We start from the raw sequence: 144,179 nt of genomic DNA, 5'->3' as shown, positions 1-144,179 counted from the left end.
TCAGAGATTCAAACATGAAGTGCTTTATTGGAAGGAAAGGAAGTTCTGGCAAGTTCCGAACAAAGAGAGCTAAAATTTAACAGAGAACACCCAACCATTTATCTCCTGTGACAGCGCCACCACAGGTGGGAGGAGAACACACAATAGAACACACAATACATAACATTTCCTCCCCTCTTAAATGGAAGGTCCACGTTATTCCTCAACAGGTAAGTTACTTTCAATGTACTCAACGAACCTAGGGTAGAGGTAGACTGCCTCAAACCCTGACTTTACCCTGGGGTTTATTCTGCCCCAGTCTTGTGGGTAAGTCATTAAGCCTACAGAGCCAAGCGTCTTGGAGGCCGCCGCTCTCTGACAGGATACCGGCGGTCATCGCTGGCTTCCACAGCAGTAGGCATTGACACAGGCCTGGATGGAGAAGGTGCCTGTGTCAGTTGAAAGTCAGGAGTTTGCACAGGTGGAACCGTCTCTTTGACTTCCTGTGTTGGAGAAGAGCACTGTGGCAAAGGATGCTGGTTTGCGGTATCATCCGGAAACAGTTCAGGCCAACCAGCCGTTGGAGCCTCTGTGGCTGTCTCTGCTCCTAGCAACAGTTGATCTGTGTGTCTTCTCCAGATGACGTCCTCAGCAGTCTCAACCGTGTAAGACACAGGGCCCGTCTGCGCGATCACCGTAGCAGGAACCCATTTCGGTCTAGTGTTGTAGTTTCGAGCTAGGACGTGCTCTCCCGGATGAAACCGTCTCTCCTTGGCTCTTTTCTCTTTTCAACTTGAGCTTGTTGTTGACAATGGACAACCTGTTCTGCCCTTGGAGGTTTGAGTAAGTCAAAACTTGTCCGCAACTGCCTCTTCATCATGAGCGAAGCGGGGGAAGTTTTGGTTGTGGCATGCGGCTCGTTCCTGTAGGACAACAAGAAGCTGTTCAGACGTTGGTGGATTGAGCCCTGACCTTGCGATGCCTTCAAGGCGTGCTTCAAAGTTTGCACAAACCTTTCTGCCTGGCCATTAGTAGAGGGATGATAGGGCGCAGACCTGATGTGTTGGACACCATTCACATGCAGGAAGGTTGCAAACTCCTGTGATACAAATTGTGGACCGTTGTCACTTACGAGTTGTTCTGGTGAGCCATAACGGCTGAACATCTCACCAAGTTTCTCAATTGTTTTCTCTGCCGTGGTAGACCTCATCACAGCGACCTCCGCCACTTGCTACGAGCGTCCAGAACCACCATAAACATCTTCCCTTCGAAAGGACCGGCGAAGACCACATGTACTCGCTGCCACACTTCTGCAGGCCAATCCCAGGGGTGTAGGGTTGCCAGCTGTGGAACATTCCGGACCCTTTGACATGGGGAACATGTTTTGGCTTTCTCCTCAATATTCCCATCGAGACCTGGCCACCAGAAGTAGCTTCTTGCCATTTCCTTCATCCGAACCATCCCACTGTGGCCTGTATGAAGTTGTTGCAGTATAGGTTCCCTCAGAGGTGGCGGAATGATGACACGGCGTCCCCAAAGAAGACAACCTGCCTGGACGGAGAGCTCATTTCTTTTTGAAACGTAAGGTTTCAAACTAGGAGAATCTCCTATCGCTCTCCCTCAAATGACATCGTCCATTACCTCAGACAGGACTGGATCGTTGCGGGTGTACCTTCGCACCTGAACTGCAGTGACAGGTGCTCCCTCCACTTGTCTAAAGTAGAAGATGTCTATCTGACGAGGCTCTGGGGAGTAACAGGCAAGGGTAGCCTCGAGAGACCGTCTGCGTTGCCGTGCAAGTCTGATTTGCGATATTTGATGTCGTATGTGTGTCCTGACAACAGTAAAGCCCACCTTTGCATCCTGCTTGCAGCGAGAGACGGAATTCCGGTGTGGGGCCCGAAGATTGAAGTCAATGGACAGTGGTCCATCAGGAATGTGAACCTTCTCCCAAACAAGTACTGATGAAATTTTCGAATTCCAAAAACGATTCCCAAGGCCTCGCGCTCGATCTGCGCATAGTTACTCTCAGCCTTGTTCAAGGTGCGTGATGCAAAGGCGATAGGTTTCTCTTCACCCGAAGGCATGATGTGGGATATGACTGCTCCCACACCATATGGTGATGCATCACATGCTAGCTGCATGGGTAGCTTTGGGTCGAAGTGTGTCAGGACCTCCGAATTCAGCAATGCTTTCTTTGCTTGGGCGAAAGCTTCGTTGCACAGTTCAGTCCATTTCCATGTTTTGCCTTGACATAGCAACTGATGTAACGGCTTCAGCAATGTTGCTAAGTCTGGAATAAACTTCCCATAGTAGTTAAGTAGCCCCAGAAATGAACGTAACTGGCTCACATTCTGGGGTGCTGGGGCCTCCACGATCACCTTGACCTTTGACGGCACCTTATGCAGGCCAGTAGCGTCAATCACATGCCCCAGGTACTCAACTGAAGACTGAAAGAATTCACATTTGTCTTTACGAACTCTGAGTCTGTACTCTTTCAGTCGTTGTAGTGTCGTATCCAAGTTCAGAAGATGATCCTCATTTGTCCCAGTGACAAGGATGTCGTCCAGGTAGCACTGGACTCCTGGCAGTCCACTCAAAATCTGATCCATTGCCCTTTGGAATAGAGCAGGGGCCAACGTAATTCCAAACGGAAGGCGACAGTACCTGTATAGCCCCTTGTGTGTCACAATTGTCAGCAGCTCCTTTGATTTGTCATCGACATGCATTTGTAGATAAGCCTGGCATAAGTCTATTTTGCTGAACTTTTGCCCTCCGGCCAGGCCCGTAAAATGATCATCAATGAGGGGAAGAGGGTACTGTTCCGCAGACAGCACTGGGTTAATAGTCACTTTAAAATCCCCGCAGATTCGAACAGATCCATCCTTTTTCAGGACAGGAACAATGGGTGTGGCCCATTTGCTCACGCTCACAGGCTCCAGGACTCCATTCTCGACTAAGGCCTCCAAGTTAGCCTCAACTTTTGGCCTATTTGCATAGGGTACAGGTCGGGCTTTGTGAAACTTCGGCTTGCTGTCAGGTTTAATGTCCAGTCTCACGCTGATCTTTTTCATGCTCCCAAGTTCCCCATTGAAGAGTTCTGCATGTTTGTTTAACACTGCAGTCAGACCTGACTCCCCTTTTGACATCATGCAGACTGCAGGCCAGTCCAGCGTGATTTTCTCTAGCCACGCACGTCCCAGTAGCGATGGGTAATTTCCCTTTACCACATATAGTGGCAGTTTTGCAGTCTGTCTGTTCAATTTAACTGTCACCTCAATGACGCCTCTCATGGCCACAGGTTCGCCCGTATACGTCTTTAGCACAATGTTTGTTGGCTGAAGGGTAAGATGCTTTAGCATTTTGTTGTAGACAGTGTCTGAAACAAGGGACACAGCCGCGCCTGTGTCCACCTCCATCCACACTGATTGTCCCTCCACCAGTGGTGACACCCAGTAGCCATTTGAACCACCTGCAACCGTCAGTATGTGCACCTCTTCCTCCTCAGAGGTGTCGCTCCCCTCTGTTTTGCTTGTTCCATCATACTGCACTGAATGAACACTCTTTTTCCTCTCTTGTCCAAATACAGACATTTTGCTTCCATGCTTCCCAGCTCTGTCTGTTCTTTTTTTACCTCTACAGGCGCGTTCAATGTGACCCTTTTTGCCACAATTTCGGCATTCCAGCTCCGTACACCAGCAGTCATTAGCGTGATGGCCCGTTTTCCCACAACGGTAACATGTGCCGTTCCGCGCACCTTTAGGCTCAGACGACACCTTGTGAACTCTCCCTGTTGAACTCAGCTGGTGAGCCTCCTTTTTTGCCATCTCCATGGAGACACTAACTTCAATGGCCTTTTCAAGAGTAAGGTTGTCCTCAGTAAGAAGGCGCTTCTGTGTGGCTGCATTTTGCAGACCACACACCAGCCTGTCTCTAATGGTGTCATTCAGCACCTCCTTGAACTGGCAGTGTTCCAACAACCTTTTTAAAGCAGCAATAAACATCATCACTGATTCCCCCTCCTCTTGATTCCGTTTGTGAAATCTAAATCTCTCAGCAATAACCAGAGGTTTTGGTGAAAAATGTGCTCCAAGAATTTCCACTAGTTGCTTATATGTTTTAGTTCCTGGCTTATCCGGCTGCACGAGGCTGCGAAGTAAATTGAAAGTCTTCGGCCCGATTACACTCAAAAAGGTAGGCATGACCTTTTCATTTGCCACCGCATTCGCCAATACAAAATAGTCAAAACGTTCCGTTTATGCGCTCCATTGCTCCACATTTTCATCAAAAGCACTGATGTTTCCTAATATAGTAGCCATCTCACGTTTCAAATTAAATTTTCTGTTTACTCACTGCACCCGTAACGTACGCAGATTCATCCGCTCCTCGTTGCCACTTGTTGTGTCAGTACCTTTCTACCTAGACACAATTTAGGACTCAGAACTCAGAGATTCAAACATGAAGTGCTTTATTGGAAGGAAAGGAAGTTCTGGAATGTTCCGAACAAAGAGAGCTAAAACTTAACAGAGAACACCCAACTATTTATCTCCTGTGACAGCGCCACCACAGGTGGGAGGAGAACACACAATAGAACACACAATACATAACATCTCGCGACTGTCTTTATCCCATTCTTTATTATCAGGGCTACCCTTCCTCCTTTTCCGTTTTGCCTCTCTCGTCTAAAAGTTAAGTATCCTGGAATATTTAGTTCCCAACCTTGGCCACTTGCAACCACGTCTCCAATATGGCTATTAGATCAAACCTGTTAATTTCTATCTGCGCTATTAATTCATCTATTTTGTTGTGAATGCTTCACGCATTCAGATATAGTGCCTTTAACTTTGACTTATTTCTATTTTTCCCTGATGTCACCGTAGTCACTGATGCCTTATTACCTTTGTTACTCTCTCTGTCTCTTCCTGACTCACTCTGCTTATTTTTACCCCAAACTCTACTCTGCTCTAGAGCCTTAACATTTCTCTCGCTGCTTTTAAATTTACTCTTTCCTGAAGCCTCCAACCACCCCCCCCTTCATTAGTTTAAAGTCCTGTCTACTGCCCTAGTTATTCGATTTGCCAGGACACTGCTTCCAGCCCAGTTTAAGTGGAGCCCATCCCAACGGAACAGCTCCCTCTTTCCCCAGTACTGGTGCCAGTGCCCCATGAACTGAAACCCCTTCCTCCCACACCATTCTTTGAGCCACGCATTTAAACCTCTAATCTGTTTGTCCCTATGCCAATTTGCGCACGGCTCAGGTAACAATCCAGAGATTATTACCTTTGAGGTTCTGTTTTTTAATTTGGATCCTAACTCCTCAAACTCCCTCAGCACAACCTAATTCCTAGTTCTACCTATGTCATTGGTTCTTACGTGGACCACGACAACTGGATCCTCCCTCTCCCACTCCAAGTTCTTCTCCAGCCACGAGGAGATGTCTTTAACCCTGGAACCGGGCAGGCAACATAACCTTCGGAACTCTTGGTCGCGGCTGCAGAGAACAGTATCTATCTCCCTGACTATACTGTCCCCTACCTCAACTACATTCCCTTTTACTCCCCCCACTTGAATGGCTTCCTGCACAATGGTGCCATGGTCAGCCTGCTCATCCATCCTACAGGCTTTTCCCTCATCCACACAGGCAGCAAGAACCTCATACCTACGATAGCAAAATACTGCAGATGCTGGAAATCCGAAATAACAACAGAAAATGCTGGAAAAACTCAGCAGGCTAGGCAACATCCGTGGAGAGAAATTAGAGTCGACGTTTCAGGTCAAAACCCCTTATCACCCCTTACCCCTCCTCCAGCACTGCACCTGGGGTCCCCCTTACCTGCCTGAGCTGCAGTCACACCCTCCTGTCCCCGACCACTAACCAGACCTGTACAATTACCTAACCAAAGGGGCGTGACTGCCTCCTGGATCAAAGTGTCCAGGTAACTCTCTCCATCCCTGATGTCCTGCATTGTCTGCACCTCAGGCTCCAGCTCAAAAACTCTAAGCTGAAGTTCCTCAAGGTGCAGGCACTTACTGCAAACGTGGTTGTCCAGGATCACAATGCTCTCCACAAACTCCCACATGCTGCATTTGCGGCACACCACCTGCACTGCCATCCCTATGTGACCTTGTTTTATTTAATTAATTTTTGTAATTAGGTAACTTAGTTTACAGTGTAGTTTCTTGACTACTCACCTGATCTAGATTAAGTTAAGGGTACTGAAATTAAATATCTACCTGTAACACAAAGCACTACAAGTAGTGTAGGCAAAAAGCAGCAACTCCTTCCCTCTCTTCTCCGAATTCCCACTCTTTCCAAATTCCCCAAAACACTCTGTTCAAGTCCGCTCTGTGTAATCCCGCTCTGTGTAATCCCGCTCCGTGTAATCCCGCTCTGTGTAATCCCGCTCCGTGTAATCCCGCTCTGTGTAATCCCGCTCTGTGTAATCCCGCTCCGTGTAATCCCGCTCCGTGTAAACCTGCTCCGTGTAATCCCGCTCTGTGTAATCCCGCTCCGTGTAATCCCGCTCCGTGTAAACCTGCTCCGTGTAATCCCGCTCTGTGTAATCCCGCTCTGTGTAATCCCGCTCCGTGTAAACCTGCTCCGTGTAAACCTGCTCCGTGTAAACCTGCTCCGTGTAATCCCGCTCCGTGTAAACCTGCTCCGTGTAATCCCGCTCCGTGTAAACCTGCTCCGTGTAATCCCGCTCCGTGTAATCCCGCTCCGTGTAAACCTGCTCCGTGTAAACCTGCTCCGTGTAATCCCGCTCCGTGTAAACCTGCTCCGTGTAATCCCGCTCTGTGTAAACCTGCTCCGTGTAATCCCGCTCCGTGTAAACCTGCTCCGTGTAATCCCGCTCCGTGTAAACCTGCTCCGTGTAATCCCACTCCGTGTAATCCCGCTCCGTGCAGACCGCTCCGTGTAATCCCGCTCTGTGCAGACCGCTCCGTGTAATCCCGCTCTGTGCAGACCGCTCCGTGTAATCCCGCTCCGTGCAGACCGCTCCGTGTAATCCCGCTCTGTGCAGACCGCTCCGTGTAATCCCGCTCTGTGCAGACCGCTCCGTGTAATCCCGCTCTGTGCAGACCGCTCCGTGTAATCCCGCTCTGTGCAGACTGCTGTGTAATCCCGCTCCGTGCAGACCGCTCCGTGTAATCCCGCTCTGTGCAGACCGCTCCATGTAATCCCGCTCTGTGCAGACCGCTCCGTGTAAACCCGCTCTGTGCAGACTGCTGTGTAATCCCGCTCCGTGTAAACCCGCTCCGTGTAATCCCGCTCCGTGCAGACCGCTCCGTGTAATCCCGCTCCGTGTAATCCCACTCCGTGCAGACCGCTCCATGTAATCCCGCTCCATGCAGACCGCTCCGTGTAATCCCGCTCTGTGCAGACTGCTGTGTAAACCCGCTCCGTGTAATCCCGCTCCATGTAATCCCGCTCCGTGTAATCCCGCTCCGTGTAATCCCGCTCCATGTAATCCCGCTCCGTGTAATCCCGCTCCATGTAATCCCGCTCCATGTAAACCCGCTGTGTAATCCCGCTCCGTGTAAACCCGCTCCATGTAATCCCACTCCATACAGACCGCTCCGTGTAATCCCGCTCCGTGTAATCCCGCTCTGTGTAAACCCGCTCCGTGTAATCCCGCTGTGTAATCCCGCTCCGTGTAAACCCGCTCCATGTAATCCCGCTGTGTAATCCCGCTCCGTGTAATCCCGCTGTGTAATCCCGCTCCGTGTAATCCCGCTGTGTAATCCCGCTCCGTGTAATCCCGCTGTGTAATCCCGCTCCGTGTAAACCCGCTCCATGTAATCCCACTCCATACAGACCGCTCCGTGTAAACCCGCTCCGTGTAAACCCGCTCCGTGTAATCCCGCTCCGTGTAATCCCGCTCCGTGTAAACCCGCTCCGTGTAATCCCGCTCCGTGTAAACCCGCTCTGTGTAATCGCGCTCTGTGTAATCCCGCACTGTGTAATCCCGCTCCGTGTAATCCCGCTCCGTGTAATCCCGCTCCGTGTAATCCCGCTCCGTGTAAACCCGCTCCATGTAATCCCGCTGTGTAATCCCGCTCCGTGTAAACCTGCTCCGTGTAATCCCACTCCATACAGACCGCTCCGTGTAAACCCGCTCCGTGTAATCCCGCTGTGTAATCCCGCTCCGTGTAAACCCGCTCCATGTAATCCCACTCCATACAGACCGCTCCGTGTAATCCCGCTCCGTGTAAACCCGCTCTGTGTAATCCCGCTCCGTGTAAACCCGCTCCGTGTAAACCCGCTCTGTGTAATCGCGCTCTGTGTAATCCCGCACTGTGTAATCGCGCTCTGTGTAATCCCGCTCCGTGTAATCCCGCACTGTGTAATCCCGCACTGTGTAATCGCGCTCTGTGTAATCCCGCTCCGTGTAATCCCGCTCTGTGTAATCCCGCACTGTGTAATCGCGCTCTGTGTAATCCCGCTCCGTGTAATCCCGCACTGTGTAATCGCGCTCTGTGTAATCCCGCACTGTGTAATCCCGCTCTGTGTAATCCCGCACTGTGTAATCCCGCACTGTGTAATCCCGCTCTGTGTAATCCCGCTCCGTGTAATCCCGCACTGTGTAATCGCGCTCTGTGTAATCCCGCACTGTGTAATCCCGCTCTGTGTAATCCCGCACTGTGTAATCCCGCACTGTGTAATCCCGCTCTGTGTAATCCTGCACTGTGTAATCCTGCTCCGTGCAGACCGCTCCATGTAAACCCGCTCCGTGTAATCCCACTCCGTGCAGACCGCTCCGTGTAATCCCACTCCGTGTAATCCTGCTCCGTGCAGACCGCTCCGTGTAATCCCGCTCCGTGCAGACCGCTCCGTGTAATCCCGCTCTGTGCAGACTGCTGTGTAAACCCACTCCGTGTAATCCCACTCCGTGCAGACCGCTCCGTGTAATCCCACTCCGTGTAATCCTGCTCCGTGCAGACCGCTCCGTGTAATCCCGCTCCGTGCAGACCGCTCCGTGTAATCCCGCTCCGTGCAGACTACTGTGTAAACCCACTCCGTGTAATCCCGCTCCGTGCAGACCGCTCCATGTAATCCCGCTCTGTGCAGACTGCTGTGTAAACCCACTCCGTGTAATCCCGCTCCGTGTAATCCCGCTCCGTGTAATCCCGCTCCGTGCAGACCGCTCCGTGTAATCCCGCTCCGTGCAGACCACTCCGTGTAATCCCGCTCCGTGCAGACCGCTCCGTGTAATCCCGCTCTGTGCAGACCGCTCCGTGTAATCCCGCTCCGTGCAGACCGCTCCGTGTAATCCCGCTCTGTGTAAACCCGCTCCGTGTAATCCCGCTCCGTGCAGACCGCTCCGTGTAATCCCGCTCCGTGCAGACCGCTCCGTGTAATCCCGCTCCGTGTAAACCCACTCCGTGTAATCCCGCTCCGTGCAGACCGCTCCGTGCAGACCGCTCCGTGTAATCCCGCTCCGTGCAGACCGCTCCATGTAATCCCGCTCTGTGCAGACTGCTGTGTAAACCCGCTCTGTGTAATCCCGCCCCGTGTAAACCCGCTCTGTGTAATCCCGCCCCGTGTAAACCCGCTCTGTGTAATCCCACTCCATGTAAATCCGCTCCGTGTAATCCCGCTCCGTGTAAGCCCGCTCCATGTAATCCCGCTCTGTGCAGACTGCGCCATGTAATCCTGCTCCGTGTAATCCCGCTCCATGTAATCCCGCTCTGTGCAGACCGCTGTGCCTTGTTCCAGGAGCTCTTAATGGAAATGACCCAGTGGTGAGCAAAATGTTTCCTTTATGAAATTGTTTCTAATTAACAAGCACCACCAATTAAAGAGACCAAATCAATGCCTCAGCAAAGGCTCCTTTTGAAAAAAGCTTCCCATTATTGTGGGGTGGCAATTAACTGGCATGTACATATAGATTTATATTTGTTTTTTATGATATTTTAGTGAGTTTTGGAGGCTCAAGCGAATACCAAAATATATTGATTGGATACTATCTTAATGAGAAACCTTTGTTCCTTTGTTTTCTAACACATGATACAGTGGGCTCGATTTTGCCAGGCCCGAGGAGGCGGGATTGGAGGCGTGTTAAAATCGCAAAAACTGGCAGGCGGGCTGGATCCCGCCTCCGAGCAATTTTCCCACATGCGAGTTTTCTGACCCCGTCTCCATCCCGCCTCCAAGAGGCGGGATAGGCCCTTAAGGCCCCTAACAACCAGTTAAGTGCCTCTATAATCCCACTTTGAGAGGCCTTTCTGATTTTAACAGTTTTCCCACGTGCTGCACGCCTCCTCTGAAACACGCCAGTGAAACCTGGTGGCAGCACGAGTGGACTGCTTACTAACAGCTGCAGCTCCACCATTAAAAAGGAGTTTTCAGCAATCATGATTTGCAGGTAGCAGAACTTTGCTGTCTCAGGTCTGGGGGAACTTTTAACAGGCCTACTCATTGTTGTGGAAGTTTGGAGCCTGACACCCATCTCCAGTGTGACCTCCTGGGAAACCCCTCTCCCCACCTTGAATGAGCGCTTCCTCAACTGAGGTGTATATACCAGAAGAATGGGAGCCATTTATTTCCTTTCCTCCTGGACATCAGCTTCGGACGAAGACCAGCCGCGGCAGCAGCAGAACCCTGAGCAACAGCAGCACCAACTGCAGGAGCAACAGCAGGAGCTCCAAGCTGCTGCTCACCCACCTGAAGCTGCACAGGCCAAAAGGCGCCAGCGCGCGACCACATTGCTGCCCGGGATGCAAGGGATGCACTCATCTTGGCCAGATTTGCTTAGCCTGCACAATCAAGCACTTTGCCTCGCACATTCTTATCAGACCATCGACAATGGCCAAGAACCCGTGGATTCCTATCACTGTGACCACCATACTGACAATTGCAAGTTGCCCTAAGCCCTCAATGTGGAAGTCCCATTTGCGAAATGACACATGCCACAACTGCAACAGTTTGCCATCAGAATTCTTAATGGCAATAACCAACTGATGGCATTTCAAAATTAAACATAAAATTACACCCAAGTGACTACCCTTATGACTACTTGTGCAGTATCTTCCTCTTACGCGTGCTCCTACGTGGTGCTTCCCCTGTGGCTTCAGCAGATGTGGAGGCCCCTTGCTCATTTTCCTGCTGCTCCTGTCTTGACACCTTTGGCGGCCGTCCTCTGAGGTTGCGAACCTGTGAGGGCTCGGCAACAGTCTGCTACTCCTGCGGCTGTGCAGGGGTTGAGACGCCAATCTCAGTTGGGTGGAGACTCTGGTGGGGCTCTGACTGAGTGCTTTGCAGTGGCATGGTCATATGAGCACTTGGAGAGGAGCCCCCACTTCCTTGCTGTATGCCACCAACATCCCTCTCATGGGTCAGCCCCACTTCAGAGCTAGCAAGTGGCTTGACAGCACCTTGCTGCACTTCAGGGGGGCCATGAGGACCCGTTTCTGTACTGGAAGTCCTACTCCCGAGGACTTGCATGAATGTTTGGTTTGTTTGCTCAAGAGCTGACCATCGCTCCTCAAGAGATGTCAGTCTATTGTGAACAATGACCATGTTTTCACGACCCTGGCGACTAAGTTCCTCCATGGCCGTAGCCATCCTCTCCTCTACCGTCGTCATCCTTTCCATGGAGGTTGCCATCCTTTCTGTGGTGATGCGTTCATGCGCCAACGCCTCCACAAAGGCTCTGCTCATGTTAGCGATGGACTCCTCCATTTACTCGACACTCGCAGCGACCCTGGAGACAAAACCTGCCAGAGACTTCTGCACCTGTTGTTGGAGTTCCAGCACCGCTGTCCTTCTGGATGGACCCGGAGGCACAGGGTCGACATGCAGCGGAGCCGAGCTGGGAGCGTCCTGTGCCCTCCAACGAGGACTCTCCACTGCTGTCCCTGTCTCCACCATCTAATGAAGCTCACTTGTGAGCTGTGATACACCAGGTGACAACTCTACTCTATGTCCCGAAGGTCCCATCAAGGTGTGAGTGTCTGCGCTGGTGCTGGGTGCGCTGAATTCTGCTGATGCTGCGCCCTCAGAGGTTGCAGCTTCCTCTGAGGAGCCTGGAGGCTCAGGCTGTTCCTCCTGGACAGTGGGGACGGGGGCTTTCGATGGTCCTGTGGGGGAGTAAAGGAAAGAGTCAGAGACGTGAGGCCAAGGTTACATGCACATTGAATATTGCGGATGATCAAAAATCAAACTGTTAGAGCTTCAGAATCATTATCAGTGACTCATGCAATGTGAATGAGAGAGATGATAAACTATTCTGTCACCAGCTTGCTCTGATGCACCCATTTGTCCGTCCCCCACTTGCGCATCTTCCTCCACTCCCATGATCTCCAGGGCCGCCTCCTCCCAGGGGGTGAGCTGGGCTACTGAGGGTGGCCCTCCTCCTGTCCTCACTCTTTTCCTCTTATTGTGAGCTCTCTTTTCCTGCAATGAGGGAGATAAGTGGAGTTTGAGTGAGAATGAAGGAGTGAGTGTAGAGAATCCATAGCATTGATGGTTAGGAGACAAAGATGGAGTGAGGTGGCAAGACCAAGGGCCCTCCCTGTGTGTTGTAAGTTGTTTTCATAGCATCACAGCGATAGGGAGTGTGAGGGCTGCATAGTTGAATAGTTAGGTGAATGTGACCATAGAGAGACAGGGAATGGGTAAGGGTGCAGGGATGTCAGTGTCAAGTGGGATATGGAGGAAGAGGTTGTCAAAGCTGAGTGCTGGTGAGGAGAGGCAATGGGGATGAGATTGAGGGTGGTGGGAAAGTCAGACTCACTTTTCCAGTGCGCAGAAGGTCATGAAACCTCTTCCTGTACTGCAGCCAGGTTCTGCGGCACTTAAACAATGAGTTGACCTCCTGGGCCACTTGCATCCACACAGCTTTCATCTGCTGGGGAGGCTTCTTTTGCCCTGAGGAAGGGGAGAGCACCTCCTTATTTCCTCTTGCTCCCTCCACCAGAGCTTGCAGGGCGGCGTCATCGAACCTTGATGCAGACTTTGGCCTACTGCTGGACATATTGGCTGGAGGAATCTATCACAGCAAAGGGCATAAGGTATGCTGTCTGCAGAAGAAGCAAGGCTGCTTGCAGGCCTTAAATCCACCAGCACTGATGACGTCATCGGAGGTGACTTTCAGGATGGAAAGACTAAGTGGGCCAGGGGTTCCCACATGCTGGAAATCAATTGCCCAATTAGGTGAAAATCGCATATTTTTCCCACCTCAAATTGGAGTCAGGTGGCTAACACGAAAAGCGTCTGACATGCCCCAACCGCCCCAATGGCAAAACCGAGCCCAGTGACTTAAATCCCACCAAAAAGCATAATCTTACATGGGATGTCATTGAAATTGATGCATAGCTCTGCTGGCTCCTCTCCCTACAAAATCACTGTCCTTTTGAATTGACACTAAATATCTGCGATGCTTTCAAAGCAGGCTTCCAACGAGTTCACTGGACACATTTTAATTTAAAGAGACATGATGACTGTGTTCAGTATGTATTTGAAGCAATGTCACTACAGTTCGGTTCATCTGATAGTACTGCCTACAATGCAATAATCACCATTGTTAATATGTCTTAACTACTTACAGTTTACTAATTGTAAATGTTAGTTATTATAACAAAATTAGCATTGACATCTAATATTGGCAGGGTTCTCAACAATTGAAATAATTCACATAAAAGAAAAAGGATCATTTGGTGACCTTGCATGTTTACAGCTTCAACTGTTCACATAAAGTGACTCGGGTGCTATTACTTCCAGTCAAATACACCCAGCATATAAAAAAAGTCACATGCATTTGCTAAACAGACCTTTGAGTATACTTTTTGTTCTGTTAGGAAACTTACGCCATCACCAGGCGACTTGAATAAATGGCTAAGTACAAATAAATGCTCATTTCTGTCTTGTGACTACAGAGAATGTGCAGTGCGCCTGAGCAATTTCCTGTTTACAGTGCAGTCCTAGCTTAACCTCCCTGCGCTGAAAACATGCATAGTACCTACAAGTTGCAACACGGAAACAGGCCATTCGGCCCAACCAGTCCATATCAGCATTTACCCTCCGCGCGAGCAAATAGTTCCAATCATGTTTACCCACCCTGTTCCCATATCCCATTAATCTCTTTTCCTTCATCCACCTATCCAATCTAATCTTGAATGTTGACACCGTTTCTGCCTCAACCACTAACCCTGGAAGTGAATTCCACAGCCTCACAACTCTTCATGCAAAGAAGTTTCTCCTATTCTCTGTTCTAAATTTCTTACATTTAATCTTGTATATATGGCTCCTTATTCTTGACCCCTCAAGTACTGGAAACAGTCTGCTTCTATCTACCCCATCCCAGCCTTTCATTATTTAAAAATCTTTTATTATAGTGGGAGAAAAATTCAGTATCGCCCTGTTTGGGGCACGATTATCGGCCGTGCGCAAAGTTTAACGCCTGGCGCTAATTATCGCCTCTGACTGCAAACTTGGCTTTTATCACCCCTGGAGTTGATTGGAGCGCTAAATCAGGCGCTACACACCTGTCTTATGGTGCAAAGGCCAAGGAGCAAGGCGCTAACTCAGACCGCAGGCGCAGCGCAGGTACTGTCAGTTAGCGATGGAACACAGACACACTGGCGCCGGCCAGTTCTTAAAGGGGAGGGTCGGTCTTGCTCTCCAGCCACATCCTGCTCATTGGAACCTTGAATCTTGGCCTGGAGAGACCTGTGGCTAAATCTTGCAGCCAAGGACTATGGAGAGGACCAGGGAGCGAGCACAGCGCTTCAGCAAGAGGGCCTTGGAGGCTCTGGATGGCGCGGTGGAGCACAGAAGATCAATACTGTACCCAGAGAGTGGCAGGAGGCCTTTGCCGCGCGAGTACAGAAGAGTGTGGAGGGAGGTGGCTCAGCACGTCTCCTCCAGGAGCATGGTGCCCAGGACCCATATACAATGTAGAAAAAAGTTCAACAACCTCACTCAGGTCATCAGAGTGAGTGGCTTTTTTTCAATACCTCTCCATCCCTCCATCTCAACCTCACTCTATGGCCAGAGGGTCTTAAAACCCCGATGCCCAACACTCATCCAACACCTATGGCCCTCTCATGAAACACACACGCACATTCCACACTTTGCATACAGTAATGGCTATTCACCTATGAGAGGCACATCAGGCAAGATCATGGCTGCATGCAGTAATGGCTATTCACCTATAGGAGGCACATCAGGCAAGACCATGGCTGCATACAGTAAAGGCTATTCACCTATAAGAGGCACTTCAGGCAAGACCATGGCTGTATATTTACTCAGACACCATCCTTTTTCTTGCAGGCCAAGCTATCTCATAATAGGAGACAGCAGCAACGGATGGGTGGAGGACAGCCTCAGCTACAACCCCTCAGTGATCTTGAGGTGCACGTCCAGAGGATTTTGGCAAGCCGGGTGATCGGTCCCGTCGCCACTGGAGACGCCGAACCCGTTCTGGACAGCAATGGTAAGGTCATCACCTTTTTGTCCTCTCTCCTTCCACTTGTCCCTCACAACACCAGCCTTTGACACTTTCAATCCAACTTACTAAGTCGCTGCACTCATTCCTCCCTTACTGCCACACTGTCCTCATGCTAAAGCCTCTCTTGTACCTCCCTGCTTTCAGATGGTGATTCACCGGCTGAGGAGACGGGCCCTCAAGCTGCCAGTGGGAGTGAAGCTGCAGGCGAGGAGGAAGATGAAGCCAGAGCATCAGCGCCACCCTCTCCCGAGGAAGCCCATGCCCACACTGGGAACACACCTTCCCTGGAGAGGAGCAGGGGACAAGGGTCTGATGAGGGTGAAGCTCCAGGACCCAGCGGGCTGCAGCAACGCGATGGGGGTAGGGAAGCTCGGGGGCCTTCTCCCCGGAGGGAGATTATGGCAATGAGTCCTGCTGCACTGGATGCAGAGGAGGAGCGGGTCCTTGCTGAAATGAGCGCCCAGGCGGAGCACAGGCATGGGTGCAATGGGAAGGGTGCGCGAATGCATTGAATCACTGGCAAGGAGTGTGGAGCACTTCGCTGTAGCACAGGCGGATGCCATGCAAATGTTTAGTGCTGCAATTCAGTCACTGGCTGCCATGACCCCATCTCTGACTGCTCTCATGCAGACTCAGATTGAGGCCTGACTGCTGCCATCCTCGCTGGTTCGGACACATTTCCCTGGGGCTCTCACCATGCCGCAACAGGCCAGCAATCTGTGCTCCAGCAGATTGCTCCGGATGCTGAAGTGCTGCCCCGTGGGAGTGCCAGTGTGTCGGTCGAGCAGAGAGTTGCTGTCCTCTCTCAAGATGACAGCATTCCTGTTGCCACTACTGTGACTTCTCCACTGCACTTGCCACCGCCTGTAGGACAGACTGCTGCCGCCCATGCAGATTTGGTGCAGTCTGCACCCGGGCCCTCCAGGCCCAGAGCTGGTCCAGGCCGTCCTTCAAGGGCATCTGCAGTCTCAGATTCTGACAATCAGCAGCCTTCCACCAGCCTTGCTGCAGCCACTGGGGTCCCATTACGGAGGAGCAGTAGGGTGAGAAGGGGGGAAGCGCACAAGGGAAGGAGATCACCCTCGAAGGGCAAAAAGTAGGAGGTGTGACAAAATGTTGATCATTTTTTAATTAAAGGTCGAGGTTCGTGGTCAAACTTTTGTTTAGTGTTTTGGACATTATCTCCAGGTTGTGAGAACCAGTTATGTTAATGACTTTTTCTGTGTTTCTTTCTATTAGTTTGTCATGAGGAAATGACACACACAGAGTTTGTAAAATAAATAAGTTTTTGTATTCAAATTGTACATGTTTGGTCTTTGGAATCATTGTTGCCTTGGCCGGCTTAGGGGTTGCGGGTTGGTTTCATTCATGTTGTTCTCATTGGCAGAAGCCATTTCCTCAGCAGGGGCCTAGAAGCGGCTTGCTATCAGTCATTGACGGACGGCCCTTCCAGTTTCTACATTGTCTGCCTCCCTCCCGCCTTGGTGCTGCTGATGATCATCATCCTCATCTTCCTCCTCCTCCTCCTCTGGTGGTGCTCCAAGGCCTGGTGGCATAGGCTGGGTCCTGAGGATTGCCAGGTTATGAAGAACGCAGCACACAACTACGAAGAGAGAGACTCGCTCAGGCGAGTACTGCAGGGCTCCTCCTGAGTGCTCCAGACAGTGGAACCGTTGCTGGAGCATGCCGATTGTGTGCTCAATGATGTTCCTGGTAATGAGATGGCTCTCATTGTACCGCAGCTCAGCAGGGGTGTTGGGCATATGGAGTGGTGTCATCAGCCAGGTGCACAGTGGATATCCCTTGTCCCCGAGAAGCCAACCACCTGGATGATGCGGTGCCTGGAAATGTTCTGCCACAGTAGTCTAGCGCAGGATGTATGCATCGTGGCTGCTGCCAGGATAGTGGGCATTGACAGCGAGTATCAGCTGTCTGTGGTCACAGACCAACTGCACGTTTAAGGAATGGAACCCCTTTTGGTTGCAGAAATCCTCTGCATTCTCATGCGGAACACGCAAAGCCTCATGCGTGCAGTCAATGGCGCCCTGCACCATGGGGAAGCCTGGCTATCCTCACAAAGCCCATTGAGTATTCATGCTGCTTGGCCGGGGTCTTGGGGAAAGAGATGTACTCTCGTCTCCTTTTATAGAGGGCATTTGTGACCTGACAGATGCAGCAATGCACAGCAAACTGGGAGATATTGGTGATGTCCCCAGTAGCTGATTGAAATGAGCCAGTGGCATAAAAGTTCAGAGCTACTGTGATCTTCACTGCCACTGACAGAGACGTCCTGGTCCTCAGTTGAGGCTGCAGATCTGGCTGCAGCAGGTGGCAGAGCTCAGTGACCACCTCTTTGCTGAAGTGCAGCCTTCGCAAACACTGCTCCTCAGACATATTAATGTAGGAGAATTGTTGACGAAATACCCTGGGAGGGTAAGGTCTCCTGTACAGAGGCCTGTTGGCCCTTCTCCGTCTGGCCATGATTGCCACTCTCTCTCTGCATTTCTGTGGCCTCCGATTCTGTTGGCGCAGGATGATGCCCCCAATCAGTGCAGCCCCCATAGTCTCTTGGCAATCAAAGTTATGAAGGTCAAAAACCAAAGTATCTGCAAAATTATGCTCAGTAGCCAAAACTACTTCACACAGCATTGACTCAATGCAGAAGTCTCTCTTTCTCTCTCTCAGAATCTCTCGCTCTCTCTCAGAATGAGTGGTGCAAAAATGTCTACCACAGAAAAAGCCAGGAAGAGGCCCCCTTTAAATAGCGCCCCCCCCCCCAGCCCCACAGCAACTGGGAAGCGTTCCAGTCTACCTGTCGTTGGTTGCGCCAGGCAGAAAGGATGGGGGGCGCCACTCAATTTCTGTTCCGGGGCGCCACAAGGGCATTGCACGCTCAAATGACGTCAAGATCTGCATGCGCAGGAGATCAGGCGGTATTGGTTAGCGCCGCTGCAAAATGCCCGGTCAATTTTGCGAGAGGTGCAGATATCGCCGCGCCCGGGCACTAGTTGCTTTGCACCCCATTAGTGCTCTCTTAAGGCGCTAACAGGAGGCGCAAACCAACTGAATGTTCCCCCCATTGTCCCATAATCTGCGATGTTCTGACAAAAACAGGCCCAATTTCAAGTCTTTCTTCATATTTGTATTTCTTCATGGCAGGCAGCCTTCCAGTAAATCTGTGTTGTACCCTCTCTAAAGCCTCAATATCTTTTCTATAGTGTTGAGCCCAATACTGCACACAATATACAAACTGAGGTCTTATTAAGATTTTATATGGGCTCATCAAGTAGGTTTTTATGTTCGAGGCCTCTTGAGATAAAACCTAGAATTCTATTAGATTTTTTTTAAAGCATCATTAACCTGAGGGCTGCCTTTAATGTCCTGTGAACCTACACCCCCAAATACTTCTGCTCTTCCACAGCACCGAGCCTATTTCCATTCAAAGTAAAAATACTGCTGTTATTTTTTTACCAAAATTCATCACCTCACACTTACGGACACTTGTTGAATTCCATCTGCCACTTTTTAGTCCATTTCCCCATCTTATCAATATCTCTTTGCAGTTTCCTTTGGTCTTCGAAAGAACTAACAATATCTCCTATTTTGGTATCACCTGTAAATGTCTACACTATTCCCTCTAGGTCTATATCCAAATTATTGATATATACACAGTGAACAGAAGTGGCCCCAGAACTGAACCCTGTGGGACACCACTACTCATTTCCGACCACTCTGAAAAACTGCACTTCATTCCTACTCTCCGTTCTTTTCCTTCTAACCAATTTTTAATCCAGTTTCCTATCTTCCACCAATTCCATAAACCCTTAATCTCCCATGTTATACCTTGTTAAAGGCTTTCCTAAAGTCCATGTACACTACGGACTAGAAATTCCAGAGCGCTGGAAGCCTGCCGGTGGCACCATGCGCCGCAGTTAATGGTCGGCAAAATCAATAGCGCTGGCAGCAGCAGTATATTGGTGCTTGCTAATTAACATTAGCACAGCGCTACACTCACTGCAATTTTCAAAGCCCAACTCCTGTTCTAAAATGGCCTTTGGTGACGATTGTAATTTGATATCCTTATCTTGCTTATAGGACCTGAGTGAAAATCTTTATACAAAATAGTGCAATATAGCAGGGAACAGCCGGTTTACAATCAATTGGTATAACTTGTTATTAACATATGGAACACGAATAGGTCGGAGTCGGAAGTGGTTACAAAATAGCACACAACTGGTGTTGTGTATGCACCTTTAAGAGAATAACTGGTCTCAGACTGCAGTACCGGCAGTGACCACCCCTGTATAAAAGGCGCTAGAGAGCCTCTGTTTTGTTAGATTCGTTTATGCCTATCACCAGTAAAGTTCTGTTTGTTTCTCTCCTGCTAGTCCGTGTCTCAATCATTCACGGACTTAACACTGGCGACGAGTTAGAAACGAACTTACCTGCAACGCAGCAGCAGCTCCGACGACGTGTTGAAGGTCGGAGCCAGAAGAAAGAAAAAAAAAATAGGCCATTGAAACTCGAAAAACGGGCGTCGACCGTCAATCATCGATTTCAAAACTTGCAGGAGAGACTGTCCGGAGCCAGGCTGGGTTCCTCGGTCCGTGGTTTCCCAGCTAATCGGGCTGGTGGCAGGTAGTGCTCTGATCCTTCCTGGGCTGCAACGGGGCCGGGCAGCGAGTCGGGAAGCAAGGAGAGAGAGAGAGAGAGGGTGGAGCATACAGGGCGCGGCCGGTGCTTCGAAGCTGGCCAGCGTTCGGACCTCAGAAGAGGGAGGGAAGTGTCCCAGAGGGTCCGCTCCACGACGGGAAGATAATAAAAGAAAACGAATTAATATTTAACGCACAGGAAACCGTGGAAAGCAGTGCTAACAACAGCGGGGAAGAAGGAAAAGCGCAGGAGGTGCCATTTTGTTAAATCAGAGAAGAAGGCAAAGCGCGGGAGGCGCCATTTTAGATTTGCAAGATGCCGAAGACTGGCTGTATCACTGCTTTTGATAATACATTAGAGGACTGGACCACGTATGTGGAAAGAGTCGAGGTATATTTCGAGGCAAACGATATAGCGGAGGGGAAAAAGGCATCGGTATTGTTAAACTTAATGGGCGCTAGAACGTACGGCCTATTGCGGGACCTGATTACTCCAGCCAAACCGAAGGCGAAGAGTTTTAACGAAATTGTTGCTGTTCTACAGGAGCACTTAAACCCTGCACCGCTGTTGATAGCAGAAAGATTTAAATTCCACAGGAGAACTCAGCACAAAGATGAGAGCAATGCTGAGTATCTTACGGAACTACGCAAGCTATCAAAGCACTGCCAGTTTGGAGCAGGACTGGCAGATACCCTACGGGACAAATTTGTCTGTGGACTCCTGAGTGAAGGAACACAGAAGAAGTTACTCGCAGAAAAAGAGCTGACGCTAGATAAGGCTTTCAGCGTGGCAATGTCGTATGAAGCAGCAGCCAGGGGAGCTGCAGAAATTCAACAAAAACCACAGGAATACGGCACCCACGAAATGACACAGGGATTTGCAAAATGTTATCGCTGCGGCAGAACTAACCATGACCAGAAGGACTGCTGGTCCAAAGACAAAATATGCAGACAATGCGGAAAGATTGGACACATTGCACGAGTTTGTAGGTCTGGGAAGAAGACCAGCGACAACAAAAAGGCTACTAAGGAACCGTACAAGAAAGTACAAAAGATGACGGACAGTAGTTCCGAAGACCAGATGAGCGATAGTGAATCCGGAAACAGAAGACTAAGCTGTCTCAAACTTCACAATGTAATCGCAAAAGAGGATCACCGAACCATTTGGGTCACTCTCACGATAGCAGGGTCCCAAGTTAAAATGGAATTGGATACAGGATCAGCGCTAGCCGTCATGAATCGACGAGACTACGAGCGGCTATTTTCACACATACCCTTGAGAGAGACATCCATCGTCTTGACGACGTATACGGGGCAAAAAGTATACCCCAGAGGAAAAATAAGGGTGCCTGTCGAATACAATGGCAAGAAAATACAGAAATTGTATCTCTACATACTGCCAAATGGTGGACCACCGTTATTGGGACGGGAATGGATCAGGAAGATAAACTTAGATTGGCATTCCATTCATGCAATGACGGTGGACGGTAAAAAAGATGAAGACGTCACTCCTGGACGATTGTCAACAATCTTAGCTAACGCCAAAGAGGTATTTCAACAAGAACTGGGCACGCTTAAAGGCGTAACTGCCTCGATAAAAATAGAAGAGAATGCAGTTCCCAAGTTTTTCAAAGCGAGACCAGTACCATATGCAATTCGCCCAGCCGTCGAGGCAGAGCTGGAGAATCTGGAGAAGGCGGGCGTGTTGTCTAAGGTCGACTGGAGCGAGTGGGCGACACCCATCGTTCCTGTCCTGAAGAAAACATTAACCAATGTGGTGATTATTTCCTATGTTTAATAAGAAGTATTGTGATTGGTGAATGGGGTGGTTGTTCTCTGTGTTAGTAAGAAGTATTGTAATTGGTTGTTTGTTTCTACCTTGAGATATATGTTGTGAACTCATTGGTAGTGGATGTCAGGTGATTTGTGGCGGCCATCTTAAATTCAGTTCTCTCCAGTCATGGTTGGAGACTGGTGTTGAAAGATGTGCTACTGGATTTTTAAAGTTAATAAAGCCTAGATTAGAAAGGCAAATCTATTCTTTATTTCAATTTATTAACTTTTTATCAGAATGGAGCGATATCTTCAACCAGAATGATTCAATGCTGACCCTAATTCTGCAGGAGTGGATGATAAATGGAAACATTGGTATTGTACATTTACAAACTTTTTGGGTGTGTTGGAACAAGAGTCTCTGAATAAGCTGAATATGCTGATCAACTACATTGCTCCGGATGTGTATAAGTATATTTTGGACTGTAAAACTTACGAATTGGCTATTTCTACATTGGAGAAGATTTTTGTTAAACCAAAGAATGAGGTATTTGCACGTTATCTTCTATCTGCCCGTAGGCAGCAGGTGGGAGAATCTTTGGATACTTATTTACAAGCACTTCGGCACCTTAGTGCTAACTGTAATTATAAAGCCATGACGGCCGAAGAATATAAGGAAGAATCGGTACGGGATGCTTTTATTAATGGACTACTGTCTAGATCAATTCGTCAGCGGTTGTTAGAAAATAAGACTTTGGATCTCAAGAGTGCTTTTGAGCAAGCTTCTACATTGGATATGGCTCAGAGAAGTTCGGATTCTTATGCTCTTTCTAATCGACCTGCGACTGTGGTTTCGGCAATTCCGGACGAAAAAGAATTAGGTGGACTTAATGGGAGTGGTTTACTAGATTCTGAAACAGTTTCTACTTCGGCGGCTGTTGCCTCTAGGATTCAGAAGTGTTATTTTTGTGGGAACGTCCGGCATCCTCGTTTGAAGTGTCCTGCCCGGGAGGCTGTATGTAGTAAATGTGGAAAGAGAGGTCATTATGCACGTGTTTGTAAATCATTAGGTTCAATTACCTCCTCTTCTGCGACTATTCAACCTGTAGAGAGGGTGTTTATTGCATCAATTTCTGCTGCATTTGCTCATGGCCTAAACAAAGCTATAGTTATGGCCCAAGTTAATGGGTTAGAAGTGAAGGCTCTCATAGATACGGGCAGTACCGAGAGTTTTATAAGTCTTCAGTTTGCGAAGGAAAAGTGTTTGAAAATCTTGCCTGTTACTTATCAGGTGTGTATGGCTCAGACGACCCTTACTTCACAAGTAGCTGGTTGTTGCCTTGTGAAAATGATTCTTCTAGGTAATACGTATACTGATATACACCTATCTGTTTTGCCTAATCTTTGTGCGGATATTTTGATTGGTCATGATGTGCTTAAATTACATGAGTCTCTCAGTCTTTCGTTTGGAGGGACTAAGCCACCCTTATCCATTTGTGGATTAACTACTTTATCCATTTCTCCATTATCACTTTTTTCCAATTTGATGCCGGATTGTAAGCCAATTGCTACCAAGTCAAGAAGGTATAGCAGTCAGGATAGAGAATTTATTAATTCTGAAGTCCAACGTCTTTTATTGGAAGGAATCATTGAACCTAGTTGTTCGCCTTGGCGGGCTCAGGTAGTTGTCACCACTAACGAGAGACATAAGAAATGAATGGTGATAGACTACTCTCAAACTATTAATAGGTATACTCAATTAGATGCATACCCTTTGCCTAAGATTGATGAGCTTATCAACAAAGTATCTCAGTATAAGTTTTTTAGCACTATTGATTTAAAGAGTGCTTATCATCAGATTCCTATTGTTAAGAGGGATCAACTATATACAGCCTTTGAGGCTGGTGGAAAGCTGTATCAGTTTTGCCGAATACCATTTGGTGTTACTAATGGTGTTGCTTGTTTTCAACGGGCAATGGATGCTTTTATAAGTGATAACTCTCTCTCTGACACCTTTTCATATTTAGATGATATCACGGTGTGTGGTAAATCAAGGGTGGAGCATGATTCTAATTTAGAAAGATTCCTTCAAGCTGCGGAAAAAGTTGGTTTAACTTTTAATAACGAGAAGTGTATCTTTTCGACTACTGAGGTAAATCTACTGGGGTATATTATCTCAGGAAATAAGATTAAACCAGATCCAGAACGTTTGCGGCCATTGGTCGATTTACCTTATCCTACTAATTCTAAGGCTTTGCAACGAGTTGTTGGACTGTTTTCTTACTATTCTAATTGGATTGCAAACTTTTCGCAGAAGATCCGGCCCCTTATTCGGGTTACGACATATCCTCTATCATGGGAGGCCAGGACATGTTTTGATAATTTTAAAAAGGATATCTTAGGAGTAGTTGTGCATTCTATTGATGAGCAGGTTCCCTTTGTGATTGAGACAGATGCTTCTGATTTTGCAATTGGGGCTACTCTGAACCAGAATGGAAGACCTGTGGCCTTTTTCTCATGTACCTTGAACAATAGTGAAAAAAGACATTCTTCAATAGAAAAAGAGGCATATGCAATAGTAGAAGCACTGCGTAAATGGAGACATTATTTATCGGGGCGACATTTCATGTTGGTAACCGATCAAAAATCTGTGTCCTTTATGTTTGATGTTAAACATTTTGGAAAGATCAAAAATGATAAAATAATGAGGTGGAGGATTGAGTTGGCATGTTACCATTTTGATATAGTTTATCGTCCGGGGAAGGATAATGTTGCTGCTGATGCACTGTCGAGGGCTTATTGTTCTGTGATTCACGGAGATACGCTTATTAATCTTCACAATGCCTTATGTCATCCTGGGGTTACGAGGATGATACACTTCGTACGCAGTAAGAATTTGCCCTTTTCAGTTGAAGACGTCAAGCGGATGACTTCATCATGTTCTATCTGTGCTCGGTGTAAACCGAATCTCTTTAAGCCTCAACGAGCTCATCTTATAAAGGCTACTTCTCCTTTTGAACGTCTGAGCATTGATTTTAAGGGGCCTCTTCCTTCAACGACTCAAAATCGATACATATTTACTGTTGTGGATGAGTTTTCAAGGTTTCCTTTTGCTTTTCCTTGCGCAGATGTATCAGCTGCTACAGTTATCAAATGTCTGACTCAACTTTTTGTCATCTTTGGGATGCCTGCGTATATCCATTCGGATCAGGGAAGTTCTTTTATGTCTTCCCAGTTGAAGGAATACCTTCAGAGTCGGGGAATTTCTACTAGTAGAACTACCCCGTATAACCCCCAGGGTAATGGACAGTGCGAACGATACAATGGGGTGATCTGGAAGGCAGTTATGTTGGCTTTGACATCCCGGAACCTTAAGAATACACAGTGGGAAATGGTACTGCCTGATGCCCTGCATTCCATTAGATCATTGCTTTCAACGGCTACTAATGTGACCCCCCATGAAAGGCTCTTTAATTACCCGCGGAGATCTACTATGGGATATTCGGTACCTTCATGGCTTACTATGCAGGGACCTGTGCTGCTTCGACGCCATGTTAGATTGTCAAAATATGATCCTTTAGTGGAGGAGGTGGAGCTGTTGGAGGCAAATTCCTAATATGCTCATATTCGATTCCAAGATGGGAAAGAAAGTACTGTTTCAATTAAAGATTTGGCTCCTTGTGGTGGCCAGCCCTCTTCTGAGGAATAGTCACGATTCAGATAATGTGGATGTTGTTATAGATACTATGAATATTTCCAATCCTACTGCAGATAATTATACTTCTATTAGTCAGCCTTTGATGGATGTTCGTGACCATCCTAGTTTACTTCCTGATGGGATTTCTAATCCGGAAACCGTTGATAATCGGGATATGGATAGCCTTCCTGCAGAAGATACTTCGGTGTCTCCGGGTGTGGGAGGGCAAGGAATTTCACCAAGGTTAAGAAGGTCGACACGAACAAGATATCCGGTCGACCGATTGAAAATGGACTTTTAAATTGATAGTAATGTTTTAAAATTGTTGAAATATTATATTTGTATTTTAGTTGTAAATAAATTAATTATAAATTGTAAAGGTTGTTTTAGGTTGGAGCATGTTTTAAAAGGAGGGGTGAATGTGGTGATTATTTCCTATGTTTAATAAGAAGTATTGTGATTGGTGAATGGGGTGGTTGTTCTCTGTGTTAGAAAGAAGTATTGTAATTGGTTGTTTGTTTCTACCTTGAGATATATGTTGTAAACTCATTGGTAGTGGATGTCAGGTGATTTGTGGTGGCCATCTTAAATTCAGTTCTCTCCAGTCATGGTTGGAGACTGGTGTTGAAAGATGTGCTACTGGATTTTTAAAGTTAATAAAGCCTAGATTAGAAAGGCAAATCCATTCTTTATTTCAACCAATAAGTCCGGAGAGCCAAGGAAGATTCGCATCTGTGGGGATTTCAAGGTGACGGTGAACCCTGTCCTTTGCACAGTACAATATCCTCTTCCAAGGATAGAAGACATCTTCGCCTCGCTGTCTGGAGGGAAGCGTTTTACAAAAATTGACCTAGCACAAGCATATTTGCAGATGGAGGTTGAAGAGTCCTCTAGGAAGTATCTCACGATAAACATTCACAAAGGTCTTTACCAGTATCATCGATTGGTATTCGGAGTAGCATCGGCTCCGGCGATATGGCAAAGAGCGATGGAACAAGTCCTGCAAGGGATTCTGGGGACTCAGTGTTACTTGGACGACATCCTTGTAACAGGTGAAGATGACAGTGAACACCTTAACAACCTAGAACAGGTGCTCACTAGACTACGGGAACATGGGCTGCGAGCCAACCGCCCCAAGTGCGAATTTTTTAAGAAACAGATATCGTATTGTGGCCACGTGATTGATGAAGAGGGGTTACATAAGTCCCCTGACAAAATTGGAGCGGTTGTTAAGGCCCCAGCGCCTGAAAATGTGTCGCAGCTGAGGTCATTCCTTGGGTTGGTGAATTACTATCATAAGTTTTTGCTGAATTTGTCGACAATTCTGCACCCACTGAACGCCCTGCTACGAACGGGGGTAGCATGGAAATGGAGCGATGATTGTAAGCGTGCTTTTCAGAAGAGTAAGAACTTAATCACTTCAAAGGAAGTATTGGCTCACTACAACCCAGCACTGCCAATCAGGCTGGCGTGTGATGCGTCTCCCTACGACATTGGGGCGGTACTGTCACATAAATTCCTTGATGGTTCGGAGAGGCCGATAGCTTTTGCGTCACACGCGTTAACTTCTGCCGAGCGTAACTATGCCCAGATTGACAGAGAGGCCCTCAGCCTAGTGTGGGGGGGTGAAGAAGTTCAATCACTATCTGCACGGTCAAAAATTTACTCTACGAACCGATCATCAACCTCTTGTCTCCATTTTCAAACCTCAGAAGGGCGTACCGATAATGACAGCACAACGGCTGCAGAGATGGTCCCTTTTCCTAGGGGCACACCAATATGACATCGAGTACAAAGGAACTAAACAGCATGGAAATGCTGATGGAGTGTCATGTCTACCATTGCCGACGGTGGAAGAAGAAGACCTTGCAGTGGATCCAATGGAGTTATTCCACTCGACCATAGTCAAATGTCTCCCTGTGACAAATGCAAACATAGAAAAGGAAACACGGAATGACCCGACACTATCACGGGTCTATGATTTAACGGTGAAGGGATGGCCAGCACATGGCGAACCACTGCTGCCAGCATTCTCGCCGAGAAGAGAACAGCTGTCAGTGTGCAGAGGAACCTTGATGTGTGGATCCAGAGTAGTAATTCCACCTAAGTTGATGGATAGAGTGCTCAATGAGCTTCATGAGGGTCATCTGGGTGGGATAAAAATGAAGAGTTTAGCCAGAGCGTTTGTGCGGTGACCGAGAATCGATAGAGAAATCGAAGAGATGACCAAGAGCTGTGCAGGATGCCAGAAGGTCCAAAACGCCCCACCACAAGCTCCTCTGCATCCATGGGAGTGGCCCTCATCTCCATAGCAAAGGGTGCACATTGATTTTGCTGGTCCCTTCATGGACTCGATGTTTTTAATTGCGGTGGATGCACATTCAAAGTGGCCAGAGGTAATAAAAATGTCCTCAACCACCACGGAAAAAACTATCACAGTTTTACGAACCATATTCGCCAGGAATGGGCTGCCTGAACAGATTTGCTCTGACAATGGACCACAGTTTGTGTCTGAAGAGTTCCGGAGGTTCTTAAAGAACAATGGTGTTAAGCATTACACATCTGCCCCATATCATCCAGCCACTAATGGATTGGCCGAGAGGTTTGTCCAAACATTCAAGAAGGCTATCAAGGCAATGTGTAATGAAGATATACCCCTACAACACAAGGTGGAGAACTTCTTGTTTGCCTACCGGAATGCGACACATGCGGCTACCAACCAAACTCCAGCCATGATGTTCTTCAATCGAAGACTATGATGCCGCTTGGATTTGGTTAAGCCAAACGTCTGAAGAGATGTGGAGAACAGGCAGTTTCAGAATATGAATGAAAGGCCGACCAGGAGTTTTAAGATAGGTCAACCAGTTTTGGCCCGGGACTACCACACTGAGAAATGGCAGCCAGGAACGATTTGTACACGACAAGGACCTCTCATGTATACCGTGGACATTGGGGAGAGCATTGTAAGACGACATGCTGACCAGATTCTAGAGTCACTGGAAAACGTCAACTCCACACCACGATCTGATACACCTGGTAATGAAATCGACGTTCCAATTGCAGCTACCGCAGACCCGGTAATATTGGAAGCAGATGAACCAAACAATGACATTGATTCCGACTCAACATTGCCAGAAGAACCTGATACCCCAAAGAGGCGTTATCCAGACAGAATCAGGAAGTCTCCTCAAAGACTGAACTTATAATTGCTTAAACTTAACCAATGTATCTAGCAACAGTAATTGTGATTGTAATTCGTTATCATTAGTTGTTAAATGAATGTTATGTACTGTTTATCTAAAAGGGGAGGAATTGTTGTGTATGTACCTTTAAGAGAATAACTGGTCTCAGACTGCAGTACCAGCAGTGACCACCCCTGTATAAAAGGTGCTAGAGAGCCTCTGTTTTGTTAGATTCGTTTATGCCTTTCACCAGTAAAGTTCTGTTTGTTTCTCTCCTGCTAGTCCGTGTCTCAATCATTCACGGACTTAACAACTGGCTACTTAACAATGCTTCGAAACAACTCAGCAGTCGTTTCCTTTTGCAAAATGTCCCAAAGTGTTTCACATAAAATGAGTTGCTTTGATGCATTGTTAAGTAGCCAATTGTGTGCTATGTTGTAACCACTTCCTGGCTATCTGTGTTCCGTGTGTTAATAACATGGCGCGACTGCTGCCAACGAACCGGAAGCGTTATGAGCACGCATGCCTCCAGTTCTTCACGATCTCATTTGCGACGATGGAAACCTTTGCGCATGCGCGGGTGTCGGCGGCGACCCGGGACTTGTTTTGATGGAGCTGCCAGGGGCCGGAGCTGGACCCGTGCACCAAGCCTGCGGAACCCGTCTCCGATGCCGCTGCTGGTTGGCGATGCGCAGAGCTCGCCTGGAGTTTCGGAGTGAGAGATTGCCATCCGCATGGGGTTGCCGACCTTTCGCCGGATGAACAGAGCCGCCTGCGGGGAGAGAAAGAGAGAGAGTCCCGGCCCGGGCTGACGGTGAGTGACGGGCTGAGCGACCCCGGCTGGCGGCTCTGTTCATCCGGCGAAAGGTCCGTTCTTCCGGCCAGTCAATCCCCGAACCTCCGGAGCAACCGAACAATGACTGACAGCTTAATCCTGGACTGATATCCCTTCATTACACACAATCACCGAGCAGAGATCAGAAGGAGCGACTTAATCTGATTCCCCCCCTGTAACCCAGTGTCACTGGGTAATGATCAGGAACACGGGCTGATGCCCCCACACTGACCCAGAGTCACTGGGTAATGATCAGGAACACGGGCTGATGCCCCCACACTGACCCAGAGTCACTGGGTAATGATCAGGAACACGGGCTGATGCCCCCACACTGACCCAGTGTCACTGGGTAATGATCAGGAACCCGGGCTGACTCCCCCACACTGACCCAGTGTCACTGGGTAATGATCAGGAACCCGGGCTGACTCCCCCACACTGACCCAGTGTCATAGAGTTTTACAGCATAGAAAGAGGCCCTTCGGCCCATCGTGTCTGCGCCGCCCATCAATCCCTGTCCAGTCTAATCCCATTTTCCAGCATTTGGTCCATAGCCTTGTATGCAATGGCATTTCAAGTGCTCATCCAAATGCTTCTTGAATGTTGTGAGGGTTCCTGCCTCTACCACCCTTTTAGGCATTGAGTTCCACATTCCAACCACCCTCTGGGTGAAAAAGTTCCTCCTCAAATCCCCTCTAAATCTCCTGCCCCTTACCCTGAATCTATGCCCCCTTGTTATTGACCCCCCTACTAAGGGGAAAAGTTCCTCTTTGTCTACCCTATCTATGCCCCTCATCATTTTGTACACCTCAATCAGGTCCCCCCTCAGCCTTCTTTGCTCCAAGGAAAACAACCCCAGCCTGTTTAGTCTTTCTTCATAGCTGAGGCGCTCCATCCCAGGTAACATCCTGGTGAATCTTCTCTGCACCCTCTCCAAAGCAATCACATCCTTCCTATAGTGAGGCGACCAGAACTGCACACAGTACTCCAGCTGTGGCCTCACCAGCGTTTTGTACAGCTCCATCATAACCTCCCTGCTCTTATATTCTATGCCTCGGCTAATGAAGGCAAGTATCCCATATGCCTTTTTAGCCACCTTATCTACCTGTTCCGCTGCCTTCAGGGATCTATGTACATGTACACCAAGGTCCCTCTGACCCTCTGTACTTCCTAGGGTCCTACCACTCATTGTGTATTCCCTTGCCTTATTTGTCCGTCCAAAATGCATCACCTCGCACTTTTCAGGGTTAAATTCCATTTGCCACTTTTCCGCCCATCTGACCAACCCGCTTATATCGTCCTGCAGCCTGAGGCTCCCCTCCTCACAATTTACCACCCCACCAATTTTCGTGTCATCTGCGAACTTACTGATCATACCTTTTACATTCTCATCCAAATCATCGATGTAGATCACAAACAACAAGGGACCCAGCACCGATCCCTGAGGTACCCCACTGGACACAGGCTTCCAGTCACAAAAGCAACCTTCGACCATCACCCTCTGCCTCCTGCCACTCAGCCAGTTTAGGATCCAACGCGCCAAGGCACCCTGGATCCCATGGGCTCTTACCTTCTTGACCAGTCTCCTATGCGGGACTTTGTCAAAAGCTTTACTGAAGTCCATGTAAACCACATCCACAGCATTTCCCTCATCCACCTCCCTAGTCACCCCCTCGAAAAATTCAATCAGATTGGTCAGACATGATTTACCCTTGACAAAGCCATGCTGACTATCCCCGATTAATCCTTGCCTCTCCAAGTGGAGACTAATTTTGTCCCTCAGAATTTTTTCCAATAATTTCCCTACCACAGATGTTAGGCTCACTGGCCTGTAATTCCCTGGTTTATCCCTGCTACCCTTCTTATATAATGGTACTACATTAGCTGTTCTCCAGTCCTCTGGTACATCCCCTGTGGCCAGAGAGGTTCTGAAAATTTGTGTCAGAGCCCCTGCAATCTCCTCCTTTGCCTCCCACAGCAGCCTGGGATACATCTCGTCCGGGCCTGGGGATTTATCCACTTTTTGGCCTGCTAAAACCGCTAGCACCTCCTCCCTCTCGATGCTAATATGTTCAAGTATGTCACAGTCCCCTTGCCCGATTTCTATGTCTGCATCGTCTTTCTCCATAGTGAACACAGATGCAAAAAATTCATTTAAAACCCCGCCTACATCATCTGGCTCTACACACAGATTGCCACTTTGGTCCCTAATGGGCCCTACCCTTTCCCTGGTTATCCTCTTGCCCTTAATATACTTATAAAACATCTTAGGATTTTCCTTTATTTTGCTCGCCAGTGTTATTTCATGGCCCCTCCTCGCCCTCCTAATTTCTTTTTTAAGTATGCCCCTGCACTTTTTATACTCCTCTAGGGCTTCTTCCGTCTTTAGTCTTTTGTAACTGCCAAAAGCCCCCCTTTTATTTCTAATGCATTTTTGTATATCCCTTGTCATCCAAGGTTCCCTTTGCTTGTTGGTCCCACCCTTGACCTTTACAGGAACATGTTGGCGTTGTACTCTCTCTATTTCCCTTCTGAAAGTCTCCCACTGTTTTGATGTGGATTTTCCTATAAGTAGCTGCTCCCAGTCCACTTTGGCCAGATCCTGCCTTATCTTATTAAAATCGGCCTTCCCCCAATTTAGAACCCTTATTTCCGGGCCGTCTTTGTCTTTTTCCATGACCACCTTAAATCTCACCGAATTATGGTCACTGTCGCCAAAATGCTCTCCTACTGATACTTCCACCACTTGCCCGGCTACATTCCCCAGAATTAGGTCCAGTACCGCCCCCTCTCTTGTAGGACTTTCTACATGTTGGCTCAAAAAGCTCTCCTGGATGCACTTTAAGAATTCTGCACCCTCTAAGCCTTTCACACTCTGTCACTGGGTAATGATCAGGAACCCGGGCTGACTCCCCCACACTGACCCAGTGTCACTTGGTAATGATCAGGAACCCGGGCTGACTCCCCCACACTGACCCAGTGTCACTGGGTAATGATCAGGAACCCGGGCTGACTCCCCCACACTGACCCAGTGTCACTGGGTAATGATCATGAACCCGGGCTGACTCCCCGACACTGACCCAGTGTCACTGGGTAATGATCAGGAACCCGGGCTGACTCCCCCACACTAACCCAGTGTCACTGGGTAATGATCAGGAACCCGGGCTGACTCCCCCACACTAACCCAGAGTCACTGGGTAATGATCAGGAACCCGGGCTGACTCCCCCACACTAACCCAGTGTCACTGGGTAATGATCAGGAACCCGGGCTGACTCCCCGACACTGATCCAGAGTCACTGGGTAATGATCAGGAACCTGGGCTGACTCCCCGACACTGACCCAGTGTCACTGGGTAATGATCAGGAACCTGGGCTGACTCCCCGACACTGACCTAGTGTCACTGGGTAATGATCAGGAACCTGGGCTGATTCCCCCACACTGACCCAGAGTCACTGGGTAATGATCAGGAACCGGGGCTGATTCCCCCACACTGACCCAGTGTCACTGGGTAATGATCAGGAACCTGGGCTGATTCCCCCACACTGACCCAGTGTCACTGGGTAATGATCAAGAACCCGGGCTGACTCCCCCACACGGACCCAGAGTCACTGGGTAATGATCAGGAACACGGGCTGACTCCCCCACACTGACCCAGTGTCACTGGGTAATGATCAGGAACCTGGGCTGATTCCCCCACACTGACCCAGAGTCACTGGGTAATGATCAGGAACCCGGGCTGATTCCCCCACACTGACCCAGTGTCACTGGGTAATGATCAGGAACCTGGGCTGATTCCCCCACACTGACCCAGTGTCACTGGGTAATGATCAGGAACACGGGCTGATGCCCCCACACTGACCCAGAGTCACTGGGTAATGATCAGGAACCTGGGCTGATTCCCCCACACTGACCCAGTGTCACTGGGTAATGATCAGGAACACGGGCTGACTCCCCCACACTGACCCAGAGTCACTGGGTAATGATCAGGAACACGGGCTGATTCCCCCACACTGACCCAGTGTCACTGGGTAATGATCAGGAACACGGGCTGATTCCCCCACACTGACCCAGTGTCACTGGGTAATGATCAGGAACACGGGCTGATTCCCCCACACTGACCCAGTGTCACTGGGTAATGATCAGGAACACGGGCTGATTCCCCCACACTGACCCAGAGTCACTGGGTAATGATCAGGAACCCGGGCTGACTCCCCCACACTGACCCAGAGTCACTGGGTAATGATCAGGAACCCGGGCTGACTCCCCCACACTAACCCAGAGTCACTGGGTAATGATCAGGAACCTGGGCTGATTCCCCCACACTGACCCAGTGTCACTGGGTAATGATCAGGAACCCGGGCTGACTCCCCCACACTAACCCAGAGTCACTGGGTAATGATCAGGAACCTGGGCTGATTCCCCCACACTAACCCAGAGTCACTGGGTAATGATCAGGAACCCGGGCTGACTCCCCCACACTAACCCAGAGTCACTGGGTAATGATCAGGAACCTGGGCTGATTCCCCCACACTAACCCAGAGTCACTGGGTAATGATCAGGAACCCGGGCTGATTCCCCCACACTGACCCAGTGTCACTGGGTAATGATCAGGAACCTGGGCTGATTCCCCCACACTGACCCAGTGTCACTGGGTAATGATCAGGAACCCGGGCTGACTCCCCCACACTGACCCAGTGTCACTGGGTAATGATCAGGAACCCGGGCTGATTCCCCCACACTGACCCAGTGTCACTGGGTAATGATCAGGAACCCGGGCTGATTCCCCCACACTGACCCAGTGTCACTGGGTAATGATCAGGAACACGGGCTGATTCCCCCACACTGACCCAGTGTCACTGGGTAATGATCAGGAACACGGGCTGACTCCCCCACACTGACCCAGTGTCACTGGGTAATGATCAGGAACCTGGGCTGATTCCCCCACACTGACCCAGTGTCACTGGGTAATGATCAGGAACCCGGGCTGATTCCCCCACACTGACCCAGTGTCACTGGGTAATGATCAGGAACACGGGCTGATTCCCCCACACTGACCCAGTGTCACTGGGTAATGATCAGGAACACGGGCTGATTCCCCCACACTGACCCAGTGTCACTGGGTAATGATCAGGAACATGGGCTGATTCCCCCACACTGACCCAGTGTCACTGGGTAATGATCAGGAACCCGGGCTGATTCCCCCACACTGACCCAGAGTCACTGGGTAATGATCAGGAACCCGGGCTGACTCCCCCACACTGACCCAGTGTCACTGGGTAATGATCAGGAACACGGGCTGACTCCCCCACACTGACCCAGTGTCACTGGGTAATGATCAGGAACCCGGGCTGACTCCCCCACACTGACCCAGTGTCACTGGGTAATGATCAGGAACACGGGCTGATTCCCCCACACTAACCCAGAGTCACTGGGTAATGATCAGGAACCCGGGCTGATTCCCCCACACTGACCCAGTGTCACTGGGTAATGATCAGGAACCCGGGCTGATTCCCCCACACTGACCCAGTGTCACTGGGTAATGATCAGGAACACGGGCTGATTCCCCCACACTGACCCAGTGTCACTGGGTAATGATCAGGAACCCGGGCTGATTCCCCCACACTGACCCAGAGTCACTGGGTAATGATCAGGAACCCGGGCTGACTCCCCCACACTGACCCAGTGTCACTGGGTAATGATCAGGAACACGGGCTGATGCCCCCACACTAACCCAGAGTCACTGGGTAATGATCAGGAACACGGGCTGATTCCCCCACACTGACCCAGTGTCACTGGGTAATGATCAGGAACACGGGCTGATTCCCCCACACTAACCCAGAGTCATTGGGTAATAGAAACATAGAAGATAGGAGCAGGAGTAGGCCATTCGGCCCCTCGAGCCTGCTCCGCCATTCAATGAGATCATGGCTGGTCATCCAAATTCAGTACCCTGTCCCTGCCTTCTCCCCATATCCCTTGATCCCTTTAGCCTTAAGAAATATATCTAACTCCTTGAATATATTTAATGAATTGGCCTCCACTGCCTTCTGTGGTAGAGAATTCCACAGGTTCACTGCTCTCTGGGTGAAGAAATTCCTCCTCATCTCTGTCCTAAATGGCTTACCCCTTATCCTTAGATCAGAAACCCAGGCTGATTCCCCCATACTGACCCAGTGTCACTGGGTAATGATCAGGAACACGGGCTGACTCCCCCACACTGACCCAGTGTCACTGGGTAATGATCATGGTTCAGAGATGCACAGAGGAAGACCTGAACAGATTTTTTTGGGCAAAGAAGATGTTTTATAATATATTAAGAGTAAGAGGTTAACTAAAGAAAGGGTAGGGCCTATTAGAGAACGAGGGTAATCTGTGTGTGGAGGCGGGAGACGTCGGTAGGGTTCTTAATGAATACTTTGCGTTTGTTTCCACAAAGGAGAGGGTCGAAGCAGACATTGCTATTGGGGGGGAGGAGTGTGAAATATAAGATGAAATAAACATAGTGAGAGAGGAAGAAGTAAGGGGTTTAGCAGCTTTAAAAGTGGATAAATCCACAGGCCCGGATGAAATGTATCCCAGGCTGTTAAGCGAAGCAAAAGAGGAAATAGCAGAGGCTCTGACCATCATTTTTCAATTCTCTTTGGCTTCAGGTGTGGTGTCGGAGGACTGCTAATGTGGTACCCTTGTTTAAAAAGGGAGAAAAGGATAGACCGAGTAATTACAGGCCAGTCAGACTAACCTCGGTGGTGGGAAAATTATTGGAAAGAATTCTGAAGGACAGGATAAATCTTCATTTGGAAAGACACGGATTAGTCAAGGATAGTCAGCACGGATTTGTTAAGGGAAGGTCGTGTCTGACAAACTTGATTGAATTTTTTGAAGAGGTAACAAGGAGGGTAGATGAGGGTAGTGCGTTTGATGTAGTGTATATGGACTTTAGCAAGGCTTTTGATAAGGTTCCACATGGCAGACTGGTCCCGAAGTTAAAAGCCCATAGGATCCAGGGCAAAGTGTCAAGTTGGATTCAAAACTGGCTCGGAGACAGGAAGCAGAGGGTAATGGTTGATGGGTGTTTTTGTGACTGGAAGGCTGTTTCCAGTGGGGTTCCGCAGGGCTCAGTACTAGGTCCCCTGTTTTTTGTGGTATATATCAACGATCTTGACTTGAATATAGGGGGTATGATTAAGAAGTTTGCAGATGATACTAAAATCGGCTGTGTGGTTGATACTGAAGAAGGAAGCTGTAGACTGCAGGAAGATATCAATAAATTGGTCATGTGGGCAGAACAGTAGCAAATGGAATTCAATCTGGAGAAGTGTGAGGTAATGCATTTGGGGCGGGCTAACAAGGAAAGGGAATACACATTAAATGGTAGGACACTGAGTAGTGTAGAGGAACAAAGGGACCTTGGAGTGCATGTCCACAGATCCCTGAAGGTAGCAGGCCAAGTAGATAAGGTGGTTAAGAAGGCATACGGAATGCTTGCCTTTATTAGTCGTGGCATAGAATACAAGAGCAGGGGGGGTTATGCTTCAACTGTATAAAACACTAGTTAGGCCTCAGCTAGAGTACTGTGTGCAGTTCTGGTCACCACTTACAGGAAAGATGTGGTTGCACTAGAGAGGGTACAGAGGAGATTTACAAGGATGTTGCCAGGAGTAGAGAATCTTAGCTATGAGGAAAGACTGGATAGGCTGGGTCTGTTTTCCTTGGAACAGAGGAGGCTGAGGGGAGACCTTATTGAGGTGTATAAAGTTATGAGGGGCATAGATAAAGTGGATAGAAATTACCTATTTCCCTTAGCAGAGGGGTCAAAAACCAGGGGTCACAGATTTAAAAAAATTGGAGGAAGGTTTAGAGGGGATTTGAGGGGAAATTTCTTCACCCAGAGGGCTGTGGGGGTCTGGAACTCACTGCCTGAAAGGGTGATAGAGGCAGGAACCCTAACCACATTTATAAAGTACTTGGATGTGCACTTGGGATGCTCTAACCTGCAGGGCTACGGACCAAGAGCTGGGAAGTGGGATTAGGCTGGATAGCTCTTTGTTGGCCGGCGCGGACACGATGGGCCGAAATGGCCTCCTTCCGTGCTGTAACTTTCTATGATTCTATAATTCTATTTAACAGCAGCATTATGAAGACAGTCAGTGAATGTCCTGTATGTAAAACTAAAGAACAAATCCACTAAAATACCCAAATCAGTATTTTTCTCTGGAAACAATACCACAGAAGATCAACTAATATTAAGTCTCGATTTCTTTTATTTAAAGCAGAGTGGAATCCAGGGAATGGCACAAAATATTAATGTTGCAATATAAAAAGTGGCTAAATAAGGATTTACACTCACAAACCCAGACCCCAAACCCTGTCCCCAAGCCCCCGTCCCCTGCAGCACGACCCTGGACCCCAGGAGGATTGGAAGATTGTGGCCAGTACCTCCGCATTTTCAACCCTTACTTTGCTCAACAACCTGGGATGCATCCCATCTGGACCGGGTGACTTATTCATTTTAAAGTACTGCTAGCCTTGTTCCCATTGTAGGATTCACAAAATTCCCACATTTCCCAAGTTATTAATTAAGGGACCCTGAAGGACAAGTTATTCAATAAGGGACCCTGAAGGACAAGTTATTCAATAAGGGAACCCTGAAGGACAATGGCTTTTGGACTTTATGGCAAAGACTGCAAGGTTAAAAGCAGGGCCCTGCTCAGCATGTCAAGTTCAAAACTCAAAACTTGACATGCCCGGGCCTGTGGAAGACAGCTTTGGGTTTGTTATTTCAAAACCAGACAGCTAAAGGAGACAGAACACTCATTCTTCCCTTTAAAACAAATCAACTCAGGAAGAGGTTTAATCTTGCACAAAGTTAAAGCCATCAAGACTATGCATATATAATCGCCTACAGTTCAAACTAGCTACCAAGCCAGGAAGACACCGATTTACATTATGCATAAACAAACACCAAGATATTAAAAACCATTTAACAACGGGACAACCGCCCAAAAACCAGTTAAGGTGAACGGCTATAATCACCTTAACGAGCCCGCCAAAAATCAGACAAAGAACTAACCCTGATTTGGCGCGCAGAGAACAAACTCAGAAATAGTATAATTGCAGGCCCACCGGTAACCAAATGAGCTTTGGGGACAAGCAGGCACATGCTCAGGGCCAGGTTACTCGAAACTGAAAGAAACAGATGGAACATCACGGCGAGGAGGCACGGTGGGGCAGGCTCGACCGAAGATGACTAGGCCGCACCTGCAGCCTTACACGAAGACTGACCACGAGCACCGCGGTAACAAAGGGCTGGCTAAACCATACCTCTAGATCATTACCACTACACAGGTAATGATCTAGGCCACCGTGACCGAGCCGACACCGAAGACCGCCAACCGAACCCCAACCGCAACAAAACTCGACAACCAGACCACCACCAGAAGAACAAAACCCGAAGTGTTCTACTCTACAAGGTAAAGTACCCAACAAAGACTACTCCCTATCTCTAACGAAGAAAAGAAGGTACTCACCCAGACAAATCCACAACCGCGCCCTTACCGCATCTGCGGACTCCACCCAACTGAAGAATCTTCGCAGATTCTAAGACTGGGACCACGTGGCGACGGCAGGCCCCAAAGGACACAAAGAGCGAACCCCAAAAACGCAACCGGCTTAATTGACAGGATTCGAACTGTCAAGAAACCCCTATTGGTGAGCATAATCCCTGGCTCTTGTAGTGCAATTTAGTTAGGTATTGGGGGTGGGACAAGGGTAGGGGGATTATTACTGTGATTTTCCTTCGTTGTGCTGTGTGTTCCCCATTCTTAATTAAGTGTACTTTTGTATGCCTGTAATCACTCCAGTAATATAAGTGTGTAATTTTAAGCGTGACTCTAAATAAAATACAGTTTTCTTGCACCAAACCAGTTGTCTACTCCAATTCTGTATCGCCGCCTGTACCTAAGTCCGGTGTCTAGAACTCAGGGGTGTGGGAGCGATTCGAACTGCTCAAAAACAGCCAGGGGCAAAGCTGACTGCACACACCACCCCCTACACCATCTCCAATATTTTGATAAGAACATAAGAAATAAGAGCAGGAGTAGGCTATACGGCCCCTCGAGCCTGCTCCGCCATTCAATAAGATCATGGCTGATCATCGACCTCAACTCCACTTTCCCGCCCGATCTCCATATCCCTTGATTCCTCTAGAGTCCAAAAATCTATCTATCTCAGCCTTGAATATACTCAACTCAGCATTCACAGCCCTCTGGGGCAGAGAATTCCAAAGATTCACAACCCTCTGAGTGAAGAAATTCCTCCTCATCTCAGTCTTAAATGGCCGACCCCTTATCCTGAGACTATGCCCCCTAGTTCTAGACACTTCCGCCAGGGGAAACAACCGCTCAGCATTTACCCTGTTAATCCCCTTCAGAATCTTGTATGTTTCAGTGAGATCACCTCTCATTCTTCTAAACTCCAGAGAGTATAGGCCCATTTTACACAATCTCTCATCATAGGACAGCCCTCTCATCCCAGAAATCAATCTAGTGAACCTTCATTGCACCGCCTCTAAGGCAAGTATATCCTTCCTTGGATAAGGAGACCAAAACTGTGCACAGTACTTCAGGTGTGGTCTCACCAAGGTCCTGTACAATTGTAGCAAGATTTCCTTACTCTTATACTCCAACCCCCTTGCAATAAAGGCCAACATGCCATTTGCCTTCCTTATTGCTTGCTGTACTTGCATGATAACTTTCTGTGTTTCTTGTGTGAAGGAATAAGCAATAGCCATATTCAGAAAAATACACCATCCTATGAAAGAATTTTGATTTTATTAAAACATGACAAACTGGGCTTGAAAATCTAAAAGCCTCAACAATGGAAAAGCTGTAAACAGCATACAAGCTATTAAGATAAGATAAGTTGTTGACACTGAATCAATAGCCTTATTGAAGCAGGAGGTTGGAGGTTCCTGAAATTCTGAAGCCTTGGAAAGAACACAATAGTATACCCTGTTAAAGTGTCTTAAACCAACACTTTGGAAAGAATCACATAAGATTAAGAAACATACGCCTTCGTAAAAATGACATCAAATGAAACACGGAGACACGAGTCTGTGTTACAACCAGTTGAAGTAACTAAGAAGACAATGGTGCACCCGGTTGAGGTGTTTTTAATTTACATGTCGTAAAAAGAATTGCATAGAAAACTTTGGTAAGAATGACATTAAATAGATGCACCAGCCATCACATTGTTTTTGTGATAAGCTTGAGACACCTACACAGGAGATATAATTCTTAATGCTACAAGCTGAACTGACTGTAAGAATAGCAGAAGTCAACAGAAAAATGACTAGAGATAATTAGCTTACATCGGCAGAAAACTTCGAAGGAAAAACCACTGAGGGTATAAAAATTGAACTTTCAAATGGGAAGACAGATTCGCTTGAAGGGGCAAAGCGATTCTCGGCTTCAGAGGCAAGCTCTGTAAGTCTACAACTCTTTGAGTCTCAGGGATCAAAGGTATTTGATTTTGGTGGATATCCTGGAATAAGACTAAGAAATGTAAAAATGTAACAAAGTTAAGATTTGAGAATAAGGATCTCTGATAATAAGATTGTAAGATTTTTGTATTTGGAACTGTTAATGTTGCGATTGAATCACCTACTGTAATTACATGTCGGTTCTTTAATAAATCTACATATTTTTAGAATTGTCTCATATAGTACTTCTGTATCAAACTCGCGAACTCAATCTCTGTACACTCTTTGGTGAGGAGTTGTAGAATTCTGGGGGAGTTTTCCGGACCCTCATAATATCCGGAAGGTTACAGTCTAGCTAAACTTATTAAAAGTGCTATCTGGAGGACGGTAACATCTTCAGGTTGTTCCTTTCCTTTAGGAAGAGATAGTCTGGACCTTTAGACCCAATTTAGCATCTTTAGGATTCGGCTACCTCTAACTTTAGTTGAAGGTGAACGTCTGGGGAATATGCCTGTTCCGGGGTAGCCCTAAAGGGGCTAGGACTAGTAATAATCCTTTCACTTGCACGAGGACACCCAAATCTCTCTGAACACCAACATTTGAAAGTATCTCACCATTTAAAAAATATTCTGTTTTTCTATTCTTCCTACCAAAGTGAATAACCTCACATTTCCCTACATTATACTCCATCTGCCACCTTATTGCCCACTAACTTAGTCTATCTATATCCCTTTGCAGACTATTAAACAAAAGTGTTAGAAGAAAATGGAAGCGCACATACACAGAACGCTTCTGGCCCCTATGATTTTTCTCCCAGGTGTTGTTTGCAGCAGTGTTTAATCTTCAATTCCTGGAGACTCCAGGCCAGCCCTATCTCCTGAAGGCAAGGACACTTGGTATGCACATATTGGGTTAATTTAAGAGCAAGGAAGAGCAAACACCAAAAAAGAGAAAAGCAAAGAAGTTCATCATAAAAAATGAGTTTCGCCTATGTTTCAAGGGAACACAAGGGGTGATTAATTATCAAGGTAAATTTAGTGAGCCCTTTTGGCAAGGCCCTGCCTCACCAGCTTTACCCTATAGTGCTTCAGAGACTTGAAAATCAAGTTTATGTGTGTTGAAAGCAAATAAATTAGACTCAGTGTATAATGTAAATTGAACCTAGCTTCTAATCCCCTGACTTTTCTAACTTTTCTTTCCACCTCTCCCACAGCCACAGGCTGACTTTGGATGCAGATCAGTGGATACTGGCACAGCTTCAAACCTCTGGTTCCTTACTGGCCATTCTTCATGTGACAACAGATCTCAGCAGGCTGTTCACCCTGAAGAGCATTACTGATACTGTCCAGAAACACCCAGTTTCCAGCAGAGCCCACTGGATACCAGTTAGGAGCAGGAAGTCAGTGAGATCAGCAGAGACTAAGGATTGAATTTGGGACACTCCCGGTCAGCATAGCTCAGTCTCACACAAATTGCTGCCGGTGCGGGGAGGGGGAAGCTCAGCTTTGAACCTTTCCTTGTATGCAGTTAAACCATTAAATGTTGCTGAGAGTAGGCAGTCACAGTACAGAGGTCACATTATGAGCTTGATTTTCCTCAGCTATACTGGCCAAATTTGGGTCATATAGTGGCAGACATGGAGGGAAAATGGGACCATTTTGTCAGTTCCTGGCTCCTAAGCATGTGCGTGGACATTGCCCTCCAATGCCCTAATCTCTGGAATTCCCTCCCTAAACCGCTCCGCCTCTCTAACTCCCCTTCCTCCTTTAAGACAATCCTTAAAATCTGCCTCTTTGACCAAGTGTTTCCTAAAATCTCCTCAGTGGCTTGGTGTGAAATTTGGTTTGATAACGCCCCTGTGAAGCACCTTGGGACGTTTTACTACATTAAAGGCGCTATATAAATACAAATTATTGTTGTTGCTCTTCTTTGGGCGGCTTAACCAGTGATCTTTAAAAGGGCCACTGGAGGTTGCTCTAAAAAAACAAGAGGTCCAATGGTAACTTTTTAAACAAGAATGTGCTTCCCAGGGCCCACATTTAAAGCTCTCTCCTGTTGTCTACAGGTGCGAGTCCCCTCTGACTGTCAGCTGGCACTGTCCGATTTTCAGCCACCACCAAGAGGCAGAGCGCTGGTTTGGTGCGGGAAACGTCCAAATGAGACCCAGGCCTAGGCATTGGATGGTGGTAACAGCCGGGGTCCTCCGCATGCCCGTTATGCACTTAAGCTGTAAAGCGACCTACACCGCGCCCCCCCCCCACACACACACACACACACACACACACAATCCTGCCCTCCTGGCGAGGGTCTGTTTGAGCATTTAAATTCAGCATTTGTTTCAACTGCGAATGAAAAGGCCTCAGGTACATTTTCCATGTTGGAGGCACCAGGCATCGATCGAGGCCCAATTACACTATTGCTCATGATACTGTATCCAGAAGGAGCAGCTGCAGGTACCTTGGTCCATTCCACCTCATCTCCCAGTCCTTGCTGCCATTTGTAAATCTGTCATTCTAGCCAGTCAAGTCGTTGCTGTAAAAATCTCTGTTCCGCTGTTGGTCAAGATGTGCTGTAGCCGATGTGTGATGTCTGCAGCTGTATGGTACTTCTCACAGCTGTTGAGGGCCCGTGGCTGGGCTTCGGTAACAACAACTCTGTAATGATCAATAACATGTCATTCTAGAGTGGTACACTAGATGGAGCCATAGAGCTGTATAGAGCTGTATATTTAGTTGTATGTGTTTAAGACTACACTACCCACGAGGCACTAGGCTACCCAGAAGGCAGTAGTCAAGATGGCTGCCTGCACACAGAAGTACACATGCTGAATCTCTACAGATGCTGTACCTAGAGAATGTGTACTGAATCAATGACTAGCTAGAAGCTACCTGTTCATAATAAGAATGTCTAGTTATTAATGAACATAACATGGTACCAGGAGTTGTGAAAATCTGCTAAACATTGTGAAACGCGACATGGAGTCTTTGAAGCCACTAGGAGGTTTGAATCTCATGGGAAATGTTGACTACAATTGGCAGGCTTTTAAACAACAATTCGAACTCTACATTGCTGCCATCGGGTTCGGTACGAAGCCAGACACAAGGAAGGTAGCGTTGCTGCTCATGGTTGCAGGCCCACAGGCGATAGAGGTATTTAATACATTTGTATTCAATCCAGAGGAGAACAGAGAAAAATTAGACGATGTGCTAAAGAAATTTGATACACATTGTTCCCCCAAAAAGAATGAAACCTATGAAAGATACGTGTTCCATTCAAGGACACAGCAGCAAAATGAGACTTTTGATAGCTTTGTGACTGATCTGAAACTGAAAGCACAGACATGTAATTTCTCTGAGCTGAAAGCATCCATGATTCGTGACCAAATTGTGTTTGGTATTCATGATAAAAAGGTCAGGGAATGCCTGTTGAGAGAAACCGAACTAACATTGGAAAATGCTGTGACAATATGCCAAGCCAGCGAGCTAGCTCAAAAGCGTGCGAAGACTTTCAGTGAAATCAATAATGATGTGATTGTAGTAAGTGCTGCTGTCGGTGCTGTGTCCTACAAAGGGAAGAAACATGGGCAGAACAGAAATGAAAAGCAATTGGAGGAAGGAATTTTTAATTGTAAACGCTGTGGTTACAAACACCAGTTAAAACAATGCCCAGCGTTTGGAAAAATATGCACAAAATGTCATGGAAAGAATCACTTTGCCAAACAATGCTTTTCAAAAGTAAAAACAAAGAAAGGGCAACGAGTTAATGTGATTGAGGACACTGATTTAAATGAGACATTTTTTGCAGGAATGGTGTCATGTGACAGTATAGAAAAGGATACAGAAAATGTGCAGCCTTCAGGAATAAACAATGCTGAACATAAAGTTAATGCAGTAAAAGAGGACAAATGGATGACCCCACTGCAGGTAAATGGAGCATTAGTTACATTGAAACTAGACACTGGGGCAAAAGCAAACTTAATCAGTATGAGTGACATTAAAAATATGAAAGAAAAGCCCAAAATACAGAAAAAGTCAGTACTACTGAAGAGCTATAATGGACAGAAAATAGATAGCTTAGGTGTATGCAGACTTAAAGTGACAGTCAAAGACAAAATGCATCATCTCATGTTTTCTGTTGTGGCTGAAGGACTTGATTCACTACTAGGTGATAAAGCTTGTGAAGACTTAGAACTGGTCAAGAGAGTCCACCGTATAAACTGTGCCATAAGCAGACCAGATGACTCAGTGGATTCTGTAGTGAGTAATTTCCAGGATGTGTTCAAAGGATTTGGAGTTCTACCATTCACTTACAAGACCCAGCTAAAGGAGGATGCTCAGCCAGTGGTATATGCTCCACGAAGAGTTCCAGCACCCCTGCGTGACCGGCTCAAGAAAGAACTGGACAGAATGACCACACTAGGAGTCATCAGGAAAGTCGAAGAGCCAACAGACTGGGTTAACTCCATGGTATGTGTAAAGAAAAAGAACAATGATCTAAGAATATGCATGGATCCAAAGGACTTAAATGCAAACAAAACGTGAACACTACCAGATTCCCAAGCGAGAAGAAATCACCAGTGAAATGTCAGGTGCCAGATACTTTACAAAGCTCGATGCCTCACAAGGATTTTGGCAACTAAAACTGGATGAAGAGAGCACCAAATACTGTACCTTCAACACACCATTTGGCAGGTATTGTTTCCTCAGAATGCCTTTTGGGATAATATCTGCATCTGAAATCTTTCATAGAGCGATGGAACACATAATTGAAGGTCTGGAAGGAGTTCGGGTCTATGTTGATGACATCATCATCTGGGGCTCCACACTGAAAGAACACAATGAGAGACTGACTAAAGTGCTACAGAGCATACGCCAGAATGGACTGAAGCTCAACAAAGCCAAGTGTCAGTTTGGCATCCAGGAAGTCACTTTCCTAGGAGATATTCTATCTGGTAAAGGAATAGAGCCAGATATGGAAAAAGTAAACGCCATACTCAACATGCCCCGACCCACTGACAAAAAAGGAGTGCTACGCATCATGGGGATGATAAACTTCATTGGAAAGTTCATTCCTAACTTATCAGCCAAGACAGCCTGTCTGCGAGACCTGCTACATAAAACAAATGAGTTCGCATGGACAGAAGGACATGAACAAGAGTGGGTGAACCTCAAAACAGTGCTGACAGCCACACCTGTACTCACTTTCTTTGACCCGACAAAGAGAATCAAAGTGTCAATGGATGCATCAAAAGATGGCCTAGGCGCGGTCTTGCTACAAGCAGAGGGTGAAGATTGGAAGCCTGTTGCCTATGCCTCCAGGTCTATGACTGATACTGAGTGTCGATACACCCAGATTGAAAAGGAATGTCTAGGCTTGGTAGTTGGACTAGAAAAGTTTCATGGCTACATATATGGACTTCCCACCTTCACAGTTGAGACAGACCACAGCCCACTGGTTGCCATCATTAAAAAAATCTGAATGAGATGTCTCCAAGGATTCAACGACTCATGATTAAGCTGCAAAGATATGACTTTGAACTGATCTACACACCAGGCAAATACACAGTGTTAGCAGATGCACTATCCCGAGCACCCACAATGAGTCAAGTAAGCTCTACTGAAGAAGACATGGATGTTCATGTGAGTATGGTCACTGCTGCGCTGCCCATGCCAGACACAAAATCAAAGCAAATAGCAGAAGAAACAGTAAAAGATACAGTGTTACAAACAGTAATAGAGAACATTCATCATGGTTGGCCAAAAGGTTCCTGTCCAAAATGCTATTACATAAGGTCAGAGTTGAGTGTCGCAAGTGGACTATTACTAAAACAGAACAGAATAGTCATTCCACAGGCTCTACGTCAAGACATGCACAAAAGGATTCATGAGGGACACCTCGGAATTGAAAAATGCAAAAGGAGAGCAAGAGACACTGTTTATTGGCCTGGCATAAATAAGGACATTGAGAACATGATAGGCAAATGTGAGACATGTCAGAAACACCAAAACAAACAAACAAAGGAACCAATGATAGTAGCTGACTTACCAACAGCACCATGGCAAAAGGTTGGTATGGACCTTTTTCATTTAAATGGTAAAGAATATCTAATAGTGATTGACTACTATTCTAACTATCCTGAGATGGCGCTGCTCTCAAGCACCACAGCAAGCAGTGTCATAATGCATGTGAAATCCATCTTCGCCAGACATGGAATTCCCAGGATTGCCATTAGCGACAATGGTCCATGCTTCAACTGTAAGGAGTGGCAACAGTTTGCAGCACAGTATGACTTTCAGCACATCACATCCAGTCCTTTGTATGCTCAGTCAAATGGTAAGGCAGAGAAAGGTGTTCAAGTTCTCAAGCAGCTACTGAAGAAAGTGACAGAAAGCAAGTCTGATCCTTACCTCACCCTGCTGAGCTACCGAGCCTCACCTTTAGACTGTGGTTCTTCACCTGCTGAACTACTAATGGGTCACAAGTTGCACACCACGCTGCCCTTCTGTGCAAATGAAAAGCAAAGTAAGGAACTGAGACAGAGACTTCAACTGTTAAAGCTGAAACAGAAATCATACTATGACAAGTCATCCAAAACTCTAAAACCATTGACAAGGGATGATGTTGTCAGGATTGAGGATCCAGATGCATGGAACAGGAAAGCTACAGTTCTTGAGGAAGTATGATCAAGGTCATACACTGTTAGAACTGAGGAAGGACAGATTCTCAGGAGGAACCGCTGTTCCCTCCTGAAAACACAAGAAACTATCCAAGAGCAGATTGATGACAATGCCGCAACTGAATCTTGTCATTCACCACCAGAACAATCTCATGAAAACACATCAGACTTACCTGTGTTAAGAAGATCCACACGTGAAGTAAAAAAGCCTGATAGACTTAATCTTTGAGTATAAAGTAAAGCTTTGAAAATGTGTTGACTGTTGTGAAAATGTTTATGTTTATAGAGCACTAACAAAGTGTTACTGATATCATCTTTATCGTTTTTCTTGAAAGTTGATTGATATTGATTTTGTTTAACCTCAAAGAAAGGGGGATGTAATGATCAATAACATGTCATTCTAGAGTGGTACACTAGATGGAGCCGTAGAGCTGTATAGAGCTGTATATTTAGTTGTATGTGTTTAAGACTACACTACCCACGAGGCACTAGGCTACCCAGAAGACAGCAGTCAATATGGCTGCCTGCACACAGAAGTACACATGCTGAATCTCTACAGATGCTGTACCTAGAGAACGTGTACTGAATCAATGACTAGCTAGAAGCTAGCTGTTCATAATAAGAATGTCTAGTTATTAATGAACATAACAAACTCCAGGAGCAATGTCTCCATCAATGTGTGGCCGAGATGATCGCTAACAGCTGTCGGGGGCAAGTCTCCCCAGAGTCAAACCCAAATGCCTCTGCACTACGATAGCATGTTTGCAGACAAACAAATGCTGATTCCAGAAGGTGCAGCTGCAGGTAGCTTGGTTATGATACGTGGCACTCACATGGAAATCTGTGGGGATCCACTTCAGGTGGGAGGCAGCAATGGTGGAACCAGCGAGAGCATCCTCGTTGACACCCCACCCGTGAAATTATCGGCTCTGTACTTTGATGGCTGGGAGGGTCGCTCATGTGGCAAAAGATGCAGAGTGTCATTTTTTCTTTTCCCTTGCTGTTCTTACTAAATGCTCTCCAGGCCTTTGATCCCTTCGGGCGTCCTCGTTGTTTGGCGCACACGAGACGACAACCACGCAGCTTCAGGAGGCTCTGTGCCATTGCCTCGCGTGTCGGAGTTCGTGAGGATGATTGGTGTGTGTAAGCGGCATTGCTTTCTTTCATTGTGGCCCGTGAGGTGTCTGGTTCTCCCACTGTGACAGGCCATTGAGAAGAGGGCTGCCCGGGTGAGGGAGGTGCAATGGTGTGCAGGCAGGCCTATGTATAATCCAAGTGCTCAGGAGACCACGAGTTAGGATCATCGTCAGGCAGGGATGGTAATGTGATGCTGATGTCCTCACGACCCTTGGTGCAGTGTGCGGAATCACCGAAGGCAATTGAGACAGTGGGGACTGCTTCATCCAAAGCCACTTCACGTGAAGTGCTTGGCCCAGCGGTTTCATCAAGGCACTCCATCTCATCTCCCAGTCCTTGTTGCCAGTTGTGAATTTGTCATTCTAGCCAGTCCGCTCTTCGCTGTAAAATCTCTGTTCCACTGTTGGCCAAGATGTGCTGTAGCCGATGTGTGATGTCTGCAGCTATACGATGATTCTCACGGTTGTTGAGGGCCCGTGGCCGGGCTTCGGTAACAACAACTCCAGGAGCAATGTCTACATCAACGTGTAGCCGAGATGATTGCCAACAGCTGCCAGGGCCAAGTCTCCCCAAAGACAAACACAAATGCCTCTGCACTACGATAGCATGTTTGCAGGGCAACAAATGCTGAATCCAGAAGGTGCAGCTGCAGGTAACTTGGCTGTCATGTGTCTGCAGAGTGTACTCCTTGTCACCAGAAGTCATAGTGACTGTGTCCGCTTCCTGCTGCTTGGCGCTCACTGTATACAGGTTACGATGATTTTCCTGCATCTGCTTCACTTCTTAATTAGTGAACTCTGCATAGAAGGACTGTAGTTCTGCAGGTGTCTCTGCAACCTGCTTGAAAGAGGTCTTCTACAAAAATGTGGTATAAGAATGCTCCCATCCAGGACATCATTGTGGAGGGCCAGCGACACAATGCACTCCTTCATGGATGAGGAGGAGTGGAGCAGGTGTTTTATCTTGACATTCTCGGACTCGATCCAATTATTAGTGTTATTCCTGAAAATTAGAATGATACTTCGGGAATATGTTACCCACATCTCCTTCTGTGGAACCTAGTTCATTATAAGATACTCCTGCAGGGGTGGGTGAAGCTGCCCAATCCTATCTACACACGATGCCAGTTTCTCCTCTGAGCCTGCATGAACCATCTCCCTGCAGATGTCAAACAATTGCTGCTTTCTAGGCTGATCCAATGTGTAGCTGCAGATCTTCCTCCTCATGTTCATTATAACATGGAATTGGCACAGTAGCACCGTGACAGCTGGGAGATGCTTCTTGAATGCATTCATCTCATTGATGTCCTACTCCTAATTGCTGTCTTCACCCGATAAATGCAGGATCCCATCATTTTTTTATTCGTTTAAAGGATGTGGGCATTGCTGGCAAGGCCAGCATTTATTGCCCATCCCTAATTGCCCTTGAGAAGGTGGTGATGAGCCGCCTTCTTGAACTGCTGCAGTCCATGTGGTGAAGGTTGTAGGGGGTGGTGTGTTGAGTCAGCTTTGCCTCTGACTGTTTTGAGTGGTTCGAATCGCTCCCACACCCCTGGGTTCTAGACTCCGGACTTAGGTACAGGCTGCGATACAAAATTGGAGTAGACAACTGGTTTGGTTCAAGAAAACTGTATTTTATTTAGAGTCACAATAAATTACACACTTAGATTACTGGAGTAGTTACAGACATTCAAGAGTACACTTAATTAAGAATGGGGAACACACGGCACAACGAGGGAAAATCACATTAATAATCCTCCTACCCTTGTCCCACCCCCAATACCTAACTAAATTGCACTACAAGAGCCAGGGATTATGCTCACCAATAGGGGTTTCTTGACAGTTTGAATCCTGTCAGTTAAGCCGGTTGCGTTTTTTGGGTTCGCTCTTTGTATCCTTTGGGGCCTGCAGTCACCACGTGGTCCCAGTCTTAGAATCTGCGAAGATTCTTTAGTTGGGTGGAGTCCACAGATGCGGTAAGGGCACGGTTGTGGATTTGTCTGGGTAAGTACCTTCTTTTCTTCGTTAGAAATAGGGAATAAAGGTTTTGTCAGGTACTTTAGCTTGTAGAGTGGAAAACTTCGGGTTTTGTTCCTCTGGTGGTGGTCTGGTCGTCGAGTTTTGTTGCGGTTGAGGTTCGGTTGGCGGTCTTCGGTGTCGGCTCGGTCGCGGTGGCCTAGTTCATTACCTGTGTAGTGGTAATGATCTGAAGGTATGGTTTACCCGGCCCTTTTGTTACCGCGGTGCTCATGGTCGGTCTTCATGTAAGGCTGTGGTTGCGGCCTAGTCGTCTTCAGTTGAGCCTGCCCCATCGTGCCTCCTCGCCGTGATGTTCCGTGAGCCTTCCGGTTGGATGCCCCTGTGGCCTGAAGGCTTCTGCGAGTGTCCGTCTGCTTCTGTGTGTGTCCTTGGTTACCGGTGGGCCTATAATTATACTGGTTTTGGGTTTGTTATCTGCGCGCCAAATCAGGGTTAGTTCTTTGTCTGATTTTGGCAGGCTCGTTAAGATGATTATAGTCATTCACCTTAACTGGTTTTTGGGCGGTTGTCCCATTGTTAAATGGTTTTTAATGTCTTGGTGTTTGTTTATGCATAATGTAAATCGGTGTCTTCCTGGCTTGGTAGCTTGTTTGAACTGTAAGCGATTATATATGCATAGTCTTGATGGGTTTTAGGTTCGTGCAAGATTAAGTCGTTTCCTGAGTTGATTTGTTTTAAAGGGAAGAATGCGTGCTCTGTCTCCTTTAGCTGTCTGGTTTGAAAATAACAAAATCAAAGCTGTCTCCCACAGGCCCGGGCATGTCAAGTTTGAGTTTTGAACTTGACATGCTGCGCAGGGCCCTGCTTTAACCTTGCAGCCTTTGCCATAAAGTCCAAAAGACATTGTCCTTCAGGGTTCCCTTATTTAATAACTTGTCCTTCAGGGTCCCTTATTTAATAACTTGGGAAATGTGGGAATTTTGAGAATCCTACCCCCCCCCGTGATACTGAAAACTCTCTTCAAGTATCATACTTAACAAAGGTGAGCAAAATTCCCGACCCTCCATAGCCAATCTTCCCCTGTAATTACCTATCTAAAATCCCATGACACACACATTCCCCATTCTTTAAGAATGTAGTGTACATAAGTATACATAGGCAAAAATACAGTTATTCACATACATCCAAGCATGGAGGGGTCCAACACCCCTGCACCACTTGGTACACTTACATCTTTATTAAAATAACATGTCAAAGTCTTTATTAAAAATAACAAAACACACAAAACAACAATCTTTATTTCAGAAACACAAAAAAAATTCAAACAGGTGTATCTCTCTCCACCTTAACATAATGCTTCTTCCAAGTCCTTTGGTTTCAAAATTCTAGTGTTTTGCCTTTTCCCTTGCACTGAGTGCATAACAAATACAATACTATTCCCAGCTGGCAAACCACGAGGATGTGGGAAGCCATTCTAACCCATGAAGGGACCTCTATATTTTCAAAAATGTCCCACCAGGGTGGAACCACAATGTCCAATATCTTGGCCCCTATCTCTACTGTCTTCTGTTCCAACGTGTAGAAATGTTTTTGTGTGACGATTACTGCTTTAGTAACTTGGTCAGATGTTCTGGTAGAGGGGGGATTTCGTAGCCGAACTGTGCTACATATTTTTGCAGGTAGGTAAAATTTTCTGTTACAGTGAGGTGAACAGTGGAGGGTTCAGGAATGGGGACAATCCATTCCTGGGCCACTTGAACTTCTGCCTCGGGTTTAAAGCAGAAACTGCTGTCACTTACCGGACACCAGTTATGCTGTCCAAGCTGGTAGTGGGGCGCGCTGGTGATGACACAATATGTCCCACCTCCTTTATATGCTACCTGTGGGGGAACATGGTCTTGTGCCATTACCTCCATGGTACAGTTTATAGGTCTCACACCAGCAGCTTTAAACCCGCACCATGGTTTTGAATAGGCGTTCAAGTGCTGGGGACACAGTATTATGTGTGCTCCCCGGCTCCGGCACCCCGAGAGGACATAAGGTGGGACCGCTGTAAAACGGATGTGTGCACCCCCTTGAATGACTCCAATGTTCTCTACCCTGTATACCGGTGCGGGTCGGGCTGTCCCACCCACGACCGGCATCCTCACTACTATCCCCATGATAATGTGGTTAGAGCGCCCACAATCTACTGGGACAGGGTAGGCCTCAGAAGCTAGCCGGAGTTGACACGAGCTCAATGCATTCTCAAATGGGTGGAGGGCTGCGAGCTGCTTGTTGCTTATCCAGGAGGGGACTAAACCCTGTTTTAAATCCTCCAGGTTACTCCGGCCCTCGCCTAGCAACCATGCCCCGTACAGTACGCACACCTCGTTCTGTGCAGCCTGATCTGAAACATTCCTGTCCTCTCTTATGAGGGCATTTACAGTTTTTGCGTGCTTCTCCAGCTCAGCAATGATCTCCTTTAAATGGACCGTCATAGTTTGGTCCTCGTGTAACTCTGAGCCTACTATTGTATTTTCATCCATTAAGATTTTTCGTAATTGTGTTTTTAAACTGTTTATCTGTGTCTGCAATTCTATGTCATCCAGGCTGTTTATAACAGAGGATCCTGTATTATATGCAGTGAAAACATCATTCCAGGTTCCCCTTCTTTGTCTCCCCGTGTTGCTAGAGTACTCAGTGTGTGTAGTGTATAGTTCTGTTTTGTCTACGTCGGCAAAATCGAACTCGTAGAATTTCCTGAACATTTCTTTCAACAGGGCCTGGTATAGCTGTTCTGTCTCTGTGGGGCACCACTTAGGTAAGTGTACCTCGGTAAGGTTTAAGATCACAGAAGCTACCGCGTAGTTTACCCCCTGGCATAGCACCTGTTCCATCGGCACAAGTACCAGCCCATTCCCTGGTCCCTTGGTGGTGGCAGGGCACCCCTCTATGTGTGTCCTTTCTGTCTGAGTCATGGGCAGGGGCTTTCGGGCGCGTGCCACGAGTTCAGTGGCTTTGACTGGGGCTGAGGAATTTGGGACTATGCAGGTGTGTAGGTGGGAATCCCATTTCACCCCCTCCCCCTTATCCTGCCATGATGCGGAGAAGATGATGGATATGCCTGTGGGGCAGGCCCTTTGCGACCCCCATATGCAGACATAAATTCCCTGTTCCGACTCCCACCACTTATCCCAGCATACAATAGTTCCCCCTTGGGTCCTTGTGACCGTCCGGTAGGTGTCGTTCCCCAGTCGTTCCCAATCAGCTGTACGGTCCCCCATGTCTCTGCTCAGCTTTCTGAGCCACCACCACCTTCCCAGGGGAATTTGTCCTTTGCGGATCAGGCACACGCGTTTCCCCTCAGTGACCCTGACCCGTGTGGCCACAACCTGTACGCTGGGGCAGGGGAGGGAGGCCTCCCCGTAGGTGAACCCGGTCTGGCTGGAGTACCGGGTGGAGTTAGATCCCAGCCACCCTGGCCATCTTCCCTCGTGGGAATAGATGGCGAGCTCCTCCACGCGTCGTTCGCTGCCCCCAGCAGTCACAACCAGTGCTCTCTCTCCTGAGCACCCATAGATGTGGGAGTCCTCCACGTCACCTCGCTTCCCAGTGCTCATTCCTATCAGGGCGAGTAGGAGTATGCCCCCCTTCATTTCGAAATCCCTTCTGTAAAGAGACACAAGAGCATATAGCCAGGTCCCGAGAAGTTTCTCTGGCTTGGGTAAAGCATAGTCGAGTCTCGCGACCTCGACTCAATACAAACACTCTTAAAACAATAATATTTAAACTACCAATCACGTTGTTTAAAATTAAACTAAAACACCCAAACTTAACAATCCCCAAATTACATTACAGAAGCTATGTACATCCGCCGCCCGTCTCCGGGCGGCCAGCCTATTCCCTGTTCGGGCTGCAGCACACTACTCCCTTCGGTGTGGCTGCTCGGTCCTGTCCCTTTGGTCCCTCACAGCCTGCGGCTGCTGGCTAGGAACCTCTGTCCTCAGACCGATCCCTGACTTGAGAGGCTGCCCGTTTAAACTGGGGAGCTGGTGACCACGGTTTCTTTGGCCGTGGCATTCGTGGGGACCTTCTAGGGACTTTGGCTGGTGGGGGTTTTCTGGCTGGTGGTTCTTTAACACGAGCCACTGCCCCCTCCGGTGTGGTCTGTGGGCTTTCCACTACCGCTTGCTGGGGATTTTGATCCTCAGGTTTTTCCTCTCCTAAACCTGTACTAGGGGCAGGCAACTCTACGCAGCCTGATGCTACCGGCTGTGGGTCCTCGCCCTCACATCCCCCCTCTCCTAAACCTGGGTTAGGGGCAGGTAACTCTCTGCAGCCTATTGCTGCAGGCTGAGGGTCTCCGCCCCCAGGTCCCACCTCGTCTAAGTCCCAGATGAGTGGGGGAGTGTCCCAAATGGTGGATGGGATGGCCCCTCCCTTAAAACAAGCCACTGCACCTGCCTGTGCAGTCTGTGAGTTTGCTCCTGCTGCAGGCTGAGGATTTCTATCCTCAGACCTTGCCCCAACTGGCTGTCCCCTTTTCTCGGGCTTAAACAATTTGCATTGGTTAATGTGGAACCATTTGACGCGCCGAGGCATCTTTATGGCATATACCATGGGGCTTGCCTTGTCCACAATGCTGTAGGGCCCCATGTATAATGGTTCTAGACTTCCTACCCGAGCAAAATTCCTAATCATAACTTGATCCCCATCTCCCACTCGTGGTGTGTTCGGGGTTCTAACATCAAACGGTTGCTCCGATGCTGCCTTCCCATGTTCCCAGCCGCCTGCCCATGGACCTGTTTAAGGTGCTCAAATAGGTTCCTGGCGAACCTGTCCCGGTTCACCTCCCTGAGCTGACCTTCTGTGAGCACCGGGGCTAGTACATGGGTGGGGGTCCGCATAACTGTGCCAGTCATCAGCTCGTGTGGGGAATACCCCGTGCTTTTTGACTGGCTGGCTTGGATCCCCATCAGGACCAACGGTAGGACCTCCACCCATTTTCTAGGTGAGTCTACCGTCTCTTTCCTCAGCCTTTCTTTCAAGGTCCTGTTCATCCTCTCCACAACCCCTGAGGACTGTGGGTTGTGTGCAATGTGCCATTTCCCCTCAATGCCAAGCACCATAAGGGTATTCTGCATGACCTGCCCGGTAAAATGACTCCCTTGGTCGGACTCCACATACTGTGGTAGCCCCCATCACGAGAACACCTCCCTGACCAGGATCCTGGCTGTACCCAGAGCTGTGGCTGTTCGGCAGGGGAAGGCTTCTACCCACTTTGTGAACACATCTACCAGGACTAGGCAGTACTTATAGCCTCCCTGGGCGGTGGGTAGGGGCCCGATGTAGTCGACCTGGATCGACTGCCATGGTCCCTCTACCCTCCTGATGTGTCCCATAGGTAGCTTCCTTTTGTGGGGGTCAGGGTTGTTAGCAGCACACACCAGACAGCTGGCACAGAACTCGCGGACATCTTCCCTGAGTCCTGGCCACCATCCCGCCTGTTCCACCCGCTGCCAGGTGGTCTCAGGCCCGGGATGCCCCGCTCCTGGACCCTCATGGGCCAGTTGAAGGAATTCCCTCCTGTGTTGCGGTGGTACTACCCATTGTTCTCCCCTAAACAGCATGCCTTCCTTCACAGAGAGGGCTGCTGTGCCGTAAGGGCCCTCTACCCATTTCCCCTCAGCCACTGCACTGAGGACTGTCTTGAGGATGGGGTCTTGGGTTTGGACCGTCTTAAGGTCTGGGGTTAAAGCTATCCCTGCACTCCCTTGTGTCCCATTTCTACCCCTGACTGCTGCTATAGGACTGGATCCATATGGGTCCCAGAAAGTGCCTGTGCGGGCACCCTCCTTAGCTAGCATGTCAGCCTGCTGGTTGCCCTTACTACGGAGTTCTGTGGAGGAATGGGCTTTCACCTTATGGATGAAAACCTTCCCTTCCTCCCCCACTGCTGCTAAGATTTTCTCCAGCAGGGGTTTCACTGTGAGGGGTCTCCCGTCGGCGGCGGGACCAGATGGCCAGGTACTCCGTACACGAATTGCATGTGAACATGCTGTCCGAGCAAATCATGTATGGGGTGGGGAAGATTTTGGGGTGTGTAACAACGTACACTACCGCGAACAGTTCAGCCTGCTGGGCGCTCATGGTGCTGGGGAGCTTAATTGCCAGGGCAATGTTTGCCACTGGGTCATAAACTCCACACCATGTGAATCGCTCACCAGCAGATACCGTGCTGGAGCCATCCACATAGATTTCGCGGCCTGTGGGGTGTATCTCGGCCCGCAAACCTATGTCCACTTCCCAAACCCCTTCTATGGAACACCGGTGGGCTGTTCCAGGATATACCAAGTTAGCTGCAAGCTTTGGCTCACAGAGCCCTTTTACTTTCAGATCCATCTGTGAGAGAAGCAGGGTCCAGCGAGCAATGTGGGCACTGCTCACTGTTCCATCCTTGATTCTCCCATCCAGGAGCATCTGGATGGGCGTGTGATGGGTGAGGAGGGTGATGGGAGAGGTGCCTGTAAAGATCAGTGATCTTTTCACAGCCCAATGTGTGGCCAAAAGGTGCCTCTCACAATTGGAGTAGCTCTTCTCCACATCTGTGAGTATCCTGGAGGAGTAGACCACCGGCCTCAGCCTGCCATGCTGCTCTTGGAGCAGCACAGCACTCAGGCTGTCCCCGCTGGCTGCTACCTCCAGGAAGAACTCTTTCCCCCCATCTATGGCCCCTAGAGCTGGTGCGGTCTGCAGGTCTTCCTTGAGCCTGACAAATGCTGCCTGGCAACCCTCATCCCAAACCCACTCCACTCCCTTATGTAGGAGTCGGAGCAGGGGGGCCGCTGTGGCTGCATAGTCCTCAATAAAGTCTCTGCAGTACCCGGTTAGCCCTAGAAAAGATCTCACTCCCGTGACTGTGTTGGGGACTGGTAACTCCTGTACCACTTCCCTTCTAGCTTTGTCTATGGCCCTTTTCCCAGCGCGTACGGTTAGGCCCAGGAATTTCACCTCCTGCTGGCCGATCTGCGCTTTCTTTGGGTTCACTTTAAAACCCTCTTGCCTGAGCAGTTCCAGCAGTTCGGCCAGTAGTGGGCCATGCTCCTCTCTCGAATCGGTGAATAGGAGCAGGTCATCCACATACTGTACCAGTTGCCTGGGCTGGCTGAAGCCCTTTAGACTGTTTGCCATGCATTGGTGGAAAATGCTAGGGCTATTGTGGAAGCCCTGAGGCAAACAGTTCCATGTGTACTGTTGTCCTTTAAAGGTAAAGGCAAACTTGTACTGATCCTTTCTCCTTAAAGGGATGGACCAAAACCCATTGGAAATATCCAGCACCGTGAAAGTTGTCGCAGTTGCTGGGATACTTCCTATCAGGTCGGCAACTGCTGCTACCATGGGTGCACAGGCTGGGATGTTACTGTTGAGCACCCGATAGTCCACTGTGGCCCTCCAGGAGTTGTCCAGTTTTCTAACCGGCCACAGTGGAGAGTTCACGTGAGTGGCTATCGGTCCCAGGACCCCCTGTTGCACTAAGGAGGACATGGCTGCTTCCATGTCTGGCTCCGCTTCCCTGGGGAAGTTATACTGTCTTTGTGGTCGGGCCATAGGGTCCCCATCTACACTAAATTCGAACCCGTTGACCCTCCCACAGTCATGCTTGTGTGTGGCAAATGTGGCTAGGTGGGCTCGCACAAATGCCTAGAACTCCCTTGGGGTATTACTGACCATGAGTTCGAGGTTATAATCCTCCTTAGGCTTCATGGTGCACAGGGTCCCCTTCCCCTGTTTCCCTGGGATGACTACTACTCCGCCTTCCTTTCTGTACCTGCCCCCCATAGGCAGTGATCCCTTAAATCCACCAGGATCCCGTGGCCTACAATAAAGTCGGCTCCCAGGATCCCTTTTCCACCCTCCACTTCCCACTTCATTAGGACACAGGTCCACTTAGAGTGGAGTGTTCCTAAGCGAATGGACAGTGGGATGGAAAATGAGCCAGCCTGTTCTTTACCTGTGAATCCTGACAGACTGTATGGGACCCCGTTAGATAGAGGTGAGGTGGTGGGGTTAGCTGAATGGATCACGGTGCATGATGCCCCCGTGTCCAACAGATAGGTCCCTTTCACCTCTTCTACCTCCATCTCAACGAGGGGTCTCTTCCATAAGTCGTATTTGAGAGAACACAGGTAAACAGGCTGCGCTGGCTCTAGTCAGGGCTGTGGGTTGGATGGGGTGGATGGGGTCAGAGCACCGGTAGTGGCTGCTACCTTCCCTTGGCCAGTCAATAGGGACCTCATTGCGTCCAAAAATGACTCGACCGTGGCGGGAGGGATTCCTGTCTCTGTCTTTTGGGCTGGGGCTGAGGAATTCTTTCCCTTGTTATCCTTCCAAGGATTTCTACACTCCTTCCTCCAGTGTCCATCCTTCCCACACCTGTAACAGTTAAGCTTTGTGTTGGAAGGGTTATTCCCTTCCTGATGCCACTCCTTCCTACCCTGTCTGGGTTTTACTTCACGCACCTTCCCGTTAGGTGGGTGTGCATCGGTTCCCTTACCATTCCGGTAAGCTACGGTCAATTGTCTGATCACCGTCAGTTCGGTAGTCAGGGGATGCTTTGGGTCAATCCACATTTCTGCCTTGGCCCTGACCTGTGGCAAGCTGTTTGCCACCAGGCAACAGAGCCAGTGGGCCAGCTGATCCTGGTCCAGGTTAGCCCGGTTAGGTGCCCCTGTACAGGCACTCCTATACACCGGCCACAACCTGTCCGCGAAAGCCTGCGGGGTTTCCCCTGCGAGCTGCACTGTTTTCTCCACCTGGGAGAAAGGACTTCCCTCATTCATCCCCATGGCCTCAAGAACTTCCTCCTTGAGCTCCCCATACTCACACTGTCCCTTCTTACACTGGTCAGAGAGGGACTGGAGGAGTTTACTCTCCAGGGAAAATAGCAGCATTTTGGCTTGTTCAGCATCATCGCACTCATTGATGCTGGCCGCCTGTTCCACTTCCCTGAAGTGGACCGAGGGGTCCCCGTTCTCTGCGAGTTTTGGTATATGGCTTACCATGGCCCTAAGCTGTTGGGTGCCGTAGGGAACTACGAACTGGTTTTGGAGGGGTCCCTCCTCCCCTTCATCAGCGGGTGGGCCAAACCTTTGCTGCCGGGCCGGGCACATCGGCCCCAGTCCCAGCTTCTTTTGCAGGGGTTTTTCCACCTCAGCTTCTACCCCTAACTCCACCCCCCCTTGCTGCCAGACCTCGCTGAAACCTGGCGTTATGGGTGGTGGTCGTGGGACCTCCTGTTCCTCAACTGGGTCATCCCTTGGCACTACCAGTGGTGTCTGAACCGTTCTCCCCTCATTCCCTGTAAAGTCGACCTGGGCTGCCTTCGGGCTTATGAGGCACACCATGCTCTTTGCCTTCCTTAGTGCAAGGCTCAGATTCTTTATCTGTTCCTGGCAGGGGCCATGATCTGCATCTTCAAACCCCTGTGTGCTCACTATCTTATAGGCTGCCTTTATGTCTTTTACTTTCTCCTCCTGCTCGCTTACTTGTCTTGCTAGGCGGGCATTCTTTTCCCGCAACCTCAGCTCATTGCTCTTGGCCTTGGTGACCTGACACTGTAAGTATTCCTGCCTGGCCTTATGCTCCTGCAGTAGCTGCACCCATTCCTGGTTCAGAGCCTGCAATCCTGCCAGTAACTTTTCCCCTGCTAGAGCCCTTGCTTGGGCTTCCAGGGCTGACTTCCGTATCTCGGCTGCCTGTGCTTCAACGAGCCTGTCCAAATGCTGGATCTGTTTCTTGAAGCACATCAGCCAGACTGCCTTTTCTATGGATTTCTTATGATCCTTCCCTTCTGTACATTTAGCTGACACATCTACCGGATGACCAGCCTTTAACAGATTAGTGATCCACTACTTAGTGATATTCACCTTACTGAAAACATAATTTGAAATCCTCTCTTCCATTACAGTTTGCTCTTCCGAATCAGTGTCTACTGTATCGCACCCCTGTTGCCAGAGTCCCGTCGTGGTCGCCATTCTGTAGGGGGTGGTGTGTTGAGTCAGCTTTGCCCCTGACTGTTTTGAGCGGTTCGAATTGATCCCACACCCCTGGGTTCTAGACTCCGGACTTAGGTCTAGGCTGCGATACAAAATTGGAGTAGACAACTGGTTTGGTGCAAGAAAACTGTATTTTATTTAGAGTCACAATAAATTACACACTTAGATTACTGGAGTAGTTACAGACATTCAAGAGCACACTTAATTAAGAATGAGGAACACACGGCACAACGAGGGAAAATCACAGTAATAATCCCCCTACCCTTGTCCCACCCCAATACCTAACTAAATTGTATTACAAGAGCCAAGGATTATGCTCACCAATAGGGGTTTCTTGACAGTTCGAATCCTGTCAGTTAAGCCGGTTGCGTTTTTGGGGTTCGCTCTTTGTGTCCTTTGGGGCCTGCCATCGCCACATGGTCCCAGTCTTAGAATCTGCGAAGATTCTTCAGTTGGGTGGAGTCCGCAGATGCAGTAAGGGCGCGGTTGCGGATTTGTCTGGGTAAGTACCTTCTTTCCTTCGTTAGAAATAGGGAATAAAGGTTTTGTTGGGTACTTTAGCTTGTAGAGTGATAAACTTTGGGTTTTGTTCCTCTGGTGGTGATCTGGTCGTCGAGTTTTGTTGCGGTTGAGGTTCGGTTGGCGGTCTTCAGTGTCGGCTCGGTCGCGGTGGCCTAGCTCATTACCTGTGTAGTGGTAATGATCTGAAGGTATGGTTTACCCGGCCCTTTTGTTACCGCGGTGCTCATGGTCGGTCTTTGTGTAAGGCTGTGGTTGCGGCCTAGTCGTCTTCAGTTGAGCCTGCCCCACCGTGCCACCTCGCCGTGATGTTCCGTGAGCCTTTCGGTTGGATGCCCCTGTGGCCTGAAGGCTTCTGCGAGTGTCCGTCTGCTTGTGTGTGTGTCCTTGGTTACTGGTGGGCCTATAATTATACTGGTTTTGAGTTTGTTATCTGCGCGCCAAATCAGGGTTAGTTCTTTGTCTGATTTTGGCGGGCTCGTTAAGGTGATTATAGTCATTCACCTTAACTGGTTTTTGGGCGGTTGTCCCGTTGTTATATGTTTTTTAATATCTTGGTGTTTGTTGATGCATAATGTAAATCGGTGTCTTCCTGGCTTGGTAGCTTGTTCAAACTGTAAGCGATTATATATGCATAGTCTTGATGGGTTTTAGGTTCGTGCAAGATTAAGTCGTTTCCTGAGTTGATTTGTTTTAAAGGGAAGAATGCGTGTTCTGTCACCTTTAGCTGTCTGGTTTGAAAATAACAAAATCAAAGCTGTCTCCCACAGGCCCGGGCATGCAAAGTTTGAGTTTTGAACTTGACATGCTGCGCAGGGCCCTGCTTTAACCTTGCAGGTCTTTGCCATAAAGTCCAAAAGCCATTGTCCTTCAGGGTTCCCTTATTTAATAACTTGTCCTTCAGGGTCCCTTATTTAATAACTTGGGAAATGTGGGAATTTTGAGAATCCTACAAGTACTCCCACAGTGCTGTTAGGGAGGGAGTTCCAGGATTTTAACCCAGCGATGATGAAGGATTAGCGATATACTTCCAAGTCAGGATGGTGTGTGACTTGGAGGGGAACTTGGAGGCGGTGGTTTTCCCATGCACCTGCTGCCCTTGTCCTTGTAGGTGGAAGAGGTCCCGGGTTTGGGAGGTGCTTCCGAAGAAGCCTTGGCGAGTTACTGGAGTGCATCTTGTAGATGGTACACACTGCAGCCACGGTACGACGGTGGTGCAGGGAGTGAATGTTTAAGGTAGTGGATGGGGTGCCAAGCAAGCGGGCTGCTTTGTCCTGGATGGTGTCAAGCTTCTTGAGTGTTGTTGGAGCTGCACTCATCCAGGCAAGTGGAAAGTATTCCATCACACGCCTTACTTGTGCCTTGCAGATGGTGCAAGGGGAGTCAGGAGGTGAGACACTCATCGCAGAATACCTAGCCTCTGACCTGCTCTTGTTACCACGGTATTTATTTGGCTGGTCCAGTTAAGTTTCTGGTCAATGGTGACCCTCAGGATGTTGGTGGTGGGGGATTCGGTGATGGTAATGTCGTTGAATGTCAACAGGTGGTGGTTAGACTCTCGCTTGTTGGAGATAGTCATTGCCTGGCACTTGTGTGGTGTGAATGTTACTTGCCACTTATCAGCCCAAGCCTAAATGTCGTCCAGGTCTTGTTGCATGCGGGCATGGACTGCTTCATTATCTGAGGAGTTGCGAATGGCACTGAACACTGTGCAGTCATCAGCGAAGATCCCCATCTTTGACCTTATGATGGAGGGAAGGTCATTGATGAAGCAGCTGAAGATGGTTGGGCCTAGGACACTGCCCTGAGGAACTCCTGCAGCGATGTCGTGGGGCTGTGATGATTGACCTTCAAGCACTACAACCACCTTCCTTTGTGCTAGGTATGACTCCAGCCAGTGGAGAGTTTCCCCCCTGATTCCCATTGATTTCAGTTTTACTGGGACTCCTTGATGCCACACTCGGTCAAATGCTGCCTTGATGTCAAGGGCAGTCACTCTCACCTCACCTCTGGAATTCAGCTCCTTTGTCCATGTTTTGACCAAGGCTGTAATGAGGTCGGGAGCCACGTGCTCTTGGCAGAACCCAAACTGGGCATCAGTAAGCAGCTAATTGGTGAGTAAGTGCCACTTGATAGCGCTGTCGATGACACCTTCCATCACTTTGCATTTTATTGAGAGTAGACTGATGGGGCGGTAATTGGCTGGATTGGATTTGTCCTGCTTTTTGTGGATAGGACATACCTGGGCAGTTTTCCACCATTTAGCATGGTGATAGTGCCACACAACACGATGGAGGGTGTCCTCAGTGTGTAGACAGGACTTCGTCTTCACAATGACTGTACGGTGGTCACGGCTACCAATACTGTCATGGACAGATGCATCTGCGACAGGTAGATAGGTGAAGGCGAGGTCAAGTAGGATTTTCCCTTGTGTTGGTTCTCTCACCACCTGTCGCAGGCCCAGACTGGCAGCTATGTTCTTCAGGACTTGGCCAGTAGCGGTGCTACTGAGCCACTCTTGGTTTTGGACATTGAAGTCCCCTACCCAGAGTACATTCTGTGTCCTTGCTACTCTCAGTCCGTCTTCCAAGTGGTGTTCAACATGGAGGAGTACTGATTCATCAGCTGAGGGAGGGTGGTAGGTGGTAATCAGCAGGAGGTTTCCTATCCCATGCTTGACCTGAAGCCATTCGACTCCATGAGGTCCGGAGTCAATGTTGAGGACTCCCAGGGCCACTCCTTCCCGACTGTACTGCTGGTGGGACAGGACATACCCAGGGATGGTGATGGAGGGGTTTGGGACATTGGCTGAAAGGTATGATTCTGTGAGCATTACTATGTCAGGCTGTTGTGGGACAGTTTTCCCAATTTTGGCACAAGTCACCAAGATGTTGGTGAGGAGGACTTTGCAAGGTTGTCTGGGCTGGGTGTGCCGTTGCCGTGTCTGTAGCCGGTGCCGAGGTTGATGCCAGGTGGTCCGTCTGGCTTCATTCTTATTATTGTGTTTCATAGCGGTTTGTTACAACTGAGTGGCTTGCTAGGTCATTTCAGTTAAGAGTCAACCACATTGCTGTGGGTCTGGAATCACATATAGGCCAGACCAGGTAAGGATGGCAGATTTCCTTCCCTAAAGGACATTAGTGAACCAGATGGGTTTTTACGAAATTCCGATAGTTTCATGGTTACCAGTACTGATAGCTTTTTATTCCAGATTTATTTAATTAGCTGAATTTAAATTCCCCAGCTGCTGTGGTGGGATTTGAATTCACGTCTCTGGATCATCAGTCCAGGCCTCTGGATTACTAGCCCAGTGACATTACCACTATGCTACCATTTCAACGAACACACCAACAATTTCATCCCGCATCTCAGCTGTTTCATTCCTCACCATGACGTAAAACACAGCTCTGTCCCTGCCGATATTGTCCTGCACCATAATCTGATGCAGAGGATAGCCATACTTGTTAATTTTGTACGTCCCATCAATAAACAGCAATTCGGGAAAGGTTTCCATACGGGACTTCATTGCTGGTGTCATGAATGCAATGAACTGGATGTCCTTTGCTTGCAGGCAAACACGCAGCCATTGTCCCGTTCCATTCAATCTTTTCCAGTGTTTCACAGAGGGCATTCATGCTGTCATCACCTGCTTTGAATCGTGTCTTTACATTTTGAATGTCATGCAGGGTTACTAGCTTCTTGAATTCCAGCTGAATATAAATCTTCAGCTGCTTGTTCCCGGGTTGTACCTTGACCAACTGCTCCACATTCTGCATCTCATCCGGGTTGAGTTGTCGTCTACTGGCATAGAAAGGTAAATATTCCGGACTCAGGACATGGTTGGATTGCACAAGCTGGTGCGAGGGGACACACAGCTTGTACTGGGGCAGGAGGGAGCTGTTCCGTTGGGACGGGCTTCACTTGGCTAGTGCTGGGACTAGAGTCCTGACGGATCATATAACTAGGGCTGTAGAGAGGGCTTTAAACTAACTAGTCGGGGGGAGGTTCCTAGAGAGCAAATAATAAAAATGACAACAGAGAAGGTCATAGACTTGGGTAGCAGTGGGGAAATTAAAAACCAGAGCGTGTCAGGAAGGGGCAGAAGGTATGGAGTAAAAGGTAAAGTAATAAAAAGGGCAAAAGCAGGAACTAAGTGTCACAAAACATCTTTGAAAGTTCTCTATCTGAATGCACGTAGCATTCGTAACAAAATAGACGAGTTAATGGCACAAATAACTACATATGGGTATGATCTTGTGGCCATTACAGAAACATGGCTGCAGGGTGACAATGCCTGGGAATTAAACATACCAGGTTATTTAACGATCAGGAAGGACAGGCAGGAAGGAAGGGGAGGTGGGGTGGCTATGTTAATAAAGGAAGGAATCACTGTAATACAGAGAAATGATATTGGGTCAAAAGATCAGGATAATGAAACAGTTTGGGTGGAGGTAAGGAATAATAAGGGGGAAAAAAACACTAGTGGGCGTAGTCTATAGGCCTCCGAACAGTGGCAACTCTGTTGGACGGAGTATCAATCAGGAAATAGTTGAGGCTTGTAATAAGGGAACATCTATAATTATGGGGGATTTTAACTATCATATTAATTGGACAAATCAAATTGGGCAGGGCTGCCTTGAGGATGAGTTCATTGAGTGTATTAGGGATGGGTTTCTTGAGCAGTATGTAACTGAACCGACCAGGGGGCAAGCAACCTTAGATCTGGTCCTGTGTAACGAGACAGGATAAATTAAAAATGTCCTCGTAAAGGATCCCCTTGGAAAATAAATTGCTATGAAATAAGGAACCATCAGTTTGGGGAAGTTCTCATATAGCGCAGCCTCCCAGAGTGTGACATTACTCCCCCCTCCCCCGCTCATTGCCATGTGACGTTACTCCCCCTCCCCCACTCATTGCCATGTGACATTACTCCCCCTCCCCCACTCATTGCCATGTGACGTTACTCCCCCACTCATTGCCATGTGACGTTACTCCCCCTCCCCCACTCATTGCCATGTGACGTTACTCCCCCTCCCCCACTCATTGCCATGTGACGTTACTCCCCCTCCCCCACTCATTGCCATGTGACATTACTCCCCCTCCCCCACTCATTGCCATGTGACGTTACTCCTCCTCCCCCACTCATTGCCATGTGACGTTACTCCCCCTCCCCCACTCATTGCCATGTGACGTTACTCCCCCTCCCCCACTCATTGCCATGTGACATTACTCCCCCTCCCCCACTCATTGCCATGTGACGTTACTCCCCCTCCCCCTCTCATTGCCATGTGACGTTACTCCCCCTCCCCCACTCATTGCCATGTGACATTACTCCCCTCCCCCGCTCATTGCCATATGACATTACTCCCCCTCTCATTGCCATGTGACGTTACTCCCCCTCCCCCTCTCATTGCCATGTGACGTTACTCCCCCTCCCCCACTCATTGCCATGACATTACTCCCCCTCCCCCACTCATTGCCATGTGACATTACTCCCCCTCCCCCACTCATTGCCATGTGATGTTACTCCTCCTCCCCCGCTCATTGCCATGTGACGTTACTCCCCCTCCCCCTCTCATTGCCATGTGATGTTACTCCTCCTCCCCCGCTCATTGCCATGTGACGTTACTCCCCATCCCCCTCTCATTGCCATGTGACGTTACTCCCCCTCCCTCGCTCATTGCCATGTGACATTATTCCCCCTCCCCCGCTCATTGCCATCTGTAAGGAATTAGCACACACTAGCAGAGTTGCGGTTATTTGTCTCTGGCCAGTCAGAAGCCTCTGAGCTGCCCCTGGGACCCCCGTGCGGTTTCGAAGCGCTCCCCTATTCCTCCTGGTTCTGACTGCCGGACATACTCGGTAGCGATGTAGACAGAAAAATGTGACTCGTGGTTTGGGTGCAAAACAGATCAGTATTTATTGAAACAAAAAGAAAGAAACTTAAAAATCGATACAGCACAGCTTATGCCTGGTACAGCACTTCTGCTTAACGCAATACACTCAGTGTCCACTAGAGCGCTCCTTGCTCAGTGCAACACTCCTTTAAATACAGCACTTTAAAAAGAGCTACACAGTGTTTACCACAGCACTTCTCTGCTAGGTACAACACCCCTTTTTAATACAGTTTTAAATACAGAAACACCTTGCTCACTACAGCACCTTTGCTTAGTGACTTTTACTTAAAACAGCACTTTAATACAGCTACTTTCGGTGTTCACTGAAGCACTTTTCTGCTAGTGCAACACCGTCTTACTTAAATGGGGGGGAGAAACGGACAGAACGAGGGAAGATCGACTAAAATCACAGTTCTGACAAAATTCCCACTTAATTCCCACCTCTATACCTATTCTAAGTTGCCTTGTGAAAGGCCAGAAAAATATATATGCTCACCAATGAAAATGCCTCCTCCGTGCCCTGCGAACTTAGATCTTCACTGCCCCAGAGTAAAAAAACACCCCAATGTTTTAAAAGTAAACTGCTGGTGTTTCACCTCTTCAGGCAGGCTCCCACGCTATAGAGGGACACGGAGGCAAGGCCAGAAAGAGATGCTTCTGGGAAGCTATCTTTTATACCCCAATTTGGGGCCTGCCCAAATCCGGATGTATCTGGGCTAAAACAAAAGGAATCCAAGCTGCCCCATTGCCTAGGGTGGGTTTGAATAAAGTTGCAGTTTAAATGTGTCCATTGTCTGTGATGGCTATCGAATAAAGCTGCAGTGGTTTGAATGTGTCTTCATTGTCTGTGATGGGCCATCGAATAAAGCTATTTCCTTGATTGCTTGAGTAAATAGCCTTGAAGGTATTGTAAACAGAAAGTCATTGTCCTGTGGTCAACTGAAACTGCAGTCTCAAGTGGTTACTCCCTTGTGTACACAAAGTAGCAGTTTCTGTAAACACATCGATTGTCTCTGCAGGGAGGGGGGGAAACTCCCCTTTGATTGGCAGTTTTGACTGCTCCATTGTCCTTTTCTCACAGACACAAGCTGCTCTTTCCAAGTCCTTTTGTCTTCGGCCATGCGGTCTGATGGCCATTTTGATCCCTGGAATTTTAAAAGGATAACACCCAGGGATTCTTTAATCAAAAATTAATCTTCGGAGCTGTAGGAAATGTTGACATTATTGCAAAATCCTACAGTCCCCCCTGGATACTAAAACTTGCTTGTAGTATCCTTGCCAAAAGTGAGCAATAATTTCTGACCCCCACAAACAACCTTCCCTTATACTTAACTAAATCTATCTTTGATCCCCCGACACCTCCATCTCCACTGCCCAGAAAGAATCATAGCACGGCAGGTATCTATTGACAAAAAACCCAAAATTAATTAAATAATCAAAGCATGGAGGGGTCCTACGCCCCTGCACCGCTTATATTCATAAGTCAAGCACGGAGGGGGTCCTACACCCCTGCCCCGCTTGTAACATAATTTTAGCATCTTTGAAGGGATTGTCACCCAGCCAACATATCTGCAAAAAACACAGATGGAAGACAACGAGCTTCCTTTTCTTTTTATTACAATGAGGCTCTTTATTAAATGGCACTGTTCTTCAGCCAGAAATGTATTTTAAATATTCATGGAACTGCAGGCACAACAATTCCTAGGCATATGTAATCCGTTCCCTTAATTCCAAACAAGAAGTAAAAATTGTGTAAATTGTGTTTTCAGTAACAGTTTAAAAGTTGTGGGCATCCGCCTCCCGCGGTTCCCTTTTCTTCGCGAGCTGGGACTGCTTTCTTCCTCGGGTCTCATGACACGCAGGTCCTTGGTGCCTTCCAGAACGCTGAAAAACAAAAGAAAACATCTCGCCAGGTCCCCTGGCTCGGGGAAGTGTAATCAGGTCCCGTGACCTTGATCCACAGTACAATTCTGGAACCGTACCACACTCAAAACTTATACACTAATATTGATTTCAATATAAAACAAAACTTAACACGTTCTACCTTAATACGCGTTCTACCTTAATACATGTTCTACCTTAACACAGCTATATACAGGCGCCGCCTGTCTCCAGGCGGCCAGCTTAATCCCTGGTTGGGCTGCCACCGGCTGCTCCCTGTGGCATGGCGGGACTGATTCCAGCTTTTGGTCCCTCGCAGCTTATGGCTGCTGGTTGGGAACCTCTGCTCTTTGGCCTCTCCCTGACTCAGGAGACCGCCCTACTCCACTGGACAGTGGGTGACCATACCTTCTTGGGCTGGGGTACCCAAAGAGATCTCCTAGGGAGTGTCGCCGGTGGGGCTACCCTGGCGAGCAGACCCTTAGCTCGGGTCACACTCCCTGCTGGTTGGGGACCTCCTCCTTCGGGTCCCTCCCTTCCCAAACCTGGGCTGGGGACAGGCAATCCCTTGCCACCGGCTGCCGCTGGCTGAGAGCCTTCCCCTTCAGGTCTAAAACCTGGTTCAGGCTCCTCCCCGGAGTCCCACAAGAGAGGTGGAATCGCTCGGGCCAAGTGCTGGGGGGCTTCTATAATCCCAGCTGTCTGTTCCCCTGCCCCCTGCTTAAACAAACCGCATTGTTGGATATAACTGGCTGCCTGCCAGTAATCCTGTTCAAAATCATGAATGGCTCCTCCCCTAATGCAAGCCACAGCGCCTGCCTGTGCAGCCTGTGAACTTGGACCTGCTGTGGGCTGGGGATTACTATTCTCAGGTTCACTCCCAGCCGCCCGTTTCCCTGTGGGTCCCATTAATCTAAATGGGACCTTGTTAGACCGGGGTGAGTGGGTCAGGTCCTCCGAGTGGACCACCGTGCTGGAGGCTCCGGTGTCCACCGAATATCTCCCCTGCACCATCTCCACCCGCATCTCAACATAGGGCCTGCTCCCCACAGCATTTTCGCGGGGACACAGGTCAACAGGCTGCGCTGGCTCTAGTCATTACTGGGAGTGAGGTGGGGCAGACGGGGTTAAAACACCGGTGGTGGCTGCTACTCTCCCCTGGCCAGTCAGAAGAGACCGTAGGGACTGTAAAAATGACTCAATTGCTGCGGGAGGGATGTCTGGCCCTGCCTTTTGGGCTGGGGCTGTGGGATCCTTTCCCTTGCTATCCTTCCAAGGATTTTTACAATCTTTTCTCCAGTGACTGTCTTTCCCACACCCATAGCAATTTAACCTAGCCTGAGAGGGCCGGTTTCCCTCTTGGTGCCACTCTCTCTTACTCTGGCTCCCAGGTTTAACCTCATGGACTCTTCCCTTGGGCTGGGGAGCCTTGATACCCCTCATGTTCCTGAAGGCTACTGTGAGCCGGCGGATCACTGCTTCTTCAGTGGTCTGGGGGTTTCGGGGGTCAAACCAAGCCATGACCTGGGCTTGGATCTGGGGTAGGCTGTTCGTCATGAGACACCGGAGCCAGTGAGTCAATTGGACTGGGTCCAGTGCTGCCCGCCCTGGCATTCCCGGGCATGCACTCCGGTAGACTGGCCACAGCCTGTCTGCGAATGCCTGCGGGGACTCCCCTGGGAGCTGCACTGTTCTTTCCACCCGAGTGAACGGGCTACCATCATTGAGTCCCATGGCCTTCAATACCTCATTCTTGAGACCCTCATAATCCCTCTGCCCCCCTTTTGCACTCGCAAGATAGGGACTGGAGGAGATCACCTGCCAGGGAAAACAGCAGCATTTTTGCTTGCTCTGCCTCATCGCAGTCGTTTACACAAGCTGCTTGCTCTATCTCCCTGAAGTGCAGAGAGGGGTCTCCCTTTTTAGTGAGTTTGGGGACGTGGCTAACCATGTCCCTGAGCTGGTGGGTGCCATACGGCACCAGAAACTGATTCTGGATGTCCCCTGGGTCATCTTCATCAACGGGCGGACCGTACCTCCGTTGTCGGAGGGGGTACACTGGTCCTGGTCCCGGCCTATCTAGCGGGGCTTGCTGTGCTTCCTCTACCTTCCCATCCTCCACCCCACTTTGCTGCCAGGGCTCCCGAAAGCTCGGAGCCGTGAGTGGCAGTCGTGGGACCTCTGACTCCCTGACCAACCTTTCCCTGGGTGTTGCCTGTGGGACGGTTTTAATTGGGTTGTCAGTAAAATCCGACTGACCTGCCTTCGGGCTGATCAGGCATATCATCCCCTTTGCTCTTTTTAAAGCCATATTCAGGATTTCTATCTCTGCTCTACAGGGGCCATGATCTGCTTCCTCAAACCCTTGCTCGCAGACCAGCTTATATGTTGCCTTTACCTCCCTAAGCTTTTCCTCCTGCTCTTTTAATTCTTGTATGAGGCGAGCATTCTCCTCCCGCACCCTCATCTCATTATTCTTGGCCTCTGCAACTAGGCACTTCAGGTACTCTGACTCATGCCTCGTGTGGCTTTTGCCCTCACTAAACTTAACTACCAGGCGCTCTACCTTGGCCTGGTATTCCTCAACCTCCCTTTCCCTATCCCAACTCTCTGCCCTGGCTTCCCTAAGCCTGCGGGTGACTTCCCCAAGCCTGCAGGAACCTAACCACAGACAAACTAGTGGGATAAAAAGGAAACCAATAACTGCTGCTCTCTCCAGACTCAAACCACCGTCTGCTACATCGCACACCATTGCCGACGTCCTACCGCGGTCGCCATTTTGTAAGGAATTAGCACACGCTAGTGGGGTTGGGGTTATTTGTCTCTGGTCAATCAGAAGCCTCGGAGCTGCTCCAGGGACCCCCTCGCAGTTTCGAAGTGCTCCCCTGTTCCTCCTGGTTCTGACCACTGGACGTACTCGGTAGCGATGTAGACAGAAAAACGTGACTCGTTGTTTGGGTGCAAAACAGATCAGTATTTATTGAAACAAAAAGAAAGAAACAACTTAAAAATCGATACAGCACAGCTTGTGCCTGTTACAGCACTTCTGCTTAACGCAATACACTCAGTGTCCACTAGAGCACTCCTTGCTCAGTGCAACACTCCTTTAAATACAGCACTTTAAAACAGCTACACAGTGTTTACCACAGCACTTCTCTGCTAGGTACAACACTCCTTTAAATACAGCACTTTAAAACAGCTACACAGTGTTTACCACAGCACTTCTCTGCTAGGTACAACACCCCTTTTTAATACAGTTTTAAATACAGAAACACCTTGCTCACTACAGCACCTTTGCTTAGTGACTTTTACTTAAAACAGCACTTTAATACAGCTACTTTCGGTGTTCACTGAAGCACTTTTCTGCTAGTGCAACACCGTCTTACTTAAAAAGGGGGGGGGAGAAACGGACACAATGAGGGAAGATAGACTAAAATCACAGTTCTGACAAAATTCCCACTTAATTCCCACCCTTATACCTATTCTAAGCTGCCTTGTGAAAGGCCAGAAAAATATATATGCTCACCAATGAAAATGTCTCCTCCGTGCCCTGCGAACTTAGATCTTCACTGCCCCGAAGTAAAAAAACACCCCAGTGTTTTAAAAGTAAACTGCTGGTGTTTCACCTCTTCAGGCAGGCTCCCACGTTGTAGAGGGACACGGAGGCAAGGCCAGAAAGAGATGCTTCTGGGAAGCTATCTTTTATACCCCAATTTGGGGCCTGCCCAAATCCGGATGTATCTGGGCTAAAACAAAAGGAATCCAAGCTGCCCCATTGCCTAGGGTGGGTTTGAATAAAGTTGCAGTTTAAATGTGTCCATTGTCTGTGATGGTTATCGAATAAAGCTGCAGTGGTTTGAATGTGTCTTCATTGTCTGTGATGGGCCATCGAATAAAGCTATTTCCTTGATTGCTTGAGTAAATAGCCTTGAAGGTATTGTAAACAGAAAGTCATTGTCCTGTGGTCAACTGAAACTGCAGTCTCAAGTGGTTACTCCCTTGTGTACACAAAGTAGCAGTTTCTGTAAACACATTGATTGTCTCTGCAGGGAGGGGGGAAACTCCCCTTTGATTGGCAGTTTTGAGTGCTCCATTGTCCTTTTCTCACAGACACAAGCTGCTCTTTCCAAGTCCTTTGTCTTCGGCCATGCGGTCTGACGGCCATTTTGATCCCTGGAATTTTAAAAGCATAACACCCAGGGATTCTTTAATCAAAACTAATCTTCGGAGCTGTAGGAAATTTTGAAATTGTTGCGAAATTCTACACATCTGATGTTACTACCCCTCCCCACTCATTGCCATGTGATATTAATCCCCCTCCCCCGCTCATTGCCATGTGATGTTACTCCCCCTCCCATTGCCATGTGATGTTACTCCCCCTCCCCCGCTCATTGCCATGTGACATTACTGCCCCTCCCCGCTCATTGCCATGTGACGTTACTCCCCCTCCCCCGCTCATTGCCATGCGGCGTTACTCCCCCTCCCTCGCTCATTGCCATGTGACGTTACTCCTCCTCCCCCGCTCATTGCCATGCGACGTTACTCCCCCTCCCCCTCTCATTGCCATGCGACGTTACTCCCCCTCCCTGCTCATTGCCATGTGACATTACTCCCCCTCCCGCGCTCATTGCCATGTGATGTTACTCACCCCTCCCCCGCTCATTGACATGTGACATTACTCTCTCTCCCCCGCGCATTGCCTGTGAGGGTGCAGGTTAGTTCCCTCAGTAACCCATGGATGGCACCTTCACTTGTTTTTTTCCCTTTGCTAATTGTTACTAGTTTCTCCCATGTTCATTACTTAACTGCCTTTTATCTGGTTTATTGGTTTCACCTGTTTTTGCTTGTATTTAAGTTCTGTGGTTTCTTCCCTCTGTGCTCAGTGTTGACAAGCCGTTTGCCTAGTGGTTGCTTGTCTTGAGCTCCTATGTTTGTAACTGTTTACCTGTGTGATTCTAGTAAAGTACTTTTATTTAAGACTGCATACCTGCTTCTTGCCTTGTCTGCACTTGGGTCCAGAACCAGCCTCGCCCTGACAGCAAGACTGAGCCAGTATGGACCCAGCAGTGATGGAGGAATTTTGTTCTATTCTCTCCCATCAAGGTGCTTTCCTCAGCCGCCTTGAGCAACTTCTCCAAAGCATTTCGGACAAGGTAAATACGTGGACTCAGACCATTCAACACACAGCTGTATGGCTTCTGCTCAGGATGTTCCTCCTCAGTCAGTTCCTTTGGGTACTACCCCACCGGTCTCCGACCTCCAGACTCACCGAGAGCCTCGCCTACCCGCGCCAGAGCACTATGACGGTCATCCGGGCAAGTGTCGCGGCTTCTTGACCCAGTGCATCCTAGTTTTTGGACTCCAACCCTCCATGTTCCTATCACCCCGCTCTAAGGTAGCGTTCATCATATCACTACTCTCGGGAAGAGCTCTCGCCTGGGCTACCGCTATCTGGGAGCAGCAATCTTTCATCTGCTCGGACATTCTCCTTTTCGCCGAAGAGATGAGCAAAGTCTTTGACCATCCTGTGAGTGGACGGGAGGCAGCTAAGAGACTTTTGAATCTCTGCCAGGGCAACTGCAGCGTAGCTGACTTCGCCATTGAGTTCCACACACTCGCTGCGGAAAGCCGCTGAAACACCGAGGCCCTTCTCTCCACGTTTCTTCATGGCCTTTCCGAATCTATCAAAGATGAACTGGCATCCAGAGAGGTTCCGGAGGACCGTGACACGCTCATCTCCCTTACCATCAGAGTGGATAACCGCCTCCGGGAGCATGGTAGAGAGAGGAGATTCACTACTTCCACAGAGGTGAGATCTTCCGGTGTTTCAAATCTGACCAACAGTTTCCAAGTGCCCCCGAGTCCACCTGTTAGCACCGAAGAGGAACTTATGCATCTCGGCAGAAAGTGCAGGCTGACCGACACCACCGCCCAGCTCTTCGGTTCCGGACCGGACAGAAGGCCTGGCTGTCTACCCAGAATCTTCCACTCCATGTGGAGTCCCGCAAGTTGGCTCCCCGGTTCATCGGACCTTTTAGGATTTTGGAATAAGTAAACCCTGTTGCCTACCGGCTCCTCCTTCCTCGGTCGATGCAGATACATCCCACGTTCCACATCTCTCACCTCAAACCGGCACTTACCAGTCCTTTGGTTCCTGCTTCCAGACCTCTGCCCCACATAATTGACAGTCAGCAAGCCTACACTGTCGGTCGCCGCCTTGATAGTCGCCGGGTTAGGAGGAGCATTCAACACCTGGTCGACTGGGAGAGTTATGGTCCTGAAGAGCATTCCTGGGTTCCGGCCCGGGACATTTTGGATCCTGAACTCATCAGGGATTTTCCCCGTCGCCACCCTGATTGTCCAGGAGGAACGTCAGGAGCTGTTCCTAGGGGAGGGGGTCCTGTGAGGGTGCCGGTTAGTTCCCTCAGTAACCCCTAGATGGCACCCTCACTTGTTTTTTTCCCTTTGCTAATTGTTACTAGTTTCTCCTGTGTTGATTACTTAACTGCCTTTTATCTGGTTTATTGGTTTCACCTGTTTTTGCTTGTATTTAAGTTCTGTGGTTTCTTCCCTCTGTGCTCAGTCTTGACAAGCCGTTTGCCTAGTGGTAGCTTGTCTTGAGCTCCTATGTTTGTAACTGTTTACCTGTGTGATTCTAGTAAAGTACTTTTATTTAAGAATGCACACCTGCTTCTCGCCTCGTCTGTCTGCACTTGAGTCCAGAACCAGCCTCGCCCTGACATTGCCATGTGACATTACTCCCCCTCCCCCGCTCATTGCCTTGTGATGTTACTCCCCCTCCCCCACTCATTGCCATGTGACATTACTCCTCCCCCCCGCTCATTGCCATGTGACGTTACTCCCCGTCACCCGCTCATTGCCACATGACATTACTCCCCTCCCCCGCTTATTGCCATGTGACATTACTCCACTCCCACGCTCATTGCCATGTGATATTACTCCCCCTCCCCACTCATTGACATGTGACATTACTCCCCGTCACCTGCTCATTGCCACGTGACATTACTCCCACTCCCCCGCTCATTGCCATGTGACGTTACTCCCCCTCAACCGCTCATTCTCATGTGATGTTACTCCCCCTACCCCACTCATTGCCATGTGATGTTACTCCCCGTCCCCCGCTCATTGTTATGTGACGTTACTCCCCCTTCCCCACTCATTGCCATGTGACGTTACTCCCCGTCCCCCACTCATTGCCATGTGACGTTACTCCCCCTCCCCCACTCATTGCCATGTGACGTTACTCCCCGTCCCCCACTCATTGCCATGTGACGTTACTCCCCCCTCTCCCGCTCATTGCCATGTGACGTTACTCCCCCTCCCCCGCTCATTGCCATGTGACGTTACTCCCCCCTCCCCGCTCATTGCCATGTGACATTACTCCCCCTCCCCCGCTCATTGCCATGTGACGTTACTCCCCCCTCCCCCGCTCATTGCCATGTGACATTACTCCCCCTCACCCACTCATTGCCATGTGACTTTACTCCCCCTCCCCCGCTCATTGCAATGTGATGTTACTCCCACTCCCCCGCTCATTGCAATGTGATGTTACTCCCACTCCCCTGCTCATTGCCATGTGACATTACTCCCCCTCCTCCACTCATTGCAATGTGATGTTACTCCCACTCCCCGGCTCATTGCCATGTGATGTTACTCACCCCTCTCCCGCTCATTGCCATGTGACGTTACTCCCGCTCCCCCGCTCATTGACATGTGACGTTACTCTCTCTCCCCCGCGCATTGCCTGTGAGGGTGCCGCTTAGTTCCCTCAGTAACCCATGGATGGCACCTTCACTTGTTTTTTTCCCTTTGCTAATTGTTACTAGTTTCTCCCGTGTTGATTACTTAACTGCCTTTTATCTGGTTTATTGGTTTTACCTGTTTTTGCTTGTATTTAAGTTCTGTGGTTTCTTCCCTCTGTGCTCAGTCTTGACAAGCCGTTTACCTAGTTGTAGCTTGTCTTGCGCTCCTATGTTTGTAACTGTTTACCTGTGTGATTCTAGTAAAGTACTTTTATTTAAGACTGCATACCTGCTTCTTGCCTCGTTTGTCTGCGCTTGGGTCCAGAACCAGCCTCGCCCTGACAGCAAGACTGAGCCAGTATGGACCCAGCAGTGATGGAGGAATTTTGTTCTATTCTCTCCCATCAAGGTGCTTTCCTCAGCCGCCTTGAGCAACTTCTCCAAAGCATTTCGGACAAGGTAAATACGTGGACTCAGACCATTCAACACACAGCTGTGTGGCTTCTGCTCAGGATGTTCCTCCTCAGTCAGTTCCTTTGGGTGCTACCCCACCGGTCTCCGACCTCCAGACTCACCGAGAGCCTCGCCTACCCGCGCCAGAGCGCTATGACGGTCATCCGGGCAAGGGTCGCGGCTTCTTGACCCAGTGCATCCTAGTTTTTGGACTCCAACCCTCCATGTTCCGATCACCCCGCTCTAAGGTAGCGTTCATCATATCACTACTCTCGGGAAGAGCTCTCGCCTGGGCTACCGCTATCTGGGAGCAGCAATCTTTCATCTGCTCGGACATTCTCCTTTTCGCCGAAGAGATGAGCAAAGTCTTTGACCATCCTGTGAGTGGAGGGGAGGCAGCTAAGAGACTTTTGAATCTCTGCCAGGGCAACTGCAGCGTAGCTGACTTTGCCATTGAGTTCCACACACTCGCTGCGGAAAGCCGTTGGAACACCGAGGCCCTTCTCTCCACGTTTCTTCATGGCCTTTCCGAATCTATCAAAGATGAACTGGCGTCCAGAGAGGTTCCGGAGGACCTTGACACGCTCATCTCCCTTGCCATCAGAGTGGATAACCGCCTCCGGGAGCATGGTAGAGAGAGGAGATTCACTACTTCCACAGAGGTGAGATCTTCCGGTGTTTCAAATCTGACCAACAGTTTCCAAGTACCCCCGAGTCCACCTGTTAGCACCGAAGAGGAACTTATGCATCTCGGCAGAAAGTGCAGGCTGACCGACACCACCGCCCAGCTCCTCGGTTCCGGACCGGACAGAAGGCCTGGCTGTGTACCCAGAATCTTCCGCTCCATGTGGAGTCCCGCAAGTTGGATCCCCGGTTCATCGGACCTTTTAAGATTTTGGAAAAAGTAAACCCTGTTGCCTACCGGCTCCTCCTTCCTCGGTCGATGCAGATACATCCCATGTTCCACGTCTCTCACCTGAAGCCGGCACTTACCAGTCCTTTGGTTCCTGCTTCCAGACCTCCCCCCCGCCCGCCCCGCATAATTGACGGTCAGCAAGCCTACACTGTCGGTCGCCTCCTTGATAGTCGCTGGGTTAGGAGGAGCATTCAATACCTGGTCGACTGGGAGAGTTATGGTCCTGAAGAGCGTTCTTGGGTTCCGTCCCGGGACATTTTGGATCCTGAACTCATCAGGGATTTTACCGTCGCCACCCTGATCGTCCAGGAGGAATGTCAGGAGCCGTTCCTAGGGGAGTGGGTCCTGTGATGGTGCCGGTTAGTTCCCTCAGTAACCCCTAGATGGCACCTCCACTTGTTTTTTTCCCTTTGCTAATTGTTACTAATTTCTCCCGTGTTGATTACTTAACTGCCTTTTGTCTGGTTTATTGGTTTCACCTGTTTTTGCTTGTATTTAAGTTCTGTGGTTTCTTCCCTCTGTGCTCAGTCTTGAAAAGCCGTTTGCCTTGTGGTTGCTTGTCTTGAGCTCTGATGTTTGTAACTGTTTACCTGTGTGATTCTAGTAAAGTACTTTTATTTAAGAATGCACACCTGCTTCTCGCGTCATCTGTCTGCACTTGGGTCCAGAACCAGCCTCGCCCTGACATTGCCATGTGACATTACTGCCCCTCCCCCGCTCATTGCCATGTGACGTTACACCCCCTCCCCCGCTCGTTGCCATGTGACATTACTACCCCTCCCCCGCTCATTGCCATGTGACGTTACACCCCCTCCCCCGCTCATTGCCATGTGACATTTCTCCCCCTCCCCCGCTCATTGCCATGTGACGTTACTACCCCTCCCCCGCTCATTGCCATGTGACATTACTCCCCTCCCCCGCTCATTGCCATGTGACATTACTCCCCTCCCCCCCTCATTGCCATGTGACATTACTCCCCTCCCCCCCTCATTGCCATGTGACATTACTCCCCTCCCCTGCTCATTGCCATGTGACATTACTCCCCTCCCCCCCTCATTGCCACGTGACGTTACTCCCCCTCCCCTGCTCATTGCCACGTGACGTTATTCCCCCTCCCCCACTCATTGCCACGTGACGTTACTCCCCCTCCCCCACTCATTGCCACGTGACGTTACTCCCCCTCCCCCACTCATTGCCACGTGACGTTACTCCCCCTCCCCCACTCATTGCCACGTGACGTTACTCCCCCTCCCCCACTCATTGCCACGTGACGTTACTCCCCCTCCCCCGCTCGTTGCCACGTGACGTTACTCCCCCTCCCCCGCTCATTGCCACGTGATGTTACTCCCCCTCCCCCGCTCGTTGCCATGTGGCGTTACTCCCCCTCGCCCTCTCATTGCCACGTGACGTTACTCCCCCTCCCCCGCTCATTGGCATGTGACGTTACTCCCCCTCCCCCGCTCATTGCCGCGTGACGTTACTCCCCCTCCCCCTCATTGCCAGGTGACGTTACTCCCCCTACCCCTCATTGCCAGGTGACGTTACTCCCCCTCCCCCACTCAGTGACATTACGGACATGAATCTTGTTATTCATTTGGAAATGACTTATGGAATGATACCGGGTGGCCTTTTGTTGGCGCTGTCCAGGGAGAGTATAAATACTCGGGCATGGGCCCAGCTTGCTCAGGGCATTCTTTAACAGGAACTAATGAAGGACACAACGAATATTCACGCTTACCCTTTTTTTTCCCCCTGTCCCAATATGCTTACTTCCACAGTGATCAAATGCCTTGATCAGGTCTTTTCCCTTTGCGGTATGGCCAATTTCATCCACTCTGATCGGGGTCCCTCCTTCATGTCAAGCAAACTCAAAAGTTATCTTTCCCAATGGGGAATCGCCACAAGTAGAACGACACCGTATCATCCTATTGGAAACGGACAGGTTGAGAGATACAACGCCATCGTTTGGAACGCTGTTCGTCTTGCACTGAGGTCACACAACCTAGCAGACCAGCAGTGGGAAACTATGCTCCCTGACGCGTTGCATTCCATCAGGTCTCTTCTTTCTACATCCACCAACACTACTCCTCACGAACGATTCTTCGGGTTCCAGCGTCGCTCCACTCATGGGACGTCCCTACCATCATGGTTGGCAGCTCCTGGCCCCGTGCTGCTCCGAAGATTCATCCGATCCTCCAAGAGTGATCCCCTCGTCGATGAAGTGGAATTGACGGATGTCAATCCCACGTACGCGCACGTGCGATACACCGATGGCCGGGAATCCACAGTGTCACTTCGGGATCTGGCCCCCTGCCCAACCAGTCCCACGGACCCAATCGATAGTGGGATCCATATTAATGACGCCGACACCCTGTGCTCCTCTGAGGATGATGCCCTACCCGGGACGTCAAGGGATCTGCCAGCTATTCCGTCGGATCAACCCGGGGAACAGAGCGCTCCCCGCGGGATGGCCACCTGAAGCCAGGATGCCGGTCAGTCACCGACTACTGAACAGGGTGAAGCCAGCTCTGCGTCTGTGGGAGCCCGCAACCGGAGCCACGATCTCCCTAGTCCCCCTCAGGTCAATCAAGGCGACACAGACTCTGCCAGCCCGCCAGTACAAACCAAGCGACCCAGGGACCAAAACACAGTCCAAGGAGATGTGCCTTCCAGCCTCCAACGGAAATTCAAACTACTGCGTCTATTCTTAGTCCGATTAATTTGGTAGAAGGAAGCCGCCGGACTTCCAATCTTTCAGGCGGGAAGAATGACATGAACCTTGTCATTCATGTGGAAATGACTTATGAAATGATACTGGGCGGCCTGCTGGTGGCGCTGTCCAGGGAGAGTATAAATACTCGGGCATGGGCCCAGCTTGCTCAGGACATTCTTTAACAGGAACTAGTGAAGGACACAACTAGATCTCCATGTTGAAAAACAGTTGATTAAAGCCTTGTTTAATACTTAGACCAAGTGCCTAGTAGTTTTCTTGCATCAATTTAATCAACTGTAACCCGCTCCATGCTCTGAGTGATTTGGGAACAGACAGCTACGATTCAAACTGTAGAAGAGAACTCGGACATAGTAATCAATCCATCATGGAGAAACTACTCAGACCCGCCCGTCTCGACCTGGATCCGAATTCACTTATAGCTGCTAAAGTATGGAAACACTGGTATCGAACCTTCAGCAACTTCCTCGAGGAGTGTGGTGAGAATGTTCCTATTAAGTTACGAATGCTTGCCAATTATGTATCCCCTCATGTGGTTGACTTTATCGAAGACTGTGTAGACTATGACTCCGCTATCCAAATACTACAGCAACTATATGTTAAGGCCCCAAATGAAATTTTTGCTCGGCACCTATTGGCCACAACTCGACAACAACCCGGGCTATCACTTGACAAATTCCTTCAAGAGCTTCACAGACTCAGCAAAGATTGTAACCTTAAAGCTGTCTCAGCTGAGCAGTACCGGGAGGAATTAATTCGTGACTCTTTTATTAACGGAATTGCTTCTCCCCTCATACACCAGCGTTTGTTGGAGAATAAAACCCTCGGGTTACAAGCTGCCTATAACCAGGCATATTCTCTGGACTTAGCTCAAAAAAATTCAGCTGCCTATTTTTTACCATATGCACGGACTGCTGCTACCACTTTTAGTGACTCCCCCGGTAAGCCTCAGGCGGAAGCCCTCACTGATGATGACCCTACCCTAGCGGCATCTTGGCAATCTAAAAAGAAGTGTTTCTTCTGTGGAGGTGCATTCCATGATAGGAAATTTTGTCCTGCTCATAATGCAACCATTGCAGTAAGAAAGGTCACTTTTCTAAAGTAATCCGGTCAAGAGCCTCTACTAGTGTTACAGCTGCTATCTATAAAACTGCTCCTCCCCCAAGAGCCATTACTAGTGTTACAGCTGCTATCTATAAAACTGCTCCTCCCTCAAGAACCACTACTAGTGTTACAGCTGTTTTCCCCAAAACCTGTCCCATGCAGGCTCGAGGGTTTCGGTAAATGAACACATTTTGAGTGCATTAATCGACTCATGTAGCTCTGACAGCTTCATCAGTGAGCGGGCTGTCAGTAAGTTAAAACTGTGTATTTACCCCTCGGACAGGGAAATTGTAATGGCTCTTACGACACTGGCCACCAACTCTTCCGGCTTTTGTCTTGTTGACCTTATTCTCAATGGCTGCACTTACTTTTCCACCCAGCTTGGGGTGCTCAAAAACCTATGCAGTGATGTGCTCCTTGGACAGGATTTCCAGAAACAACACAAAAGACTCACTTTCGAGTTTGGAGGGCCAAAGCCAGAGCTTACTATTTCCAAAGTACTGTTTTGTGCGCTTTCGGCGGCTTCGCTCGACGAGACCTCCTTGTTTACCAATCTTTCCCCCCGATAGTCACTAAATCACGACATTTCAGCCAAGATGATCTATCCTTTATCGAGGCAGAAATCTCTCGCCTTCTAGCTGACGGTATCATTGAGCCATGTTCATTTTCCTGGCGGGCTCAAGTCGTCATTGTTAAAAATCCTCTGAAGCAACACAAGAAACGTCTTTGCATCGATTACTCGCAAACTATTAACCAGTATACCGACCTGGATGCCTACCCACTACCACGCATCGATGACATGGTCAATAACCTTGCCAACTACAGGGTATTTTCAACTTTTGACTTAAAGAGCGCATACCAACAAATACGGTTAAAGGGCTCTGACAAAAAGTATATGGCCTTTGAAGCCAATGGTCGGTTTTACCAGTTTTGTCGCCTTCCATTTGGGGTCACCAATGGGGTGGCCGTCTTTCAACGGGCAATGGACAGCCTAGTCAAACAGGAGAACTTAACGGACACTTTTCCATATCTGGATAGTATCACCATTGCTGGTCATGACCAGAAGGAGCATGATGCCAACCTCCAGAAATTTCTTGACGTTCTCCGTTGTCACAACTTAACCTTAACCTTGAGTCCAAATCTGTGAAATCAGTACCATCAGTCAACATCCTTGGCTATTGGGTGGGCAATGGTGTCATCAAACCGGATCCAGAGTGACTTCGTCCACTTCAGGAGCTCCCTCCTCCTACGAATCTAGGCTCTCTTCGTCGGGCCCTCAGCATGTTTGCCTATTATGCGAAATGGATACCCCACTTTTCCGACAAGATCCAGCCCCTGCTACACGCGAAGTCATTTCCATTGGACGCGATGGCTATTTCAGCTTTCGACCTCCTCAAGCAACAACTAGAAAAAGCCACGCTTCATTCCATCGATGAAAATCTCTCTTTCGTGGTCGAGTGCGATGCATCGGAGGTGACGATCTCGGCTACCTTGAATCAAGGCGGTCGACCCGTTGCATTTCTGTCCAGAACTTTGCAGGGTAGCGAGCTCCATTATCCTCCTGTCGAGAAGGAGGCTACGGCCATCATTGAAGCAGTATGTAAATGGAGTCATTTTCTCGCTCGTCGCCATTTCACGTTCATAACTGATCAGCGCTCTGTGGCCTTTATGCTGGATAACCGGAAACGCACTAAGATCAAGAATAACAAAATACAGCTCTGGAGGATGGAATTGGCCGCCTTTGGCTACACCATACATTATCGACCCGGCAAAGAGAATGTGGCCCCAGATACCCTCATGTGTGCATTCTGCTCTTCCATGTCAACTTCGACTCTTACGGACCTTCATACTGACTTGTGCCATCCTGGCGTTACACGTGTGTTACACTTTGTGCGATCTAAAAATCTCCCATTTTCTATGGAAGACGTGAAAAGAACATGCTCCACTTGTAGAATTTGCGCAGAATTAAAACCGCAATTCGTCCATGCATCAGATGGCTCGCTCATACACGCTATGCAGCGACTCAGCATTGACTTTAAAGGGCAATTGCCTTCCTCAACGCGAAACACCTACTTGCTTACTATGGTGGACGAATATTCACGCTTTCCCTTTTTTTTCCCCCTGTCCCAATATGCTTACTTCCACAGTGATCAAATGCCTTGATCAGGTCTTTTCCCTTTGCGGTATGGCCAATTTCATCCACTCTGATCGGGGTCCCTCCTTCATGTCAAGCAAACTCAAAAGTTATCTTTCCCAATGGGGAATCGCCACAAGTAGAACGACACCGTATCATCCTATTGGAAACGGACAGGTTGAGAGATACAACGCCATCGTTTGGAACGCTGTTCGTCTTGCACTGAGGTCACACAACCTAGCAGACCAGCAGTGGGAAACTATGCTCCCTGACGCGTTGCATTCCATCAGGTCTCTTCTTTCTACATCCACCAACACTACTCCTCACGAACGATTCTTCGGGTTCCAGCGTCGCTCCACTCATGGGACGTCCCTACCATCATGGTTGGCAGCTCCTGGCCCCGTGCTGCTCCGAAGATTCATCCGATCCTCCAAGAGTGATCCCCTCGTCGATGAAGTGGAATTGACAGATGTCAATCCCACGTACGCGCACGTGCGATACACCGATGGCCGGGAATCCACAGTGTCACTTCGGGATCTGGCCCCCTGCCCAACCAGTCCCACGGACCCAATCGATAGTGGGATCCATATTAATGACGCCGACACCCTGTGCTCCTCTGAGGATGATGCCCTACCCGGGACGTCAAGGGATCTGCCAGCTATTCCGTCGGATCAACCCGGGGAACAGAGCGCTCCCCGCGGGATGGCCACCTGAAGCCAGGATGCCGGTCAGTCACCGACTACTGAACAGGGTGAAGCCAGCTCTGCGTCTGTGGGAGCCCGCAACCGGAGCCACGATCTCCCTAGTCCCCCTCAGGTCAATCAAGGCGACACAGACTCTGCCAGCCCGCCAGTACAAACCAAGCGACCCAGGGACCAAAACACAGTCCAAGGAGATGTGCCTTCCAGCCTCCAACGGAAATTCAAACTACTGCATCTATTCTTAGTCCGATTAATTTGGTAGAAGGAAGCCGCCGGACTTCCAATCTTTCAGGCGGGAAGAATGACATGAACCTTGTCATTCATGTGGAAATGACTTATGAAATGATACTGGGTGGCCTGCTGGTGGCGCTGTCCAGGGAGAGTATAAATACTCGGGCATGGGCCCAGCTTGCTCAGGACATTCTTTAACAGGAACTAGTGAAGGACACAACTAGATCTCCATGTTGAAAAACAGTTGATTAAAGCCTTGTTTAATACTTCGACCAAGTGCCTAGTAGTTTTTTTACATCAGTTACTCCCCCCTCCCCTGCTCATTGCCATGTGACGTTACTCCCCCTCCCCCGCTCATTTCCATGTGACGTTACTCCCCCTCCCCCGCTCTTTGCCATGTGACGTTATTCCTCCTCCCCCGCTCATTGCCATGTGACGTTACTCCCCCCTCCCCCGCTCATTGCCACACCCAGGGTCTCTTTCCCCCCACACCCGGGGTCTCACTCCCCCCACATCCGGGGTCTCACTCCCCCCACACCCGGGGTCTCACTCCCCCCACACCCGGGGTCTCACTCCCCCCACACCCGGGGTCACACTCCCCCCACACCCGGGGTCTCACTCCCCCCACACCCGGGGTCTCTCTCCCCCACACCCGGGGTCCCCCACACCCGGGGTCTCTCTCTCCCCCACACCCGGGGTCTCTCTCTCCCCCACACCCGGGGTCTCTCTCTCCCCCACACCCGGGGTCTCTCTCTCTCCCCCACACCCGGGGTCTCTCTCTCTCCCCCACACCCGGGGTCTCTCTCTCTCCCCCACACCCGAGGTCTCTCTCTCTCCCCCACACCCGGGGTCTCTCTCTCTCCCCCACACCCGGGGTCTCTCTCCCCCACACCCGGGGCGTCTCTCCCCCACACCCGGGGTCTCTCTCCCCCACACCCGGGGTCTCTCTCCCCCACACCCGGGGTCTCACCTGGGGTCTCTCCCCCCACACCCAGGCTTTGCTTCCCCCACAGCCAGGCCGATCCTCACTCGGACAGTGAACACGCCTTATTTTGTCCCGTTCAGCGGGTTGCATTGCTTTGCGCGGTTGATTGCAGCGGTGGGCAATGCCTTGCGGTTAAGCATTTCTAGGTGTTCCTTTCACGTCAAAAACGGAGGATTCCTCGCACATAGGCCCTTGGCTCGATCCAAAGCAGTTTTGCTGTCGGAGGGACCCGACCGACATTGGAATTTGCGCCAAATCGCACTGTCATTTGCGCATTCACAAATCTTTTCAATCGGTTTGCACAGTGTGACGTAGCGAACCGAAAACTGCTCATGCACAGAACGTCATGGCACAGCTTCTGGTCATTGGCAGGAGTCACTCCGTAAAAATAAAGTGAGAGGAACTGCTATTAAAAATGAGTTAAACTGTCTGTACTACAATGCGCACAGTGTCCATAATAAAACAGGGGAGTCGGAGGCAATCATGCGTTGTGAGGGACCAGACATAGTAGGGATTAGAGAGACCTGGCTACAGAAAAATCAGGACTGGGAATTAAACATTGCAGGGTACAACATATTTAGAAAAGATAAAGAGGGAAAAAGGGGAGGTGGAGTAGCTGTACTTATTAGGGATAACATAATGGCAGTATAAAAAGGTGACGCAGCTATCAGTAAGACAGAAATAGAATCCATGTGGATAGAGATAAAAGTTAATGAAGGATCAAACACACTAATAGGGCTAGTCTATAGACCAGCTAATAGTGGAAGGGAGGTGGAGGAATAAGTATGCAATCATAGAATCATAGAATGGTTACAGCACTGAAGGAGGCCATTCGGCCCGTCGAGCCTGTGTCAGCTCTCTGCAAGAGCACTTCAGCTAGTCCCACTCCCCCGCCCTTTCCCGTAGCCCTGCAAATTTTTTTCCTTCAGGTACTTATCGAATTCCCTTTTGAAAGCCACAATTGAATCTGCCTCCACCACCCCCTCAGGCAGTGCATTCCAGATCTTAACCACTCGCTGCGTAAAAAAGTTTTTCCTCATGTTGCCTTTGGTTCTATTGCCAATCATCTTAAATCTGTGTCCTCTGGTTCTCGACCCTTCCGCCAATGGGAACAGTTTCTCTCTATCTAATCTGTCTAGACCCCTGATAATTTTGAACACCTCTATCAAATCTCTCAATCTTCTCTGCTCTAAGGAGAACAACCCCAGCTTCTCTAGTTTATTCACGTAACTGAAGTCCCTCATCCCTGGAATCATTCTCATAAATCATTTCAGCACCCTCTCTAAGGCCTTCACATCCTTCCTAAAGTGCGGTACCCAGAATTCTCCAGCTGAGGCCAAACCAGTGCTTTTTTTATAAAGGTTCATCTTAACTTCCTTGCTTTTGTACTCTATTCCTCTATTTATGAAGCCCAGGATCCCATATGCTTTTTTAATAGCTTTCTCAACCTGCTCTACCACCTTCAATGATTTGTGCACACATACCCCCGGGTCTCCCTGTTCCTGTACCCCCTTTAGGATTGTACCCTTTATATTGCCTCTCCTTGTTCTTCCTATCAAAATGTATCATTTGCACTTTTCTGCGTCAAATTTCATCTGCCACGTGTCCACCCATTTCACCAGCCTGTCTGTCTTCTTGAAGTCTATCACTATCCTCCTCACTGTTCACTATACTTCCAAGTTTTGTGTCATCTGCAAATTTTGAAATTGTGCCTTGTACATCCAAGTCCAAGTCATTAATATATATCAAGAAAAGCAGTGGTCCTAGTACCGACCACTGGGGAACACCACTGTATACCTTCCTCCTGTCTGATAAACAACCATTCACCACTACTCTCTGTTTCCTTTCACTTAGCCAATTTCATATCCATGCTGCCACTGTCCCTTTTATTCCATGGGCTTCAACTTTGCTGGTAAGCCTATTATGTGGCACTTTATCAAACGCCTATTAGAAATCCATGTACACCATGTCAACTGCATTGCATTCATCAACCCTCTCTATTACCTCATCCAAAAACTCGATCAAGTTAGTTAAACACGATTTGCCTTTAACAAATCTGTACTGACTTTCCTTAATTAATCCACGTGTCCAAGTGACTGTTAACTTTGTCCCTGATTATTGTTTCTGAAAGATTCCCCACCACTGAGGTTAAACTCACTGGCCTGTAGTTGTTGGGTTTATCTTTACACCCTTTTTTGAACAAGGGTGTAATGTTTGCAATTCTCCAGTCCTCTGGCACCACCCCAGTATCTAAGGAGGATTGGAAGATTATGGCCAGTACCTCCATGATTTCCTCCTTAACGTCCCTCAGCATCCTAGGATGCAACCCATCCAGTCCTGGTGACTTATCAACTTTAAGTACAGATATCCTTTCCAGTGCCTCCTCTTTATCAATTTTTATCTAATCCAGTATCTCCACTACCTCCCCAACATTTAGGGAAATGAGCAAAAAGCATAGAATAATAATCACGGGGGATTTCAACTACCCCGACAGACTAGGTAGGTAAAGGGGATGGAGCTCCTACAATGTGTACAGGACGCCTTTCTAACCCAATATGTAAAAAGCCCAACATGGGAGTATTTGCTATTGGATCTAGTAATGGGGAATGAACCAGAACAGATAAGAGAAGTAAAAGTAGGGGAACATCTAGGCAATAGTGACCGTAATATAATATGTTTTAAGATAATAATTGAGAAGGACATAAGTATGATGAAGACCAGGGTAATAGATTGGAGAAAAGCTGATTTTGAGGGGCTGAGAATAGAACTTGGGAAACTAAAATGGACAAAATTATTGGCAAGCAATGATGTAGAACAGCAATGGAAAATATTTGAAACGGTGTTCAACTGAGTCCAGGAAAAATATATTCTGCAAAAAAACAAGAACAAGCTAAACATTAATGAATAAATGTTTATTTATTTATAATAAAGCCATAATGGAAAAATTGAGGATAAGGAAAGAGGTATACATTAAGTACATAGACAACAGGGGAGAGCATGATAAGGGAGAATATGAAGCGATTAGGAGAGAAGTCAAAAAACAATTAGGAAGGCAAAGAGGAACTATGAAATTAAATTATCAAGAAACATAAAACAAAGTAGTAAAGTATTTTACAGGCACATAAATAAAAAAAGGAAGGTCAGAATGGGAATAGGGCCACTAAGGGATGGACAGGATAATACCACAGGCAGCGATTGAGAGATGGCAGAAATATTAAATAATTACTTTGCTTCAGTATTTACCAGGGAGATAGAACAGGTGGAGATGGCATCGGATGATGAGATTAGTAATGAGATAACTGCATTTAAAATAAAAAGAGGAGATATATTAAATAAACTAATCAAACTCAAAGAGGATAAAACCCCTGGTCCGGATGGATTACATCCACGCATTTTAAAAGAATCTAGGGAAGAGATAGCAGAGGCATTATTACATATGTTTAATAATTCATTAGAAAAAGATGTAGTGCTAGACGACTGGTGGATAGCTAACGTAATACCTATATTTAAGAAGGAAGATAGAAAGTGTCCAGGGAAATATAGATCAGTAAGCTTAACATCAGTGGTAGGAAAAATAATGGAATCCCTACTGAAAGAGAAAATAGAAGAACATCTAGAACCCAAAAATATAATAATGAATAGTCAACATGGATTTCAAAAGGGAAAGCCTTGCTTGACCAACTTCATTAAATTTTTTGAATAGGTAACAGAGAGAGTAGACAAGGGTAATGTAATAGATGTAATTTATCTAGATTTTCAAAAGGCCTTTAATAAGGTATCACATAATAGACTCATGAATAAGGTCAGAGAATATGGAGTCAGGGGACAAGTAGCTGGCTTCAAGACAGAAAGCAGAGAGTAGGGGTAAAGGGTAGCTTTTCAGTGTGGCAGAAGGTGGGAAGTAGTGTTCCACAAGGATCAGTGCTGGGAACTGCTGTTCACAATTTATATTAATGATTTAGACTTTGGAATCAAAAACACAATTTCTAAATTTGCAGATGGCACCAAAGTGGTGGGGGGAGGGGTAGTCAATACTGAGGAGGACTGCAACAAATTACAGGAAGACATTAGTAAACCAGCAGAATGGGCATATAATTGGCAAATTAATTTCAACACAGGTAATTGTGAGGTATTACATTTTGGTAGGAAGAATAGGGAGGTCACATATTACTTGGAAGGTGCAAGTCTGGGTGGGGTAGTGGAGCAAAGAGATTTCGGAGTACAAATACACAAATCACTAAAAGTAGCAACACAGGTTAACAAGGCCATAAAAAAGCAAACCAGGCACTAGGGTTTATTTCTAGAGGGATAGAAATGAAAAGTAGTGAAGTTATACTAAACTTCTACTGAAACTTGGTTAGACCACACTTGGAGTATTGCATACAATTCTGGTCGCCATATTATAAAAAAGGATATAGAGGCACTGGAGAGGGTACAGAGAAGATTTACAAGGATGATACCAGAAATGCAAGGGTATACCTATCAGGAAAGGATGAACAGGCTGGATCTAATTTCTCTTGAAAAGAGAAGGTTGAGGGGTGACCTAATAGCGGTCTTAAAAATTATGAAAAGTTTTTGTTGTGTATGTACTTTTAAGAGAAGAACTGATTTTATACTGCAGTACCGGCAGTGACCACCCCTGTATATAAAGCCATAGCAGGCTTCTGTACTTCAGTCTTAAGTTACCCTCCGTTCAGTAAATACCTGTTTTATTGTTCTCCTGCAGTCCGTGTATTATTAAGGCGCGGACACTACAGTGACGACGAACAGGTTCGAACTCACCTGCAGTACTGCAGCACCTCAAGGGGATCTTTCCCTGAGAAGAAGCTTCTTGGAGGTCGAAGTCAGAGCAACGGGCGTCGACCGCGGGCAACCGCCCAAGGATCCCTCGGAGTTCGGAGAGTTGCAGGAGAGGCTGTGGAGAGCTAGGCTTGGCTCCCCAGTCAAGGTGTTCCAGCAAATCGTGCTGGTAGCAGGTAGTGCGCTGACCCTTCCGGACTGCGGCGGACTTGAGCTCGATCGAGCGTCTCTGCAAAGGGGCCGTGCAGCGTCATCGGGAGGAAAAGAGAGAGAGAGAGGGTGGAGCACACAGGGCGCGGTCGGTGCTCAAGAACCGGGCAGCGGAGCGAAAATAAAACAAGGGGAACGAAAAGTGAGAGGCGCCAAAGCCGCGGGTCGCCGCCATTACCCTGCAGAACGCTAGGAGCAGCGTGGCAGCAAGGGGAAGAAGGAAAAGCGCGGGAGGCGCCATTTTAAATCACCCAAGATGCCGAAAAGTGGCAGTATCACTGCTTTCGACAACGAGGTAGAAGACTGGACCACGTATGTGGTATTTTGTGGACAGGTCCCAGCCAATCAGTTCATCATACATTTCAATCATACTATCTAACAGGACCCCCATGTGCCAGTCTGTAAAAGAGATTCATAACATCTTCATTGACTCATTTTGACTAAGCTTTGTGCACTGCATAACTTTATGAACAAAATATTTGCCATTTATGCCAGTTATCTACCAATTTAGATGCTTGAGAAGCATGATGCAGCATTATTATAGTCGGGTCCTGATTGGCTGTTTTTCTTACATTCAAGCAATTGAATTCAGATTGATTTAGAAATTGTGGAAGCAAAATTGTGCACACCTGGCATTTGGATTTGTTATTTTCTATAATATACAGGCAATTAATTTGTGAAAAGAGCAAAATATACCCCATAATGACAAGGAAATTTATCCGTTACTCTATATTATGTGTTATAAAAAACACTTTTTTTGCATCTTTGCAGTTAGCCATGTGACAAAACACTGAGTAACATTGAATAGAAAGATGGATGGTGATAAAGTGAGAGTCACATATTGTAGCTTGATACACCCAGCAGAGCTAATGTTCTGTAGTATCTTCACTTTCTACGGGGAAGATTTCATCATATGAAGGTGGCGGAATGCTATTGGGAACCTCATCAACTGTTAATGTGGCTTGTGAATCATCTTGGCCGTCCTCTGTCCTGTGGAGACATATTACCAATATTACATGAATAAACTCAAAAATATTCAACAGTTTTAGTATTCAACTAATTATAAGGTTTAATTTCATACTAATTTCCCAGTAAAGATCAAATTGAATTATCAATCTTAGACATTGGAAGGACACTGTTGAGGTCAAAAGCATAGGAAACTTAATGAAGACTAGCACATCTTCCATGTCATTGCTCGTGATGAATCAGAGGATATGACGATGCTTTATAACAATAGGGGTGTTTGTGCCATGTAGAGGATAACATCAGGGCCACTGATTTACTGTGACTGAATAAGTCAAATTCCATTTTTGTTAAATGGTATGCTGGCATTTTTGCTGGTGCTTTGGAGGATTGAATTCCATGACTTTGTCCTTTATTTTGTGAGAACTCTTAAATGAGTGGCCTTTTTATATATAATATGCCAGTCAATTTCCCAAGACATCCCTCTTAGTGGGCCCCACATGCAGCACAGAACAGCACCTACACCTGCTTCCTGCAGGCATACGTACTGCTAGCTGCATTTCCGGAATACCTTGCAGGATTTCCAAGTGAGCCTGGGAGCAGACCCCACCCCCCAACCCATGAACTATGGGGGTGGGGTGTGTAGTGTAGGTAACTGTTCTACCTTTAAGAGAACTATTGTATGTAACCGTTCACCTTTAAGAGAACTATTTTAGGTGTGGCACTACTTTATCTTGGCTGCTGTATACTGTAATACCGACGGTGACCACACCGGTATATAAGTGCTGTGTCAGGATTTATTGGGCAGATTCGCCCTGACCTTCGAATAGTAAAGTCCTGTTAAAGTTACTCTTGTAGTCTGTGTATTAATTCGCCATAATACCTACAGACTTTACAGTGGCGACGAGTTCGATCTTACCCTGCGGCAACAATACTTCCGAAGCAGTTAACGAGCGTCGAGAAGAGGCACCCGCCCTCGTCGTTCTGCTGAGAGAAAACTCGAGTCTGCAGAGCAAGGAAGAAGGAAGAATTCAGACATGAAGCCTTCCATCAGCAACAGGCACTGATTGGCTCACTCACCACCATGGCAGAAGGGACAATCAGCACGAGAAGCAAGTTGGCCACGGTGACTGTGAGTAAAGGGAAAATAAAAAAATAAACGGAGGATAAGGGCGGTGAACTCGACCACGGTCGGGGGAAAGGAGCCGGACAGAAGTCGGGCCCAGAGGCGCTGAGACTGGGGCAGCGTGGAGCACGGAAGCCGCGGTACAAGCAGGCTAGGAGATGCAACGGCGTCGTGAGACAGCTAGACCGCGACCGGCGAAAAAGGCCGGGCAGCTACCGAGGCCACGAGGCGCTGTGACCGGGATCGTAAGGCGCGGGAAGATATAAAAATAAATAAACCGTGGGGAACTCAGCTGCAGCCGGGGAGGAAAGCACCGGACTGCGAGAGGGCTGGGAGGCGCGATTAGAGTGAAAAAGGCCGGGCAGCGACTGAGGCCACGAAGCGCTGCGACCGGGATCGTAAGGCGCGGGAAGATATAAAAATAAATAAATCACGGAGAACTCAGCCGCAGCCGGGGAGGAAAGCACCGGACTGCGAGAGGGCTGGGAGGCGCGATTGGAAGCCGCTGAGGGAGAGACAGAGCCCGAGCGAGCGGGAGAGACAGAGCCCGAGCGAGGGAGACTGAGCGAGATCCAGCCAGCGGCTGAAACTGTTCGCCGTCAACGGGTTGTACCCAGCGCCGGTTGCCCTGCCGAGAAAAGGGAACAACAGAGCCCGAGCGAGGGAGACTGAGCGAGATCCAGCCCAGCGGCTGAAACTGTTCGCCGTCAACGGGTTGTACCCAGCGCCGGTTGCCCTGCCGAGAAAAGGGAACAAGGAACGCACTGAAGCTGACGTGCAGGCTGCGAACCCCGAAAGCCAGCGGTCGTCGCCCGAGGGAAAAGCTTACCCCTCCCGCCAGGGGAAGAAACGCGGGAAGCCGCCAGTAGGCAGGGAAGACGACAGAAGCGGGAAACCGCCATTTTGAAAGTGGGCGGGGGAAGAAGGCAACCGCCATTTTGAAAAAAAAAGTTAAAGAAAAATTTTGTGTTTGTTTCGCAGAAAGATAGTGAGAGATAGTGAAGATGCCTAAGCATGGTAACATCAACAACTTCGATTCCGAGGTGGAAGATTGGGCCACGTACGTAGAACGTATCGAGATATATTGTGAGGCCAATAAGATAGCAGATGATGATAAAGCTCTCACCTTATTAAATGCAATGGGGGCAAAGACATACGGGCTATTGAAGCATCTTCTATCACCAGCTAAACCAGCGGATCAGACTTTCGCTAATATTGTTGCTGTCCTGAAGGATCATTTGAACCCCACACCACTGATGTTGGCGGAACGATTCAAATTCTATGCGAGAACGCAACGGAAAGAGGAAAGCAACGCGGAATACTTGGTCGAACTGCGTAGACTAGCGAAATACTGCCAGTTTGGGGAAAATCTGACAGAGGCATTGAGAGACAAGTTCGTGTGCGGGTTGTCGAAGGAAGGAACACAAAAGCGTCTGCTAGAAGAGAACGATCTCGCACTTGATAAGACTGTCCTTATTGCAGCATCGCACGAAGCCGCAGCAAGAGGCACAGCGGAAATGCAGCTGAAGGCAGCGGTACTCAGTGTGGATCAAATTACTTCGGGTACATCGAAATGTTATCGTTGTGGGAAGACAACACACGACCAGAACCAATGCTGGTTTAAAAACCAGGAATGTAGAAAATGTGGCAAACTTGGTCACATAGCTAAGGTATGCCAGTCAGGAAAGAAGACCAACAACAACAAAAAAAAGTCACCTCAGGAAAAGTACAATAAGGTACACAAGGTGGTTGAGAAGAGTTCAGATGAACAGAATTCGGATTCAGACCCAACCGTTCAGGAACTGGGTAGTCTGAGAATTCACAATGTGAGTAAGGAAGCTGACCTGCAAACTATCTGGGTCATGCTAAAAATAGCCGGAGTCCAAGTGAAAATGGAATTGGACACAGGATCAGCCCTATCAGTCATAAATCGAAGGGATTACAACCGGCTATTCTCACACATACCCTTGAGAGATACCAAGATCGTATTGCAGGCATACACGGGGCAGAAAGTATACCCCATGGGAAAGATAAAAGTCAAGGTGAGAGACAGGGGCAAAGAACACCAAGGAATGTATTTATATGTACTACCTGAGGGAGGTCCACCACTTCTGGGACGGGAGTGGATCTGGGAAATAAACATGGAATGGCACTATTTAAAAGCAATAATGAGTGAGAACTCGGTGAAGACAATCAGCTCAGACTCTGAAACGGATGACGATAAGACCAGCCCAGGTGCGAAAGACAAGTTTAAAATGGACTTGCTGACTAAGGTTGGAAAAATGAAGGAGTGCATAAATGCTTATGCTTCAGAGGAGAACAAAGTTTCAGAACAGAATTCCACTGAACAACAACAACATAGTTTGACAGAGAATTCTGAGTCTGTCCAGTTTACAGATATGCACAATTCTGAGGAACACCGGGCTCGAACTCAACTCCATTTCAAATTACAACAGCAATTAGAACAATTGAGTTGCCGTCTCGAACAAGAGATGAAAGCAATGAAAAAGTTCTGTGACACAGAGTGGGAGAACCTGGAAAGACAACAGAAACAGCTGATGGAGAAAAAGGAGCAGGAGCACACAAACCGTCGGGGCAAGGAGGCCAAACGAATCAAAGCTGATTCGGTTTCAGAAGGTGCGTGCTTTAATCTGGTGGAGCAAGAGGTTCAGCAACTGAAAGCGCTTGTTAGCGGATTGCAGGCAGAAAAGACTGATTTGGTCGCCATGAACTCCGAGCTCCTACTGAAGTTGGGTGCAGCATCACCGGACGATTCAAGTGGGGAAATTCGAATGGTGGAGGCTGCGGATGATGGCGAAGTAGAAACAGCAAAGGAGCCCCAGGGCAAGGTTATAAACAGCCCTGCAGCTACTGGGAAACGTATGAGGTCAGAAGAGTTAACGGTCAGCCAACTCTTTCATATGCTGAAGGACAAGACTCTGAAATGGGAACAAATTGAACAGGAGTTTAAATCTTCAAAGGAGAGGGGTTTGGAGCTCCCAAAAGTTATTGAAATAGCTGAGGTTGCAACACAGACTGAGAAGATGGCAGCAGAGCAACCCTTGGATGCCAAAAGTACGCTGACTCACGTCAATGTTGAACAACAGAAGGTTGAAACAGCTGCTGCAGTAGAGGGATTGAATAGTCCGATCAACCAATCTCCGAATGAAGTTGAAGTATTGAAATCACAAATGACGTCATTAGTAAAAGACTTGCAGGAAGCCCAGAAAAAGCTGGATGAAGCTGAACGCCTGAAGAAGTCTCTTCAGGAAAGATGTCTGGATTTGGAACAAAAGCTGGCTAATGTCCAGCTGGGTATGGAGGAAATAGAAGACCCTCTCACTGGCCTAGCTCAAGATGACACCGAATATTACCATGACCTGTTGGACGACATCGAATATTACGATGACCTGTTCTGCCCAGCTTGTGATGAAAACTCCCAAAGTGCAGAAACCATGAAGAATCACAAAAAGTCTAAGGAACATCGGGAGATGGTGGCGCTACTACGGAAAAAGGAGGACGAGAAGGAGGAACTGTGCATGCAGCTGGCAGCTGACAGTGGAGCCCAGAGAGTCTCCAAGAAGCAGAAAAGGAAAAGACGAAGCAGAAGATGATGATCATCTGGACCATCATCATCACTATTAGATCACGCACGGGGTCCCTTCGAACGGAGCCAAATCAGTTTGGAAGTAGAAAAACTTCCCAAGGTACTCAAGTTTTTACAAGCCAACAATGCTGGTTCAGAAGGACGGAAGTTCAAGCTGTTAAGTCCAGTGAAGGACTATTGGATGAGTCACTCCAGCAACGTGAACCGACTACACCACAGGGAACTGCTACACCACTGAGGTGTTGTCAGGACCGAGTCAAGAAGCACGGAAGGCGCATCCACCGAGATTGAATCTGTGAACTGTTTTCCGCAGAGACTGAATCTATGAACTGTTTCCCGCAGAGACTGAATCTGTGAACTGTTTCCGCAGAGACTACATCTGTGAACTGTTTTAACCCTAGGAAGTACAGAGGGTCAGAGGGACCTTGGTGTACATGTACATAATTCCCTGAAGGCAGCGGAACAGGTAGATAAGGTGGTTAAAAAGGCTTATGGGATACTTGCCTTCATTAGCAGAGGCATAGAATATAAGAGCAGGGAGGTTATGATGGAGCTGTACAAAACGCTGGTGAGGCCACAGCTGGAGTACTGTGTGCAGTTCTGGTCGCCTCACTTTAGGAAGGATGTGATTGCTTTGGAGAGGGTGCAGAGAAGATTCACCAGGATGTTACCTGGGATGGAGCGCCTCAGCTATGAAGAGAGACTGGACACGCTGGGGTTGTTTTCCTTGGAGCAAAGAAGGCTGAGGGGGGACCTGATTGAGGTGTACAAAATGATGAGGGGCAAAGATAGGGTAGATAAAGAGGAACTTTTCCCCTTAGTAGGGGGGTCAATAACAAGGGGGCACAGATTCAGGGTAAGGGGCAGGAGATTTAGGGGGGATTTGAGGAGGAACTTTTTCACCCAGAGGGCAGTTGGAAGCTGGAACTCACTGCCTGAAAGGGTGGTAGAGGCAGGAACCCTCACAACATTCAAGAAGCATTTGGATGAGCACTTGAAATGCCATTGCATACAAGGCTATGGACCAAATGCTGGAAAATGGGATTAGACTGGACAGGGAGGGATGGGCGGCGCAGACACGATGGGCCGAAGGGCCTCTTTCTGTGCTGAAAAACTCTATGACTCTAACATGAAGGATATATGTTATGATGTTATGTTTAATGGGGAATAAGTATGTTGTTAGCTAAAAAGGGAGGATTGTAGTGTAGGTAACTGTTCTACCTTTAAGAGAACTATTGTATGTAACCGTTCACCTTTAAGAGAACTATTTTAGGTGTGGCACTACTTTATCTTGGCTGCTGTATACTGTAATACCGACGGTGACCACACCGGTATATAAGTGCTGTGTCAGGATTTATTGGGCAGATTCGCCCTGACCTTCGAATAGTAAAGTCCTGTTAAAGTTACTCTTGTAGTCTGTGTATTAATTCGCCATAATACCTGCAGACTTTACAGGGTGGGGTGGGGTGGGGTGGGGGGGGGAGGGGAGTGCACAGAAGAATCACCTGTGCCTCTGTCTGCCTGAAGTTAGCTGTCTAGTGATTAAGGGAAGTAAGGACCAAGCATAGTCTTCAGTTGAAGTGAGGTTAAAGGGCATGGGATAATTGGACAAGGGAGTGCAGATATAATGCAGTTGCCATTTTAAAATCTGACCTTATTTTTCTGTAGTACTTTGATTTTATATTATTTCTATCTATAATTGACTAAACATCTTGCATCTGTATGCACTTCCTTTCTGTGCCAGTTGACTTCCTGTTGTCGTGTTTTTATCACATTATTTTGTCCATTATAATTTTCTATATCCACATTTATTATAGGTATTGCATATTTAAGCTCGTCATTCTGATTGTGAAATCTGGTTCTCAGGTTGTGCAATCTGGCTGTCAGATTTCCAAAGTTTTCTCAAAATGCTTTCTGAAAACTTCTTTCAGGTACTATTTGCTTTGTTCCTTAGCAACTAAAAATTCTAATGCCAAAAATAATGGTTTAAACAAAATTTTAAAAATGAAGTATTACATATTTCACAATAGCATTATTACATTTATCCACTGAATTGGTACTTGTGCCTTTTAATGCCTTCATTAATGTTTTCAGTTGAAGGCCTCAACCACTTCTTTAAAAAAAATAGACTTGGAGTTGCTATTTTTACCCAGAACTGCGACTCTATAAGCAGAATTTGGATTGTGCATACTGAACATGTGCAGTGAACTTAATTTCATAGAATGCATCAGTGCCAGTTAACTGTAGTACTGCAATATTTTCTTCAACTATTTTCTCATTGGTTTCTCTTCAAATAATTTTTAAAAGCAAGAGGAAAAAGTTAAAAAACTTATCATAGAGTCATACAATATAGAAGGAGGCCATTCGGCCCATCATGCCTGTGCCGGCTCTTTGAAAGAGCTATCCAATAGTTCCACTCCCCTGCTCTCTTTCCCCATAGCCCTGCTTCATCGGCATACGACTTTGACCTTTTCATTAGGGTCCTCCACTTGCCTGGAGCGGACGCCTGGCATGCAGCCACAAACTGGACATTCAAAATGATGGGAGGGCCAGAATGGTGTGGGAAAGGTGCGATGAGCCCCCAGGCGCAATTTTAACCCCCCACCACCCCTTGCCCGCAGGACGGGCTTGGTTAAAACCAACCCTATTGCGTCTACCACCACGTGCATTCTCTTCTCTTTGCAGGTGGTGGACTGAAAAGCATTCTGTGGACATAGACACAGCTTCAAGCCAACAGCAGGTTTATTCTACATAAAATACATGAATGAACAGGATACAGATTCACAATGAGACCTGTTGTGTATGTACCTTTAAGAGAAGAACTGATTCTATACTGCAGTACCGGCAGTGACCACCCCTGTATATAAAGCCATAGCAGGCTTCTGTACGTCAGTCTTGAGTTACCCTCTGTTCAGTTTGCACAGCATTGTTGGCTGTGCAGCTGCAAGCACGAGCAGAGGGAGCAGCCAGACTTTGGAGAGTGGATTAAAGTGGTGGTCCCCTGACCAGGAAGAGGAGGAGAACGTTGGACCACCACCACCAACTCCACCATCATTACATCAACTGAGGTGCCTGGAGAGAGAGGACAGAGGAGGAGAAGGAGAAAGGAGGCCTACATCAACATCAACCAGGGGAGAGGCCTTTCCATCACTGCCTCCCCAATTTGGCCTCCACTTCAGGAGAGGGAGAGAGGGGAGAGAAACCAACTGCTTGAAAGGAGGGAAGAAAACTTCATCCGGAACATCTACAGGTGGGTGTTATTTGGGGCACTCTCCCAAGACTTTGTATTTTAGGTGGGGGGAGAAAAGAAGAAGCAAGGCCGGATCATCAAGGGGTGTAGTGTGTGTGTGTGTGTGTGCTCTTGTTAAAAGCTAGGCCACACACACCACTAATTAGCATCCCTTCTATTGCCTGCCCTGGGAGAGCTTGGAGCTGCCCAAGGTGAAGTCCTTAATTTAATTTAATTACATCGTTAAGACCTGTTGCAGGACTAAGCCTGGGCTTCTCCAGCTTTTCCAGGTGAAGACGTCTTCTCCCCCTGCCAGAAGACCGCCATCACCAAAGACTTTTTCCATCGGAGAGTGCAACCCTGCCTACACCCACCCACCATCCTGAGTGGCAACACTGCCCTTTGCGGCCTCCCTCCTTCCCACCCCCCCACCTCTCTCTCTCTCTCTTTGTCTCTCTCTGCCTGTCTTTCTAAGGCACCTTAGTTTCATCTATTTTATTAATTGCCAATTAAGCAGAGGGGCGAGGGCTCCTCTCCCAATTTAAATCAATAAGGAGAGAGGTGTGTCCTCATTTTAATCAGCTCCCTCTGCTCAATAGAGGACAAAAAAATATATATATATATACACCGAGGCCATTAACACCTTCAGGCCTGTGACTTGGGGTGAGTGTAGCCCTTAAAAAAAGCACCCCAGAATGGCGACTGCATCTTCGCCGGTGGCGGGGCCAGCCGGGACCTATGCGAGAGTGGTAGCCACAGCCACAGCTGCTCCCGCTGTTCCTGCTGCCCCGTCACCTTTTCGATTAATAACGAAAAAGCTTGGGGTGAAGAGCTACACTCACCCCACTATGACCATCGAGGCCTGCGTCAAGGCCATGGCTGGGGTTGTCGGCCCCTCAGCCATCGTCGCGGCCTCGAAAATGTATGGGAAGGCTGTGTTCTTCCTGGGGTCGGAGCGGGCGGTGTCCCTGGCTGTCGCCAAGGGGCTCACCGTGGGCGGGACCTTCCTGCCGGTGGATCCTCTCGAGGCCACCGCGCAGAGGATCATTATTTCCAACGTCCCGCCCTATGTTCCTGGTGAGCTCCTCCTTCCCCATTTGCGACAACTTGGGGAGGTGAGGTCGGGGATCACGCCCATCCCGCTCGGCTTCCGGGAGGCCAGCCTTCGCCACGTCTTCTCCTTCCGGCGCCAGCTGTTTATCCAGCTGGCGCGGGAGGAGGACACTGAAGGGGCGTTCGTCGTCCTCCACGAGGGGACCGCCTACCGCGCCTTTTGGACGTCGGACGGTGTGAGGTGCCATGCCTGCAGGGAGGTGGGACACATCAGGAGGAACTGCCCTGCCTCCAAGGCCGCCGGATCATCTCGTGCGGCCGAGGCTGGCGCCGCCGCCGCCGCCCTTCCCCCCGGATCTGCCCGCGCGTCAAGTACGTCTGATGCGCGGTTGACGTCGGGGGCCGATGCCACCAAGGCCTCCGGCGGGGGGGAGGGAGCATGTCCGGCCGGAAAGAAGGCGCGGGGAAAAAAGAAGCACCTTGGGGCAGGCCCCCCCGTGGATGGTGAGCCCTTGCCCCTTGAGCCCCTTACACCCGCGCTCCTCGCGGAGTTGATCAGGGCAGATGTGAGCGGGAGGGGCCCCGTGCCCGAGCCTGTGGCCGCAACCGCCGCAGCGGTAATGCCAATACCTGCGGCCGGGCTCGGGCCCGAGGAACCCGACAAACCTGCTCCGCCGGAGGGAGTCGAGGACGAGGCCTTTGCAGACATAGAGGTCTCCCTCGCTCCCTCCGTGCTAAAAAGAAGGCGCGACCCCCTGGATGAGGAGGAGGACCGGGAGGAGGAAGGTCCCTCCGAGCAGGGGGAGTCGTCGCCCGCCGCGGGTACTGCGCCCCCCCGCCCCCCCAGCGCTGTCGTCATCACCAGCGATCGGCAGGGGTCGCCTGTCCCTCGGGAGGCTGAGGCAGATGTGTCTGTCCAGCACGTGCCTCCCGGGGATGGGGATGAGACCCTGCCCGTGGGGGGGGTTGCGGAACAACCCGCGGCAGTAATTGAAGTTGACCTTTTATCGGTGTCGTTACCCCTCGCCGGGTCGGGCAGCCTGGGGGCTGGGTCGGGCGAGCTCGAGGATAATGAGCTCGCCCAATGCGACCCGGACGTCTCCCAGGGGATGCTCGTCCTGGTAGAGCTTTTAATTCAAAACCCCCCGTCCGCTGGGTCGGAGGTTGGTGGCGGGGAGGAGGATGGCCCCCTGGCTGCGTCTCTGGTGCCGGACGTACTGGAGGAGCTGGAAATTGTTCTCTCCCCGGTTTCTCCGGTCGTTCCGGTGTCTGAGGCGGAGGGGAGCTCTGAACCGCCGCCGTCTTCTGGCCCGGCACCCCTAGAGGAGCCCAGGGAGAAATCCTCTGCCGCCGATCCTGGGGGTGGGATCCGGGCGGAGGCGGGGCTGGCTGGCGCGGCCGAGTCGTTCGCTTCGCACTGCGCGGCGGACGGGTCGGCCGCTGGTGACGACCCCCTGGAGGAGGATGGGGACTCGGTGATGGGCACGGAGGACGATTCGGACTCCAGCGCCGACGTGGCGCTGGATGACCTCGTGCCCCTTGCCGAGTCTCCCCTCATTTCCGTAAGGGAACTCCGGGATTTTATGGCCACGTGCCTGGGTCAGCGCAATAAGGTCCGGCTGGCCCTCGACAGGTGGTCGGAGCTGGCGCTGCTCATCGATTCCGTCCGCGCCGCCGTTAAGATCTTGGGCGCGGACGAGGGTGTGAACCCGCTCGAGCTGCGTCGGCTCACAACGTTTCTCACTGGGCTGCTGAGGAAGTGGCGGCGGACCAGCGGCTGCGCTTCCTCCCCCCGTTAGGTGTAGGTAGAGGTTGCACTATGCTTCTGACATGAAGATAACCATAGCCAGCCTCAACATCAATGGCAGCAGGGAGGCGCGCCGCAGATTCAATAACTTCTCGGTCCTTCGGGACGGGAAGTATGCGGTGTGCTTCCTGCAAGAAACCCACACCGTTCCGGGAGACGAAGCCACGTGGCTCCTGGAGTGGCAAGGAGGGGTCAGCATGAGTCACCTCTCCAACAATTCCAGCGGGGTGGCTATCTTGCTGGCCCCGCATTTTCAGCTGGAGATCTTGGGGGTCAAGGAGCACGTGCCGGGCCGCTTGCTCCAGGTCACTGTTCGCCTGGGGGGCGTGCCGCTCCATCTAGTGAACGTGTACGCCCCTCAGACCAGTGCGTAGCAAGTGCGCTTCTTCGAAGAAGTGTCCGCTCTCTTGGGCTCCGTCAACGTGGGCGAGTGCGTCATCCTCGGGGGGGATTTTAACTGCACCCTCGAGGCGAGGGACCGTTCGGGTCCCCCGCGAAGCCCGGCGGCGATGGAGAAGTTGAGGGACCTGGTTGGGTCCTTCGACTTGGTGGACGTCTGGCGAAATTTCCCCCCGACTCCAACGCCTTCACTAGCGTGAGGTCTGGGGGAGGAAGGTCCAGAATCGACCGCCTCTACATTTCCCGGGCGTACGTCTCCTGCGTTCCGGCAGCTTCCATGCGGCCGGTGCCGTGCACGGACCACCACCTGGTGTGGGCGGAGCTCGCTCCGCTGCGCGTGCGGGGGGTGTCCGTGTACTGGCATTTTAACAACCTGCTGCTGGAGGACGCACGGTTCCGGGATTCGTTTCGTCGATTCTGGGCCGACTGGAGAAGGAAGCAGGGGGGCTTCCCCTCCTTGAGGCTATGGTGGGATGTGGGCAAGGCTCACATCCGTCTCTTCTGTCAGGAGTACGCGAAGGGGTCGACCAAGAGGCGGGAGGCCCGGGTCGGGCGGTTGGAGAAGGAGGTGCTCGGCCTGGAGTCCCGTCTCGGTCAGGTCGTCGAGGACTCGGCCCTGCGGAAGGTGTACGAAGAGAAGGGCGGCGCGCTGAAGGACCTGCAGCTTGTCGGGTCCCGAGGCGCGTACGTGAGGTCGCGGATCCAGCTCCTGCGGGACCTGGACCGCGGCTCCCCCTTCTTCTACTCGCTGGAAAAAAGACGGGGGGGTCCGTAAGCAGCTCTTGGGGCTGCTGGCCGACGACGGATCTCTGGTCTCGGATCCGGAGGGAATCAGCGCGGAGACACGCGCCTATTACGGGGCTCTGTTCTCTCCGGATCCGTCCAGCGAGGATGCGCGCAGAGTTTTGTGGGAGGACCTGACGAAGTTTGGCCCGGAGGGCGCCGAAAAATTGGACGCTCCGATAAGCCTGGCGGAGCTGACCGGCGCCCTCCGCCAGCTCTCTAGGGGAAAGTCCCCGGGGCTGGACGGGCTGACCGTGGAGTTCCACAGGGCGTTCTGGGACGTCTTGGGGGGCGACTACGCGCGGGTCCTGGGGGAAAGTTTGGCGACCGGGGAGATGCCCCTCTCTTGGCGCAGGGCGGTCATTGTCCTGCTGCCTAAGAAGGGCGATCTCCGCCTCCTTAAGAACTGGCGCCCGGTCTCCCTCCTCAGCACGGACTATAAAATCTTTGCCAGGGCCATGTCTGCTCGCCTTGGCACCGTGCTGGCCCACATGATCCACCCCGACCAGTCCTACACGGACCCGGGCCGGACCATCCACGATAACATCCATCTGGTCCGGGACCTGGTCCACCACTCCCAGAGGGCTGGTCTGTCGGTCGCCTTCCTTTCCCTGGATCAGGAGAAGGCGTTCGACAGGGTGGATCACGAGTATCTCTTCGGGACTCTGCGCGCATTCGGGTTCGGGACGCATTTCGTCGCCCGGATCCGACTTCTGTACGCCGCCGCGGAGTGTCTGATTAAAGTTAACGGGTCCTTGACGGCGCCCCTTCGCTTCGGGAGGGGGGTGCGTCAGGGATGCCCCATGTCCGGTCAGTTATATGCCATTTGCGTGGAGCCTTTCCTGCGCCTCTTGCGGAAGAGGTTGACGGGACTGGCTCTGCAAGGGCTGGGCGTGGAGGTGGTCCTCTCGGCTTACGCCGATGACGTGCTCCTCATGGTCACGGATCCCGCTGACTTGCGGAGGATGCGGGAATGCCAGCAGATTTACTCGGACGCATCCTCCGCCAGGATCAACTGGGAGAAATGTTCCGGACTCCTGGTGGGTCAGTGGCGGGTGGACTCCCTGCCGGAGGAGTTCAGGCCTTTCGCCTGGAGCACCACGCACCTCCTCTATTTGGGAGTCTACCTTAGCCCTGCCGAGGACGCTTGGCCGGCGAACTGGCAAGAGCTGGAGGCCAAAGTCACCGCTCGCCTAGGACGCTGGACAGGACTGCTCCGAGTGTTGTCCTACAGGGGTCGAGCGCTGGTCATAAACCAGCTGGTGGCCGCCATGTTGTGGTACCGGTTGGTCACTTTGATCCCTCCCCCTGCGTTTGTCGCCAAGATTCAGAAGAAGCTCATCGACTTCTTCTGGGACAAAAGGAAGCACTGGGTCTCTGCCACGGTTCTGTGTCTCCCGCTTAGGGAGGGCGGTCAGGCGCTGGTGTGCCTTCGCACCCAGGCTGCGACTTTCCGTCTTCAGACGCTGCAGAGATACCTGTACGTCGAGAATCCTCCGAGATGGTGTGCGCTGGCGACGTTTTTCTTCCGCCAGCTGCATGGCCTCAATTACGACACGCAGCTCCTGTTTGCGAAAGTGGGCAGCAGGCGTGCCGGCCTGCGGGAGCTGCCTGTCTTCTACCAGGAACTACTATGGGTTTGGAACTACGTCGCCTCCAGGCGGAGCTCTCCCCCGTCAGGAGCGGCGGCTCTCCTTCAGGAGCCGCTGCTCAGGAATCCGCACCTCCACGAACACGGGTTCGGGCGGCTGGCGGAGGGTAGGGCTGTGGCTGGCAAGGTGACCAGAGTCGGGGACCTGCTCGATGGCGGAGGAGTGGGCTGGATGGCGCCGGAGGAGCTGGCGCGGCGCCTGTCCTGGGCCAACGTCCGGCTCGCGGTCAAAACCATCGAATCGGTGAAAGCGGCACTGGGCCCCGACTCCACTAGGTGTATCGAGGCGGCTCAAGCACGTGGGGCGATCCCGTCCGAGCTTACCCCCGTTCGGACGGAATTCCTCATCGGCGCCCGGCCCCGAAACTCCCCTCGGGAACCGGCGCCTCACAACTTGAGCCGTCTCGAGGAAATACCCTCCGTGCCTTTTCATTCCGCGCGGAGGGGTTTCCTGTACGGGCTGCTCCTGCACACTCTCCACTTTGCCATCTTCGTCTACCGTCCGGACACGCCTTGGCGTGGCGTTTTGCCGACCGGCGGTAGCGGAGGTCCCCAATGGAGGGCTCTCTATGCGGGAGTCCTCCCTTGTTCCATCGGGGACTTGGCCTGGAGGGTGTTGCACGGAGCGGTCCCGTGCAATAAGGTTTTAAGTAGGTTCACGGACTCCCAGGCCGCCTGCATTTTTTGCGGCCTGGAGGAGTCCGTGTTTCACGTTTATATGGATTGTGAGAGGTTGCAGCCCCTCTTTCACTACTTGAAGGGGCTGCTCCTCGATTTTTGGTTGCACTTCAGTCCCACGCTCTTGATCTACGGTCACCCGGTGCGGAGGGGAGCGGACAGGTTGGAGGACCTCCTTGTGGGCCTGCTCCTGGGCCTGGCTAAAAGAGCCATCAATTGGTCCAGGCAGCGGGCGGTCGAGTGGGTCGTCCAGCCGGATTGCCTGCATCTCTTCCGCGGCCATGTTCGCGCCCGGGTGGCCCTGGAGATGGAGCACGCGGTGTCCGCCGGTGCGCTTGAGTATTTCCGCGACCGATGGGCGCCGCGGGCACTGGAGTGCATCATCAACACAGAAAACCAAATTTTAATTTGATTTGTTAAGCTTTAGTTGAACTTTTGTTTATTTACAGTTGAATTGGGTTTTTTTTTGGGTCCAAATAAAAGAGTACCCTCTGTTCAGTAAATACCTGTTATTATTGTTCTCCTGCAGTCCGTGTATTATTTATACTCGGACACTACATTAGCGACGAACAGGTTCGAACTCACCTGCAGTACTGCATCACCTCACGGGGATCTTTCCCTGAGAAGAAGCTTCTTGGAGGTCGAAGTCAGAACAACGGGCATCGACCGCGGGCAACCGCCCAAGGATCCATCGGAGTTCGGAGAGTTGCAGGAGAGGCTGTGGAGAGCTGGGCTTGGCTCCCCAGTCAAGGTGTTCCAGCAAATCGTGCTGGTAGCAGGTAGTGCGCTGACCCTTCCGGACTGCGGCGGGCACGAGCTCGATCGAGCGGCTCTGCAAAGGGGCCGTGCAGCGTCGTCGGGAGGAAAAGAGAGAGAGAGAGAGGGTGGAGCGCACAGGGCGCAGTCGGTGCTCAAGAACCGGGCAGCGTAGCGAAAATAAAACAAGGGGAAGGAAAAGTGAGATGCGCCGAAGCCGCGGGTCGCCGCCATTACCCTGCAGAACGCTAGGAGCAGTGTGGCAGCAAGGGGAAGAAGGAAAAGCGCGGGAGGCGCAATTTTATTCCATTGGGGAAGAAGGAAAAGCGCAGGAGGCGCCATTTTGATCCATCGGTGAAGAAGAAAAAGCGCGGGAGGCGCCATTTTAAATCACCAACGATGCCGAAAAGTGGCAGTATCACTGCTTTCGACAACGAGGTAGAAGACTGGACCACGTATGTGGAAAGAATTGAAGTATACTGCAAGGCAAATGAGGTGGCCGATGGAAAGAAGGCGTCGGTATTATTAAATTTGATGATCGCGAGAACGTACGGCCTATTGCGGAATTTAATTACCCCAGCTAAACCAATGGAGAAAAGTTTTGAGGAGATTGTTAATATCTTACAGGAACACCTAAACCCTACACCGCTGCTGATAGCAGAAAGATTCAAGATCCATAAAAGAAACCAGCACAAAGATGAGAGCAATGCTGACTATCTTACAGAACTACGCAAGTTATCGAAGCACTGCCAGTTCGGAGCAGGACTGGCAGACACCTTACGGGATAAGTTTGTCTGCGGGCTTCAGAGTGAAGGAACCCAGAAACGACTACTTTCGGAAAAGGACCTGACGCTAGAACAGGCTTTCAGCGTGGCAGTATCCTACGAAGCAGCAGCACGGGGAGCTGCGGAAATACAACAGAAACCACAGGAATACAGCGCTAACGAAATGGCGTATGGAGCAGAAAAGTGCTATCGCTGCGGCAGAACAACCCATGATCAGAAGGACTGCTGGTTTAAGGACAAAGTATGCAGGCAATGTGGGAAAATGGGACACATAGCAAGAGTCTGCAGGTCGGGAAAGAAAACCAACACTACAAGAACTACTAAGGAAAAGTACAAGAAAGTAAAGAAATTGACAGACAGTAGTTCGGAAGATCAGGAGAGTGATAAGGACTCCGGGAGCAGGAGACTAAGTTGTCTAAAGTTACTGATGCGCTATCAATTACTCATAAAAGACTGAGAGTTAAGAGAGTAACTAAAGGCTTTTATTAACAAAAGAATGAAGGTCTGCCTCGAGTGGTCGACCGGTCCAGAATACAAAGGGGGCTGGGGAGCAGTCACCTTTATACTAGGACTTGTGGGAGGAGTCAGCCGAGGCATGTCCAGGCATGTACACAGTGGAATACAAACAGTGGTTTACCACATTCACCCCTTGTTTAAAATTGAGTCCGGCGGGGTGAAGTGTATTAAAAGTTAGTGTATTGGAGTCTCTCCGGAGGTCTTGTCTGCCGCTGTGATCGGCGTGGCGACGGCAGGGGTAGTGGAGCTTCCGGCGTCGAGTCCCGCGTAGGCTGTGGCACAGGCGTGTCGTCCTCGTAGGTGTCGAGCGGGTCGCTGGGCCCAGGCCTGCCGTCTGCTGGGGCTGGATATCGGATCGTGGGGGGGGCTGGTAGTGAGTAGTGGGTTACTGCGGCCCCCGAGGGTGCAAGGTCTCTTATGGAGACTGTGTCCTCCCGCCCGTCCGGGTATGCAATGTAAGCATACTGGGGTTTGGCGTGGAGGAGGTCGACCCTCTCGACCAGGGGGTCCGTTTTATGCCTTCTCAGTAGGACCGGCCCTGGGGACGTCAGCCATGGCGGTAGCGATGTCCCCGATGTGGACTTCCTTGGGAAGACAAACATTTTCTCATGAGGGGTGGCGTTAGTGGCAGTGCAGAGCAGTGACCGAATAGAGTGGAGCGCATCGGGGAGCACATCCTGCCAGCGGGAGGTTGGAAGGCCCCTAGACTTTAAGGCTAGCAGGGCGGCCTTCCAAACTGTCGCATTTTCTCTTTCCACCTGTCCGTTCCCCCGGGGGTTGTAACTGGTGGTCCTGCTTGTGGCAATACCCCTAGTTAGCAGGTACTGACGGAGTTCGTCGCTCATAAACGATGAGCCCCGGTCGCTATGGATATAGCTGGGGAAACCGAACAGGGTGAAGAGGTCGTTCAGACATTTAATGACCGTGGCACTGGTCATGTCCGGGCAGGGGATGGCGAATGGGAAACGGGAGTACTCATCAATAATATTGAGGAAGTACACATTGCGGTCGGAGGAGGGGAGAGGCCCTTTAAAATCAACGCTCAGGCGCTCGAAGGGGTGAGTGGCTTTTATCAGGTGGGCCCTGTCTGGTCTATAAAAGTGCGGTTTGCACTCAGCGCAGACTTGGCAGTTCCTGGTCATGGTCCTGACCTCCTCAATAGAGTAAGGCAGGTTGCGGGCCTTGATGAAGTGGAAGAACCTGGTGACCCCCGGGTGGCAGAGGTCATTGTGGAGGGCCCGCAGTCTATCGATCTGCGCGCTGGCGCAGGTGCCACGCGATAGCGCATCCGGGGGTTCATTGAGCTTCCTGGGCCGGTACAAGATCTCGTAATTGTAGGTGGAAAGTTCGATTCTCCACCTCAAGATCTTGTCATTTTTGATTTTGCCCCTCTGCTTGTTGTTAAACATGAAAGCAACTGAACGTTGGTCAGTGAGCAGGGTAAATCGTTTTCCGGCCAGGTAGTGCCTCCAATGACGCACAGCCTCCACAATCGCCTGGGCCTCCTTCTCAACAGCGGAGTGTCTGGTCTCCGGGCCTTGGAGGGTTCGTGAAAAGAAGGCCACGGGTCTCCCCGCCTGATTGAGGGTAGCGGCCAGGGCAAAGTCGGACGCGTCGCTTTCCACCTGGAAGGGGATGGATTCGTCCACTGCGTGCATGGTGGCTTTGGCAATGTCTTCCTTGATACGGTGGAAGGCTAAGCGGGCCTCTGCCGTCAAGGGAAAAGAGGTGGACTTGATCAGCGGATGGGCCTTGTCCGCATAGTAGGGGACCCACTGGGCATAATAGGAGAAAAACCCTAGGCACCTCTTCAGGGCCTTGAGGCAGTGGGGCAGTGGGAGTTCCATAAGGGGACGCATCCAGTCGGGGTCGGGGCCGATGACTCCGTGTTCCACAACGCAGCCAAGGATGGCGAGGCGGTTTGTGCGGAATATGCACTTCTCCTTGTTATATGTCAGGTTCAGGAGTTGGGCGGTGCGGAGGAATTTTTCGAGGTTTGCGTCATGGTCCTGCAAGTCACGGCCGCAGATGGTCACATTGTCCAGATATGGGAAAGTGGCCTGCAACGCATTTTGATCTACCATCCGGTCCATCTCCCTTTGGAAGACGGAGACCCCGTTGGTGACGCCAAAGGGAACCCTAAGGAAGTGATAGAGGCGGCCGTTTGCCTCAAAGGCAGTATACTGGCGGTCCTCAGGGCAGATAGGGAGCTGGTGGTACGCTGATTTCAGGTCAATGGTCGAGAAGACGCGGTACTGCGCGATCTGGTTGACCATATCAGCTATGCGGGGGAGTGGGTAGGCGTCCCGCAGGGTGTAGCGATTTATTGTCTGGCTGTAGTCGATGACCAGGCGCTGCTTCTCGCCGGTCTTAACGACCACAACCTGGGCTCGCCAGGGGCTGGTGCTGCCCTCAATAATCCCTTCCTTCAGGAGCTGCTCCACTTCGGTTTTAATGAAAACCCTGTCCCCGGCACTGTATCGCCTGCTCTTTGTGGCGATGGGCTTACAGTCGGGGGTGAGGTTAGCAAACAGTGGGGGGGGGTGACTCTGAGTGTGGAGAGGTTGCACCTGGTGCGCGGTGGGCAATTTGGAAGCTGCTGGCTGCGGACTGTGAGTGGGGGTAGGGGTCCACCGTACGCCATCGTAACACTTTTAAGGTGGCACTGAAAATCTAACCCCAGCAGGACGGCAGCGCAGAGGTCGGGCAGGACCAGAAGTTTGAAATGATCGTACACGGTCCCGTCTACTACGAGTGTCACCACGCAGTAGCCGCCGATGTCCGCCGACTGGGACTCGGAGGCCATAGAAATCCGCTGGTGCACAGGCAGGACTGGGAGAGAGCAACGCCGCACCGTGTCAGGGTGGATGAAGCTCTCCGTGCTCCCAGAGTCAAAAAGGCAGATTGTATCATGACCATTTACCTTAATGTCCATTGTGGAACTGGCCAGCTGGTGCGGTCTCGCTTGGTCCAGTGTAACGGATGCCAGCGTAGGGGTCGGTGTGTCGCTGCGGGTATCAGATGAGGCGGTGTTGGGGGCCTGCTGCGTTCCGGCTGTCGTCCAAGATGGTGGCGTCCATGATCCCCATGTGGCTGGAGGCGTCCAAAATGGCTGCTGTACCGGTGGTTCGCACATGGCCGGGGAGGCCCAAGATGGCGGCCCGCATGGCCCACACGCGGCGCTGCTGGGGTTCGGGGTGGCTTTGGCCCTGCAGACATTAGCGTAGTGTCCCTTCTTCCCGCAGCCCGAGCAGATCGCGTTTTTCGCCGGGCAGCGCGCTCTGGGGTGTTTTGCCTGGCCACAGAAGTAGCATTTCTGGCCTTGGGGCACTGCTGTCTGGCCTTGGGACACTGCTGCGGTAGTTGGGCCGTTGCTGGGGTGGCACGGCGCTATGAGGCGGTCCTACCGTGTCCCAGGCTGTCATTCCCCGCGGCGTCCACGGTGCAGAGGAGTAGGCATCCATGCCCCGGTAGGCTGCATCCAGTGATAGTGCGAGTTCAGAGGCCTTGTTGAGGTCGAGGTCACTCTGCTCCAACAGTCGCTGTCGGGTGTAATTGGATCTGTGGCCCGCTACAAAAGCGTCCCGGATAAGTTCCTCTGTGTACACGGCGGCCTTTACATCCTTACAACCACAGGCCCGGCCAAGCACAGACAGTGCCTGAAGGTATTCCATGGTCGATTCCCCAGGTTGTTGTTTACGACTTCCCCAGAAGGTGCCTGGCGTACACTTCGTTCACTGGGCGCGTGTACTGGCCCTTGAGGAGCTTGATAGCGTCCGCGTACGAGGTCGCGTCTTGGATGACCGAGTACACTCGGTGGTTCACTTTGGAGGTCAGGACATCCAGTTTGTCCTCGTCCGATTTGATTGCTGCGGTGGTGGTCAGGAATTTTTCGAAACACTTAAGCCAGTGAGTAAACTTGGTGGATGAGTCCGCCTCCCGATGATCTAAGTCCAGGCATGCTGGTGTGAGGATCTTCTCCATTATAAAAATTTGTTAATAAAATTGATGCGCTATCAATTACTCATAAAAGACTGAGAGTTAAGAGAGTAACTAAAGGCTTTTATTAACAAAAGAATGAAGGTCTGCCTCGAGTGGTCGACCGGTCCAGAATACAAAGGGGGCTGGGGAGCAGTCACCTTTATACTAGGACTTGTGGGAGGAGTCAGCCGAGGCATGTCCAGGCATGTACACAGTGGAATACAAACAGTGGTTTACCACAGTTACACAACGTGATCGCAAAGGAGGATCACCGAACCATTTGGGTCACCCTCATGATAGCAGGGTCCCCAGTAAAGATGGAATTGGACACAGGATCAGCCCTAACTGTCATGAATCGACGAGACTATGAGCGGCTATTCTCACACATACCCTTGAAGGACACGTCCATTGTATTGAAGATATACACGGGGCAAAAAGTCTACCCCAGAGGAAAAATAAGGGTGCCAGTTGAATACAACGGCAAGGAAACACAGAAACTGTATCTATATATACTACCAGATGGAGGACCACCATTATTGGGACGTGAATGGATCCGAAAAATACAATTGGATTGGCATTCCATTCAGGCGCTAACTGTGACTGATAAAAAGGATGACGACGTCACACCTGGACGACTGTCAAAAATTCTAACTGACGCGAAAGAGGTGTTCCAACAAGGACTTGGGACTCTAAAAGGAGTAACGGCAATGATAAAAATCAAAGATAACGCAAACCCAAAATGTTTTACCTTACGCGATCCGCCCAGCCGTTGAAGCAGAGCTGGAGAGCCTGGAACGTTCGGGTGTGCTGTCCAAGGCGGACTGGAGCGAGTGGGCCACACCCATAGTTCCTCTAATGAAGAAATCATTGAGCAGCACGCCTGGGGAACCGAAGAAGGTTCGCATCTGTGGGGACGTCAAGGTAACTGTGAACCCAGTCCTACACACAGTACAATATCCACTTCCACGGATAGAAGATATTTTCGCCTCACTATCTGGAGGGAAACGCTTTACAAAGATTGATCTGGCCCAAGCGTATCTACAAATGGAGGTGGAAGAAGCATCTAGGAAATACCTCACGATAAACACTCACAAAGGCCTTTACCAGTACAATCGACTGGTATTCGGGGTAGCATCAGCCCTGGCTATTTGGCAGAGGGCGATGGAACAAGTCCTGCAAGGGATCCCGGGGACCCAGTGTTATTTGGACGACATCCTGGTTACGGGTGAAAATGACAGTGAACACCTTGCCAACCTGGAGCAGGTGCTCACGAGATTACAGGAATATGGGCTACGAGCCAACCGCCCCAAGTGCGAGTTCTTCAGGAGACAAATCTCGTATTGTGGCCACATGATTGATGAGGAAGGGTTGCATAAGTCGCCGGACAAGATTGAGGCTGTAGTCAAGGCTCCAGCACCGGAAAATGTGTCGCAACTGAGGTCGTTCCTCGAGTTGGTGAACTACTACCATAAGTTCTTGCCAAATTTATCTACAATTCTGCACCCACTGAACGCCCTACTGCAAACTGGAGCAACATGGAAATGGAGTGATGAGTGTAAGCGTGCCTTTCAGAAATGTAAATGCCTAATCACTTCAAAAGAAGTATTGGCCCACTACAATCCAACACTACCGATTCGGTTAGCATGTGATGCATCTCCCTACGGCATCGGAGCGGTGCTGTCACACAAATTCCTTGACGGTTCAGAGAGGCCAATAGCCTTTGCGTCGCGCTTGTTAACCTCAGCCGAGCGTAACTACGCCCAGATTGACAGGGAGGCCCTCAGCCTGGTGTGGGGGGTGAAGAAGTTCAATCACTATCTGCACGGGCAGAAATTCACCCTACTGACTGATCATCAGCCCCTGGTCTCCATTTTTAACCCAAAGAAGGGCGTTCCAGTGATGACGGCGCAACGGCTGCAAAGATGGTCACTTTTTCTAGGGGCACATCAGTATGACATAGAGTACAAGGGTACGAAACAGCATGGAAATGCTGATGGGCTGTCGCGCCTACCGTTGCCTACGGTAGAGGAAGCACCTGCAGTGGACCCTGTTGAGATATTCCATGCGACCATAGTCGAATGCTTACCTGTTACAAACTCAAGTATAGAGAAGGAAACCCGAAATGACCCGACACTCTCTCGGGTCTATGATTTGACGGTGAAGGGATGGCCAGCACATGGCGACTCATTGTTGCCAGCATTCTCGCCAAGGAGAGAACAGCTGTCAGTGTGCCGGGGGACCTTGATGTGTGGACCCCGAATGGTAATTCCACCCAAGTTGAGTGATAGAGTGCTCAATGAGCTTCATGAGGGTCATCTGGGAGGGGTAAAAATGAAGAGCCTAGCCAGGGCGTTTGTGTGGTGGCCGGGAATCGATAAAGAAATCGAGGATATGACCAAGAGATGCACAGGATGCCAGAAGGTCCAAAACGCTCCATCACAGGCCCCGCTACATCCATGGGAGTGGCCCTCATCACCATGGCAATGGGTACACATTGATTTTGCTGGTCCATTTATGGACTCAATGTTCCTAATCGCTGTGGACGCCCATTCAAAATGGCCAGAGGTCATCAAAATGTCCTCCACCACCACGGAGAAAACTATTGCAGTCCTACGGACCATCTTTGCCAGGAATGGCTTGCCAGAACAGATTTGCTCCGACAATGGGCCACAGTTTGTGTTCGAGGATTTCCGGAGGTTTCTGAGGAATAATGGGGTGAAACATTACACATCTGCCCCATATCATCCAGCCACAAATGGATTGGCTGAGAGGTTTGTTCAGACCTTTAAAAAGGCAATAAAGGCAATGCATAATGATGACATACCACTACAACACAAGGTGGATAATTTCTTGTTTGCTTACCGGAATGCGACACATGCAGTCACCAACCAAACTCCAGCCATAATGTTCTTCAACCGAAGGCTAAGATGTCGCCTGGATTTGCTGAAACCAAACATAAGACGAGATGTTGAGGATAAGCAATTCCAGCACATAAATGAGAAGCCAACCAGGAGCTTCAAGATAGGGCAACCAGTCTTGGCCCGTGACTACCGAACAGAAAAATGGCAGCCAGGAACGATATGCACACAGCAGGGACCACTAATGTACACAGTGGACGTTGGAGAGAGCATCGTGAGACGCCATGCTGACCAGATTCTAGAGTCACAGGAACAAGCCAAACCCATACCACGAGCAGGTGCACCTGGTAATCAACCCGAAGTACAAATTGCGTCTACCTCAGAAGCAGTGGTATTGGAAGCTGACGAACCAATCAATAACAATGAGCCAGAATCAACTGTGCCGCAAGAACAGGATACTCGAGAAAGGCGCTATCCAGTCAGGATCAGGAAGCCTCCTCAAAGACTGAACTCATAAATGATTATTTCAGTTGATGTATATAGTACAGAGAAATTGTAATTGTAATTAGTTATTATTTAGTTGTTAAATGAATGTTATGTACTGTTTATCTAAAAGAGGAGGAATTGTTGTGTATGTACCTTTAAGAGAAGAACTGATTCTATACTGCAGTACCGGCAGTGACCACCCCTGTATATAAAGCCATAGCAGGCTTCTGTACTTCAGTCTTAAGTTACCCTCCGTTCAGTAAATACCTGTTTTATTGTTCTCCTGCAGTCCGCGTATTATTACAGCGCGGACACTACAGTTTTGATAGAAGTGTGTTTCCACTTGTGGGGAAGAGCAAATCCATTCACCAAGAAATGAAATAGGGAATTCAGAAGAAACTTCTTTACCCAGAGAGTGGTGAGAATGTGGAACTCGCTACCACAGGGAGTGGTTGAAGCCAATAGTATAGATGTATTTAAGGGGCAGTTAGGTAAGCGTATGAGGGAGAAGGGAATAGAGGATTATACTGAGAGAGTTAGATGAGGAAAGGCTTGACTGGAGCATAAACGCCAGCAAGGACTGATTGACCTGTATATCCTATGCAATGGCAATCTGATAGCTTCATGGTCACCATTACTGATACTAGCTTTTTATTCCTTTTTAACTGAATTTAAATTCACAAACTGCCATGGTGGGATTTTGAACTCATGTCCCCAGGTCATTAGTCCAGGCTTCCAGATTATTAGTCCAGTAACATAACCACTATGCTACCGTACCTGATCTCATTGTCACCATACACATGTTGACGCATACACAGGGAGTGTCACCACCAGAGGCCCAATGCATGCGTAAGAAGTTACATCATCGTAGGGCCTGTAAACCTTGTTGGGAGCGGGTTGTATATCCTGCATTGGAAAAGAAAATCAGGCAGGTTGTAAAACAGACTGCCAATTCGTTATTGCCCATTTTGTGCTACCGCCAAAGACCCATTTCACCCTGTAGTTTTGAAGAGCTGGAAGAACCAGATTTTCATTGCCTCTCCCTGGCATCTACACATGCATACTTTCCAAGAGAGGTTGCTATACATGATCAGAAACTGTCTGATTTTTTGCCTTCCCTAACCTGGGGCATTGAGATAAATTGTGTCTCTTAACACCACTAAAGTTTGCTAACTCAGCACAAACTAGGGATCAAACTTTGCTCAGTAACTCACCAGGTGAAGCATTTTTCTATTAAACCATCAGGGCAACTCTCTCCAAGTTCCTTTTTAATTTTTGGATATGCATCATCAGATTTTAAGGACGTCACTTGAAGGTTGGCATAGATTTTAAGCTACTTATTTACATAATTGTTACAGTGAGCATTAATACTCAAACAAGTGTATTAATGAACAACAAGAAATAGTTCACTGCCTCGGGAAATACAGTTAAAATTTAATTTTAGTCCACATATATAATCCACAATTCAATTGTCAGCTTTGGCTCAGTATTAGCCCTCTCTTCTCTGAGACAGAAGGTCATGGGTGTAAACTCCACTCCATGTCGAGTACAGCATCTCGGCTGATATTTCAGCACTGCACTGTCAGGGGTGCTGTTTTTCAGATGAGGTGTTATAATGAAGGTTCCCTTCCCTGGTGGACGTTATTGAAACAGTTGGGTTTTTACAACAATCAGGCGGCTGTCATGGTCACTGTAATATCCTGACACTAGGCTGCAAATCACCAGGTTTATTAAATTCAGGATTCTGAAATTACACCTTGAGTGCTAGTTGAGTGCCATAAACACTGCACTACCTATTCCATACCCCAAGGAGTTTCAGCAGTGTCCATCTAATAAGTACTAAGCCCAAATCCATTTGTCACCTGACTGCAAATTGCTTTTCTCTTCATGGACATCATGGCGTGGAGCTTCGCTAAATGGGAGCTTAGGCAGCAGTTAGGGCTGATTCTGTGATCATGCTGCTATCTTGTGAGGCTCTTAATCAGGAGTGAAGCCTTGTAAATTTACCTCTGTGAGTAAAACGCTGGGACTCCAGCATGAATCCCCAGAGGATAGCACTTCTCACTGCCTGTTTTATTTATTCTTTTGAATATTATTCCATTTTAAATCATTTGAGATTTCATTATGTACAGAAATACTTTTCTTTTACAAACACTGCCTTAGCACCGCTCCTGTAATATTTATATCACTTCTGATCAATAGTGTCAGCTTAGTTCAGTTGCCGGCAATCTTGCCTCTGAATCAGAAGGTTGTAGGTTCAAGTGCCAATCCAGGACATGAGTACCTAATTCAGACACTGCAGCGCAGAACTGTGGGAGCTATTAAATGGAGGCCATTTTTCTTTCAGTAGCAGGCAGTTTTGTTTTTGGTAACATATCTCCATCTTGTCCCATTCTTTAAAGACTTTCATTTTGAGCCACTTTAACCCATGCAATTCATTTATACTTTTTGTCTTCATCAGTACCTCAACTGTGGTTAATTTCTTCGGCTATTTAGCCCAGGCATGCATTTTAAAAACCATTAGTTGCAGATAATTTGGTTTCAAAGCCCACAATTTTCTCTTGGTTTTTAATTAATTGTTTCTAACCAAACCATCTAAAGCTCTTGCTTGTTGAAGTGTGGTTTCTATGCTAATCTGATTTCATAAACTACTTACATATAATTACACCCAAAGCAAAATAAGATAATCTTGTTAACAAAGCTCAAATCGGTAATTTGCAGTTTAATTTGCATTATTATATGTTATGTTCTATTAGATGACAACTTAACATTGACAGTAAATGATCATGCGAGAAAATGGGAAATGCTACTGGCTTGACAACAATTACATGTGTGATATTGGGCCCCCCTCTGTCGTAGTCAACATTAGCTGTTATTTGAAAATCAACATTAACTTAAAATTACATTTAAATATTTTTTTTAATTGATCTGTAATGTTTGTGAGTGGATAATAGCCGACTCCAGTTGTTGCTCCAGATATCTGAAGCAGTCTCTGTGATGGGCTGCTTGTGTAACTTGCCTACATAACCATCTACATAATAGAAAGTTGAGCAAGGATGCCCAAATCCTTTGAAACACAGGGAGCTTTAGTGTGGAGTTGTGTGCAGTTGTGTGAGTTTGTGGGCAGTAAGACTTCACGATAGGTATACTAAGGGAAAGGAAACGCTACAGCAGACCTTTTAGATTTAATGCCTCATTAAATGCTTTGGTCATCAAAATGGAAAGTGCAAAGAACACACAATCCAGTTCTGCAACTTCCAAGAATTTTAATTTTCTGACATCAATTATTAACTTGCAACAAAGTGCTGTGTTTTTGTCACTAGACTGAACTTTAAACACTATATACTGCTCCAACTGACTTAGCAATCCCCTTTTCTTCCATGGAACTGTCATACGGCACTGACTGTGCAATGCAAATGGAGCAGCGCAGCAGCAATGTGGAAGATTTCTCTGTTAATGTATTTTCTGTGACCCCTTGTCAGCCTAGAGCCCCTGGAGTCCAGGTGTCAGATGGAGACAAGGCTGGGGCCACCCTGCTATTCTCTGGTGTCTTTTTGGTTCTAGTGGGCATAACTTTCACAGTAATGGGCTGGATTAAATATTATGGTACTAGTGATTTAGAATGGACACAGTTGCTGGGACCCATTCTACTTTCTGTTGGAGTCACTTTTGTTCTGATTGCTGTCTGCAAGTTCCGAATGTTAACTTGCAAAACCTGCAAACAAATTAACGAGAGTGCAGTGGAGACCGAGCAGACTCTCTGTGGACAATCATTTGTTTTTACTGGGATTAATCAACCTATAACTTTCCACGGAGCTACTGTTGTTCAGTATATTCCCCCTCCATATGCATCTCCTGCCCAAGATGGTGTTTCCCTGAACACAACCGTCTTGCCATCACTGAACAACTCCCAGAGCACTAATCCACCTAATGGTGCTACAGGGACAACCCCATGTCCTCCTCAGTACTATACCATTTACCCTCTGGATGGCACAGCTTTTACAGGAGATGAGAATTGCCCACCTTACCAAGGACCAGAGAACGAAATAATCAGGTAGGCTTTATATATCATTGCTTACATTTTATCTCTAATAGAAGTCTTTGAAATTTCAAGAAATAATGCTGAAAGAGAACCAACAAGATACACAGAGCAAAATTATTTGAACATTCATTTAAAACTACAGAGGTTAGTTGAGCTACTTTTCCTTATAGCATGTGCTGGATTAATGTTAATAGTTTATTTGTAGTGGTTTATTTCAGAACCCAGGACCACTTTCCAAGACTCACATACCATGAGCTACAACAGTCAGGAAACCCTGGTATAGAGATGCAACAAAAGCAATTCTATTTTGTAATCATGTCATCAGAAAGCTTTGAAGATATACAACAACAGCTTGTACTTAATGTAGTAAACCGTCCCAAGGCACTTCACAGGAGTGTCATAAAACAAAATTTGACGCCTAGCCACATAAGGAGAAATTAGGGCAGATGTCCGAAAGCTTGGTTTTAAGGAGCGTCTTAAAGGAGGAAAGAGAGGTGGAGAGGCAGAGAGGTTTAGGAAGGGAATTCCAGAGCTTAGTGCCTCGGCAACTGAAAGCATGGCCACCAATGGTTGAGCGATTAAAATCAGGGATGCTAATATATATAACAGATACTATTAAGGCATCTTACTCAACTATTGTGTTATATGTTATTCAACTGCAGAGAAAGTACAAGTGTAGTGGTTTCTGTTACCTGTGATTGGATTACTTTCATTCTTTTTGTATTTATGCATGCCAATGGTGCACCCATCTAATATGCGCACCAATTAGTCTGTAGGTATTGAGCTGGAGAGAAAAGAAGAAAAAAGATAAATCAATATTTTTAGTTGTTCATCACAGCATTTTACCAAGAGTATTATGTGAGCTTACAGCACACGTGTTGGTGTACAAACCAGTGAAAATATTTTTATTTTTGACAATCACATTTGCAGACTTTATTTCGATAAGTGCAGAATTTATCATACTTGTGAGTTGTGAGCAGTACCAATGCAATGCATGTCCTTGGCACTTGTGAGCTATTCATTCTTTGTTAATCATGGGATGAATTCGGCATTCTCTTGAGAATCCTTTACTTACTGATTGAGATTGAAAGATCAATAAAATGTAATATCTATACAATTATTAAAAATCTTAGGTTGATGTTAAAAATCCATATGTAAACCTTATAATGGAAAACCATGTAAATATTTATAATAGCAAAATCTTATCTAAACACGTAAACATTTCACAGTTTATTGTTAAACCAATCAAATCAAAAAGATTTTTGAAAAAAAATTCACCTATCATTGTTATCTTAGTAAGGGAAATTTCTAAAGTCCAAAATACGGTTTTAAACAAAATATAATCGAAAATTATATGTTTCACAAAAAAATGATTTATATTTATAACTTTATTATTTGTGTCTTTTTAATACCTTCATTAAAGTTTTTACTTGCCCCTCCTAAAAACTTTTGGCTTGAATGTGATATTTTTGTCCAGAACTGTAAGTTCAAGGCAGATCCTACCGTCTAACCAGTCTAACAATATAGTAATTTGGATTTTGCCTATGTTTCCTAAGGTGATTTAAAAAATATATATATATTGCCGGCCTCCTCCCCTAATTAATGGGGAGGGGCCTAGCACTGCTCGCACCGGGGCCCTGCCAGACCACCAGGGAGCGGGGTGCCGTGAAAACAGCCCAGCACTCAAAAGGAGTGCACATATCGTGCGGCAATAGGTCCGGGGGCGCAAGGGAAGTTTGCGGCCGGGGCGCAAGTGGGGCGTTGTGCATGATGCTGATGTCATCGCCAGTGGCGCAGCGGCGCTGGGCGCTACCAACTACCGCTGCCGCTAACCTCCTGCTGAATTTCGCGGGAGGCGTTAGCAGCGGCGCGCCCGGGTGCTAGGGGATTTGCGCCCTGTTAGCGCCCCCCGGGAGCGCCAACGAGAGGTGCAAACCAACCCAATTTTACCCCCATTATGTATAAACTCAATCTTTTACTGGATTAGCAATCCACAGGCCTGGACTAATAATCTAGACAATGTGAGTTCAAATCCCACCATGGTAGTCTGAGAATTCAGTAAAAAAATACTGGAAGTAAAAAGCTGGTATCAGTAAAGAAAAGTGACCATAAAGCTATCAGATTGTTATAAAAGCCCAACTGGTTCACTAATGTCCTTTAGGGAAGGAAACCTGCTGTCCTTACCCGATCTGGCCTGTATGTGGCTCCAGTCTCACTCCAACTGCCCTCTGAAGTGACCTAGTAAGTGACCCATCGATTCAAGAAGGCAGTCCATCACCATCTTCTCAGGGCAACTAGGAATGGGCAATAAATGCCGACCTTGCCAGCGACACCCAGATTCCGAGAATGAAGTTAAAAAAAACACTGCATGCCGTTGAAAGAAAATCACTCCTTACAATGCATGAGGAGTCAGGTGTTATTCCATTCAGCCATAGGGGCTTAGTTAAGACAGAAGTGTGGGAGCCTTCAAAGGGTAGGATTTCAACTAAGGGCAATAACTTTGATCAACAGTTTGTGGAGGTGAACTCCCATCTCACACACTTAAGATAGGTGATAGAGAAGACTCACTTTCTGTCAGACACAGAAGGGGCTGAAAAATAACAGTCCTTCCAGCACACTCCCACAATCAAAAAAGAAAGACTGGCATTTATATAATGTCTTTCATGACCACCGGACTTCCCAAAGTGCTTTACAGTCAATGAAGAACTTTTGAAGTGTAGTCACTGTTGTAATGTAGGAAATAAGGAAATAAGTCCAATAGAAGTAAAATGGAAGGCCAAGAAATTAGGCCAAGACCCAGATATGCTGGATTTCAGCCTCTTTGCTAGTTTCTGAATTGGAGTCCATGCCAAACAAGGTTACATGCATTAGAGGAGGTGTGGCTTGGGGGGAGGGGACTCCCAGACCAGAATTATCCTTGGTTCCAGCCAGGAATCCGCCAATCGGGCCGCTATGCCCTATTAGGAGTGATGTATGAGCCTGCCAGCTGATGGAAAGTGAAGCTTACCTGGAGATCCAGGCCTGGAGCTTGGCCTGGGTCCCCAGAAATGTCAAAATGTTATAAGTTTCTTTGAGGCCACTTATAAAGGGGAGCCTCCACTGCATTTTGTTGCTGCCCTGACTGGCAGGCAGAAAGGACGCACCCCTAATGCGAGCACTTGCCTAACTCTTACGTTTAGGAAACGTCTCCCTGATTCTGGGATCAGCCGTGAAGGTTCTCAGTGGGATATCCCCCCAGCAGATTTTCAGGGCCAGAGTGTGAGCTGTGTTCTAACAGGTAGCAATGTGAACTTACATTGCATTTTAAAAGGCTGAACCAGTTTAGCTTAGAATAGCTTAGTGAGAATGGTGAACCTAGGTTTTCAGAGATGCAAAGTTGCTTTTTTATTATATTTCATAACTGAGGACAACAGGGAAATTGGTCTTGCAGTGTCCGAGTATATAAATAATACACGGACTGCAGGAGAACAATAATAACAGATATTTACTGAACAGAGGGTACTCTTTTATTTGGACCCAAAAAAAAAAACCCAATTCAACTGTAAATAAACAAAAGTTCAACTAAAGCTTAACAAATCAAATTAAAATTTGGTTTTCTGTGTTGATGATGCACTCCAGTCCCCACGGCGCCCATCGGTCGCGGAAATACTCAAGCGCACCGACGGACACCGCGTGCTCCATCTCCAGGGCCACCCGGGCGCGAACATGGCCGCGGAAGAGATGCAGGCAATCCGGCTGGACGACCCCCTCGACCGCCCGCTGCCTGGACCAATTGATGGCTCTTTTAGCCAGGCCCAGGAGCAGGCCCACAAGGAGGTCCTCCAACCTGTCCGCTCCCCTCCGCACCGGGTGACCGTAGATCAAGAGCGTGGGACTGAAGTGCAACCAAAAATCGAGGAGCAGCCCCTTTAAGTAGTGAAAGAGGGGCTGCAACCTCTCACAATCCATATAAATGTGAAACACGGACTCCTCCAGGCCGCAAAAAATGCAGGCGGCCTGGGAGTCCGTGAACCTACTTAAAAACTTATTGCACGGGACCGCTCCGTGCAACACCCTCCAGGCCAAGTCCCCGATGGAACAAGGGAGGACTCCCGCATAGAGAGCCCTCCATTGGGGACCTCCGCTACCGCCGGTCGGCAAAACGCCACGCCAAGGCGTGTCCGGACGGTAGACGAAGATGGCAAAGTGGAGAGTGTGCAAGAGCAGCCCGTACAGGAAACCCCTCCGCGCGGAATGAAAAGGCACGGAGGGTATTTCCTCGAGACGGCTCAAGTTGTGAGGCGCCGGTTCCCGAGGGGAGTTTCGGGGCCGGGCGCCGATGAGGAATTCCGTCCGAACGGGGGTAAGCTCGGACGGGATCGCCCCACGTGCTTGAGCCGCCTCGATACACCTAGTGGAGTCGGGGCCCAGTGCCGCTTTTACCGATTCGATGGTTTTGACCGCGAGCCGGACGTTGGCCCAGGACAGGCGCCGCGCCAGCTCCTCCGGTGCCATCCAGCCCGCTCCTCCGCCATCGAGCAGGTCCCCGACTCTGGTCACCTTGCCAGCCACAGCCCTACCCTCCGCCAGCCGCCCGAACCCGTGTTCGTGGAGGTGCGGATTCCTGAGCAGTGGCTCCCGAAGGAGAGCCGCCGCTCCTGACGGGGGAGAGCTCCGCCTGGAAGCGACGTAGTTCCAAACCCATAGTAGTTCCTGGTAGAAGACAGGCAGCTCCCGCAGGCCGGCACGCCTGCTGCCCACTTTCGCAAACAGGAGCTGCGTGTCGTAATTGAGGCCATGCAGCTGGCGGAAGAAAAACGTCGCCAGCGCACACCATCTCGGAGGATTCTCGACGTACAGGTATCTCTGCAGCATCTGAAGACGGAAAGTCGCAGCCTGGGTGCGAAGGCACACCAGCGCCTGACCGCCCTCCCTAAGCGGGAGACACAGAACCGCGGCAGAGACCCAGTGCTTCCTTTTGTCCCAGAAGAAGTCGATGAGCTTCTTCTGAATCTTGGCGACAAACGCAGGGGGAGGGATCAAAGTGACCAACCGGTACCACAACATGGCGGCCACCAGCTGGTTTATGACCAGCGCTCGACCCCTGTAGGACAACACTCGGAGCAGTCCTGTCCAGCGTCCTAGGCGAGCGGTGACTTTGGCCTCCAGCTCTCGCCAGTTCGCCGGCCAAGCGTCCTCGGCAGGGCTAAGGTAGACTCCCAAATAGAGGAGGTGCGTGGTGCTCCAGGCGAAAGACCTGAACTCCTCCGGCAGGGAGTCCACCCGCCACTGACCCACCAGGAGTCCGGAACATTTCTCCCAGTTGATCTTGGCGGAGGATGCGTCCGAGTAAATCTGCTGGCATTCCCGCATCCTCCGCAAGTCAGCGGGATCCGTGACCATGAGGAGCACGTCATCGGCGTAAGCCGAGAGGACCACCTCCACGCCCGGCCCTTGCAGAGCCAGTCCCGTCAACCTCTTCCGCAAGAGGCGCAGGAAAGGCTCCACGCAAATGGCATATAACTGACCGGACATGGGGCATCCCTGACGCACCCCCCTCCCGAAGCGAAGGGGCGCCGTCAAGGACCCGTTAACTTTAATCAGACACTCCGCGGCGGCATACAGAAGTCGGATCCGGGCGACGAAATGCGTCCCGAACCCGAATGCGCGCAGAGTCCCGAAGAGATACTCGTGATCCACCCTGTCGAACGCCTTCTCCTGATCCAGGGAAAGGAAGGCAACCGACAGACCAGCCCTCTGGGAGTGGTGGACCAGGTCCCGGACTAGATGGATGTTATCATGGATGGTCCGGCCCGGGACCGTGTAGGACTGGTCGGGGTGGATCATGTGGGCCAGCACGGTGCCAAGGCGAGCAGACATGGCCCTGGCAAAGATTTTATAGTCCGTGCTGAGGAGGGAGACCGGGCGCCAGTTCTTAAGGAGGCGGAGATCGCCCTTCTTAGGCAGCAGGACAATGACCGCCCTGCGCCAAGAGAGGGGCATCTCCCCGGTCGCCAAACTTTCCCCCAGGACCCGCGCGTAGTCGCCCCCCAAGACGTCCCAGAACGCCCTGTGGAACTCCACGGTCAGCCCGTCCAGCCCCGGGGACTTTCCCCTAGAGAGCTGGTGGAGGGCACCGGTCAGCTCCGCCAGACTTAGCGGAGCGTCCAATTTTTCGGCGCCCTCCGGGCCAACCTTCGTCAGGTCCTCCCACAAAACTCTGCGCGCATCCTCGCTGGATGTATCCGGAGAGAACAGAGCCCCGTAATAGGCGCGGGTCTCCACGCTGATTCCCTCCGGATCCGAGACCAGAGATCCGTCGTCGGCCAGCAGCCCCAAGAGCTGCTTACGGACCCCCCGTCTTTTTTCCAGCGAGTAGAAGGGGGAGCCGCGGTCCAGGTCCCGCAGGAGCTGGATCCGCGACCTCACGTACGCGCCTCGGGACCCGACGAGCTGCAGGTCCTTCAGCGCGCCCTTCTTCTCTTCGTACACCTTCCGCAGGGCCGGGTCCTCGACGACCTGACCGAGACGGGACTCCAGGTCGAGCACCTCCTTCTCCAACCGCCCGACCCGGGCCTCCCGCCTCTTGGTCGACCCCTTCGCGTACTCCTGACAGAAGAGGCGGATGTGAGCCTTGCCCACATCCCACCATAGCCTCAAGGAGGGGAAGCCCCCCTGCTTCCTTCTCCAGTCGGCCCAGAATCGACGAAACGAATCCCGGAACCGTGCGTCCTCCAGCAGCAGGTTGTTAAAATGCCAGTACACGGACACCCCCCGCGCGTGCAGCGGAGCGAGCTCCGCCCACACCAGGTGGTGGTCCGTGCACGGCACCGGCCGCATGGAAGCTGCCGGAATGCAGGAGACGTACGCCCGGGAAATGTAGAGGCGGTCGATTCTGGACCTTCCTCCCCCAGACCTCACGCTAGTGAAGGCGCTGGAGTCGGGGTGGAGATTTTGCCAGACGTCCACCAAGTCGAAGGACCCAACCAGGTCCCTCAACTTCTCCATCGCCGCCGGGCTTCGTGGGGGACCCGAACGGTCCCTCGCCTCGAGGGTGCAGTTAAAATCCCCCCCGAGGATGACGCACTCGCCCACGTCGATGGAGCCCAAGAGAGCGGACACTTCTTCGAAGAAGCGCACTTGCTGCGCACTGGTCTGAGGGGCGTACACGTTCACTAGATGGAGCGGCACGCCCCCCAGGCGAACAGTGACCTGGAGCAAGCGGCCCGGCACGTGCTCCTTGACCCCCAAGATCTCCGGCTGAAAATGCGGGGCCAGCAAGATAGCCACCCCGCTGGAATTGTTGGAGAGGTGACTCATGCTGACCCCTCCTTGCCACTCCAGGAGCCACGTGGCTTCGTCTCCCGGAACGGTGTGGGTTTCTTGCAGGAAGCACACCGCATACTTCCCGTCCTGAAGGACCGAGAAGTTATTGAATCTGCGGCGCGCCTCCCTGCTGCCGTTGATGTTGAGGCTGGCTATGGTTATCTTCATGTCAGAAGCATAGTGCAACCTCTACCTACACCTAACGGGGCGAGGAAGCGCAGCCGCTGGTCAGCCGCCACTTCCTCAGCAGCCCAGTGAGAAACGTTGTGAGCCGACGCAGCTCGAGCGGGTTCACACCCTCGTCCGCGCCCATGATCTTAACGGCGGCGCGGACGGAATCGATGAGCAGCGCCAGCTCCGACCACCTGTCGAGGGCCAGCCGGACCTTATTGCGCTGACCCAGGCACGTGGCCATAAAATCCTGGAGTTCCCTTACGGAAATGAGGGGAGACTCGGCAAGGGGCACGAGGTCATCCATCGCCACGTCGGCGCTGGAGTCCGAATCGTCCTCCGTGCCCATCACCGAGACCCCATCCTCCTCCAGGGGGTCGTCACCAGCGGCCGACCCGTCCGCCGCGCAGTGCGAAGCGAACGACTCGGCCGCGCCAGCCAGCCCCGCCTCCGCCCGGATCCCACCCCCAGGATCGGTGGCAGAGGATTTCTCCCTGGGCTCCTCTAGGGGTGCCGGGCCAGAAGACGGCGGCGGTTCAGAGCGCCCCTCCGCCTCAGACGCCGGAACAACTGGGGAGAGAACAATTTCCAGCTCCTCCAGTACGTCCGGCACCAGAGACGCAGCCAGGGGGCCATCCTCCTCCCCGCCACCAACCTCCGACCCAGCGGACGGGGGGTTTTGAATTAAAAGCTCTACCAGGACGAGCATCCCCTGGGAGACGTCCGGGTCGCATTGGGCGAGCTCATTATCCTCGAGCTCGCCCGACCCAGCCCCCAGGCTGCCCGACCCGGCGAGGGGTAACGGCACCGATAAAAGGTCAATTTCAATTACTGCCGCGGGTTGTTCCGCAACCACCCCCACGGGCAGGGTCTCATCCCCATCCCCGGGAGGCGCGTGCTGGACAGACACATCTGCCTCAGCCTCCCGAGGGACAGGCGACCCCTGCCGATCGCTGGTGATGACGACAGCGCTTGGGGGGGGGGGGCGCAGTACCCGCGGCGGGCGACGACTCCCCCTGCTCGGAGGGACCTTCCTCCTCCCGGTCCTCCTCCTCATCCAGGGGGTCGCGCCTTCTTTTTAGCACGGAGGGAGCGAGGGAGACCTCCATGTCTGCAAAGGCCTCCTCCTCGACTCCCTCCGGCGGAGCAGGTTTGTCGGGTTCCTCGGGCCCGAGCCCGGCCGCGGGTATTGGCATTACCGCTGCGGCGGTTGCGGCCACAGGCTCGGGCACGAGGCCCCTCCCGCTCACATCTGCCCTGATCAACTCCGCGAGGAGCGCGGGTGTAAGGGGCTCAAGGGGCAAGGGCTCGCCATCCACGGGGGGACCCGCTCTAAGGTGCTTCTTTTTTCCCCGCGCCTTCTTTCCGGCCGGACACGCTCCCTCCCCCCCGCCGGAGGCCTTGCTGGCATCGGCCCCCGACGTCAACCGCGCATCAGACGTACTTGACGCGCAGGCAGATCCGGGGGGAAGGGCGGCGGCGGCGGCGCCAGCCTCGGCCGCACGAGATGATCCGGCGGCCTTGGAGGCAGGGCAGTTCCTCCTGATGTGCCCCACCTCCCTGCAGGCATGGCACCTCACACCGTCCGACGTCCAAAAGGCGCGGTAGGCGGTCCCCTCGTGGAGGACGACGAACGCCCCGTCAGTGTCCTCCTCCCGCGCCAGCTGGATAAACAGCTGGCGGCGGAAGGAGAAGATGTGGCGAAGGCTGGCCTCCCGGAAGCCGAGCGGGATGGGTGTGATCCCCGACCTCACCTCCCCAAGTTGTCGCAAATGGGGAAGGAGGAGCTCACCAGGAACATAGGGCGGGACGTTGGAAATAATGATCCTCTGCGCGGTGGCCTCGAGAGGATCCACCGGCAGGAAGGTCCCGCCCACGGTGAGCCCCTTGGCGACAGCCAGGGACACCGCCCGCTCCGACCCCAGGAAGAACAGAGCCTTCCCATACATTTTCGAGGCCGCGACGATGGCTGAGGGGCCGACAACCCCAGCCATGGCCTTGACGCAGGCCTCGATGGTCATAGTGGGGTGAGTGTAGCTCTTCACCCCAAGCTTTTTTGTTATTAATCGAAAAGGTGACGGGGCAGCAGGAACAGCGGGAGCAGCTGTGGCTGTGGCTACCACTCTCGCATAGGTCCCGGCTGGCCCCGCCACCGGCGACGACGCAGTCGCCATTCTGGGGTGCTTTTTTTAAGGGCTACACTCACCCCAAGTCACAGGCCTGAAGGTGTTAATGGCCTCGGTGTATATATATATTTTTTGTCCTCTATTGAGCAGAGGGAGCTGATTAAAATGAGGACACACCTCTCTCCTTATTGATTTAAATTGGGAGAGGGGCCCTCTCCCCTCTGCTCAATTGGCAATAAAATAGATGAAACTAAGGTGCCTTAGAAAGACAGGCAGAGAGAGACAAAGAGAGAGAGAGAGGTGGGGGGGTGGGAAGGAGGGAGGCCGCAAAGGGCAGTGTTGCCACTCAGGACGGTGGGTGGGTGTTGGCAGGGTTGCACTCTCCGATGGAAAAAGTCTTTGGTGGTGGTGGTCTTCTGGCAGGGGGAGAAGACGTCTTCACCTGGAAAAGCTGGAGAAGCCCAGGCTCAGTCCTGCAACAGGTCTTAACGATGTAATTAAATTAAATTAAGGACTTCACCTTGGGCAGCTCCAAGCTCTCCCAGGGCAGGCAATAGAAGGGATGCTAATTAGTGGTGTGTGTGGCCTAGCTTTTAACAAGAGCCACACACACACACACTACACCCCTTGATGATCCGGCCTTGCTTCTTCTTTTCTCCCCCCACCTAAAATACAAAGTCTTGGGAGAGTGCCCCAAATAACACCCACCTGTAGATGTTCCGGATGAAGTTTTCTTCCCTCCTTTCAAGCAGTTGGTTTCTCTCCCCTCTCTCCCTCTCCTGAAGTGGAGGCCAATTTGGGGAGGCAGTGATAGAAAAGGCCTCTCCCCTGGTTGATGTTGATGTAGGCCTCCTTTCTCCTTCTCCTCCTCTGTCCTCTCTCTCCAGGCACCTCAGTTGATGTAATGATGGTGGAGTTGGTGGTGGTGGTGGTCCAACGTTCTCCTCCTCTTCCTGGTCAGGGGACCACCACTTTAATCCACTCTCCAAAGTCTGGCTGCTCCCTCTGCTCGTGCTTGCAGCTGCACAGCCAGCAATGCTGTGCAAACTGAACAGAGGGTAACTTAAGACTGACGTACAGAAGCCTGCTATGGCTTTATATACAGGGGTGGTCACTGCCGGTACTGCAGTATAGAATCAGTTCTTCTCTTAAAGGTACATACACAACAATTCCTCGCCTTTTAGATAAACAGTACGTAACATTCATTTAACAACTAAATAATAACTAATTACAATTAAAATTTTCTCTGTACTATATACATCAACTGAAATAATCATTTATAAGTTCAGTCTTTGAGGAGGCTTCCTGATCCTGACTGGATAGCGCCTTTCTCGAGTATCCTGTTCTTGCGGCGGAGTTGATTCTGGCTCAGTGTCATTGGTTGGTTTGTCAGCTTCCAATACCACTGCTTCTGAGGTAGACGCAATCTGTACTTCGGGTTGATTACCAGGTGCACCTGCTCGTGGTATGGGTTTGGCTTGTTCCTGTGACTTTAGAATCTGGTCAGCATGGCGTCTCACGATGCTCTCTCCAACGTCCACTGTGTACATTAGTGGTCCCTGCTGTGTGCATATCGGTCCTGGCTGCCATTTTTCTGTTCGGTAGTCGCGGGCCAAGACTGGTTGCCCTATCTTGAAGCTCCTGGTTGGCTTCTCATTTATGTGCTGGAATTGCTTATCCTCAACATCTCGTCTTATGTTTGGTTTGAGCAAATCCAGGCGACATCTTAGCCTTCGGTTGAAGAACATTATGGCTGGAGCTTGGTTGGTGACTGCATGTGTTGCATTCCGGTAAGCAAACAAGAAATTATCCACCTTGTGTTGTAGTGGTATGTCATCATTATACATTGCATTTATGGCCTTTTTAAAGGTCTGAACAAACCTCTCAGCCAATCCATTTGTGGCTGGATGATATGGGGCAGATGTGTAATGTTTCACCCCATTATTCCTCAGAAACCTCCGGAAATCCTCGGACACAAACTGTGGCCCATTGTCGGAGCAAATCTGTTCTGGCAAGCCATTCCTGGCGAAGATTGTCCGTAGGACTGCAATAGTTTTCTCCGTGGTGGTGGAGGACATTTTGATGACCTCTGGCCATTTCGAATGGGCGTCCACAGCAATTAGGAACATTGAGTCCATAGATGGACCAGCAAAATCAATGTGTACCCGTTGCCATGGAGATGACGGCCACGCCCATGGATGTAGCGGGGCCTGTGGTGGTGCGTTTTGGACCTTCTGGCATCCTGTGCATCTCTTGGTCATATCCTCGATTTCTTTTTCGATTCCCGGCCACCACACAAACGCCCTGGCTAGGCCCTTCATTTTTACCCCTCCCAGATGACCCTCATGAAGCTCATTGAGCACTCTCTCACTCAACTTGGGTGGAATTACCACTCGGGATCCACACATCAAGGTCCCCCGGCACACTGACAGCTGTTCTCTCCTTGGTGAGAATGCTGGCAACAGTGAGTCGCCATGTGCTGGCCATCCCTTCACCATCAAATCATAGACCCGAGAGAGTGTCGGGTCATTTCGGGTTTCCTTCTCTATACTTGAGTTTGTAACAGGTAAACATTCGACTATGGTCGCATGGAATATCTCAACAGGGTCCACTGCAGGTGCTTCCTCTACCATAGGCAACGGTAGGCGCGACAGCCCATCAGCATTTCCATGCTGTTTCGTACCCTTGTACTCTATGTCGTACTGATGTGCCCCTCGAAAAAGTGACCATCTTTGCAGCCGTTGCGCCGTCATCACCGGAACGCCCTTCTTTGGGTTAAAAATGGAGACCAGGGGCTGATGATCAGTCAGTAGGGTGAATTTCTGCCCATGCAGATAGTGATTGAACTTCTTCACCCCCCACACCAGGCTGAGGGCCTCCCTGTCAATCTGGGCGTAGTTACGCTCGGCTGAGGTTAACAAGCGCGACGCAAAGGCTATTGGCCTCTCTGAACCGTCAAGGAATTTGTGTGACAGCACCGCTCCGATGCCGTAGGGAGACGCATCACATGCTAACCGAATCGGTAGTGTTGGATTGTAGTGGGCCAATACTTCTTTTGAAGTGATTAGGCATTTACATTTCTGAAAGGCACACTTACACTCATCACTCCATTTCCATGTTACTCCAGTTTGCAGTAGGGCGTTCAGTGGGTGCAGAATTGTAGATAAATTCGGCAAGAACTTATGGTAGTAGTTCACCAACTCGAGGAACGACCTCAGTTGCGACACATTTTCCGGTGCTGGAGCCTTGACTACAGCCTCAATCTTGTCCGGCGACTTATGCAACCCTTCCTCATCAATCATGTGGCCACAATACGAGATTTGTCTCCTGAAGAACACGCATTTGGGGCGGTTGGCTCGTAGCCCATATTCCTGTAAATCTCGTGAGCACCTGCTCCAGGTTGGCAAGGTGTTCACTGTCATTTTCGCCCGTAACCAGGATGTCGTCCAAATAACACTGGGTCCCCGGGATCCCTTGCAGGACTTGTTCCATCGCCCTCTGCCAAATAGCCGGGGCTGATGCTACCCCGAATACCAGTCGATTGTACTGGTAAAGGCCTTTGTGAGTGTTTATCGTGAGGTATTTCCTAGATGCTTCTTCCACCTCCATTTGTAGATACGCTTGGGCCAGATCAATCTTTGTAAAGCGTTTCCCTCCAGATAGTGAGGTGAAAATATCTTCTATCCGTGGAAGTGGATATTGTACTGTGTGTAGGACTGGGTTCACAGTTACCTTGAAGTCCCCACAGATGCGAACCTTCTTCGGTTCCCCAGGCGTGCTGCTCAATGATTTCTTCATTACAGGAATGATGGGTGTGGCCCACTCGCTCCAGTCCACCTTGGACAGCACACCCGAATGCTCCAGGCTCTCCAGCTCTGCTTCAACGGCTGGGCGGGTCGCGTAAGGTAAAACATTTTGGGTTTGCGTTATCTTCGATTTTTATCATTGCCGTTACTCCTTTTAGAGTCCCAAGTCCTTGTTGGAACACCTCTATCGCGTCAGTTAGAATTTTTGACAGTCGTCCAGGTGTGACGTCGTCATCCTTTTTATCAGTCACAGTTAGCGCCTGAATGGAATGCCAATCCAATTGTATTTTTCGGATCCATTCACGTCCCAATAATGGTGGTCCTCCATCTGGTAGTATATATAAATACAGTTTCTGTGTTTCCTTGCCGTTGTATTCAACTGGCACCCTTATTTTTCCTCTGGGGTAGACTTTTTGCCCCGTGTATATCTTCAATACAATGGACGTGTCCTTCAAGGGTATGTGTGAGAATAGCCGCTCATAGTCTCGTCGATTCATGACAGTTAGGGCTGATCCTGTGTCCAATTCCATCTTTACTGGGGACCCTGCTATCATGAGGGTGACCCAAATGGTTCGGTGATCCTCCTTTGCGATCACGTTGTGTAACTTTAGACAACTTAGTCTCCTGCTCCCGGAGTCCTTATCACTCTCCTGATCTTCCGAACTACTGTCTGTCAATTTCTTTACTTTCTTGTACTTTTCCTTAGCAGTTCTTGTAGTGTTGGTTTTCTTTCCCGACCTGCAGACTCTTGCTATGTGTCCCATTTTCCCACATTGCCTGCATACTTTGTCCTTAAACCAGCAGTCCTTCTGATCATGGGTTGTTCTGCCACAGCGATAGCACTTTTCTGCTCCATACGCCATTTCGTTAGCGCTGTATTCCTGTGGTTTCTGTTGTATTTCCGCAGCTCCCCGTGCTGCTGCTTCGTAGGATACTGCCACGCTGAAAGCCTGTTCTAGCGTCAGGTCCTTTTCCGAAAGTAGTCGTTTCTGGGTTCCTTCACTCTGGAGCCCGCAGACAAACTTATCCCGTAAGGTATCTGCCAGTCCTGCTCCGAACTGGCAGTGCTTCGATAACTTGCGTAGTTCTGTAAGATAGTCAGCATTGCTCTCATCTTTGTGCTGGTTTCTTTTATGGATCTTGAATCTTTCTGCTACCAGCAGCGGTGTAGGGTTTAGGTGTTCCTGTAAGATATTAACAATCTCCTCAAAACTTTTCTCCATTGGTTTTGCTGGGGTAATTAAATTCCGCAATAGGCCGTACGTTCTCGCGCCCATCAAATTTAATAATACCGACGCCTTCTTTCCATCGGCCACCTCATTTGCCTTGCAGTATACTTCAATTCTTTCCACATACGTGGTCCAGTCTTCTACCTCGTTGTCGAAAGCAGTGATACTGCCACTTTTCGGCATCGTTGGTGATTTAAAATGGCGCCTCCTGCGCTTTTTCTTCTTCACCGATGGATTAAAATGGCGCCTCCTGCGCTTTTCCTTCTTCCCCAATGGAATAAAATTGCGCCTCCCGCGCTTTTCCTTCTTCCCCTTGCTGCCACGCTGCTCCTAGCGTTCTGCAGGGTAATGGCGGCGACCCGCGGCTTCGGCGCGTCTCACTTTTCCTTCCCCTTGTTTTATTTTCGCTACGCTGCCCGGTTCTTGAGCACCGACCGCGCCCTGTGCGCTCCACCCTCTCTCTCTCTCTTTTCCTCCCGACGACGCTGCACGGCCCCTTTGCAGAGCCGCTCGATCGAGCTCGTGCCCGCCGCAGTCCGGAAGGGTCAGCGCACTACCTGCTACCAGCACGATTTGCTGGAACACCTTGACTGGGGAGCCAAGCCCAGCTCTCCACAGCCTCTCCTGCAACTCTCCGAACTCCGATGGATCCTTGGGCGGTCGACGCCCGTTGCTCTGACTTCGACCTCCAAGAAGCTTCTTCTCAGGGAAAGATCCCCGTGAGGTGATGCAGTACTGCAGGTGAGTTCGAACCTGTTCGTCGCTAATGTAGTGTCCGAGTATAAATAATACACGGACTGCAGGAGAACAATAATAACAGGTATTTACTGAACAGAGGGTAACTCAAGACTGACGTACAGAAGCCTGCTATGGCTTTATATACAGGGGTGGTCACTGCCGGTACTGCAGTATAGAATCAGTTCTTCTCTTAAAGGTACATACACAACAGGTCTCATTGTGAATCTGTATCCTGTTCATTCATGTATTTTATGTAGAATAAACCTGCTGTTGGCTTGAAGCTGTGTCTATGTCCACAGAATGCTTTTCAGTCCACCACCTGCAAAGAGAAGAGAATGCACTTGGTGGTAGACACAATAGGGTTGGTTTTAACCAAGCCCGTCCTGCGGGCAAGGGGTGGGTGGGGGGTTAAAATTGCGCCTGGGGGCTCATCGCACCTTTCCCACACCATTCTGGCCCTCCCATCATTTTGAATGTCCAGTTTGTGGCTGCATGCCAGGCGTCCGCTCCAGGCAAGTGGAGGACCCTAATGAAAAGGTCAAAGTCGTATGCCAATGAAGCAGGGCTATGGGGAAAGAGAGCAGGGGAGTGGAACTATTGGATAGCTCTTTCAAAGAGCCGGCACAGGCATGATGGGCCGAATGGCCTCCTTCTATATTGTATGACTCTATGATAAGTTTTTTAACTTTTTCCTCTTGCTTTTAAAAATTATTTGAAGAGAAACCAATGAGAAAATAGTTGAAGAAAATATTGCAGTACTACAGTTAACTGGCACTGATGCATTCTATGAAATTAAGTTCACTGCACATGTTCAGTATGCACAATCCAAATTCTGCTTATAGAGTCGCAGTTCTGGGTAAAAATAGCAACTCCAAGTCTATTTTTTTTAAAGAAGTGGTTGAGGCCTTCAACTGAAAACATTAATGAAGGCATTAAAAGGCACAAGTACCAACTCAGTGGATAAATGTAATAATGCTATTGTGAAATATGTAATACTTCATTTTTAAAATTTTGTTTAAACCATTATTTTTGGCATTAGAATTTTTAGTTGCTAAGGAACAAAGCAAATAGTACCTGAAAGAAGTTTTCAGAAAGCATTTTGAGAAAACTTTGGAAATCTGACAGCCAGATTGCACAACCTGAGAACCAGATTTCACAATCAGAATGACGAGCTTAAATATGCAATACCTATAATAAATGTGGATATAGAAAATTATAATGGACAAAATAATGTGATAAAAACACAACAGGAAGTCAACTGGCACAGAAAGGAAGTGCATACAGATGCAAGATGTTTAGTCAATTATAGATAGAAATAATATAAAATCAAAGTACTACAGAAAAATAAGGTCAGATTTTAAAATGGCAACTGCATTATATCTGCACTCCCTTGTCCAATTATCCCATGCCCTTTAACCTCACTTCAACTGAAGACTATGCTTGGTCCTTACTTCCCTTAATCACTAGACAGCTAACTTCAGGCAGACAGAGGCACAGGTGATTCTTCTGTGCACTCCCCTCCCCCCCACCCCCATAGTTCATGGGTTGGGGGGTGGGGTCTGCTCCCAGGCTCACTTGGAAATCCTGCAAGGTATTCCGGAAATGCAGCTAGCAGTACGTATGCCTGCAGGAAGCAGGTGTAGGTGCTGTTCTGTGCTGCATGTGGGGCCCACTAAGAGGGATGTCTTGGGAAATTGACTGGCATATTATATATAAAAAGGCCACTCATTTAAGAGTTCTCACAAAATAAAGGACAAAGTCATGGAATTCAATCCTCCAAAGCACCAGCAAAAATGCCAGCATACCATTTAACAAAAATGGAATTTGACTTATTCAGTCACAGTAAATCGGTGGCTCTGATGTTATCCTCTACATGGCACAAACACCCCTATTGTTATAAAGCATCGTCATATCCTCTGATTCATCACGAGCAATGACATGAAAGATGTGCTAGTCTTCATTAAGTTTCCTATGCTTTTGACCTCAACAGTGTCCTTCCAATGTCTAAGATTGATAATTCAATTTGATCTTTACTGGGAAATTAGTATGAAATTAAACCTTATAATTAGTTGAATACTAAAACTGTGTTGAATATTTTTGAGTTTATTCATGTAATATTGGTAATATGTCTCCACAGGACAGAGGACGGCCAAGATGATTCACAAGCCACGTTAACAGTTGATGAGGTTCCCGATAGCATTCCGCCACCTTCATATGATGAAATCTTCCCCGTAGAAAGTGAAGATACTACAGAACATTAGCTCTGCTGGGTGTATCAAGCTACAATATGTGACTCGAACACGGTCATGGTTATTCTTCCCTCACTCTCACTTTATCACCATCCATCTTTCTATTCAATGTTACTCAGTGTTTTGTCACATGGCTAACTGCAAAGATGCAAAAAAAGTGTTTTTTATAACACATAATATAGAGTAACGGATAAATTTCCTTGTCATTATGGGGTATATTTTGCTCTTTTCACAAATTAATTGCCTGTATATTATAGAAAATAACAACTCCAAATGCCAGGTGTGCACAATTTTGCTTCCACAATTTCTAAATCAATCTGAATTCAATTGCTTGAATGTAAGAAAAACAGCCAATCAGGACCCGACTATAATAATGCTGCATCATGCTTCTCAAGCATCTAAATTGGTAGATAACTGGCATAAATGGCAAATATTTTGTTCATAAAGTTATGCAGTGCACAAAGCTTAGTCAAAATGAGTCAATGAAGATGTTATGAATCTCTTTTACAGACTGGCACATGGGGGTCCTGTTAGATAGTATGATTGAAATGTATGATGAACTGATTGGCTGGGACCTGTCCACAAAATACCCACAACTCAGCAGCAAACAGTTGTGGACTTAGACATCCCCCTTATGAATCAACTCCAGCTGACAGCCCCAACCCAACTCCCAGTGGCACCTCTGGTCCAATTCAGTTCTCACTGACAGCCCCAACTTATCCAGACTATTTCAACTTTGATGTTTTGGCCTTACTTTGTAAAACTAACTCGCAGCTGAGTAATAAACACCAATCTTTGTATTTATTCTACCTTAAGCAAAACTGCACAGATTTTCGTCTCGATTGCCCTTTAACTAGGACTTAAGCATTTTATTTTGTGAGTTACCTTCCCAAAACACATTTAAACACGAGATCAAGACTCAAGTATTGTAACAATAAAAATGGAAGAAAATTCTGTACTGCTTTCTGCCAGTTATGTTGATCTGTTAACTTGCATCTACTTTTTGTTAAACTTTACCCACACAGAAGATAATATAACCCCTGATAGTGGGGCACAGGTCAGGATTCATATTAGTATCAACTATTACTGACTACAATTTAGCACTTCTATTAGATTTTTCCCCCTAAATTATATGTATAATTAGAAACTATATAAACATATTTATAAAATTGTAATTATTTGTCAAAGAAAATTTTTGACTCATAACACACTAGAAAATAACTTTTTCATGAAGGGAATTTACATTTTTGGTAATTCACTGTGCACTGATGGAAGAACCTGGTTCAAATTGTCACCTCACTTTTTCATGTTGCGACCAATTATTTATAGCAGCAATGCTTTGAAGAATACAAGTTTTGAGTTCATTTCCTTCACTTAATATTTAGGGTTTATTTTCATTTCTGTGCTATTTGTAAAGGCTAAAGATCTTATTCACTCTCATTTACAAAATATGCAATGAGGCCTCTGATTAGAAATATTAATATGTCGGACCTTGTTGTATGCAAATTGGCTGACATGTTTGCCTACATTACAACTGTTACTACACTTCAAAAAGTACTCCATTGGCTGTCAAGCACTTTGCGATGTCCTGAGGTTGTGAAAGGTGCTATATAGAGTCTTTCTTTCTGTGTTGGGGGAAGGATAAGAAATTTAAAGAAGAAATGTAGCTGGTTAGCACTGTTGCCTCACAGCGCCAGGGACCCGGGTTCGAATCCAGCCTCGGGCGACTGTCTGTGTGGAGTTTGCACATTCTCCCCGTGTTTGCGTGGGTTTACTCCGGGTGCTCCGGTTTCCTCCCACAGTCCAAAGATGTGCGGGTTAGGTTGATTGGCTATGATAAATTGACCCTTAGTGTTAGGGGGATTAAATACGTGGGGTTACGGGGATAGGGTGGGATATGTGTTGGTGTAGGGGTTACGGGGATCGGGTGGGATATGTGTCGGTGCAGGCTCGATGGGCCAAAATGGCCTTTATCTGCACTGTGTGGTTTCTGTGATTTCTGTGATATTACAGGAGGCCAAGGGAGGTCTGCCTGGAAAGAAACTCTTTGGATGGGTTTGTTTGGGTTTACTGTCCTTTTCCCATCTACAAAATTTCTGTTGAAAATAATTCTTGAAAAACCTCTGAAAGGTCAGAGGGAGGCTGAAGAAGAGATGTTAGGAGAACTTAGAGAGCTGCAAGTATAACATAATGGACAAAGATGTGGAATAGTGAAAAAACTGGCAAAAAAATCCCTGGACACAAAAGTTGTTTCAAGGCTTCTGCAAACCTTGCTACAAACCTGTATGAAGAAATGTTGCTTCAATAAATGTTTGTTTTTTCTTTTTACAATTCAATATTCTGTATGTTTTTGTCATTAATAATAAGGATATCAGGTCATCAAGTTTCAGAAAACTGCATTAAGATTATACAAATATTCAGAATGTAAGTGGTGTAACAGCGTGGATATCTTGTAGGTTGCCTGTGAATTTCCTCGAGGGCAGTGCTCAATGATGTGCTCCAGGGTCTGATTAGGAGCTCCACAGTTGCATGATGGGGATGCTTTAATCTTCTATGAAACTTATCCTCGCTAAAATAATATGCAGACTACACAGACTGAGACGATCATTGATAATGGAAAGCAATGAATGTGTGACATCAGAGTTACATTACAGGAAAGTAATCTAGATTTTCTAATGTAAAAATGTAGATTCCAAGATGACAATTTTCAATAAATGTATCAGATAATGTACTTTGCAATAAACTGATACATGGAGCACAATATAATAAAGTAACTTTCTCAATATTGCATTACAATAAAGAATGATATTACTGAAGGAATAGAGGCAAGAGGAGTGATGTAATGCAGTTTGCAGGATCAACATTAAAGTATGTGTCTACCTCACTGGCTCTATCCCACCAGGATTACGAAAACCTGCCCAAGAGTTTATGGGGGTTAAGTTGCATAACCCCCGAAAACGGGCATGGGGAGCACGGTATACGATTAACTTGCACCTGTTTATTGCGCTGCAGACAGCATATTAAATTTATGCTGCCTGCTCATTATAATGATTGCTGCATGCAGCCAGTGTTGATTGTCTGTACACATCAGGAGAGGATAACACTACTTAAAGGCAGCCTGCACCTCTTAAAGGGGAAAAAAACAGAAAATGCTGGAAATACTCAGCAGGTCACGCAGCATCTGTGGAGAGAGAAACAGAGTTAATGTTTCAGGTCAATGACCTTTTGTCAGAACTGGAAAAAGTAGGAGATGTAACAGGTTTTAAGCAAATGCAGGGGTAGGGAAATGGGGGGGGGAGGAGGCAACAAAAGGGAAGGTCTGTGATAGGGTGAAAGGCAGGAGTGATTGAATGATAAAAGATATGATAATGCAAAGCAAAAGGAGATGGCAATGGAACAAGTAAAGAAACAAAAAGTAAGTCTAGAAGAGGTGTAAATGGGAATGGCAGAATCATCGACAACTGCCACGTGGAAAAAATAGGGGCAGAGTTATTGTTGAACTTGATGTTGAGTCCAGAAAGCTGTAAAGTGTCTAACTGAAAGATGAGGTGCTGTTCCTCGCACTTATGTTGAGCTTCCTTGGAACAGTGTAAGAGGCCAAGGACTGAGAGGTCAGAGTGGAAGTGGAGCAGTGAATTAAAGTGACAAGCTCCAGGGCACGCTTACAGACTGAACAGAGGTGTTCGGCAAAACGGTCACCAAATCTACATTTGGTCTCCCCACTGTAGAGGAGACCGCATCATGAGCAGTGACTACAGGGGAGGTGCATTGTGGTGTCAGGAAGCGAAGTGATTCCGAGGAAGTTTTGGAAAGATGGTTCAACCTGCGAGAAAATGTGCACCAAGGTTTCTGATGCTGCATTGGAAGCCTTGGTGGAGAAGGTGGAGAGCAGGAGGGAGATTCTCTAGCCGCAGGGAGGCAGGAGGCCCTCAAGACATATGCTCAGGAGGCAGCAGGAGGAAGTAACGGCAGAGGTCAATGCCAGGAGTGTAGCTCCAAGAACATGGATGCAGTATAGGATGAAGTTTAATGAACTGGCACGAGTTGTCAAGAGGAGTTCAATCTTCAATTGGCATATCCTAACAGCTGCACCCCTTGCCTCATCAACTGCTCAATTCACTACATCCCCATCACCCACCTACCAACAATCTCTATCAATCAGTACATAAGAATATAAGAACATAAGAAATAGGAGCAGGAGTAGGCCATTTGGCCCTTTGAGCCTGCTCCGCCATTCAATAAGATCATGGCTGATCTTCTACCTCAACTCCACTTTCCTACACTATCCCTATATCCCTTGATTCCCTTAATATTCAAAAATCTATCGATCTCTGTCTTGAATATACTCAATGACTGAGCCTCCACAGCCCTCTGGGATAGAGAATTCCAAAGATTCACCACCTTCTGAGTAAAGAAATTTCTCCTCATCTCAGTCCTAAATGGCCGACCCCTTATTCTGAGACTGTGACCCCTGGTTCTAGACTCCCCAGCCAGGGGCAACATCCTCCCTGCATCTACCTTGTCAAGTCCTGTAAGAATTTTGAGATCACCTCTTATTCTTCTAAACTCTAGAGAATATAGGCCTAGTCTACTCAATACTGAACACTTCAATTCATATGGTTTACCTCACCCTCACACACTTAGCACTGTTGCAAGCCTCTCAACCACAACTCACAGACACTGGCAGCTATTCAACAAGGACAGCTATATCATCCAAATGTATCGCAGGACACTCACTAATACACTTCCCTCTTTCTTGCAGGAGAAGGTAGCACATAACAGCAGGCAGCAGCCAAGAATTGGAGGAGGACAAGCGAGTCTGCATGTTTTAACCCCCATGGAGGAGACAGTGCTGGCTATCATGGGAAGCCATGGCCACTGGCGGGGTTGATGCTCAGGGTCTCTGCATACCTAAACCTCCTTGTGTCTCCCCACTTCTCCCTTCTCCCTCACCCCACAATTTCTTCTCATTCACCAGCTGCAGATGGTGTAAGCGCACGCTTCTTACTCTCTCCTTCCTCCTGATTACAACCTGACCCTTGTCCCTTTTCCATTTCAGAAACCCAAGAACTGCAGCCTTCCCAGCCAGAGGAGGAAGCAGAAGAAGACAATGATGATGAAGAGACACTGTCACTCAATCTTACTATCGCAGCCACCAGCTCAGCAAGTCTTTCTGTTAATTTTACTCACCGAGACGCGTTGGGGGCGGGACTGCTGCCTTCCGGGTTCTAGTCCCGCCCCCAGCGACGTCTGACGCACAGACGCTATTCTCCCCCAATTGGCCTTGTTAAGCCCACTCTGTGGGCTTGCTGGCAAATTAAGGGAAAGCCGGTGTCAGATGACGTCACTTGATGACACTTCATCTGCTGGTTTTCTTAAAGGCACATGAACCATAAATTTTTGACAGATGATTTGACAGTGTTTGACAGCATTGAGGTGCTGTCAAACACTGGCAATCACTGTACAAAGGTAAGCCCTTGCACTCAGGCTTTCCATGACTCTCTCCTTAGGATGAAACAGATGGCAGCTGCAGGTGAGAGTACAGAAGCAATCTGTCACTTCTCCTATTGCGGTGAGGCCATACAAACACTTCAAAGCTTGTCACCTACAGAAAAATCTAAACACATTGGGGTCGATTTTCGTGGAGCCGTCAGGCGGGCTTTCAGGCATGTGGGGGGGGGGGGGGGGGAAATCCCGAATTTGGGGGTCCCGACACCATCCCGCCCAAAACTCCGCTCCACGCAACTTTCAGGGGCGGCGGGTACCCGCCCCACACTGGGACCCGCCGAAACCAGGCGGGAAGGGATTAGTGCCAATTAGCTGCCTGTTAACAGGCAGTTTTTAGCCTAATCCCTATTTTGAGGGGTTTCGTGTAGGTTTCCCGATGGCTCCAAACCACGCCAGGTTAGAGCAGGCGGGCCGTCGGGTTGAAGGAGTTGGAGGGGTCGCGATGTCGGTGCTCAGGTGAGTGATGGGTGCATGAGTGCAAAGGTAAGTGTGTTTGGTGTGTTTAAAGTGTGTAAAGAACTTTTATGTACCTGTACTTACCTTAACAGCCTTTCTTCCTGCAGCCGTCGGGAGCCCATCACTCAACCGGAACTTAAAGCTGAATGGCTGCGATCTGTGAAAAGTGACAGCCTTCAGCTTTGAGTGCCGATGTGAGTTCTAACTGAGTCTATGCAGAAGGACTCATGTCAGAACTCAGACTGTCAGTGTTTCACAGCTTCAAACAGCTGTGAAACACTGATATTTCATCTGTCAAGAACTCTTGACAGATGAAATTTCAGTCTGTGACGTCACCTGTTGCTGGGTGGCCCTTAATTGGCCTGCTGAGCCCGCTGGATGGGCTTAACCAGGTCAATCAAGGGAAAATCGCGCGGATTGGCTGGACGTCGAAGTAGGCGGGTCTAAAACCCAAAAGTTGTAGTCCCGCCTTCTTCCCGACAGCTTCGGGAAAATCGACCCCATTAAAAATGACTTTCCCAACATTTCCTTACCTCTGATACTCACCAGTGTCCCATTGCATCCTTCACACCACTTCTGCAGCTGTCATCTGTACACCAACAGTACAACAGACCCACAGCACGCCTCACTTACTCTGGTGGGGTTCCCTGACATCGGGAAGCCCGCA

General features: G+C 49.2%; 1 protein-coding gene, 1 long non-coding RNA gene and 1 pseudogene across 2 annotated transcripts; 1 reads left to right on the top strand and 2 right to left on the bottom strand.

Annotated features, from left to right (window-relative positions):
- Positions 1-49,650: 49,650 nt before the first annotated feature.
- Positions 49,651-75,355, bottom strand: LOC147124599 (zinc finger SWIM domain-containing protein 3-like; annotated as a pseudogene).
- Positions 75,356-89,114: 13,759 nt separating this feature from the next.
- LOC147124598 (uncharacterized) lies at positions 89,115-116,785 on the bottom strand. The gene is made up of 3 exons (XR_015078674.1): positions 116,660-116,785; positions 115,401-115,481; positions 89,115-92,194 (listed from the first exon to the last, which is right to left on the bottom strand). It is a non-coding gene; the product is annotated as an uncharacterized LOC147124598 (long non-coding RNA).
- A 2,025-nt stretch (positions 116,786-118,810) lies between these two features.
- On the top strand, positions 118,811-139,884 carry tmem174 (transmembrane protein 174). Its single transcript, XM_085990197.1, has 2 exons — positions 118,811-119,936; positions 137,437-139,884. The coding sequence occupies exons 1-2, from the start codon at positions 119,263-119,265 to the stop codon at positions 137,558-137,560; spliced, it is 798 nt and encodes a 265-aa protein (XP_085846323.1). The 5' UTR covers positions 118,811-119,262; the 3' UTR covers positions 137,561-139,884.
- Positions 139,885-144,179: the final 4,295 nt, after the last annotated feature.

The sequence above is a fragment of the Somniosus microcephalus genome, chromosome 1 (genome assembly GCF_052327205.1).
Source record: "Somniosus microcephalus isolate GS21.2 chromosome 1, FLI_Smic_1.0, whole genome shotgun sequence".
In the NCBI taxonomy this organism is placed as follows: domain Eukaryota; kingdom Metazoa; phylum Chordata; class Chondrichthyes; order Squaliformes; family Somniosidae; genus Somniosus; species Somniosus microcephalus.
Note: the sequence above shows the minus strand (reverse complement) of the source record. Positions and strands in the feature narration are given on the sequence as shown.

Bases quoted from the DNA above. Each gene is read 5' to 3' on its own strand.
- tmem174 (XM_085990197.1), top strand. From the start codon at position 119,263: ATGGAACTGTCATACGGCACTGACTGTGCAATGCAAATGGAGCAGCGC. The intron at 119,937-137,436 runs GTAGGCTTTATA...ATGTCTCCACAG, and splicing joins CCAGAGAACGAAATAATCAG to GACAGAGGACGGCCAAGATG.